We start from the raw sequence: 122,194 nt of genomic DNA, 5'->3' as shown, positions 1-122,194 counted from the left end.
GTTTGAATGAAGTCTGTGTTCACTTGCAGTGATAGTCCCTAAAACAGTGCTTTTCATCTGTGAAGCATAGGCGAACATTGCACTTGCTACACAGTGTGTTTGCGTATCCATTATTGCAGTGTCTGCAGCGTCCTCTCTTCGTTTTTTCTGGGAAATGTGCAATCATGTCTTTGCGTACATCCAGTGGGGGGTGGTCCGATGACCTCTTGGCTGGGGGACTCACATCTGTTGAGGATGGTCTCTTCTGAGGATCCAAAGGGCTCCCTGATGTCACCGTCTGTGTCAATGTGTTCGTCTTCCTTGAAGATGGTCGCCCTCTCTTGGGTGTTGTGTGTGTTCACCAGGATGAGAGAGGGTGCAAGTTGTGCCTAAAACTGTCTCCTGTTCAGTATCTCTTTCTTGGTCATCTTCAGAGCTTTACAGTCCCGCTTGTAGAGGAGCCAGGCGTTAATCACAGCAAGGATGATGGTGTGCCAGAAGATGTACATGTACCAGCGGCGGGATTTCATGGGGAACTTGTACGTGGCAGCGAATGAGTCCAAGAAATCCACACCTCCCATGTGTTTGTTGTAGGTACCAACAATGTAAGGCCTCTCAACATCAATAATGGTTCTGGTGGCTTTGTCCCAGCGCTGAATCTTCTGTGCAGGTTCTGGTCCAGCAAAGGATGACACAAGTGTGACCGCTTTGTCGTCATACCATTTGACAGCGCAGATGTTGTGGTTCCCCTCCACTCAGACATCAAAGCTTCCTCTCCCCTTTTTCCTTCAAGCTCTTCTCATCTTCAAGGTTGCAGTTGGGTAGGCGTACCTGCCTCGCTGTTCCCACATAATGGATTCCACGCTTAAGGAGCTTGACTACCAATGGGACACAGGTGAAGTAGTTGTCTGCGTAGATGCGTGGAGGCGAGCTTCATCACAACATCACCTGACAGTCCAAGTTCAGATTTGGCTTGTTGTATTCCATCAACACTCCCTGGTACACATCAAAGTCACAGAGCATGCCAGAGATTCCAGTTCTCACCCACAGTTTGAACCTCCATGGGTGTGGCTTGCCGCGCATATATTGCTTGATGTTACTGAATCTCCCCTTGAAAGGAATCATCTCAGAGTTGTGCTCTTCAGGTACCACCTGCAGGCATCTCTCCCTGAATGAATTCAGCCATGGTCTGAGTTTCCAGAGTTTGTCCTTCTTTTCCATCTCTGACACAGTCAAGTTGTTTATAAAGTGTAATGAAGTCAACAGAGATTGGAATCTGTTGCTGGCCTATTATGCTCTCTACTTATCATACTAAAAGGAACACACCCCAGAGCACTTACAGGTTCACATTCAAGACCATTCGCACCTGTTCCTGAACAATGCAGCAGGCATCCTCCCCAACAAATCCAGAACATTCAGAACCTGTTTTTCTATCTCCTAATGCTACAAACTGCTGCTTGGGCAACACTGAGAAAAATAGCTCAGGATCATTTAGAAGTTAAAAAACAAACAAAAAACTACAAAGATACAGGGAGTTTCAAATACTGCGATAGATGTTGGAGTTTCAAATACCCCATACAATTCATTCATGTGTTTACTATGGTCTAAGCTAAACTATGTAAAAATTTAACAGAAAAGCACATTTAGAGCTTCGTTACAATGAATCATCTAGTACTTTAAATTTCTACATTTTTTTTTCAATTTGTGACCATGTGAGAAGTGCAGTGACCTTATGTCATGTGTAAGGAGCACGGGCTATTCTGACTACCACGCTGACCCAACGTTGTAGAATTACAACATAGACATAACAAGCTCTAAATCAAATCTGATGAATGTTTTCCAAAATAACTAAATATGTACATGTTCTAGACATTGTAATAAACACAAAAAAAATATTTAAGGAATTTTACTTACTTTAATCCTGACAAATCCAGTCATGCAAAGAAAGGAGATGAGCGCAACGGGAAGTTTGCAGGTAGAGTGAGTTCATGGCCAGATGACCAGACCTATAAACACTTCTTCTATTCAATAGCATTGTGAGGACAAACAACAGGACCCATTAACTGTGTAAATGTGGTATTGAGAAAAAAAACATTTGCAGGCCTTTTTTTTTTTTTAGAATTGTTAAAAGTGATGTTGTAAATTTGCAACAGTGGGTTTTACAGGGTTAAAAACCCTTTATTAATACATGGATAAACCAGGTTTCACTAGAGAGTCTTGATCAGAGTTTTGGGCCCAATCCCAATACCCCCACTTGTCCACTACCCCTTAGCCATTGCCCACTACCCCTTGGCCCTCGAAATGAAGCAACGAGGGGTAGGGGTTGAAATCTTTCCCTAGGAATTGGGACACCACTCACTATGTCACCGCGTCGGTTACGTTCACGCATACGTAACTATTTTAAACAGGAAGTTGCGAGCCATCTACATTTCCAACCGGCATCTACAATGGAGTCTCCAGTTGAGTTCATCCTACCTATCACGTTTGCTGTATTCATCATGCTTTGTTTGATGAACGACAGACGACAGGGGACTTCTGCCAGTTAGCTAGCTAGCTAACCAGCTAATGTGCCAATGTAGGGGTGGGGCTAAGTATTAGGGCCCATCCCAATACCCCTCCTCGGCCCTCCCCCTAGATTTGCGCGTTCCCGCGAGGGGTAGTGGTGTCCCAATTCCTTTTTGTGTGTAGGGGTAGGGGGCATAACGAGGGGTAGTGGGTATGAAACCAGCCCTTCGGAGCGAGAGATTTCAGATGCTGACTTGCCAGCAAGGGGCAGACATCGCCATGGCTACCACCGAGCAAGAGACGGGGAAAAAAGTTCACACATAGCTAACGTTACCGTCGTCAGGTTGCTTGTTAGCTAGTTAGTCTGTCATCTGTCCTGTTCTGCAAAATTGTCGGATTTTTCACATTACGATAACACGCCAGCTAGTATAACTATGCTGCCTCGTAATGTTAGCTAGCTAGCAGAAGTCCCCTGTCGTCTGTCGTTCATCAAACGAAGCATGATGAATGCAGCAAACGAGATCGGTAGGATGAACTCAACTGGAGACTCCATTGTAGATGCCGGTTGGAAATGTAGATGGCTCGCAACTTCCTGTTTAAAATAGTTACGTATGCGTGAACGTAACCGACACAGTGACGTAGTGAGTGGTGTCCCAATTGGGCCTTAGAACAAGTGTGCAATTTTAGAGATCATGTGAGGGTCATGTGACACAGGTCACACGATATATTGCTGTGGCCCTACTAGACAAAAACAAACAAACAAAAAAAACATATTGACAGAAATTGAAAATGAAAATGACATAAATGTACAATATGAATAGTTAACATATTTAGGAACAAGAAAAAGGTTCAATGCCAAATAAATAGAAAGGAAATAAAATAAGAATTGTTATATATTGTGACAAACCTGCACATAAAGTGGCAGAAACTGAAAAATATAAGATAGGTATGACAAGGACATAAAACAATATGTGTGATCGGACAACAAACTCATTGTGTAAAGATTATACAGTGTATAACTGATGATATCTAACAGAAGAATAAAGTTAAACCTGAATATTCAAAGGCAGGAAAACTTCATAATGTCTTTTTAAAACCATATTTTATTGAACCACATTTATTCAAGACACTTTATTTTACAGATTCAGATTATTAATACAAAACATCCAATACATCAAAACATTGTTTTCTAGTTGGAGCTAAAATGAACAATGACAGCAATATAATCAATATAATCAACCTGCGTAGTTGTCCCTCCATTGTGACATTAGAAAGTGTCACATTTATCTTGTAAGTGTACTCTTCTTCAACGTTTGCTTTACTTCCTGGATTTTTCCCACATGGAAATTCTGACCAATCTAAAATTTTAAGGCAGCATGGAAACCTACTTTTTTAGGTGGAAATGACTTGTTACTTTTTACAGTGTTAAGTATCAATATTATTTGAATTTACATATTTCCCTGATAAAGTATTTGATGCTTTGAGAGGAAACAGCCCACAGTCAATGTGTACAGGAAATGGTTTAAAAAAATCTGTGAGAGGGCTGGGGCTGTGTGATGAAGTGATATAAAGAGCAGAGACGGCTCATGAAGAAGACACAGTGACAGGGACACTGAGTGGATATGGATCTCAGAGCGCTGAGTGTGTTTCTGTCTCTCTGGAGCTCAGGTAGGACGCTGCTTCGAGACTTTTTAGAAGGGAGACAGAGAGCTGAAAGAAGCTATCAGGATATTTGTGTGTGTGTGTGTGTGTGTGTGTGTGTGTGTGTGTGTGTGTGTGTGTGTGTGGTGATATGTGAGGAACCTCTGGACAGGATACACAGACCATCAGTCCCTATATTACATGAGTATGTATGTATGTTTAATAACTTGTGTGGAAATAATACTACAGCAAGATAAACACCATGATCCACATGACTGAGGACATTTAAATCTGTAACAAGCTCAGCTGCTGCTGACTCAGAAAATAAAAAAGAAAAGTATCTTAGCACTTACTCTGTGGTCTCAGATGTCCATCCAGGCAGCTGTCCAGGGCACAGACATTTTCCAAGGCAGGTACTCCAGAGGAAAAAAGGGCATCCCGTCCACAATTTATTTATTTTTTTGGTAGTTTTTTGTTTTTGCACGCCCACGTGCTCGTGCTTCTGCTTTGCCAGCACCAGAGGGTTTCTTGAGCTTGAGGCCTGGTAAACCTGAATCTAGCAGAGAGTTTAAGAGAGACAGTGTGATTTCACACCAAACTAGTTTTTGTTGAGCTTAATGATGGGTTATTGCATAAATTAGACTGTGCCCTTCTGTGTGGAGTTTGCATGTTCTCCCCGTGTCAGCGTGGGTTTCCTCCAGGTGCTCCAGCTTCCTCCCACAGTCCAACGACATGCAGGTTAACTGGTGACTCTAAATTGTCCGTAGGTGTGAATGTGAGTGTGAATGGTTGTCTGTCTCTATGTGTCAGCCCTGTGATAGTCTGGTGACCTGTCCAGGGTGAACCCTGCCTCTCACCCAGTGTCAGCTGGGATAGGCTCCATAGAAATAAAAATTCTCAGTTATTTTGAAAATCTATGAATTTGCACAGAAATAGAAAAATAAAATGTTTTATTTATTTTTTATTACAATTTTTTTTATTTCTTATCTCTTTACAATTATTTCTCATTTTATTTATTCATTTCTCCGTTTATTTACTTCCCTTTTAATTCATTTATTCTCTTATTTATTTCTGGATTTCAGTGACCATATGTTAATGAGGGGGCGTGTCTTCATGTGTCACTTAACAGCCATTGGTTTATCGACATGAGAGTTCAAGCCATTGCGAAGCCTTCCTCATCATACCCGGATATGACAAGATGTCATATTAATTTAAGGCTGCGCCACGGCTCGTAATGAGCTGTGAGACAAGTATAATATATCTATGACCTGTTATATCAATAAATCAATGGCTGTTAAGTGACACATGAAGATACGCCCCCTCATTAACATATAGTCACTGAAATGCAGAAGTAAATAAAATCGGAAATAAATAAAAAGGAAAATGAATTAATAGGAAAATAAATAAAACAAGAAATTAATACAATTAGAAATACATGAAAAGAGATAAGAATGAATTGGAAAATACTTAAATATGAAAATGAATAAATACAGAAATAAATATTAAGTTAAATAAATATATACATTTTATTTATCAATTTTTCCATTTCTTTGCATGTTTATATATGTTCAAAATAAACCTACATATTTATTATTATTATGATAATTCAGACTTTTATTTCTAAATTTCATTCTTTATTATTTCAACTATTTATTTATTGAGCCATTTTTTTTTTATTTTTATTTTTTTTTATCATGGCAGATTTGGTCCTCCACAGTGTGTAACTTGTAAATAATTACAGTAAACAATATAATAAACAGAATTGTCATCAAACTGAATTAAAGATTGGCACATTCAAGCAGTTATTTACATTTGTGGGTTTTAAAATTCAACTAAAAATCAAAAAAGCGTGTACCCGTTCAGAACCCAATTATGTTCCAAACAAACAAACAAACAAACAAACAAACAAACAAACAAACAAACAAAAGGTTGCAACGGTGGATTTCTGTAATATAACATCTCATGTTTACTTTAAACACAAATTTTGTACTTGACCAATATGATTAACAGACTGAAATGTACCTTGTTGTTCCTCCTTGCTTCACTGTTGGCCATGCTTATTTATAAAGGGGGCGTGGCGCTACTGCAGTCCACTTGAGATGATGCTGAACACTGTGATTGGTTTATAGACGTCCCATCAAATAAGTCTGTGCATTTGGGTGGAGTCGGATGAGGGTAATCATAGATCTAGACGTCCTAGAAAAGATATGTCCATCGGAATGGACAGGGGTTCTGGATCTGGCTCTATGTATATAATATTTCTCCATTATCATAATTGTGTAAATCAGCAGACTTTTGAGTTTCTTAATCCGTCCAGTCATTACATCCACATGTGATCTGAGCTCAACAGATCGATTCTTTTAACAACTCTTCAGTTTGTTTCCACTAAAGCTGGGAGAAGAAGATGTATCCATGGTTTCAGTATCTGTATGACATTTCTGACAAACATGATTATCATATATTTAGCGACACATTTATGAATTTTGAGTTTCCTTAGCCTGATCCTCATCTTTCCAAATCTTCCTCTGCTCAGGGTTCTGGGCTGAAGACACACAGAGGGCAAAAGGTAAACGAGATATCAAAGTCTTGTTTTGCACATCTTTTTAAGATAAGTGGAAGTAACTTTATTTCATGCACTGATTGTTTTGATCTGTGTTCAGAGTTGCCTGGTGATGTCAGGCTGGTGGGAGGAGCCAGCCGCTGTGCTGGTAAAATAGAGATGAAACTCCAGGGAGAGTGGAAATCACCTTATAGGCCTAAAACAAAGATTGAGCACCTCCGTGTTCATCAAATAGAGGTTGATCACTTTGGGAACAGAGTGGACACAGTGGATGACCAGTACATTGACTGGGACATGACATCACTAATTCAAGTGTGCAGACAGCTCAACTGTGGCTCACTTGTTTCACTGCGAACGGTACGGGGTTTCCCTGATGGATGCATACATGACTATCTGCCCTTAATGTCCTCAAACTCAGAATTGCCTTCTTCCAAGGTGGAGATCACCTGTTCAGGTCAGTGTCAGTAACTTTCCAGTTCAGTTTCTATCTGTGGTGGGTGACGTAATATGAACCATTTGAGCACAATCTATAGAATAATTAAAGACTTGACAAGAATATTTGAACTGACTTTTAGATGACACTTCATTTATTCAGCAGTGTACACTGAACTGAAGAGATAAATCCTTTAACAGGTGGCTGTAAAGTCAGAAAACAGTTTAACAAAAAATTCTTATGTGGTTCAGTGTCATTTGATCTGCAGTTGGTGAGTTTTTGTCTCTCTATCCAGACTCTGTCAGGCTGGTGAATGGGACCAGTCTGTGCTCAGGCAGACTGGAGGTGAAGCCGAACCAGTCTAACCAGTCATGGTCCCCAGTGTGTGAAGCAGACTTTGACCAGCAGGATGCAGAGGTGGTCTGCAGGGAGCTTGGCTGTGGGCCTCCTTCAGTCCTCCAGGGGGCGCTCTATGGAGAAGTGGAGGCTCCAATGTGGACCAAAGAGTTCCAGTGTGGAGGCCATGAGTCTGCTCTCCTGGACTGTAGAAGCTCAGGCTCAGAGAGGAACACCTGCTCACCTGGCAAAGCTGTTGGACTCACCTGCTCAGGTAGAAGTAAACATCATCACCAGTGGAATTTAAAGGAATACTTACAAAGCACCATAAAGCAGGCACACTCCGTTAACTTGAATGGGGAACACATGATTTAATGTTGCAGCTTTTCTAGACTTTCCAGACGTTGTTGGACTGAATGGATCAAATCCTGTTAGTGAAACAAATCATTTCGGAGGGGTTGTGAAGCTCAAAGAAATGTGTCCACAGATTTGCTGACATTTCTTTCACTTTATAAGTCTATGAGTCTTTTTGGGGCACAGGGCATCACATGAAGGTATAATTACACTGTTGGGCCACTACAAAAATTGGCTTCAAAGCCAGGTGCACTTCCTGTGGGCCTGGGTCCAAGCTGCAAGTGTGTTGAAAAATGAAGCCAAGCAGAAGTGCCAGAAACTGTAGTTCCTCAAATGTCCACTTGAGGCTGGCTCCAAGAGCGAGTCAATCCCCATAGACCCCCATGTTAAAATGTTAAAACTTTACAGCAGAACTAAATGTATCTACAGCCTAGTACAAAAACATTTTTGGTCTCTATAGTTAATTTCAACATTCATGACAACTGTACGAGGGCTACATTTTTTTTTATAACTCACCCATTTCTATTTTACTAGGGCTGAAAGTAAGGCATAATTAATGGCAGCCTGCTCTGAGTGACAGTGCATCTCTGTCAGTTTACAGTGACGTGACGTGTGAATATGAATGTGAACGGTTTTCTGTCTCTATGTGTCAGCCCTGTAATTGGCTTTCTATTCAAAGCTTCTGTCTTGTTTCTACCCAGAACCTGGTGGTGTCAGGCTGAATGGAGGGGCCAACCGGTGCGCTGGCGTGCTGGAGATGAAACAGCTCGACGAATGGAAACCAGTGGATGCGAACAACTGGAACCTGCTAAAATTAGCAGGCATAGTTTGCGGAGAGCTGGACTGTGGCTCTGTTGTTTCATTTAGAGAAAGACGGGAGTCCGCCAGAGAATTTTGGGCAAACAAATCTGACTGTGATGCATCTTCACTGATGAATTGTTTTAAAGAATTTTCATATTCTTTTACCGTTCAAGAGATAACGTGTTCAGGTAATGCCATAAATAATATTTACTCGTAATCTTTACAGTTTCTCAGCCTGTCACACATCTGCCAGTTTAAACTGGTAAAAGGATAGAGAATTAGGTCTGTTACTGGAAGATGACTGCTTCAAAATACTGTAAAGTACTTTCACCTGACAGTGAGAAATATACAGTTTACTGCTACTGCTGTTTCAGTAGTCACCTTAGCCCAGCTGGCATCAACGTCTTTTGATGATGAAATTTGGTTGAATTTAGGTTGCAATGTTGGGGGACCAAAACTGAATGTCTGGGCAACATCTCATGGTAACATTAATTGATGTAGAATACTAATGACTTTTAGTCGTAAGGTGTGAAGAACAAAACCCAACATCTGCACATCACCATAATGTTACTGTCCACACAACATAATATTGTCAATCCGATTGTCATTGCAACAAAAATTTAATGTTTGTGCAACATGAGAGTTCAACATCTTTGTGATGTCATTTTGACATCTAGGGCCAGCAGGGACCCTTGCAACACTAACTAATCTACTGGAATGGTGCGTACCTTGTTTTTCGTTGATAATCATATAAATCCAAATAGGGATTATGCTTGATTTCTGGTGTTCATTACCAGTCTGTGATGCTTAAACCTGTCAAAAGATGGCAAGTACTGTTGGTGGTGATGAACCCTGAGAGACAAATCAGCTACTCTGGAGTTCCCCTGAGCTCCACTGAGCATTTTAGTGTCTTCCAGATAAATGTTTTGGTCTTAGTACCTGCAACTTTATTGTTAACATATAGCCATCAAGAAAACATCTACTATCAAAAGAAGCAAAAAGCAATATAAAAAGTCACAAAAAAGATTTTAAAAAGAGTAAAACTAAATAAAACAGAAGATAAAATAAGCTAAATAAAATAAGACTACTGAACTGGGGGCTGCCTCTCTCTCCATTTCAACTCAAGGTACCAAAGTGTTCTATATTGGCACAAATCCTTCAGAGTGATGTCCCCAAAGCAGCAAAAAGCCCCCATTTTTGTAGTGCAGCATCAATAAAGTTGCTCTGTTTCTGTCTATCCAGACTCTGTCAGGCTGGTGAATGGGACCAGTCTGTGCTCCGGCAGACTGGAGGTGAAGTCAGACCAGTCTAACCAGTCATGGTCCCCAGTGTGTGAGGCAGACTTTGACCAGCAGGATGCAGAGGTGGTCTGCAGGGAGCTTGGCTGTGGGGCTCTTTCATTCCTCCAGGGGGCGCTCTATGGAGAAGTGGAGGCTCCAATGTGGACCAAAGAGTTCCAGTGTGGAGGCCATGAGTCTGCTCTCCTGGACTGTAGAAGCTCAGGCTCAGAGAGGAACACCTGCTCACCTGGCAAAGCCGTTGGACTCACCTGCTCAGGTAGAAGACAAGCTGCAGCTTTGATGCGCCGTACTGCCGTACTTCCTCTGCTAATTATTCTCATGTCTTTGCTCAGATCCTCCAGGTGATATCAGGTTGGTGGGAGAGGCCAGCCGCTGTGCTGGAATACTGGAGATGAAAAACCAGAGAGAGTGGAGATCTGTGGCTACAATTGATCATGGACGGGGTCATACGTCTGCGGCTGGAGCTGCAGTGTGTAGACAGCTCGATTGTGGTTCTGATCTTTCAACGTCTGAATTTTATTATGAAGATTTAGTCAGATCTGTGTGGTGGATCAACTCCTCCTGTATTGAGTTGAGATCGACACTAAAGGAATGTACGACAACTACAGGGAATTCATACAGTTCTGCCGGCCTGAAAATCATCTGCACAGGTAACACCATTAATGACACCTACTGTATGGTAAAGACGATGGTACATTACATTCCTTTGCTTATCCTGTTGCCAAACAGACCGTGAATACATTACATTTGCTTTTTTTTTTCATATGAATCATATCAATGTTTCTAAAGTGACATATGAGGTCACTTTGTCACTGGGAGGTGCAGGGGATGGTGGATGGTGGGACACCAAGGAGAGACTGTGGACCACTGTTCAAGACCACAAAACAGTCATTGCTGTGTTTCCAGCGGTTTCTTATGTACCAAACGTTAGGGATTTATACTGACCCATCGCTGTGTTTCCAGCAGCTTTTTAGACACAGTGTGAGTGTGGATGTTTTCTAGCAACCTGTTGTTTATCCACAGGCTTTTAATTCAACCAATCACTGGGATTTTACTTCCTTGGGCTCTATTTTCATGATTTGGTTGAGTTTAGCTAATCACTTTTTGTTCTCAGACGTGCTGGCAGAACCAAACATCTCCTCCTGTCCCTCCCCTGACGGGATCTCTGATGCCAAGCAGCAGGGGCTCCAGGTGCTCATGGGCTCCAACTTCACCCTCAGGTGCTCTGTTGAACCACAGTTCCCAGGAGGCTACTTCCAGCTTATCTCCACCTCCTCCAACAGAGCTCAGAACTACACCTTGCCAGCTGTCAATCACTCCGCCCATTTCCTGTTCTCTGCTGCAAACCACACCCACCGAGGGGAGTATCGCTGTGTTTATCACAATTATGTCTTCTACCGTAACTTCTCCTCTGAGAGCCAGCCACTCTGTGTCACTCTGGCAGGTAACCTCACAGAGAATCTAACACAGAAGTGTGACACTGACTATTTTAACATGCAAGCTTTGCTAAGTTTGTCGAGTTTAGATAAAACTTGTGCAGATATACATGACAAAGTCATCTCAAATCTAAAGTCCACTAACTTACCTTTTTTTTTTATGATGCTATTGTCTAACTGCTATCAGCATAATTGGTACCAACCTGTTCTCATCCCAACTCATCACATATCAAAGAAGGAGATATACGTTATTAATCCCCGAGGGGAAATGCATTTTTATTATTTATCATTTTTCACTCTGTTGTCATACACACACAGACCTGACTTACACACAGGCACAAACAGGACCTATACATGCATTAAATGGAGAGATGTCAGAGTGAGGGGGCTGCTTTGGATAGGTGCCCCGAGCAGTTGGGGACTCAACAGTGCCCAGGAGGCAAACTGGCACCTCTCCAGCTCCATACTTGGTCTATATGGGGACTTGAATTGGCGACCCTCCGGTGCCCAAGCCAAGTCCCAATGGACTGAGCTACTGCTGTTCTCCATATTGCCGTTTGTTCAGTGCCATCAGTGTCAACATGTTGATGTTGATCATCCTCCAGTGTTTGCTGTTGACATCCTAGGACAGTGTGTCAATTAACACAGTGCAACAAAAACACGAGATTAGGTTAGGAGGTTGTTTGGCTCTACATTCATATGGAAAGCGAACACCGGGCTCCTGGATGAAAGTCCAGGGTTTGTTGGACCGTGTGCTCCGGCACTCAGAATGGATATTTCCGAATGTATCACTCACATCATCTTCCTCCATCGTCTAAAACAAGACAACAAAACTTGCTAGCTAGAGCTAGCTAATGTCCATGGAGAATTGTTTTGACTCCAGCCAAGCCCCGCCCACCAAAAAACATCATACTGTTTCCTAACAGGAAACAGGTCTATAGTTTACAGTGCTTTATTTAGTCCTTTTATGGTGGAGGGAGGGTCATGCATTTTTCCACCAGTCACTCAGGGAGGCTCAAGGAAATATATTTGCAGCTTCGAGTAGGGTAAAATGAAGTCATGCCCCATCCCTCCACCTCCTCTGACAAGTAAAGAACAATCCCTTATTCAACTAAAATTTCCATTCAGCTCCTGACAGTTATTTTAGTGTTGTCCATCAGTTTTACAATTTTGATATAAGCTTGATAAATATGGATGTTTGGCTTTAACTTTAATAAAAATGATGTGATTTTAAATCTGTTTCAGTTTCTCTGACTGCGCTGATCGTCAGACTTGTTGTCATCCTGCTGGCTATGATGCTACTCATCACTGTCCTCATCCTCACCTCTAAGGTACATCATCTGTATTCATTTCAGTGAAGTATTTAGCGTGATGTGATTAGTTAGAGGAGACCAGATATTTTCGCAGCAACAGCCCATGTTTGCTTGTTTGTCTTTCCAGGCCAGCCAGAAGTTGTAACGAGAGACTGAGATTAAGGATTATATTCTCGGTGGTTCCAGTTCTAAGGGTCAGACGTGACACAGAGGACGTGACTCCGAGGACAGAGTAGTATCTCTGAGAACAGCCTTGCTTGCAATTATTTGTGTAATGTCTTGAGATCACAAATTAATTATTTCTTTATCTCAAAATAGCAAAGCTCATTTTCTCATGATAACTTTTAAAAATAACGATAGTTTTTGGTTGATTGTATTTTTGCTTTTGATACAGTTTTTTGTGTAGTAGGCTGAACTTATATACGTTTTAAAAGTCACTGCTATTTTCTTGATTGACTGATCAGTATGACCTGTTACTATGTTATTCTAAATTAAATGTCTGTGTGGATGTTCCTGTTGTTGTTGTTTCTTTTTGTCTTTTTTTTTTTTTTTTTTTTTTACCTAAGCACTGAAATAGGTGTAGCACTTTCAATTTCATTGCAAATTCTTTTTGCAGCGACAACAAAGGCATTCTTATTCTGATTCTATTTACTTTTGATGTTTCCGTTTACTTATAAAATAATGGAATAATAATAAAAATAATAAATATATATATATAATATATAAATATGTGGGCCGTATAAAGGTTCTACTGCTATATTCATGCTGTCTCTATGTATTTTGAATATTTGTAAAATAAATTAAAAACAGAACGCAATGCTTATCTTGCCTTTTCTCATCTTATCTCATTTTATCTCATCTCTTTTTACCTCCTTCCTTAGTCATTCAACTTACTTGCCTATGTATTCACTGAAAAAGGGTGTAACTGACAAAAATTTTGACACGTTGAATAATTTCCCCCCTCTGTACATAGTAATCTTTTTGGTAACTGGGGTTGTATGTATTTTTTTTATTGCTCTGTTATCTTATTATTATTATTATTATTATTATTATTATTATTATTGTTATAAGAGGACAGAGAAGTATCTCTGAGAACAGCCTTGTTTGCAATTATTTGTGTAATGTCTTGAGATCACAAATGAATTATTTCTTTATCTCGAAATAGCAAAGCTCATTTTCTCATGATAACATTTAAAAATAACGATAATTTTTGGTTGATTGTATTTGTGCTTTTGATACAGTTTTTTTTGTGTGGTAGGCTAAACATTTATACATTTTAAAAGTCACTGCTTTATTTTCTTGATTGACTGGTCAGTATGACCGGTTACTATTTACTTTTGATGTTTCCGTTTACTTATAAAATAATGGAATAATAATAAAAATAATAAATAAATATATAAATACGTGGGCCGTATAAAGGTTCTACTGCTATATTCATGCTGTCTCTATGTATTTTGAATATTTGTAAAATAAATTAAAAACAGAACGCAATGCTTATCTTGCCTTTTCTCATCTTATCTCATTTTATCTCATCTCGTTTTACCTCCTTCCTTAGTCATTCAATTTACTTGCCTATGTATTCACTGAAAAAGGGTGTAATTGACAAAAAATTTGACACGCTGAATAATTTCCCCCCTCTGTACATAGTAATCTTTTTGGTAACTGGGGTTGTATGTATTTTTTTTTATTTCTCTGTTATCTTATTATTATTATTATTATTATTATTATTATTATTTAAAACAAAGTATTTCTTCACTGTGGTATTACAAGTTTTACGAAAAAAGATCCGAGAGTACCTCTTCCACCACTGCTGAGAACAGATTTTCATCTTTACAACATGACAAGTCAATACTTGAATTAATATTTAAATGTCCCACGGCCTCTGAAGGCATCATTCCTCCTCTGGTGACGTCAGCCGGAACCAGGAAGTACCGAGTAGCTTGTTGTGAGTTGTCGCGGTGGCTACTTTCAGTTGCTGGTGTCTTCTCTCTTCCTGGCTCATAAATGGCGAGCTCCTCGGGTCCGGGTCTGACCGGGCCGGGACTCTGGTCCTCGGCGCTGCTCCTGCTGATGCTGACGGGTCTGATCGGGCCGATCGGTGCCGTATCCGAACCGGGGAAATGGGTCGTGAACGTCGACAGCGTGAGTTTCCTGTTTGTATTTGTTGGAGCTGACACAGTGGATGTTGATCGCGTTGTTGTCTTAGCGTTAGCTGACAGTTTGTCATGTAATTAAACAGGTCGAAGTTAAATGTGGTGTAAACAACGTTCATCAGATTCAGTCCAATCAGCTCGTTTTATTGTGAAGCTTGTGTGTGTGAAATAGGTGACACAGCACACAGATGTTTACAGTGGTGGAAAGTAACCAAGTACATTTACTCAAGTCATGTAGTTAAGCAAATTTTGAGCTATTTGTGCTTGAATACTTTCATTTTCTGTGTCTTTATACTTTATACTTTTTACTCCACTACATTTATTTAATGTCTTAGTTACAGGTTTAGATTAAAAATACAAATTATCATTATCAATCCTCAGGGGTGAAGTCACAAGCTACCCAGTGGTGTATAAAGTAATATTACACAGGTGTAGATTTCAGGGGGGACACAGGGGACACGTTCCCCTCAATGTTGAGAATTTGGGCACAGGGTTTATACAAGGAGCTTGAGGTGTTTGACATACTTGAATTGACTCCTCATAAATTAAGTACTGGATAAAATACATTTTGTTGCTGACCTCGTCCACATAAGTACATTGTTTAGCTTCCATGTCAGACTCCAACCTGGGGCCGTGCTGACTCACATCAGCTCTGTGTAATTCACTGACTGTCGATAAATGCCCCGTACAACCCCACTTCAAAAAATCTGAACTATCCCATTAATGCATGTGAACAGGTCCTGTTTGTGCATGTGTCTGTATTTTGGGCCTGTAATCTGGAAAATAACAGCAGAGTGAAAAAATTGAATTTCCTCTTGAGGGACTCATCAAGGAATAATTACAGTCCAAAAATATGATTTATATAAAGTTTGGGACTTTAGATATATTTTTGTAGGGGTGGGAATCATCAGATATTATCACAATACTTCAGTCATGATACAATGTTATTGCGATTTGTGTTTATCATATTAATGATTTATATCATAAAAAGTCGATACTTGGCACTGTGTGACGATATGATATTGCCACACAAAAATATTGTGATACTATGCTGTACTGATTTTTTCCCCACCCCTAATGTTTTGGCATGCATTCTTTTGTATGTAGAGTGATATTGATATATATGATATAATTTAAAATAATATTGTCAACTTCACAAACATGAGCATGTTTATGTCTTAAATATTTATTGATTCTGAAAATTGAAATCCATCCATTAAATTAATTTATTCATTCATACGTTTAACCTTTATTTATACAGGGCAGTCCAATGAGAGCAGTTTACTCTGTTTAAAATGAGATTTAATCAAAATCAAAAATACTTGGGGCGTCGGTGGCTTAGTGGGTAGTGAGTAACTCCAGCTTACATTAGACTTTGAGAGCACCTGGTATGAACGCACGCTCACAAATGAGTCATTGTTTTGTCTCTGTGACAGTGACCATGTGTTCAGATTTCACTGCCCAGTGTCGTGGTAAAAAGACACTACTTTGATTTAAGATAAAGACGGAGAAGCTCAGCGATATGTTTTAGTTATTGAAAAGGGCCACTCGTCACAACACCAGCTGGATCACAGAACATTTCTCTGTTCTTAAACTGTTTTATTTTGATGGTTTTAAGAGACTCCAAGAGTTTTTATACGTGTGTGTGAGGTGTCATGGCACATTGTGAGCATTGAAACTGTCCGACACAAAGATTATTTTCTTTAGAAAAAAATCTAATCAGTTGTTTGTGTTTATTTTGTTCCAGGAAACTCTTAAGAAGCACAACCACACCTTCTTCTTCACTAAAACTCTGTTCAACAACACCTACATCAATCTCAAATGTAAGTCCATGAAGATCCTGTCTTCTTCTGGTGTTAATTTTTATGCCTCCGTGACGGTGATAGCCGTGGTGGGAATTAACTGATTAGATTTTGGTTGTTAAAGGTCGCCGTGACCTCACAAAACATTTTTGGCCATAACTCAAGAATTCATCCACTGATTATGACAAAACTTAGCACAAATGTCTAAGATGATAAAGGGATGAAATGATGACATTTTATAGTGATTTTATAAGTGATGTCATTTTGTGTTTTGAACCCCAAGAGAGAGGAACATCAGCAAAAACGTACTTACCATCTTAGAAACATTTCTCGTCTGTGACCTTTTTTTTTTTATCTAAAGAAGATTCTAAAAAACTTGTCCGTGCTTTTATGTCTTTTATGGACCACTTTAATGCCTTGTTCTCAGACCTCTCAGTGAAACCTTTGAACAAAGTGCAGATGTTCCAAAATGCTGCAGCATGTCTACTCACAAAGATTAAACATGGAGAACACATTACTCTGGTTTTGAAGGCTCTTCAACGGCTTCCTGTTCATTTTAGAATTCATTTTAAAATTTTGCTTGTAGTTTTTAAATCTCTTATCTCATCACTTATCTCATGTACTCTATCTTATACTTTATTTCCATTCCACACTTGACAGATGTGTCTCAATGTATTTTGTGTGTGTGTGTGTGTGTGTGTGTGTGTGGGGTCAGTGGTGGCAGAGAACTGTAACGCGTCGTCACCTGTCCAGTTGAACGTTTCCTGGTATTTGAGGAACTCTCACTGCTACGATGAAGTCTTCAGCCTGGACGTAAGACACTGTTTTCTACTCTACTGTACTCTACACCTGCCTTCTGTTCAGAGCTGCAACGATTAGCCAATTAATCGATTAATTGAGAAAATATTCTACAGATTAACTGGTAAATTACATAATCGTTATTTGCAGCCTGAATTCTCTTTAGGTGTTCAGATCCTCAACCCGAGAGCTCAGCTCGGGTTGAGGATTGTAGCTCTGGTTTAGATGTGAAAAAACATAAATATGTATTTACATAGTGCCTGGAAGCATTAATCCAGGCACATTTTTATTTTTAACCACCTGGTATGCAGACAGGGAAACAGGAGACCTGTAGTTGTTTGGTTTATTTTTAAAAATTACAAAAAAAATTTGAAATAGGTTTAAATACATCAACTTTTATCTCCAGTACTGAAGTAGAATGGAAGTGGATGACAGAGTTATTTATGAAGTTAATTTTAGTTTATAAAGTTACTTATCGAGTCTTTTATCTGCTCTGCTCTCCACCACTGCGTTTGTCCTTTGTTCATACACAGTCTGGGGTAAAATACTCAGATATTTTCTGTCTAGTTTGAACGCACAATATGTATTCGTCTGGAGCTATGTGTCTCAATCAAACCATTAAGAAAAGATGCAGCATTACAGTCAGTTTCTCCTGGTTAGGATTCTGTCAGCGTTCATTGTTCAGGAGGTTTTTACTAGAAGCCGAATTATCCGCAGAGGTCTTTTCCTCTCCAAGACAAACAGACCAGGTGATTTAAACCATAAAAAAAAACACTGAATAAAGTAGTTTGACTTTAGACATCGGTGTTTCTCTGATGCTGTTTGGCACGGCAGGGGCTGGAGCTGAGCTGCCGCTAACGTTTGCTCAGCTTGTTTCTCGGATAACTTTAGATCCAGATGTTCAGGAGGTTTTTAACATGAGCCGAATTATCCACAGTGGTCTCTTCCTCTCCAGGACAAACAGACCAGGTGTTTTAAACCAGTCAAAACACTGAATAAAATAGTTTCACGTTTAAAACCAGTGTTTCTCAAATGCTGTTTGGCACGGCAGAGGCTGGAGCCGAGCTGCCACTGTGTTTGCTCAGCTTGTTTCTCTGATAACTTAAGTTCCAGACATTTGACGACTAAAGTCCTTTATCAGATATTAATCTTATACAAATCAATAACATGTCTTTGTCATGTTTGTTTGTTATTGTTGGTTGGTTTGTTTATCTCCAGGCGCAGCGGGTAGGAAGTTACTTCAAGTCGACGGAGGTCAAACCAGGAGGAGGAAGTGGATATTACGTTTTTCACCAGTATCAGGCCATTGTCTGCCAGCCACACATACGCCCCAACACGGTGATACTCACACACACACAACACACACACACAGTGTACACATTGACTCACAGTGCAAACACATAAGTGATAAAGTGAGTGTATGTGGTGATTCTGTTTTAAAGTCTTTGTCTTACAACACAGTTCAGCCTGGATCCATTTGAGACGATAACACGACTGACGGAAGCGCCGCAGCAACAGGTGAGACATTTGCTGCTTCTGCAAACAGTAGTCTGAGCTGACCAATCACAGCTCAGGCTATCAGCTGCTGTGTAGCTTTAATACAGGCAACCTTAATGCACAACTATAAGCACAGCTTTATTGTTCTGAGAGGAAATCCAGCATTATTTCCTGTGTTGCTGTAGTTTGAGGATGATTTGGAGTCCCTCCAGACTCTTCAGGCCTCTTCTCTGATAACAATCAGTCACAGCCCTTGTCTTTTGTTTCCACACCTTGTGTCAGACAGGATCATATTCTGCTGCTCAGGTCCGTTTCAGGTCTGAACATCAAACTGGTTCTTGTTTGCTAGAATAGCAATGAAGAATCTGTGTCTGCACTGTACTTTACAGTACCAGTGTTTCTGCTGAATGTACGTGTCTCTGTGTCTACTGTCTGTTACACAGAGTGATAGAAATATTTGAAAGTAGCTGGTTTTAACCAACACATTCAGTCCCTCCAGGATTTCATGGGCTTTTTAGGCCTATGTGCTGGCGATAGCCAAGGGTGGAGGCATACATTTTTTTGGGTTGTCCATCCCTCTGTCCCGTAAATGTGATATATCAAGAACGCCTTGAGGCATTTTCTTCAAATTTGGTACAAATGCTCACTTGGACTTAACAATGAACTGATTAGAATTTGGTGGTCAGAGGTCAAGGTCACTGTGACCTTGCATCCATCTCATTATCTTGAACTTAATATCTCAAGAAGGCCTTGACGGAGTTTCCTTGATTTCGGCACAAATGTCTACTGGACTCAAGAATTAACTGTTAATATTTTGTTGGTCAAAGGTCACTGTGACCTCACAAAACATGTTTTTCGCCATAACTTAAGAATTCATCCTCTAAATATGACAACATTTTGCACAAATGTCTACTAGGGTAAAATGAAAAAGTGATGACATTATATATCCAAAAGGTCAAAGGTCAGCTTCACTGTGACTTGTTCCAGTGAGAAAACAACAGTGCATTTATCCAAGTTTGTGATTTATACTACACTAACGTCATCACTAGCCCACATATTCAATGTAACTCACACTGATTCTTTCAGCAGGAGCAGCAGATCTGATGCAACATCCTCTATCATGATGCTTTATCTGTTGGCAACACATTTCAGCCGTTGCCGTGAAAAAGTTTTCTCAGTCAATGACTTTCCATTTCTGTTTCACCACAAGGTTGCACGTGGTGCAGTCCCTGCTGTCATGCATAACATCAGGGATTTGCTTTGCACAGTTTTTAGCAGTAGTTTTTGTTGGTAAATGTGAGACGTTGGTGTCGCACGTTTGCATCTTTACAAACAAAAACAAGGAAGTGAGTGTGAAGCGTTATGCAGGGAACTGCTATGTTTGGTGAAACTCACAGGAAACTATGATGTATGGTCATGTTTGCAGAGAAGTTGAGGTGATTAGAAAAAATTGCAAAATTGTGCAGAATTCATGGGGATTGGTTGAATTTGCATTTATGTTTGCAATCGCAACGTTGCAACGCCCCGGAGGAGCTGCAGTTATTGCAGTTATCTTTAAGAATCTTTCAGAATTGTTTCATTTATAATCACCAGCTATGTTAAACATATTTTCTTTTTCTGTTTGTTTGTCAGCCAATCACAGAGCAGACTTCAGGCAGGAGGAGGAGACAGGTGGAGCCTCCAAAACCAAAGGTGTGTACACCCAGTTCACTCAGGCAGCACACCAGAAAGCAGAACATGCACTAAAGAAAATTCTGTCATACACCAAAAGATGCTTGGCCCACATGGGCTTACATGACATTACAAAACATTAGAAACAAGAGCAATAACACCATGGTGCAAACCATATCTTTAAAATGTCAAACAGATGCAGTTGGTAAGCATTTGACACAAACTGAGCTAACTGAAACACTTTGTCTGTAAACAATAAACTCGCATCAAACAAACAAATCAGGACAATCTGCAGACAATTTAAAGGAAAAGCTTATATCTGAGACTGCAATAAAGTGGACAGTAGTACAAGAAGTGTATTTCGTTTTTAATCTCTCAGAGGTCACACAAGAGACATTTTATGTTCTCCTCTGGAATTGAATGAATACATCTGTTCTCCACTGCCAGAGGCAGGATACCACATCTCACCTGGGCACAGACAGACCTCTGCTCAAGTCAAGGATGACACAGTGCTCTGGGCGATATATATGCTTAATTAGACTATATGTTCTCAGTTTTGGTTTACACAGATTTTCTCCTGACCATTTCTGTTTATAATTCTCAAATAATATTGTTTAATTTGACTTACTTTGCAAGATGATTTATTTCTGTAGATAAACTCAAGACTAACACTACCAATATTTTTGCAACCTCCCTTGTCTAGGTGTAATTATTTCAAAAATCCCATCAGAAAATTTGTTTAGTCAGTCTACAATCAGGCATGTCGAGTAATCTGTTTTATATACGTGTCACCCTTATGCCACACTTTACAAGGCATATAATAATACACATAGTGGAGTAGAGCCTGCAGTAAAAACTTTACAACATACAGTTTAACATGAAGCATGAAAAAGAAATAGGGCGGTTGAGCTCATGGCACAGGAAGCTCTTATATGTGCAGTAGAGAATACAACAGTATTATGGCTAAAATATAAATAAATATAAATATTATAAATAATGAATATACAATATGACCTAATCCTGCCCGGCCAAGCGTTTCTTTGGCACCACTGTCACCCCGATTGGTCACTTGAAGAAACATTTTGGGGACAAGCTTCAGCGGCTTATTTAAAAAACAAAAAAAACAGTGAGTTTGTTGATGTTTGGACAAACTTTGATCGATTTATGGACAAATCTTTTGCGACAGGCCAGTGCACTTGTTTGGAAATAGTGGCGCCCCCCTACTGAGCAGTTTCAGAATAATTTTACACACGTGGTTCAGCATTGTTATGAAACATATCCTGTGAGTTTTGTAAGAACTGTACATTCCTGATTTACAGTCTGATTTGTGTTATGCCACACCTGTTTTTTCTTTTTCATTTGTAGCGCCCCCGAGTAATCAGTGTGAAGGAAATTTTCAGGTTATATTTCAGGTAGTTATGTAGACATCAGCATGAAAGTTTCATACTGAGCAGCCCAGTGGTTTTGGAGTTAAGTCTAATAAGCTGTGAGCCACGTCCCTTTAATGTTCATTGGTCAATATCTTCAAAACACAGTGAGACAGCAACAAGCTTTTGATAATTTTTGATAAGCTCAGTCCAATGATGATACACAGAAAATTGGGTACAAATTGGACCTAAGGTTTAGGAGATGTCAGAAATGTATTTTTCAAAAAATTTAAAATGGCGGAAAATCTGCAGAGGCAGACCTCAGTGGTTCTTGAGGCTTTTCTGTAGAGAACATTGAGCTGGGAGTGTGTGTGTCGAATTTCAAGTCAAGCAGACTTATGGTGCAAGGGGCGAGGCCTTTCTAAAATTGCATATCTTGGCCGTAATTATAGCGCCCCTATTTGGCCGACTGGGGTCGTATTTGTTGAGCATAACTGGTGAAAATTCTTTGTGCGTATGGTGTGCTGTGTCACAGGAAATTGCACAAATATTTGGGAAGAAAAGAAAGCAGCACAAAGACAACAGGGTTTTAAGCCCCTGATTAAATCAAATTAATGTAATAATGGAAGTAGATCATTTTTCTCTGTTATCGATTCCTGCAGCGTTGTTATTGTTTCTGTCCTGCAGTGAAACATGCAGAATTCAGGGTTCTCTAAAAAGTTTTCTTGAAGAAGAATTCATGTTCTTTAGATGCTGAATTATTAAATGTTTGACTCACTGGTTCCACTGCTCTCTGTGTCTCAGGCTGCTGCAGAGAAGGAAGGTGCTTCGGCTGAAACAGGAAAAGCCTCCGTCTCTGATAAAGAGGTCAGTCTGGTTCGTCCAGTTGGATTAGTTAAATCTGCTTATTACAACGGGTGAGGCAAGGTTGCTGGTTTGAATCCCAGGATACATAAATGGGGCGTTACACAACCGTATTTATCATGCAAAGCTGGAACACTGTGCCAGCAGTCTTGTCAGGTGACATTTTAGCTCCATCTATCCATTTTCTGCCGCTTATCTGTTGCTCCAGCCTAAATACCACAAGTGTGACATTGTATGTGTGTCCAGGCTCGGACTGAACAGTCAGGTGTCAACAGGCAATTACTTTTTGTTTCTGTTAAATGTTCAATATGTAATTTTCCACCCCTCAAATTAATAAAAAAAGATGGAGCAATGTCATCATCGCAGTCAGTTTCTCCAGTTAGGATTCCTTTTGGGTTCAGGAGGTTTTTACGTGAAGCTAAATTATCCACAGAGGTCTTTTTGTCTCCAACAGTAATGGACCAGCTTGTTTCTCAGGTAACTTAAGATCCAGATGTCCGATCACTAAAATCAAGTGTGTTGTAAAAAAGTGGCTATAACATATAACATATTAGTTCTAGTCATTTTTAGATATTTTAATATGGAATAGTTATATTTCATATAATCTAAACTCCTGCATGTGTTTGCTCAGGTGGCGCCTGCTCATCGTCACTTCGATGCTGTGGCTCTGAGCTGGGAGGACGGACCCTACATGTTCATCCTGAATATCAAAGAAATCAAAGAAAAGAACCGAGCCTCCGCCAACCCCCCCGCACCCTGGAGCCTACAGTGTCAGTCAAACTCACAAATAAACCCTACACACACACACACACACACACACACACACACACACACACACACACACATATATACACACATTACCACTCATTTGCTTAACCATTAACCATTAGTCATTTCCTGTTTCCATTGCTGGGAAACAGGAAATGTAGCAGTGACAGATGTCACATTTGCACCAGATTTCTGTTACACCGCAGGTTTTATGGATGCTGCCATCATGATGTGTTTGTGCACCCAAACAAAATACCTGACTGTATTCTGACAAACAGAAGAGAGCGGCACAGTGCAAACTTATCCTACAGAAAGCCTACAGTCAAATGAATCACACAGTTTTGTTACACAGATGAATGCACGAAGAGCTCGTCCTGCTCACTAGGGATGCATGATATGGATTTTGGTGATAGCGATAAAGGATAATTGCCTGCTTCTCATGACCAACTGATAATTTCACATTTTTGTATCTTAAAACAAACTTAATAACCTGTAGTTTAAGCACACCTGAGGGTCGCCTTGGTGCCCTCTTCAAAAAGCCAATGGGATTTCTCCACTGAATTTTGCAGAAAATAAACTCTGTGGCAAACAAACGTTTACGATACTTAGATGTTTTGTTCAGCAAGATAACTCATGAACACCACTTTTATGATGTTTGAAGCCTAAATCAATCAAGTAAAAAGCTAACCTAAGGCTATAAACAAACTACTGTATGATCGCATGACTTATATCACCACCACAGCACAGCAGTAAAGCCATGCTTGGCGTGATGAGGACTCAGCATGGCTGTTATCTTTCGGTCGTCGCCAAAAGATAATCATGAGCTGATTGAACTGCCAATCTGAAAGTGTCTCTTTGTGTTTGCAGTGCAGGTCAGCATGAAGGGTCCCCATGACTACATATCAGCCTCTGAGTGGCCGATGATGGTGGTAAGAACACACACACACACACACACACACACACACACACACACACACACACACACACACACACAAAACACAAAATAACACTTTAAGAACAGAAGTCAAACATTCATCTTTGTGAAGTTAAAATACAAGTCTAGTGTTATTGTTGATTGTAGTTTTTGTCAACAAATTCCATGTTTAGACTCAAACCAACGATGTGATGCTCTGATAGTTTCTGACTTCCTGTCTGTGGCACCTCGGCCCCAGCTCATTGCTTCCAGCTTAAGACATACATATTTAAAAACACATCACAAATCAGGACATGAGGTACGAGGTTGATGTGAACAAGTTTGCTCAAATATTAGGGGGGACACTTTTGTCCTCTCAAAATATTGGTAGGGACATGTCCCTAGTTTCCATATGCAAACCTACGCCCTTGAAGAAAATATAAGACACCACCAGACTTATCCTTCAAAGGAACATTTAAAAAAACAAGGTTCAAACACTGTTTAGTGACCAGTCAGGGCCTACAGGAATACATGAGTGCCGCTAATTACACTTCAGCAGGTCAAAGCTGAAACTCCAAAACTCATTTTAAAAAGCATCTTTAATATTTGACAAACTCTGTTTTCTCTTTGTGGGATTGTGTCCCCAGTTCTACATGGTGATGTGCATCGTGTACGTGCTGCTGGCAGTGCTGTGGTTGGTGCTGTCAGCGTGTTACTGGAGGGATCTGCTCAGGATCCAGTTCTGGATCGGGGGAGTCATCTTCCTGGGCATGTTGGAAAAAGCTGTCTACTACGCCGAGTTCCAGAGCATCAGATACGACGGCTTGTCAGGTAGGTGAGGATGCAGAGGTGGTTTCTCTCTGGACTGATGGAGGGTGAACCTTTGACCCGGCATGTGTTAAGTAATGTGTCCTCCTGCAGTCCAGGGGGCCGTGGTGTTTGCTGAGGTGCTCTCTGCGGTGAAGAGGACTCTGGCCAGGGTGTTGGTGATCATCGCCAGTCTGGGTTATGGCATCGTCAAGTAAGCACAGTGCTCTCTCTTTAGTAGTTCTAACATCATGAGGTTTCCTCGTAAGATTTTTAAAACCAACTTTATAACTCTCACCTTTTCATGAACTTAAATTTGAAGTAGGAAAAGGACCTGAGTAAAGATCACTTTCAGATCATCCCTCAGACTATAACATGTGAAACATTATGATCACACGTGATTTCAGGGTGATGGGATCTGTTTGTCTTCCAGGCCCCGACTTGGTGCGTTGCTCCATAGAGTGGTCGGAGTCGGTCTGCTCTACTTGATCTTTTCCATCGTCGAGGGGATCCTAAGAGTCAACGCTGTAAGTCACACGCACGGTGTGCATTTGTGTGTGTGTGTTTGTGTGTGTGTGTGTGTGTTTGTGTCTTTAACCTGTTTCTCTCTCCAGGATCGAGGCAAGAAAAACAGCAGTACATTGTTGTGTGACATAGTGCTGGCCTTCACTGACTCCTGTGTTGTCTGGTGGATATCCTTTAACATGAACACAGATTGAGCACCGACCACATCAGTGACCAGTAATTCATTAATTCTTTAAAGTGTAAAAGAATACTTACCTCCAAAACGACCATTTGTATTTAAGTTACTCTCCCTGTGTTGAATTTGTCAAAAAGCTTTGTTTTCCTCATATGCGTCCACGATGAACGGAGAATCCGTAAAAGGGACCACCAAGTTTACAACCGCAAAACTATATATCAGGGCTTCGTACTCCTGTGTTGTACCTACAGCGTAGACTCTGCGTAGACTCATACCCTATGTCCTAGCCTGACATGCAACTCCACAGAAATGTGACTGTAAGTCGCAGCAACCTCCTGTTTATTTTTGTAAACTGAAAAACCATTTCCCTCAGTGGAGACAAAGTTTTGATTTATTTTTATTTCACAGATAAGAAATGTGTGTGTAATTTATCCTGGATTCATATGAGTAGAGAAAAACTCTGCTAGCCACAAGGCTAATTTATACAATGTAAAATGCCATGCTGAAATGCTATAAACATTAGCATGTTGTCTTTGTGCGGAAAGCATGTTTAATATTAGACAGTTTGTTGTCTGTGAATCTTGTGAGTTATCAAACTTTACTGCCCTTCACAGAAACCCGACTGCCGACTAGCGTCTCGGAGGTGTAACTGCAGAGCAAAACAGATGCACCGCCATACAAGTAGAAAATTCTCACAACAGCGTCACAGATTTGTGTTACCAAGCCTGGTATCAAGCCTGATTTCACAGTCTCAAAGTAACTATAGTTTTATTAACGGACACTTTCTGAAGATGTCAGCACCCCAGCCTGCTGCTGATGTTGTGCCTGCTGCCACTAGAGGGCGATAACAGGCAGAAACCTGCTCTTCTGTCTGTCTGTCTGTCTGTTTGTCTGGGTTTAGGCATGTTTAGGCATGTTGTTTGCTCAGCAGATTTGACTCCAGGATGTTGTCCGTGTTTTGTTCTGTTGATGAGATAAACCCCACCCACCTGGTACACCCAGTTTAGCGAAACAAACTCTTTTTTTTTTTAGAATGAACTGTAGCAGCTTATTGAGTGTGGCACTCTGTGTCTGCATTTCTGTTCCGTCTCGTTTGCCTCTCCACATCTTCCTCTTCTTCCCCTAGCGTTCAAACTTTCTTAATCCTTTTTCACATCCTGCTTTCTTGGCCTCCTTCTCTCCATCTTCCTTTTATCTGTTCTTCTGTCGTTCTTTTCTTTCCCTGTAGGCTGAAGATGATGTAGTTCTCCTGGCTGCTATTCCCCTGGCTGTGCTCGACTCTACCCTCTGCTGGTGGATATCCGCTACTGCACATTCCCCTTTTTAGTACAACTGAAAGTTTTTTCCTCTCTCTCTCACTTTCTCTCATTTTCCCTATTCTTCTGCTTTGTTCGTCTATGCGTATAGTTTTTTGTGTCCAGCAGAAATCCTGTGGAGCTACAATGTGCAGCATGTAAAATGTTAAAAAGAACTCTTGAGACTATGGTATCTTGTTTGTTGTACAAACAAAGTTTGGGAGGGTAGACATGTGAACCTTTTCATTGCTCAGTCATTAAACGGAAGAAAATAATCAGATACAGAGAACTTAAATAGAGAGAAAAAACAAAATCCAGCTGGTAGTGTTTATTGAATGTGCCGTTGATGTTCCTTGACTGTGTCGTCACATCTTTGTGAGTCTGGCTCAGACGATGAAGCTACTGAAGCTGAGGAGGAACGTGGTGAAGCTCTCTCTCTACAGACACTTCACCAACACGCTCATCTTCGCTGTCATAGGTATGAAAAATATTCTGCTTGTGTTTGAATGTTTGCTGAAAAATGTTTCACGTCTTTAAAGCTTGCACGTGTGTTTTTCAGCATCGGTCATCTTCATCATTTGGACCTACAGGACCTTCAAGATTTCTAAATGTCTGTCTGTGAGTATTTGAGATTTTTGAAATACTCAGCAGGATGTAGAGCCTGGGTTACTCAGCTTGATAAAAAGCTTCACAAATGTCTAATAGGATAAAATAAAGAACTGATGACATTTTACAGGAGGGATGTAGGTTTTTCATATCCCCCAATTTTTTTTGAACACGTCTAAAAAATGTGGAAGTGACTGGCATCCATGTGTCTGCACTGCTGTTGTGACCAGGATAGTTTGCCCTGAATGTGGGGTGTGACGAAGAAGAAGAAATTTTTCCAGCCAGTTTCTCTCAATTTCTTGGAACTTGTGGACGAGTGTTGTGTTGCAAGTGTTAATTTTATGGTTTTGTCACCTTCGTTAGGATATTTATACGACTCTCCTCTATTGATCAGTTTTTCAACCGACTGCATTCTTTGATATTTTTTTTGCTCAGGGAGATTTTCCAGCCAGCAAAAAAACCCCAAAAAAAAACCAAAAACATTTTCTTCCTGTAAATGAAGATTTCAGATTGCTTTTCAAGTGTTGTCATTAAAAGCATCTCTCTTCATCTGTGTCTGCAGGACTGGAGGGAGCTGTGGATAGATGACGCATTCTGGCGCTTCTTGTTCTCCATCATCCTATTGGTCATTATGTTCCTATGGCGACCGTCAGCCAATAACCAGAGGTAACAGGAGATGTCAGGGACGTCTTCTGACAGCTTTGCTCTCTTTTTGACTGTACGTTAAAGCCAGTGTCTTTGTCTCTCTTTGTCAGGTATGCCTTCAGTCCTCTGTTGGATGAAGAGAGTGAGGAAGAGGAGAAGGAGCCCATGATGAACGAGGCTTTCGGTCAGAAACCTTCCTCCTTTACTCCCTTGCTTCCTCTCTCCTCTCCTCCTACCTTCCCTGCTCACCTGTTGCCTCCTCTCTCTCTTTCTGTGCTATTTTCTGTCTCACCTCTGTTTGAATGTTCTTGGTGCTCTCCTATTTCTTTCTTTATTTTTTAGTTAGGTAGTTAGTTAGGGTGACACTGTGACACTTTTTAATATTTGTCTCTCAGCCAGTTGTTAAATTATTGATTTAAACTAAAAATGAAACATAAAAACTTCATGTAGTCAAAACCAGCTTCTGTGTACGATCAGCTTTCAGTGAAATATGCTTCATTTTAAGTTATAAATGTGACTTTAATACATCCTCACTTTCATATTTTCCTTTTTATCTGTGTGTCTTTGTTTTTTACTCCTGTCTGTCTGCAGAGGGGATGAAAATGAGGGGCATGAAAAATGAAGCCAACGGTACAGCCAAAGGCAACAAAGTGGTGAGTGGCGATCCACATCAGCTGCCATTTTTAATAAACTGAAACCATACTTGCTCTCCAGCATTCTTTTCTCATTTAGTATTCGCAAACTAATTTGTTTAAATGTTGTCAGCGGTAGTTCCAGTTTCACCTCGGGTTGAATTATTATTTCTCCACAGTTCAGAGTGCAGTAGGTGAGTCAGGAACAATACTGTGATAGAGCACCACTGTACTCACAGCTCTGCAGTGATGAAAAGTATAATTTGAGTTTTGTGTGTGTGTTTAGAGTCTCTGTGTGGATGAAATTATAAAGGTCGTATATGTGAGCAGATACAGCTTAGATAAAGCACTTGCTTTTATCAGGAGTGAAACAAAGCACCAGTTGACCTGTTGTGCAATTCTAGTCTTGTCTTTAAACATGTGGGATATCATTAGTTTTAGCAGCTCAGTCAGTCAAAAGTCCCACATGCAATATAATACTTCTTTTTCAATAAATACTCATAGAGGAAATACATCAGCTGATTTGATTATTTTTCCAGGATGAGGATCTGAAATGGGTTGAAGAGAACATTCCCACATCGATGGCAGATGTGTAAGTCATCATCAGCATAAAGTCGGCATGTTGGCACTGACTATTACATATCAGACATGATCATAAATTACTCAAATTTAATGTTAAAAGTCTTTTTGTTTTTCCTTCTCACAGCGCCCTGCCCCCGCTGCTGGACTCCGACGAGGTAAGTCATTAGGTTGTCTAAATTATGATGTAGTACAGACAATAAGAGAAGATTAAACTTTTTAGATCTTCATCCAGAATTGAGGTCATTTCAGGGTCAAATAAAAATATACAGCAACCCAAAACTGAAAATCAGAGTAAAGTTAAATAGTTTTTAAGTATCGTTTGTTGCCCATATCTGGCTGGTGAGCAGGAAACTGAAAACTGTTGACATAAATTCAGAGAGGTCAGATAAAAATAGTATACAGTATGTCAATTATTAAATGTCAGCTGTTTTTTTCTCTCTGTAAATATGTGGGACTCTCCCTGTAAAACAGAGATGAAATAAAATATAAATATAACATATCTTTATATATATATATATATATAGATTTATATATGTCTGCAGGACACACACACACACACACACACACACACACTTGTTTATCCTATTTGCAGTGGTGATTGTGAGCAGCAGGGGGCGGCAAACAATCAGAGCAGAGAGCGGCTGTTGCTACAGTTACGTCACACTGTTGTTTATCCTCCTTTGTGTTGTCATGGCGAACAGAACAATGTGACGGCGACGTGCCTGTGTGTGTGTGTGTGTGTGTGTGTGTTTTGGATGTTATTACATTAATGATCATCTTTAACACAAATACACTTTATGAAAGAAGCTGATTTATCTGATGTTGAACATAAATCCTCAGTCAGAATCATCTTTGTCGTCTTTTATATATTTAATATGTGTTTATTTTGTTTATCTTCTGCGTTGACTGTCTTTCATACCATTTTCTAAATTATTTACTCTTTGATCTCTAGCTGAACCTTTTTTAAGTGACCCAGCAATCAACAGAGTGCCTCTTATGTAGAATCAATTTCTTATGTAAGCTGCTGTATGAACGCTGAGAGATATTAAATCCATAGAAAGTATTAAGTCCTCGCACACTGCAGTGTCCTTTATGGTGTTTCTGTTTTAAGGAAAGAAGGAGGAACGTTTTGAGTAGGCTTAGATTAAAATCGTTTCCATCAGATTCATCAGGTGTACTTGTCGTAGTAATTGAAGGTCTCACATTTTTCTGTCGTGATTTTAAACTGGTGAGCACTGACAATGTGATGAATCTTCCTTATTAGAAGGTGAAATTAAGGGGAAATAATCGCCTTAAAGCTGGGGTCGGTTCCTTAGCGTCCCCATGTTTGGTCCCCCTCTGTTGGGGTACCTAGCACACAGATCTGGTACTAAAAGGTGGAGCTGTGAACACTGCAGCCTGATTGGTCAGTAGAGGACGCTCACTCTGCTCAGGGCTGAGTTGTGTCTGGTTTTGAGGCTCATGTAACCACTGTTCATACTGTGGAGAGTTTTATTAGTGAACTGTAACTATAAAATGAAAGGATGTTTTGCTGCCTCTCACAGCAGCTGGAGTCTGAGAAACAATAACTTCATTCACTGGGCCGACTGCCGGCAACTTTTAAGGTGGAACGTTAACTTGTAATGTTACTCAATGCATGAGTTGATGACGTGAATCCATCAGCACACCTTAAATTTCACTGTGACAACTTTGACCATCACTTTAGTTTTTATTGTCTCTCTTGGATGAGACAGACTTTTGGCAGTGAGCGGATCTTCAAGATTAAAAATATGTATTAATTTTGATGGGACAATACTGTGGTCTTAGCTTTCTATTGCAAAATAGAAGCGAAGTGCTTGCTGTGCTAAAACATCACTAGTATCATGTGATACACATAGACCAGACCGGCATCTGGCCATCGCAAAGGCTTTGCCCCCTTTTGGGTCACTGATCCACTTGGACGGTCTAAAGGGACATTATGGTAATCAACTTCAATCAAATAGGAAAGCTCTCTCTCTGGAACGACCTGTGATTGACCAAAGTCTCCCGTCACAGGTCAGAGTTTTAGAGTCTGAAAACAGCGCTGAGAGGAGGTGCAGGAGTCTAGTTTTCTCTCAGACCCCTTGAATTACAATATGCTCAAATGCTATTACATTTTACCCAATGAAGCCAAAATTAAACTGCCTTCTCCAGCTTTGACTCCATACTCTTCAGTCCTTATGACAGATTATGTAATGCACTCTCTTATTTAAGAGGGAGACCCTACCCTGCCCATTATCCTTATAATGATAAATTATGTAATTCATCACGATTAAGGAGGGAATTAAAGGGAAACTGCTTCACCCTGCCACCACCCCAATGCTCAGATATGCTCTCAGTGTTATTAACCTGGATTTTGATACCTTCACTAGTGTCAGAGCACTTGTTTGTTTATTGTTTCGTCACGAATAAGATTCCTTCAACATTAGATCCACATTCACATGCACTCTTTATCATCCCAGAATCCTACACTACTTAATATACAGACTCTGACAGAATTAGGCAACCACAAAGGACACAATTAGTCCTGCTAATTTTTAGGGAGGAAATGGAGAAAAAGGAAAAGTTTCTTTTGTAGCGGCCCATCAGCTGACACATTTCTCCGTCAGCCTGCCAAAAATGGTGAATTCGTATTGAAACCACGAAGCACAATTAGCTCTATTTCAGACTGGACTTCTTGTTAAAACTGGACAAATTGGCTTCTTCATGTGGAATGCGATCTTCTCTGCCACTCTGTGGTTTTCATCCATCATGTCTGCAACAAAAGGAATCATCTTAACAATGTCGGCCTCCTCACTGAGGGGTGAATAGAAGAGGGAGGGATGGACAAAAGAGGGGATGGAGAAAGATGAAGGATAGGGTGATTCAGTAAGTCTGAAATACTGAGACGTCAGGTCCATGAAATTGCCTGTCGCTGATTAAAGATGGAGGGAGAGCGATGGGGAAGAAGATAGTAATGGCAGTAAACCGTCCACTTTTCTGTCTGGAGCAGCAATGTCACCTTATTTTGATCATAGACTATGAAAACATGAATATATTCATCCCTGAGGTCAGACAGAGTTTCTGAAGGCACATTTTAAACCTGGAGTTTTGCTTTACAGCCAGAAAGGCTCCAGTAAACACGCTCAAACATGCCCCCTTTTTAAAAACAGTAGTATCTCAGTAATATTATGAGGAATTGAAAATAACTATCAGAGAGCTTCTTGTGCAAACAGTTATTGATTTTCTGGAGAAATGTTTGAGGTCTTCTCATTCACAGCAATACAGTCAAGAGTTTCACTGGAGTAGCATCTAGTGGCCATTAGTGGCACTGCAGCTTAAACTCCTTTGGTTGCTTTCTGACCAATATTAAAGGAGTAGTTCATTAAAAAGCAATAAAAATTGTATAGAATATTCACCTTCCTAGGCTCTTTATGGTCCCAGAAAAGGAGAGCGAAGCACCTGAAAGATGAAAGCATATCGGTGCAGAAAAGACTTTGATAGAATCGGAACAAACGACAGCAAAATGGTCATAAAACATCCAAAAAAAATTTATGAAAATTCTTGGTCAGCATTATCTAAGTGTCTTGTATCCCTTTGTGGGGTCATGGAAATCCAAACACAGCATTCTTCTGTGATCAAAGCATTTCTCCTGAATGAATTTTTTGCGCACACACCGATTCCTTGATGGGGACGATAATCAAAAAAATGCTTTGTTTTAGAAGGAATAGTTCTATAACCTTTTGTGATACCTTTTTTTGTTCTCCGTGAAAGTCTGTTTGCATTAGTTTGATAGATAATACCGTTTAAAATGTTTTGGGGTGAATTATTATTTTAAGGGGCCAATACTTAAGTCCCCACCCTGACATCTGTCCAGCATTAGATTAGGGAGAGCTGTGTCCTCAGCCCAACTGCCAGAAGACAATTTTGGCAATATACGCTTCTGCAAACCACGGAAACGTTACATTTGCACATTTCATACACATCATATTAATGTTTCTAGAGTGATGCAGTACACTTTGGGTGGTGTGACACCTGGGAGAAGCACCTGCCAAACTGTAGACCACTGTTAAAGACCAACAAACAACAAAACTGGTTGTGATTTAGCAAGTCACTTTTTAACCTCAGTTGATTTTTCAGTGGGGATAGTTCCACAAAAAACTGTTGTTTTCATGCCTTTGTAGCAGTGATAGCTGTGGCTGTAAGCATGATGTTTCCGGGTTGCCTATCCATCTGTCCATCATATTCATGTGAACACGACATTTCAAGAATGCCATGAGGGAATTTCTTCAGCCTTGGCACAAACATTCACTTGGACTTCACTTGGACAATGAACTGATTAGATTTTGGTGGTCAAAGGTCACTGTGACCTTGTCTGTCTCATTTTTGCAATTGCAATATCTCATGAAAATCTTGAGGGAATTCTTCAAATTTGGCACAAACATCCACAAGAATGAACTGATTAGAATTTGGTTGTTGTAGGTCAAGGTCACTGTGACCTCTCAAAATATGTTTTTGGCCATAACTCAATAATTCATTTGCTAATTATGACAAAAAATTCACACAGATGTCTAATATAAAATGATGATGTAGTGACATTTTGTATCCAAAAGGTGAAAGGTCAACTTCACTGTGACATCACAATATTCTGCATAAAACACTTCTCGGGCCATTATTCAGTGCCGTATCTCAGGAACAGGAGGAGAGACATTTGAATTGGTGACTCGAATCTTGAAACTGTGTTGATTGTTTAGATCTTCTGTGCTGTTGGGGGAAGATATGTGTGAAGCATCCATTTTTTAAACTAAAGAGAAACTTGACTGGTTTGCAGCGGCATACAAATGCAAAGTGGTTATTCTAATTTGCTGTGACAATGCTTTCCAGTGGGGATAGTGCCAGACTTAGTTCTGAGTTAACCATGGCATTGTTGAGACATGAAGTTTCAATTTATCCGCTACATAACAATGTTGAAACGGATCTGTGGTTTGCAGAAGCAAATAAACATTTTTTCTGATGATTGGTTTGATGTCCGGCAATTTCTGCAACTTTCTGAAACCAGTGAAGACACATTCATGCACTTTAGGCTGTGATCGGTGGGCTGTGTGGAGGTGAGAAAGGAGCCAGGATTTTAACTTCACTAGCTTTCTTTTTTGAATCTTCACACAACTTTGTGTTGCTTCTCAGTCAACATTATGAATGTCTGCACCGTTATCTCCATATTTAAATAATATCACATCCCCCACTCCTCTATGGAGGCCATATTCTCACCCTAGCTTTGCGTTTAGCTGTTCATAACAACTATAAACACTTTTGATTCATAAATCTAGTTTCTAGTATTATTATCCCAGTCAGAGTTTCTTTTTTGTAACCAAGGAGTAATTCAGTACGATGGTGTGTTATCTGTTGCAGGAGACCATGACGACTAAGTTTGAGATGTCCAAGATGGAGTAGAGCAGAAGAGGAAGGATGGACGAAAGGAGGGAACATGGAGGAGTGTTTAAAAAACACCAATCTGGTAAACAGACGGATAAATGATACAGATTAATATTGGTGGAGTAAAAGAGAATGATGGCTGATTTAATGCACATGTGAGGAGAGATAGATCGACTGGGTGAAAGAGGGAATGCAGAGAATAATGAGTGTTTGCTTTACAAGACGGAGAGATTTAACCCCTGACTTTATGAGCTTTGTAAGCCTTGACTGTACATACACTGGGAGTAAAATCGATGACAGCAGCACACAGTTTCTTTTTATTTTTCTTTTTAATGCCTGTTTGTATTTATATTTCTATATATATACAGTATATTTGGACAGATTTGATGCTAATGATGTTCTCTGCTACAGGAGTGGCTTGTTTGCCTTTTCACCGTTTACATGCGAAAATGTGATTTTCGAATATTGTCTCACTAGACATATTGTGTGTTTTTCCCTGTTGCCACAACAAGAGCACTCCCCGTCTCTGCTGTCTGTGTTTTTTTGAGTTGACACCTGTTGAGTGGGTTTCATTTTGATCCTTTAAACAGGCAAAACCAAAGTTGTGAATTTGAAAGCAAAAAAGAAACAAGGATGTGAATTAAAATATTGTTTCCTCAGTCTTACTTTTTTGGAGTTGTGAGGTTTGTCATCCAGCTTGTTCCAGCTTTGTTCCAGTGAAGTTTATACCATCAGATCACAGACTGTGCATGAAAATTATTTAATTGTTTCACTGTTTCTTTGTGTCTCTGTAAAGAAGTTTTGGCAGGTTTTTTCTGCAAAAAAGGACAGATGTGCTACAGCTGGCTAATTAAAGGGATAGTTCAGATTTTTTTTAAAGTGGGTTTGAATGAGATACATAGTCAGCTTATTATCTACAGTCAGCACGCCCCCAGTTTGGAGAAGCAGTCTCAAGTACAGCAAGGAAGCTTAGCAATGTACTGCTGTGGACAGGTCAGCAACAAAACGTATTTTAGCCACTTTACCTTTCCATAAAACAGTGATTTCTGATGAGGAACTGAAGCTATTATATTGCTCTCTTTAAAGCCACCAGACTCCATTGAGAAAAACTGTGATTTAACATTGCTGAACACAGGAGCTGCTGTTCTACTGCTGCCTCCATTGGTTAGTTTGTTTGTGCTATTGTGTGACTTTGGTGTTTAAAATGGTTATTTTGGATGCACCAAATTCACACAATAACACAACCTAATTAACTGATCAAAGCGGTCATAGATCAACAGCTCCAGTAGTGAGCTAGAATTACTGTTTTTCTCATCAGGGTCTGGTGCCTTTGATGAGAGATGAGGAACTGAAGCTATAAATATCTTCCCTGTCAGATTGGTCTGTCTGACGGAAAGCAGTGGAAATGCTGTCAGTATAGCATACAGTGTTCTGCAGCTCTGCTCTCTCTTACATTCACACTGAAGAGAATTTCATTAACATTTTCTTCATTGATGATGTATTATTTCACCCACCTGCAACCCATCTGCACTTCCCTGTGTGTGTGACAAGCAGTGTGTATGTATGTTGTGAACCCGCCTATGGAGGCACATCTGAATCATCATTGTGGTGGATGGGTTCAGCAGCCACTGACTATCACCTGGGGGGCCGGTGTTTGCTGTAAAGCCAAACTCTGTTCATTTTTTCTAAACCCAACCACTTGCATTTTTTGTTGAGGAGAAGAAAAGGTCAATTTGCAGTGTTGTACCAATATATATGTGGCGGATAGGCCCAACAACAAGTGACTATCACCCAGGAGGGGGTAGATTGTAAAGCCAAACCCTGCTCTTTTACCTAAATGTAACCATAAGCTTTTGGTGTTGAAGGAAAAACATCAATTTGCAGTGTTTTACCGACATAGTGCTTTTATTTTGAAAGAGACTGTATGCAAACTGTACATTTCCTTTGAAAACCGAAGTATAGTTTGAAAACAGACAATGCATGTAACAGGCTGAAGTTGACACGGCGTACCAGAACGTCAACAACCAACACACCCAGGGTACCTCGGACGTCATATCTTGATGTGGAAGTCCATGACCAAACGTCAAGTTATGACATGGTTGGAGTGAGCATGTGTTGGAAAATACCATACCATTCTGGTCAGTTGTTTTGTTACGTTAACAATGCATCTGACCACACCTCATTTAAAGACTGACATGCCCATTGGCACACAGATACTTGTGCAAAGTGGCTGCTGGCCGTGACAATGCTCTAAGTTAGAAATGTGTACGGACACGGATGGAGCCTTCTCTTTGTACTCTACGTTCATTTTGTCCATATTTACGCACGTTTTCTGAAAGCTTTCAGATACTGATACCACAGGAGGTCATGGAGGCAGCGCAGTGTAGTTCAAGTGACATACGACTGTAGGAGGCAGCATTTACAAAATGACAGCACAGAATGAGTTTGTAGTGAAAAGAATCCTCCATCCACATGCAGTGATTTATTGAATGGCCTCATAGACCACTGTCGTCTACCAGCTGCCTCCACTGAAAGGTACAACATTACAACTTCCTCCACCATCGCCTCGTTTGTTGTCAGAAACTTTTGACTCCGCCCTTGGAGCCCTTAGCTTTGACTGAGACGTAATGACGGGTAATGGGTCAGTTCTGGTACTGAGCTTTAAAGGTATGGGCAGGTGCGGGCTTTCAGAAATGGCCCCATGCTGTACTTTGATGCCAACATCACGGAAGCAAAAGAGGCGTGACATGTAACAAAACAGCCTTGGCCTCCAGTGTGACACATAACATACACATCAGCAGGACTTTCTAAACAATAACAACGACACAACATTTCAGTAATAATCATTTACCATCTCTGTTGTATGGCGGCTGATCTCGTCCTCTGCAGGGAGGGTAGGAGCTCCTGGACCTCACTGATTTCACTATTTGGGGATTTTTATGGCCGCTGTTCTACTTTGAGTTAGCTGCTAACAGCTAACAGCTGCCTTCTTGTGGTGGGTCACCAACATAATGCGTGATAAAAACATCACATCTGTTCCACCCATGGTCACGTGTTTTTGACATTGTTGCCACCTCCAGTCCCGGCTCAGAGGTGAGACCACTCTGTCCCCCCATTCCATGATTGTACCTAATATACAGAATGGCGAGGTGGCATAACGGCGCGATATTTCTGCCTTCAACAGGCGGTGAAAAAGTGGCTATCCTCTCCCTGTCTCCATGTCCTCTGTCTCCATTATTTAAATGGAAACCCTGCCAGACGAACCCATCAAGCATGCCCATCTATTTCAATATCTGTCCTCCCCGTACACAGAAACAAAACTTTATTCATTCAATTATTTGCTTGATCACACACGACCATGGCCACTTAGTATCTGCTCACATACACACACACACACACACACACACACACGTTACTCCTGTCCCAGCCTCGTGTGTTTTATATGACAGCAGCCATTATCGCTCTGAGCGTCCAGCAGCCATGTGAACATATAGACTAGTGTGTGTGTGTGTGTGTTTTCCAGCCTGCTAAGTGTTGACAGTGACTTGTCTGAATGGACTAAACGCTCTATACATCATCCAGTTGCGCCGCAGGGAAAAGTCCACTCTCCCTCTCTGCTGTCGGCTCCCGTCAGCCTGCAGCAGCTCGCTGTTATCAGGAACATCACATCCAGTGTTTTAGGGTTTTGTGTGTGGCTGATTTCAGGTTTGAGATTGAATTTATGGTTGTTTTTTCCTCACAATCCTAATCTGAATATCTGATTCAGCATTTATATTTTCTTACATAAAGCAGCCATGATGGAGATTTAGATAAAGCATGTTTGACGGCTCGTACTGTTTCATTTTAAATTCAGTGTGCAGGAGTATAGGGCCATTACAGCTGTCTGCAGGCTGCGGAGTAAAACTGAAGTATTGTAAGTGCCAGGATTTGAGAATTATTTTTTTTTTTACCCACATTCAAATCTCATTAAAGCAAAATATCTGCCACAGTGTGAGAGCACGGAGCAGTATTTGTTTATGGGGCTATTAAATTTAGATGAAAGGGAAAAGTAATGAAAATGGTTTTAAGAACTAAACATCTGTTCCTTCTGAGTTCAGTTTGTGGTGTGAAATGTGGAGGCAGGCGTCACTTAGAGTAATTAGACGTATTTAAAAAGCCTTTGTGATTACTCTCTCCTGTTAATCAGTCTGAAAGACTTAAGTGTGGATTTGTATCATGTCTCATTTTGGAGAGAAACTCTTCAGTCTGGTGTCTCCACATTAGAATGTGTTCCAGTTTTGTCTCACTTCATATCACACAGCAGCATCTGTTTGTTGTTGTCCAAAAAAAAAAAATCTTGATTATGTAAAGTACCGTGCTGTTTGGTTTGTAAATAAATCAAAAAAGTTAATAATAAAAATTTGGAAAGTAAACTATTAGCTTTGTTTTCTGTCTGTTTTTTTCCTTTTGGATATTTGTGAAAAATAAAATGATAACAGTTCTGGGACCTTAAAGGGATAGTTCAGATTTTTTGAGGTGGGATTTCATATACACTCACCAGCTATACTTCATCAGGTGGTAACTCTAGGTTGGACCCCACTGGCCTTCAGAACTATCTTAATTCTTGGTGTCATAGATTCAACAAGGTGCTGGAAACATTCCTCAGAGACTTTGGTCCACATTGACATGATGACATCACACAGTTGATCCATGATGAGAATCTCCCGTTCCAGCACATCCCAAAGGTGCTCTATTGGACTGAGATCTGGTGACTGTGGAGGCCATTGGAGTACAGTGAACTCATTGTCATGTTTGAGATGATGTGAGCTTTGTGACATGGTGCGTTATCCTGCTGGAAGTAGCCATCAGAAGATGGGTACACTGTGGTCATAAAGGGATGGACACGCTCAGCAACAATACTCAGGTAGGCTGTGGTGTTTAAACCATGCTCAGTTGGTACTAAGAAAATCTCCCCCACACCATTACACCACCAGCAGCAGCAGCAGCAGCCTGAAGCGTTGATACAAGGCAGGATGGATCCATGCTTCCATCTGAATGTGGTTTTTCCAATCTTCTATTGTCCAGTTTTGGTGAGAAAACCCGTGTGAATTGTAGCCTCAGTTTCCTGTTGTTAGCTGACAGGAGTGGCACCTGGTGTGGTCTTCTGCTGCTGTAGCCCATCTGCTTCAAGGTTGGACAAGGTGTTGTTGCTTCAGAGATGCTCTTCTGCACACCTTGGTTGGAACCAGTGCTTATTTGACTTCCTGTTGCCTTTCTATCATCTTGAACCAGTCTGGCCATTCTCCTCTGACCTCTGGCATCAGCAAGGCATTTTGGCTCACTGGATATTTTCTCTTTTTGGGACCATCCTCTGTAAACCCTAGAGATGGTTGTGCTGAAAATCCCAGTAAATACTCAGACCAGCCCGTCTGGCACCAACAACCATGCCACGTTCAAAGTCACTTCAATCACCTTTCTTCATCATTCTGATGCTCCGTTTGAACTTCAGCAGCTCGTCTTCACCATGTCTACATGACTAAATGCACTGAGTTGCTGCTGCTACATGACTGGCTGATAAGCTATTGTGTTAACGAGCAGCTGAACAAGTGTACCTTATAAAGTGGCCGGCGAGTGTACTTTCCACTTTACAGGTCTATAAAGTCATCAATGAATATTCTTTCATCATTTGTAAATCTTTGCTGATCTTGACCTGTTGGCCATTTGATGGGAAACAAACACTGGTGGCTTATGATGAAACACCCGCACCCATTTCTCTATGTAAGCCTATACTCTCATGGCAACTTGACATGTGTCATCTTATTCAGTGCTGCATACATCAGTGGCATCCCATGGCATTGCATAAAGCTGGAATTATGCTTTTCTGGGCTGCCATCGAGGTGACAACCCAACTGCCAGAAAAAATGTTGGCGTTGTGTGTATCCTGTAAACCATGGATACATTACATTTGTACATTATTATGTAGCAGATATGTTGTAACTTAACATCCACTTGAATGCCATGCACTGTAATGAATGTTGCAGCCTTTAGGGGACTAGCAGTATATAGTGAGCTCATTCCATATTAACTATAACATGACCACTTCTACCGTATTAATATCACACATGCAGCATGCACCAGCTAGTGTTAACTCTGCTCTCCATCTGAATCATTTCTGTGCTTAAAATGTCTTTAAACTTGACCCCAAATCCTCCATCTGCAGACTCTAATTTGATCTAATGAGAGCAGCTGTAGCCTAAATGTCAGTCACTTAGCTGCAGTCAGTTCTTTGCTAAACTCCTCACAAATTTAAATGTCCTGATGTAATTTAATCTAAGTATGAAGACAGAAGCTTGGTATGTGAGCCCAGTACACATTCTGTAGGTGTAGATTTAGCAGCTGGTGTCTTCACGTTATAATCCTGACATGTAATCCATCTGTTCTGCCTTTTTTCCGTGTCTTTGACCTCAAGTGTGGCCCAATGAGAAGCAAATCTAAAGACGACTGTAACCACTCAGACATTATCATTATCTCGACATATTCTCCATCTGCTATTCAAAGCTGCTTCCAGTTCAGTGATGAAGCTCTTTGTTAGATCGCTGTTCACTTACACTCCGACACATCGTCGAAACTGACATGATTATTACCCCACTTTGTCCATTAAAATGCCTTTAAACCATCAGTGTGTGTGTGTGTGTGTGTGTGTGTGTGTGTGTGTAGCTACTGTACTCTGGCATTACGGCTGTAATAACATAATCCCAGAGATTTGGCCTGACAGCAAGACAGTATGCTGCCGATTTCAACTGACAGTAGGGAATTATCGTCACCGTGCACTTTACAGACGGCTAGACATGTGTTATTATTGCTGCTGTGAGTCTCAACATGTGGCCCGTCGACCCTCTGAGGACGCTGACAGCAGCAGTTTAAGGATGAGTTAAGTCTAGAGAGATTTGGAAGTTATAACAGGGAAATAAACTTCAAACAGACCATCAGGTCCATTTAAGCTTTTTAAATAACAGAACTTTAGTTTACTGTTAGTAACTTTAATTAGTATTTGTTTTACAAACCAATCACCATAAAAAACATTTGGGGGCTAAAAAGACACTGGAAAAAGAGACACTAGTCCCAAAAAAACACCCACATTTGGGGGGCTGAAAAGCAGCTGAAAAAACAGCCATGGGCCCCCCCCCCGCAAAAAAAAACAAAACATGTTAGGGAGCTAAAGACCTCCTTGAAAAAGAGCCACAGGTCCCTTTAAAAAACTACATTTGGGAGTTGAAAAACAGCTGTAAAAACAGCCATGGGTCCCCAGAAAACACCCATTTGGAAGCCAAAAAGCGTCTTGAAAAACAGCTATAGGTCCCTAAAAAACCATCACGTTTAGGAGCTGAATATCCGCTGGAAGAACAGCCATGGGTCCCTGAAAAACACCTAAGTTTGGGGGCTAAAAGCTGCTAAAAAAAACAGCAATAGAAGCAACACAGCAACACACAGAATTCTGCGGGAAAAAAGGCAGCTGGAAAAACAGCCATGGGTTCCAAAAAAACACCCACGTTTGGTGGCTGAAAAGCGTGGAAATGTAATGTATTGTTGTTTGCAGAAATGTACAATACCAACATTTTCCTCTGACAACTAGTCTGAAATTTCTTACACAGAATACACTGGACCTAAAATCCCACACCCTGGCTGTGCTTTTAGATTGTCACAGGCTCAAATCTACAAAATATCTTCACATAGTTATGACTTAACTAAAACATGAGATAATTAACATTGTCCAATTTCAATTCTATTTGTATCTTCACTGCACACGTTCACGTTTTTTTCAGAAGAAGAGTTAGCATCAGTTAAAGCTGGATAAACTGAAACATCAAATTAAAGTGCCATCCCAACAGAACTAGGTTAACTGATATGAGTTTAGATACACTGCAAATTTAGATTTGACTGGAGTCACTGTGACAAACTTCCACACCCTGAAATGTGACCTGTATGACCACGAGTCCTCCTGAATATGCACACATTGTGTCTGAACGTTTGCCTGACATATGTTGCAGTTTCCTTTGTTCATTACAAAGGTGTGTCAGCAGCTCACATTCAGATCTGCTTACACTGAGCGAGCAGGTTCAGCATTTGGCTCAAGGACACTTTGACAGGATGCTTCTCTACCAAGCTCTCACCTTGGTCTTACTAACGATGCTTTGGCCTAAACAGGATCTGTAATCTGAGTAGCAAACACTTATTAATAAAGAAATACAGCTGTAAATAGCAAACGTCCACAACTACAATGATAGATTCCCCTTTGAAGAAAAAAAGGAGAAATTCACCTTTTATATTTCTCCTCCTATTTCACCACCACCAAATGTCCAAACTGGTCATTTTTGATGCTTCTAAGGTGCTGCTAGTCTTAAAATGACTGTACATGTAATTGCTACAACACAGGAAACGGTGTAAAGATGCTGCTGAAGACATTGAAATGAAGCAGATCTTGACAGCACTGGACAGACTCGGATACAAATGGCTCTTCGACACCTTCCAGAAGAGAGAAGAAGCCCACGCAGCAGCTATGAGGACATCAAATGTTCCCAGAAAAAGAGGTGAAATTCTGAAGCTGAGATGGCGAGGAAGAAACTGTTCTTTTAATTTGTAATAGGGAGAGAAAAGAAGACACGAGAATTACTGCATTGTGGTTGAATGCCTCTGCAGAGCAGTCAAGTTGCAGTTACAGTTTACATGTGTGTCTGTGAAATCATGGATGCTTCACACACACAGAAGATCTATACAGTCAGCACAGTCTCAATATTAGAGTCACCAATTCAGTATCTGACCAAATGTCCCCCCTTCTGTTCCTGAGATATGACGTTGAGTAATACTGTTTTATACAGAACCTTATGATGAAGTTGACCTTTGACCTTAGGATATAAAACATCATCACTTCATCATTATATCCTGTTAGACATTTGTGTGAAATTTTGGTCATAATTAACATATGAACTCATAAGTTATGGCCTAAAACATGTTTTTTGAGGTCACAGTGACTTTGACCTTCGACCACTGAATTCTAACCAGTTTATCCTCGAGTCTAAGTGGACATTTCTACCAAATTCAAAGAGAAAGCCTCCAGGTGTTCTTGAGATATAACGTTCACGAGAATGCAACAGATGCAAGGTCACAGTGACCTTTGACCACCAAAGTCTAATCAGTCCATTGATGAGTTCAAGTGGACGTCTGTGCCAAATTTGAAGAAATCATCTCAAGGCGCTCTTGAGATATTGTGTTCACAAGAATGAGACTGATGGATGGACGGACAACCCGAAAACATTATGCCTTGGCCATGGCTGTCAGACAGAAAAACTGAGACAGAGGTAAGCATGGGCTTAAGCTTTTTCTGGAAACCTACTTTATCTTCATGTTTCTTTTTTTCATGATTTTTTTCATACAATTTCAGTGTTTCACTTGTCTTTTCTTTAACATGATGGTGCTCAGAACATTTTCCCACCTCTGTGCTGTATTGAGCTTCACTGTTTGATAAATTTGGGTGCTTCATTTCAAAGAGTTTTTCTCGTCCAGCCCTGAGATGGAAATTCCTACTAAGACATTTCCACATTACCTGAAATGCAGTGATTGTGTCAGTTTCAGATAGCTTAAAAAACTTGCATGCTCCTAGGAAAGGAACCTTTGTGTATAATCCGGTAAAAACCTCCTGAAGGAGTTCTCGCTGTGAGAAGTTTCAGTTGGTGGCAATCTGTGACTCACCGCTAGACACCACCAAATCCCCCTGAATCCTACTCACTGGACCTTTAAATTTCACTTTGATGTTGTCACTAAACTTACTAAAATGTGGTGCAACGAGAGGGCCAGAGGTCACTGAGTCCCTTTATAGTCTTATCTGAACATGTGAAATATAAATATAGTGAGATAAAGGACAGTGGCTGGCATATGGACGTCCCCTCCTGCCTACATGAAACACCAGCAGCCTGCTGCCAGATAATACATACAGATCTACTTTAATACAAAGAAATCTCGTATTATTCCGCCCATTACGTAAAAGGATGAGATTATCGATACACAGATTAATGAACATCCAATCGTATTCCAGCGGAACGCCCCGCCCCGCCCTGCCCTGCCCCTCCACCCTCCACCCGCCCGTCTGCACACAACACTTCCATCATCCAGATAAAAATAGAAACCCCCACAATGACTTGCAGTTTAGTTGTTAGATTTTAGTCTTTATTGTACTATTTTTTCTTGACAATTTGCTAGCGGACATGTGAAAACTTGGACCAACAAAACATCATCATTATTATTATTATTATTTTTTAATTACAGCATATTGCCAGACTGCGGTAACAGTGAGAAGATGTGTTTTTAAAAAATAAAACAAGAAAGAAAAAAAAAGAGAATCCAACCCAAAACAGGAAAAAGAAAAAACATTTTGACTTCAATATTTGATGGTGTTTTTTTTTTTAATTCATGTACACAATATAACAGTCTAAAAACATTAAACACACAGAGCTGAAGACATTGCAGTGTTGGTTGGGAAGTGGCAGTCCTCAGGGCAGTTTATATACTGTAGCAACATGGTCCTGCTGTACTGTCAAATATCTACTGGGACGGATGGGGAGGGAGGGCGAAGGGGGGGTTGAGGGGGGGACTACAAACCAAAATGGCCGTCAATATAAAACTAACAGTCTTTTTTTTTTCTTTTTGTTCTTTAAATCCACCAATCAGGAGTCGGTAGAGACAGAGAGCGGAGTTAAGTAGCTTGACGAGGAGGAAAATAGGACGGCGGGGGGAAATGGGGGGGTGGAATGTCTCGATTTTCATTTTTTACATTTCTGCATTTTTCTTTTCTCTCGTAGACAATATAAAATCTCACAGACAAGCAAAGAAAAAAATAAAAACACTGGATGTTTGTATGTATGTATGTATGCATGTGTCAGACGGAGGGGATGATGGATGGAGGGATGGATGGGGGGACGAAAAGAAGGGCTTGAATTATTGCTTTCTGAGGAATTATTATTTTTCACTTCTCATCTACATGAATTGCATCGTTCTCATTCTCTCAATCTCTCTCTCTCTCTTTCTCACCATGGCGTTCTGTTAACACGTGATTACTCTGTTTACTCGGGAGGAAGGAGGAGGGATGAAGGGAGAGAGGAGGAGGAGGAGGGGGAGGAAGGAGGAGGAGGAGTTAGGGTAGGGGACGGGGCTCAGAGCTCCTTGCTCAGCGAATCCCGGGCAGTTCTAATCCTCTTTGTGTGGCCTCACACGTTTCCCGCCTTTTTGTCTGGTAAATGATAACAGAAGAGAATGAAAAAATGTATTAAAAAATAGGTCTTGGAAAAAGAATAATAATAAACAGTCATATAAAAAAGGGTTATATGTGTGTTTAGTGGTTTAGTACAGATGTTGCTCACTCTAGTGTTGGGTTAGTTTAAGTTATTTTTGTGTTAAGGACAAAGCAAACAACATCAACACAACAGTTTCATGAGAAAAATAAGTGTCACGTTATAATAAAAAAAATCATCACATGATAACAACAGGAAGACGTACAGTCTGTCTTTCTTTCTGCCTGTCTGTCTCTGTCCTGTACCTGAATTTGTGCCTTTTATGTTTTTGACTTTTGTCTTTTGTGCTCAGAGCTCACAGACTCTTAAGACTTTTCCCTGAAATCAAACGACCTGACCATCCACTCATCTGTCTATATTTGTCGTTATGTTGGCTTCCCCCCCAGAGAGAGACAGCAGAGGGAGAGAGAGAGAAGGCTAGTTAATCTGGCTTGTTGAAGAGGCTCCGTGACACTTTGATTTTGCCCGCTAATCCGTTGATGGACTCAACTCTATTGATGTCTGCTAAACCAGCTTTTCTTTTCCCGAGCAAACAGAGAGCTAACTATCTAAGCTACGGCTAGTTAGAGCTAGCAGCCAGCTGCCTATCAGCTGGAGGATTGAGGAGGGAGGCCAAAACACGAAGGCCGAGGGTCTGCAATGAAGCTTTTGGTGGTTGTGAGTGGTTTCATGTCAGCTCTTCTTTCTGTGTCCCTCCATCTGTGCATTGAAATCCAAAAACAAAACCCCCCAAAACTAAACTGCTTGTAATTTCTGGATACGTAACAAAAGAGGAGCTGTGCAGCATTCATTTTTTTGTAAATTGGTTTAGTAGTTTAAAGGGGAACTCTAATATTTCTTAACTTGGAACCTGGTTCCCCGTGTTTTTGTGTCTAAGTGACAATGGGAACAACATTTTTGCAATCGGTCCAGTATTGAGAGAAAGTGCTGCAGCTAGCAGCGGCTAATCAGGTTGCACTGTAACCATTAGGGGCAACTGTGCACTGTCAGTGTGCATCAACTAGAAGTGCTTGTTTTTGTCACTGACAGGCTCAGAACTGTCTGACAATATTAAAGAAAGGATCCCTACAGAATTAGACCTTTTTGTTTAATCAGAAACAGCCCTGAAACCACCATCACCAAACCTACCAGACTCCATTTAAATAATAGTAATTTTATCCACGTAAAACACACTTGATTCAGAGTTGACAAAAACAAACTAAAACTCACGAAACACATCACACTCTATGTTTCCACGGTTCCAACAATTACCAACTCTGGTTTGCTTGAAATAAACCCTTAATTCACCCAGTTGGTTGTGAAAATATGCAGACCATAGACACACTAAAATTACTGGTTGTTTAAATGGAGCCCGGTGGGTTTGGTGATTTCATGGCTGTTACTGGTTAAACAAAAGGGATCATACTCTTTAACATAAAGGTCTATCACTGTAGGGATCCTTTCCACAGTTTTTTCAGGCACTTAAGGCCCTGACACAGCAAGTAACAGTTGGCCGTTGGTCAGTGTTGGACTGTTGATGAGGGTCTGCCGCCCTAGACGGTGCGATGTGTCCCACATCATTGCACCTCATAGGCCCCCATGGGCTCCTTTTCCCAGCAGATTCAGCATGTTGAATTGGTGACTGTGGAGCCCGTCAGTGAATAAAATCACTCTGATTGGCAGTTCAACTCAGCGCATGAGAAGAGAAACGGAAGTGAGGAATGTAAGCAAAGAGCTAAAGTCAAAACAAACTTGTTACATAAGGTAAGATAATTTTCTTTATCCATTTAGCTCTTTAGCAGAAATGTTTTGTGAAGGTTTGTGTTTGTGTTCACTGGCACACGGTAAATATGCTCTGTTCTTTCAACACTGGCTAACTAGCGACAAGACAGTCTTCCCTTTCTTAATGATCATAGAGCAGCACTCTGCTGGTGTGGAGTATTATTTCCTCTAATGCAGGAGTGCAATGCACGCGCTGGCTGGCCGTCGACTGTGGTCTTTGTGGTGTATTCGTGTGCAACTTTTTGACCGAGACAGGTGACACAGCAGGGGGCCTTTTGCTAGTTCTCTGAAGTTGGTTTAGTGTGTCTGGGTCTTTACAACAATAATCTGAGCCTGTCAGTGGTAAAAACAAACACTTTAAGCTGACAGTGCCAACATGCCCTGAGCGGTTACATTGCAGCCTGTTTTGTCGCTGTCAGCTGCAGCACTTTGTCTTAATACAGAACCATTTTCAAAAATTGTCGTTCCCATTTGTCACTCAGACACAAAAACATGGAAAAATAGGGTCCATGTTGTAAAATATTTAACTTAATTTTGCAAACTTAATCTTGCAAAAAACAATTCCTGAGATAATTATCATTTTGGTGTCAGTGCAGCTTGGGCTCATTCAGCATATCAGCATGGAAGACGACGACAAGAAAGCAAAGATGACTTGTCAGTCAAGTCCAGTTGAAAAGTGAAACCTTTTTTACAGTCACAAACGCGTTAGCAACAGTTTACAGTGAGCTGTTTCTGTGGAACCTTTCAGTATTGACTGGAAGACTATGATTGCGTAGAGAGGTGAATCAAATCTACAAAAACAATGTTATCTTCAAATTAATAAATCATTTCCTTCCAAAATGAACTGTGAAATTAACTGTGCATGGGCTTACATAATCAGTAGTTTCTGGTAGAAAAGAGGAGCTGCATAATGTAGAAACACTTAAAGTCTGAGAAGACTAACTTTAAACGTAACCGACTCATGCGCACCAGACATTTTACTCGCGTAACCTTAAGCGTCTTTTCAGGTTTGCTTTTCTTTTATTTTACAGGCATAGCTAAGGTGTTTTTTTCCCGAGCTCTACGGGCTGCAGAAATGCAGGTTATCTGCTCAGTGCGATTTTCAGTTTGAGCTCTCACTAAGTGCATGCATGTCAACAAGCTTAAAGAGCAGAATAGGGCACCAGTTTTACAGTTGTTCAGTTGTGAGGACTTTTGTTCTCTACTTCTGTGCTGGCAGCCCAGTCAACAGAAGAAAATGTTGCCATTGTACGTTTCTGCAAACCATGGATATGTTACATATGTATGTTTCATATCAGCATTTAAAAGTGATGTAATATATGAGCTGACTTTGTCATTGGGAGGTGGAGGGGATGGTGGATGGCATGACACTTCAGAGAGATGTCTGTCAAGCTGCAGACTACAGTTCAGGACTGACAAACAGTGGAACAGGTTGTTTTTTAGTGAGTCATTGCTGTGTTTCCTGCCAGGATAGTGCCATAAAACAGCTGGTGTTATAAGAAAAATCATGATCTTTTCCAAACAATAACCAAGTGGTTTCTGTGCCTAAACCTCACCACACATTAATCACAGCTGCAGACCAACAAACAACCAAACCGGTTGTGTCATAGTGACCAGTCGCTGTTTTTAGGCACCAAACGTGGGTGTGGTTTTTGTGCCTGAAACTAACCTCATGTAAGTTTCAATGTATCTGGTTTGCAGAAACGTACATTGCCAACATTTTTTTCTGCTGACTGTGTTGGTGCTGGTGGGCACAAGGTTGTACATATTTTAACTTAAATCTCAAAGGTGTCTTACATGCTATTGTTTACTGCTTGATTGGGTCATTTGAGAGGCAGTACTCAGGCGAGAAAGCCACGTTCATGTCATATGAGAGTTAATGTAATCACCTGTTTTTGACTTGTAAATAATATTGTCTACACCAATTTCAAATCGTCATTACTATAAGAAAACTCCAATATTTTGAACATGGAGCTCAGTAATACAAATGTGCCTGAAAAATCTAAGAAAAATGGCTCCCATGCATCAGCCTGGTCTTTTCTTTAAGGACATCAAACCCAAATGTAATGGATATATTTTAATTGCACAGTATATAAACTAACCATCACACGACTAGCTCTACAACACGTCTAAAGTCACCCAATTAAATTGTAAATGGAAAAGCTAGCATCCCACATGATGTGACCCTGATATACAGGTCTATAAAACAAAGTGTCCTCCATCTAGAACAACTAAATGTGACCTCAGCTAATGCAATTAAGAGCATCTCATTTGGTACTGGACATCTGATGGTGTATCTAATGTGCTTTTCAGCTTGAATTGAATTTTATTTTCAGTAAAAAATCAGTTGCTGGTGTGCAGAGAGCTTGGCACAGTTTCAGGCCTCAGTGAGCTGAAGACTAGGTGTTAAACAGAGTTCAATTTTAACAAAAGAGTCAGAGCTTCAAAGAGGCTTCCAGTAAGCCGCGCGGCAACAGCAGGAGCCGCGGCACTCTCCACAAACATCTGTTGGGCTGTGTGAGATCAAAGTGAGGCGGGGTTGCTGGACACCGAGCCTCACACTGCACTTGAATAGAGAGGGAGGCTGGGACTGATAAATAATGGAGGAGGGAACAGAGCACCTTCTGGTTCACAGGCACTTCACCTCCTCGTGCTCGGTGTCCAGCAGCTTCTGAGCTCCAGCTCCCAGGTGGGAACGTGTAAAACGGTAGAAGTGAAGCTTTGCTAGAAGAGAGCTCCGAAAAAAGCCTCTTGATCGACAAAAAAATAAGCTTAAATGGAGATGTAAAAACTTCATTTAAATCCCTACATGTCTGCAGGTCATGATAGACTGCACCAAATAAAAGCTAAGAAACATGTTACTGCTTAATCTCCTTTTAAAGAACAGTTTAATGGGGGCTGTAGTTAGCTTGCACTGACAGGCTGTGCCGTGCAGCAGTTAATCTGATATTTATATTTTTGAACAAGTTCATGAACAGTCAGCCTCCAAACGTAGCTGCCCTGGGAATCCATGCTCACCACCTGAGTCCTTGTTATTGTTAAATGGTTTCATCGTTTGGCTGTTCATGAACTTGATGAAATCAGAGGTGATTAAATGAGAAGGATGCTTCTCTCTCTCTTTCCATCTCTCTTTCTCTCCTCTATTGAAAACTCGTTGGATATTTACAGGTGAACAAACACTTATTCAACAACTACACTACTTTAAATTCTTTAAAGGGATTTAGGAAGAACTGCTGCATTAGTTTTTTATCATGCAAAGTTGACATGCCTATGTATATGTGGTTCTGCATAAACAATGGCTTTACTTATGTGTGTGCAACTTAAAATAAAAAGCTCAACTTGTGTAGTTTAAAGGGTAACCGCAATATTTTTCAACCTGGACCCTATTTTCCCACGTTTTTGTGTCTAAGTGATGAATAGAAACAACTGTTGAAATTGGTCCAGTATTGAGAGAGAGTGCTGCAACCAGCAATGCTGAAACAAGCTGCAATGTAACCACTCTGGGCATGTTCGCCCCGTCAATTTATGTCTATTGAAAGTGCTTGTTCTATCTCTCACAGGCTCCGCCCTCTACTGGACTCTATGGCTAATACTCCTCTTAACACACTGAGAAAAGCATAAACATGTCTGGCCAATTAGGTCAAGCCTTCCTGAATATGTGTAGGCCCCACAGGCGGATTCCCGCCTTCAGACATGCTTTTTCTCTTAAGTGAACAGTGAGTAGCACACTGAGCCAGTCAAGATCAGTGTGGCTGGGTCAATGTTATGTCGCGACAGGGCGTTCATTCTTTGGGCTCTACCCACTGTACCCAAAGAGTCCAGTAGAGGGCGGAGCCTGTGTGAGATAGACAGACAGGCTCAGATTGTTATCATGAGTGTCTTACAACATTACGTATCAGATCCTACAAAGAAATGTTAAGTTTTTCTGTACCTTTCACTTGTTCTGTTCTGTTCAAGTCAAACTAATGAGCAGTCTCATTCCTAAATCACACAGACTTTTTCCACATGGTCGAAAAATGCTGAACATTCAGCCATGACATTGAAAATCTTTTAGGTAAGAGTAAGATACTCCTAACACAAAAAACTGTAACTAGCACTCCTCTTTCCAACCCTGACTCGTGTTTCCACTTTTAACTTCCTGCAACAAGTCACCTCTTGTGGGATTTCAGAAGAAGACTCATGACCAGAATCTCACAAGGAGGTGACTTGTTGCAGGAAGAAAACAGCGGGTAAAAGTTGGCAAAAGAAGTCTCAGTAATGGTTTGTTGTGTTGGAGTACAGACGGCGTATTTTACTCTTACCCAAAACATTTTCAGTGTCATGGATGAATACTGATTTCGACAATGTGAAAAACTCAGTGAGATTTCAGAGCGAGACTTCCTGTTCATGAGACTTAGAGCAGAACAAGTGAAAGATATGGTATCCTTCCTGTAATGTTGTCAGACACTCATAATAACAATCTGAGCCTGTCAGTGGCAAAAACAAACACTTTTAATGGACATAAATTGATGAGGTGCACCAGCCCTGGGTGGTTACATTGCAGCCTGTTTCGCCACTGCTGGCTGCAGCTCTTTCTTAATACTGGACCAGTTTCAAAAATCTTGTTTCTGATTAGTCACTTAGGCACAAAAACTTGGGAAGACAGGGTCCAGGCTGAAAAATACTGACCTTCCCTTTATGTAAGGAGTTGGAGTCAGAACATGGAGCCAAGCTAGCCATTTCCTCCACCCTCCAGTCTTTATGCTAAGCTAGGCTAACCATGTCCTGAGTCCTTGATCTTGATCTTCTCATCTGTCACATCGGGAAAAAAAGTGAATACTGTAAGTGTCCCAAACTGTTAAACTATTCCTTTAACATGTGTGTTTTCATGCCTGTGCTCATATGAGTAAACTTTACATTTGGCACATTTAGGAGCATTTCATGCAAGTCAGAACTTACATGAAGAGTGTGTTTCCACACACGTGTTCACCTGTGCACAAATGTGTGTGTTTGTGTTCTCAGTATCAAATATCGGCGTCGAAACACCCATTCAGACCGTTGTCGACACACAGCTCCCTCTCTAATTGGTCAGTTGCTGCTGACATCACGTTCTGAACGATGGCCACCGCTGCCTCTCGAAGTTCCCTCTTCCTCATCTCCTCCTCCTCATCCTCATCCTCCTCCTCTTCCTCCCCCTCCCTCTCTCCCTGGCCACATGACTCATCGTGACAACCTCCATTTCGTGGAGACTCTGCCTTCCCCCCCTGCCCCACCTCCTCCTCCTCCTCCCTGCTAAACGCTAGTGCTAGCTCAGCTCCATGGCAGCTGGTTTTAGTTTGGTTACTGCTATCGTTTGTTAGTGCTGGTACTTGTTGTTGTTGTCTGTTGTTAGTATCTCCTTCTTTGCTGCTGCTGCTGCTGTTTTGTGGCTCATCAGAGTCCCGGTCGGCGTGCTCTAACTCACCGCTGTTCACGGCCGCCGTGGCGTTGATGATCTTGGCGTTGGCATCCTCTTTCGCTCCTCCTGCCTCCTTACTCTTTTTCACGGGGCTGCCCCCCGTCGTCTTCTCCTCCTCCTGGTGATTGTGTGTGGCATTCTCCTCCCCTGTGCCGTTGGAGCAGCCATTCTCCCCGTTGGTCACCGGAGCTTCAGCCGGCGTCTTCTCCACCTCCTTTGCGGCCTCCCCTCCGGTCTCTGCTGCCGGCGTCTTCTCAGCCTCCGCTGCATCTTTGTCATTGGTCTCCTCAGTCGCTGTGGCAACTTCACCGTCGACAGCTGCCTCCTCTGCTGCTTCTCCTCCCTCTGCAGCCTCCTCCTCCTCCTCCTCCTTGGCACCCTCACCCATGTCCACACTGGTGGACTTGCCCTTTCGCAGGATGAAGTTCTTCAGGGAAACTGCACGGCCAAAATGTGAGCGCTTGGCCTTGGCTGACTTGCCATCTTTGCCTTCCTCTGCTGCTCCATCCTCACCTGCAGGGAAGAAGAGAGTTAAGGGTTAAAGCTTCTTCAAGGAGCTTTGGTTCTTCCACTTGCTCAGCAGCTCCACTGTTCAACATCAAATTCAGCTGGGTTTAGAACTTCAGCATGTTGAATTAGTGATGGCAAAGGTGGAGCCCATTGGTGATTGAAATCACTGTGATTGGCAGTTCAGCTCAGCGCACGAGAAGAGAAACAGAAGTGAGGAAAATAAACAAAGGGCTAAAGTCAAGAGGGAGTGAGACCAAAACAAATGTGTTACATAAAGTCATTTTTATTTTTCTTTAGCCATTGAGGTCTTTAGCAGAAATGTTTCCTGATGTTGTGTGCACAGTAAATATTCTCTTTCAACACTGGATTGTGTTGTTAATGTGCAATCTGGCTAACTAGTGTCATGACAGTCTTCCGGTTTCCCTTTTTAAATGATAAATAGCCTTCTGCTGGTGTGGTCAGTTATTTCCTCTCATGCAAGTGCAGAGCAAATGTGCTGGTTGGCTGTAGTCAACTTTTTGACTACAGACACGGCGACATCAGGTGACGCAGCAGTGTGCCTTCATCATCTAGTTCTCTGAAATTGGTTTTGTGTGCCTGGGCCTTAAGGCTAGTTTATTACTAATGACACATTCTTGTACTGTCTACAACTCTTTGTTGAGGGTTGTAGTGATTACTGTGAGTGCATGCATGTATATTGTTGTATCATCAGCATACATGAACACAGCACCAAATAAGATCTCAGGACACACAGTTGCAGCCCAAGCGATGCAGCTCACTGTAGGACTGAAAGTCTGCGCAATGATTCTTGAACAAAGAAATACTTCCACAGAAATTTTACAAGCTTTTTTAGAACAGCAAACAGTGAGTGGCTCTCTCGTTAGGCTCAGACCAGTGTGCAGCTACCTGAGAGAAAGTGACACTGACAATGGAATTTTTGTACAAAAGAAGAACAGATCACAGACTACCAGTGCTTCTCAAAGTCAAGGATGTCTCCTTTGGTAAGACGAGTCCTTCCAAGTCAGGTCCTACAGAGGCTAGGTGAGACTCCTTCCTAGCATTCAGTGAGCACACATTGGCACAGGCTGGTGAGTGCCCAAGTGTGTGTCATTGAAGAGGCCCTGCCTTCAGTTCCAGCAAATAGTGCAAAGAATTGTGGGTACTTCATGCCCACTGAGGATCCACACATGCATCCTGGAAAATACTCTAAAGGAAGGACTCGGATCGTTGACATTGGAACAGTCCTAAGATGGGATTCAATGATGTAGCCTCCTTGAAAATCAGCTGTTTAAGGATCCTTCCTTGACTTTAAGAAGCATCACATCTCTAAAAAGTCTGATATTTAAGAAACAGCACTTCCTCCTGCAGAATGATTGATCGCAAAGGGTTGAAATAAATTAATTAATGGGTGAGTTTATTATTTTTGCAAGTATAATGATTAAGATAATTATATTTATTTATACACATACAGCCACCACTGCTTCACTGGCTTAATAAATTGATATGGAAGAAGACTGTGACCATCTGATGAATGTAAGTTCAATATTTACTCTACTTTTAGCTCTGTTTGTGTCTTCATTTAGCAACTTTTCTAACCAGCCAAACTGAATTAAAGAAATAAATACATTTTATAAATTCCAGGTGGAAATCAAATTTGAAAAAAGAAAACCATTTAAAACTTTCTTATCTTTCTTATCTTTTTTGACACAACTCTGGTGGTTAATTAGCATCACATTTGTGTTTTCTGCCCATTTTTTGCTTCACGTTCTTTGATAGGAAATTGAGTTAAACCACTCTCCTCTGTTTACAAATGTGTATATTCTCCACTGAAAATCAATAAAAACCAAAACACAACGAGCCCAGCATTGTCTTTTTGTACCATTTTTTAATGTAGCCAGAAAGCAGAAAGTCGGCTAATTTTAGTCTTTACTGTTGACTGAAGCCACAGTGTGACTTGAATTTCACATCAGATGTTGAATATTTTATTTGGGAGAATGTTCAATTACATTACCTCCTCCAGAGTTAGCAAGCCACTAACTCCTGTCTGTACTCCCTGGACAGAGACAGACACAAAATGTGTGTGAACACACTGTCGGCTTCTGAGTCTGAATGTTTTAATGGCCCCCGTGTTGAACCCTTTGATACGAAACAATAGGCTTGCTGTTTTTATGCTCTTGAATCCATGTTTAAAGTTTTTTTCTGCAGCTTCTTATAAAATGAATGTCAGCATTAAATAAATAGAATTACTACCGCATGGTTGTATGCCTCTGCCAACCAGTCAAGTTACGGTTTACATCCGTGTTGGTTCAGACTCATATGTAGCCATGGCTCTAGACGAGGCTTCAAATGTTGCTGCAAAGAAGCTTTAAATTCTAAAGCATGACCACCAAAATGGTCCACGTGGATGTTTGTGCCAAATATGAAGAAATTTCTCAAGGCGTTCTTGAGATACGAGAATGGGGCGTATAGGCTGACAGACAAGACATGTTTTGTGAGGCCATAGTTACCTTTGACCACACAATCTAATCAGTTCAGTCATTCGTCATTCATCAGTCATCATTCAGACCAATGCTGTCTTTAAATGTAACTCATGAGTTTGCAGTTATGACATGGGAGCCGTGTACACTATGTGCTTGACTTTCAAGCTGTTATGCATGAGAGCACCGTTTCTAGGCAATGGTGACAGATACAAGCTCACAATGACCTTTGACCACCAAAATCTAATCAGGTCATTGTTGAGTCTATGTGGACACTTGCACCAAATTTAAGGAATTTCCCTCAAAGCGTTCCTCAGATATCGCATTCACAAGAACAAGATGGACGGACAACCTGAAGACATAATGCCTCATAACTTAACCTTTTTTAAGCTCAAATAAAACTACCTGAATTTGTCAAGTGGTCCCAACCAGAAGCTGCTCTTTATGTGAGGGGTCACCATGTTTGTTTTGTCTCACCTGAGGCAGCAGCTGCATCCTCCTCCCCGCTGGGGGCGCACTCTGTGTTGGCGCGTTTAGACTTTGGGATGACTCGCTTCTTGAAGGAGGTCCAGATCTCATTGGCGTGTTGCGTCACCGTCCCACCTCCTGCTGTTGCTGCCTTCTCCTCTTCCCCTCCCTCAGCCTTCTCTTCCCCTCCCTCTGTCTTGGCCTCCTCTGCTCCTCCCTCTGCCTTGGCCTCCTCTCCTTCCTCAGCTCCTCCCGCCGCTGCTGCCTCCTCTGGCTTCGTGTTGTCAGCAGAGTCTTTGTCGGAGCCCTTGGCCTTGCCGCTGATGCCGACCATGGATGGGTCCCTCTTCAGGCCCTGGAAGGTCCAGGAGCGTTTCAGCTTCCACCTCTTCTGTCCCGACTCCTTGGAGTCCAGTGTGGAGGAGTCTCCGCCTCCTTCTCCCTCTGCCCCCTCTTCCTTTACGTCCTCTGCTCCTCCTCCACTCTTCTTGTGCGCCTTCTGAGCCATGAGCTTCTTAAAGGAGTGCCAGCGTTTCATGTGCTTGGTGGCTGCCGAGGAGGACGACGCTTTCTGTTCTCCATCTGCGCCTCCCTCTGCGCCTCCTTCTGCTCCTCCTGCTGCTCCTCCCTCCTCTATGGTTGAGTCAGCAGTGGTGTTAAGTGCTTCTGGATCTTCCAGCCGGTCAAGGGACTTAGATCGAACCTTTACTTGTTTCTGGGGTTCTGCAGCAGCACCGTCCTTCTTCTCGGTGCTGCGATGAGAGAAGATCCTCGCCACTGGCTTCCTGATCAGATCTCGAACTGTGGATTTAGCCTCCGCTGGTTTGCTCTTCTCTGCTTTCTTCTCCTCCTCCTTCTCTCCGCTTTCTGGAGCTTTCTCTATCGCTGCATCGCCCTCTGCACCTCCCTCTGCTCCTCCCTCAGCTGCTGCGGCCTCCTCACCTCCTTTCTCTCCCTCTTTCTCCCCTCCTTCAGCTGCGTTGTCCTCTCCTCCAGAGGCTGTGCTCTGCTCCTTCTTCTTCCTTCCTCCCATCACCTTCCCCAGACCGCTCTTGTTGAGGAAGGAGTCCAGGAATGAGGTCTTGGGCTCAGCAGAGGAGGTGTTTTCTGAGCTCTGGGGAGCTGCTGCCTCCCCGCTTGCTGCTGCTTCTCCCTCCTCACCTCCTGCCGCCGCTGCTGTGTCATTATTCACAGTCTCTTTGTTATCGACAACCTCGTTGTTGACAGCGGTGCCATCTTTATCGACAACTTCGCTGTTGACAGTCTCTGAGTTTGCGTTTTTAGCTGGTTGCTCGGCCTCTGTCGGCTTGCTCTCGGGGGTTTTCCCATCTTCTTGGACCACCGGCGCCGCATTGGCCTCCGTTGCCGCCATTTCCGAAAGGGAAAACAAACAACAACAACAAAAAAAGTGTGTTCCTTCCTTCCTTCCCTGGCCTTCTGCCCTCCTCTTCCTCTCTCTCTCTCTGTTGTTTCGTTCCTCCCGCTGTGGTGGCGCTCTCAGGTCATGGAGAGCAGGGTGGAGAACAGTGGCGAGGAGGAAAGATACTCAGCATCCTACTAGTCCTCCAAACTCCTGCAGAGGAAAGACAAGCAGGGAGCAGAGGAGATAGTGGGGGTGAGGAAAGAGGGATGAGAAGAGGGGCAGAGAGAGGAAGAGGCGCAGATGGTTAATAGTCTGAATCAACACCATAGACACTCAATTAGTCTGGTCTAGACTGTGCCTTGAATGGGGAATGAAGTGTAACAAAATAGAGAATCTCAGCGGGAAATGCAATGCAATTATGATGTTTCCTAATCAGTCACACTTCCAAAATTTACACCCTGTGCGATCAGTGAGGACACACACACACACACACACACACACACACACACACAGAGCTACGTTTTCTTTTTAAATGAAATAGCTGAAGAGGTTTTTGGAGATGCAAAACTTGCACCAGACAGCAGCAATAAAAAGGCCTTGGAGTTTGCTGCTTAACTTTCATCAACTGGTGTTTCAAAACCACGGATGAACAGCCTTGAGCTGAGTCCAGATACTCCTAATCGTTTTCTGTTTGACAGTCTCATCCAGCTCAGACGTGTTCTTTAGGCAACATGGTGATGCATGCTGAATGTCATCTAAGTTAAGAACTCTCAACCTCACTTAAAGAGGCCGTAGAGTTGATTCACAAGAAACAAATGAAAACAGAATGGCCGTCCTTGAGATATCCTGAATTTTAGTCCCTTGTATGGTTCAAGCTCACGAAAATCTGGCCCCTGTATTTCAAATAAAGACTAGCACCTTTAGTTGGATACTCCATACTTGGTATACACCCACAGCTTTTAAGGGGTCATCACATGATCAGGGTGAAAGGGTAACTTTTTCAACCTGAATGCTATTTCCCCATGTTTTTATGTCTAAGTGTAGCCTGGAAATCCAGACCCAAATCTAGAAAGATTTAGGGTCTGGCCATGAGTAATGAATATGGCCCAACTCGAGGGGCGGCACCAAGCATGCATTTGTAAATATCACTGCACGCAATTGGATAACACTACGACCAATCGGAAACAATACACAGGGTGACGTATACGCTTAGCTACCAGCGGAGCTAACTGGTAGATTAGACTCTTGCCGTATCTGGTTGGCAAATCAGCAAAAACGTCCTTCTTGCAAAGGAAAGACTTGAGCACCATCAATATACGTCCTCTAAAAGTGTTTGTTTTTGTTACTGACAGACTCAGATTGTTATTCTAAGTGTGTTCTAAGCCCCAAATTTTGCGAAACGGTAATTTTATCATCGTAAAACACACTTAATTCAAAGTTGACAGAAACAAAACAAAACTCACAAAAGCTGTCTCGGTTCATCTTTCCGCTGTTCCAACAGTCACCAACTCTGATTTGGTTGAAATAAACTCTTAATTCACTCACATAGATGTGAATATATGCTGCCTCTATACATGCTAAAAGTATTGGCTGTTGAAATGGAGTCTGGTATGTTTTGTGATGGTGATTTTGGGGCTGTTTCTGGACAAGCAAAACGGATTTTACTCTATGACAAAAAGGTTTATCTCTGTAGAGATCCTTAAAATAGTGTTGTCAGACACTTGCAATAACAATCTGAGCCTGTCAATGGCAGAAACAAGGCTATTAAGTACTGTCAAAAATTGACTTAATAGCCCTGGGGATTACACTGCAGCCTGCTGCACGGCATGGGAACACAGGGTCCAGATTGGAAAATACCAAAATACCAGCCTAACAAAGCAGCATACAAAAGTTACAAAGGTTTGGTTTCTCATGAAAATGCTTCACAAAAGTTTTAGTAATCTCCTAAAACAGCTGTTCAACATTTTTCAGTAGGTTTACAGTCAGGAAATAGTTCATTTATTTGGGTCTGTTTTCAGTGGTAGATGAATCGACATTTAGTGAGTATTTGTGGCAGCAGGACGGTGTGTGCAGGATTGAGTCAAAATAAACTACAATGTGTTTGTTCATGGTAATGAAGGGACATGTCACCCAGTGACATAGTGGGGCTCGCTGATGTGTTTTTAATACAGCACAGAGGAAGAAGATATATCAGGCTCTGACACAATGACGATACCTGTTAGAGAGGTGGAGTTGTCTTTTCATGGGAGTTGTTGACAAAAAGAAAAATACAGAATATCACCAGAGCTCTCCTTTAAACACCGCTGCTCGGTTGTAACACCTTTGGAGAATTTAATGAATGAATGAGCAGATCAATGAATCTGTGAGTCACACGCTGATGTGTAGTAACCGACATTCAGCTGCGAGAGACTGCAGAGAGTCCAGACGCTGAGCGAACACAGTCACACACTCTCAGAGGAGAAGGTGAAAGAGTGAGTCAGACTGAAGGGAAGTAGAGAGATGCAGATAGAGAGGCACTCAGGTGGAGAAGCAATCACACAGGGAAGATGGAGGGGCGAGCGAGGGAGGAAAGCACAGTGAGACAGATGGAGAGAAAGAGAGAGAGATGTAAACACATACATCACATGCTCCAGATAATCTCACGATGTTGTTGCCACAACTGACTGACTGACTGACTGACCAACTGGATGGCTTACTGGTTGACTGGCTGCCATATTGGCTCACTGGCTACACTGGCTGCCTTACTGCCTGATGGGAAGGCTGACTGACTGACTGATTCAATGGCTTCATTCACTAACTGCCTGGTTAGTTTACTGCATAACTGTTAGCACAACCTATATTCAGACAAGCAGCTTACATGAAACTAGAATTACCACCCTGCAGTTGTCTGCCTCCGCGCATCCGTTTCTTTTACAGTTTACATCTCTGTCTGTGAAAACATGGATGCTTCACACATAGAAGATCTATACAATCAGCACAGTTTCAAGATTAGAGTCACCAGTATCTGACCAAATGTCTCCACTTCTGTTCCTGAGATATGACGTACAAAAATGGCCAGAAAAGTGTTTAATGCTGATAATTAGAATGTCACAAGGAAGTTGACCTTTGACCTTTTGGATATAACATGTCATCACTTCATCATTTTATCCTGTTAGACATTTGTGTGAAGTTTTGTCATAATTAGCGTAAGAATTCTTGAGTTACAGCCAAAAACATGTTTTGTGAGGTCACAGTGTTCTTTGACCAGCAAAATCCGATCAGTTCATTGTCGAGTTCAAGTGGCCGTTTGTGCCAAATCGAAGGAAATTCTTAAGATATCGAGTTCATAAGAATGAGACACACATGAGGTCACCGTGACCTTCACCCTCAATCACCAAATTCTAATCAGTTCATTCTTGAGTCCATGAGGACGTTTGTGCCAAATTTGAGAAAGCTCCCTCATGGCCTTCTTGCGATATTGTGTTGATGAGAATGAGATGGATGCTAGATCAAACTGACCCTGACCTTTGATAACCGAGATCTAATCAGTTAATTGTTAAGTCCAAGTGGATGTTTGTGCCTAAGTTGAATCTAATCCCTCCACGTTTTCTTGAGATATCTCGTTTACAAGAATGAGATGGCTGCAAAGTCACAGTGACCTCGCCCTTTGACCAATAAAATCTAAACAGTTCATCGTTAAGTCCAAGTGGATGTTTAAGAAATTCCCTCAGGGTGTCCTTGAGATATCGCTTTCACGAGAATGGGACTGACGCACAGACATACAGACGTACGTATGTAAGGACAACCCAAAAACAATAACGCCTCCGGCCACAGCTATCACCAGCACAGAGACATAAAAACAACCGCTTTTTGTGGCACTTTTCAGGCAGGAAAAACAGCAACGGATTGCTACAAAACACTCACGTTTAGGGGTTATAAAGCCGCTGGAAACACAGCAACATATACTACGTCACTTTAAAAACTTTGATATGACACATGACACCAACATATTCATAGTTTGCAGAAATGTACAATGCCAAAATTTTCTCCTAGTGACTTTATGACAAGCACCCTGTCTGAGGTGAGTGGATGCTCTTTCCTGCTGCTGTGACACTTTAAAGTTCATTGGTTAAATGCACCTTGCATGCAGGTGTAGCAGTCCTGCAGATAAACATGACCTGACAAGCTCCCAACTATCCCGTTGCATGACTGGCCAGTGGCCTCGTCCTCCTTCTCATGCCTTAATGCCACACTGTACACTGTCTCTTGTTTACTCCTCTGAGTTGTTAGCCTGTTAGCTGCTCATTTAGCAACTCATTTACTCTGCCTGCTAGTAGCCTAAAGATAGAAATGAACACCTCCACCTCTGCACACAGACACAGCTACACACTCTTACTATCAGGCAGTATTAGAATCAAAGTGTTATTCAGCAGGTGCAACAAATGTACACAAATTAGTCTCAGTGACATCAACACAAAGGCTAACAGTGACACCAAGAACACTGATACTTTCAGCTATCTGCAGATGTCAGTTGTCGTTTTTTCTTTGCCGGGACTGAGTGATTTATCTCAGAGTTCACACGACTTCAGCAGTGAGTGATTTATCCCACAGCCATTACAAACGAGTGCACCATTAGAGCTGCTCAGCGCCGGGCATTTCGCCTCTTCAGTTTGTGTTTGCAGTTACAACAGACATTCGTTGGCCGACACGTTTGCTCAGACTGTTTGGAAAGTGACATTAACAGCTGAATTTGGATGGAGATTACGAAGCTCTTGATCTAATATTCTGCTAATCAATAATTCAGCCTTTGATGTCTGGATTCTTCAAAATACTTCACATGCAAAAGTAGGGTCTCCTTTGCTCTACACTGTTCTGCTCTATTTTATTCCTGCAGTCTCTACTTGCTGCTTCGACCTCCTCTTTTCCTTTCTGTGTTTTTTTTTGAAAGTGTCTGCAGAACTTTGAAGTATCCGAAAATATCTACAATTATCTTGAATTTCCTACAAGAATTTAAAAAAGCACCATTATTCTGATGACCAACAATTTGCATGAACTCTTTATTTCTGGTAATCTGACCAGTTTTATTTCACTCTATTCCAATCTAGATTTCCGTTATCCCTTTAAGTGAATGATTCCTGATTATTGCCTCTCTCTATAGCCCTTTTTACACAGAGATGGCGCAATGGAGCTGCTACCAAGTCCCTTCTTGACACCGCCTTTGTGATTTTACACAGAACCACAACAGCGTGTCGCTCCAGTGTGTTTTTAGACAGCATGCCGTCATCGTGGAAGCAAAAAAGCCTGATGGGCGTTACATGCCACACAGCAGAGACAACCTCATGCCTGCTGTCGGCGATTGTACCTTTTATAAAGAATAAGGCATAGCAGCTCGTTATTCGTGCCTTGAACAGGCAGTGTATAAAGAGCTTCTGATGGCCAGCTTTTCACCACACCTTCAACTGTGGTTGTATAAACATTTTTGCCTTTTGTCAGTGTGTTCAGATGACATGTTGTATTTGTTATCATCAAACATATCTTTGCCTTTAAATCACAACGCAGTCTCTTTCCAAAGTCATCGAAATCCAGCGCTTGGTCAGTGACTTCGGTGTCAGACACCCACGAAACAACGCATCTTTTCACGTTGACACGATGCACGGCCAGTTGCCAACAGGACTGAAAGTTAAGGCAGTGACAGGCAGTTTTGCCAACTACTTGTGTATGTTGGCAAAATGTAACCATGTGAGTTTGTTGTTGCGGTGTCAAAGTGGTGTGTTTGAAAGAAACTGTATGCAAACGGTACACTTCCTGTGAAAACAGAAGTGTATTTTGAAAACACACGATGCATTTAACATGCAGAACTTGGCACAGCGTCCCAGAACGTTTACAACCAACACACCCAGGGTACCTTGCACACTGTATCTGGACATCGAGAGTCCATGATCAAGCATTGATATGTGACGAGGTCGGAGTGAGAGTGGGTTGTAAATCCATGATTCTGTTCTGTCAAAGCTGTTAACCACAGCTGTCACAAGAGGCAATGGGGCTGATGGGAAATGTAGTCTTAATTCAAAAGAAAATTGTAGCTCTGACAAAACAGGAGGCAACCGATCGTCTCTACCCTGAATTCACTGGTTTACAGTCATTAAACAGGATTTAAGGATGAATCAAACAGCGATACACTGAGGAATAAAAATCCCCAACATCGCAGCTTTAAACCGACGTTACAGTATTAATAAATGTAAGTTTCTGCTGGACTCTACCCAGCTGCGTGAGGCACGTTCAGCCACACGAGACAGAGCCCCACCACAGCTCGTCTTTGTTTCTCTTTATTTTGGGTTGATTATTTTTTGTCTTGGTGGCTGATTACGCCGCAGCAGCAGAGGGGCATTAGCGCGTTGGATGGTGGATGTGAGGCTGAAGCCCCGAGGTGTTGGAACAGCATCAGACAGAGGAGGACGACAAAATGGAGGGAGGGATGGGATAGGAGGAAGAAGAGGAGGGGGGTGCAGGATGGGAGGAAGACGAGGAGGATTGGTGCAGACATGGGCTGATTGTGAATCGTCTCTCTGTTTCAGTTCGCCCGTCTCTGCCTTTCCTTCTTCACCTCCGTCTGTCTGTGTCACTGTCTGCTTTTTCCTCTTGTCCATCTCTTTTACTTCAGTCTGTTTTTCTGCCTGCATCTCTTTTTTGCATTTGCTCCTGTCTCCTTTGTTTACCTCTGTCTGTCTCTGTCTCGTTTTACCCCCCCCCCCCCTTCCCTGTCTCTCCCTCCATCTGTCTCTCTGCCTCTTTTACTTTCTGTTTTCTCCTCTTGGCCTCTCTTTTCTTTTCTCTTTGCCTTTTTCTCCAGCTTTCATTCTGCGTTTGTCTCTCTCACTTAATTTCTCTCCGTCACCTCCCCTCTGTCTGTCTCTCTTTCCAACTCTTTCTGTCTCCCTGTTGCTCCTCTTAAGCAGGACTTATACTTCTGCATTGAAATGACGTCGTACATAAGGCATATACTCTGCGCAGATGTGTAACCTGCACCTTAGCCTGATGTGCACCTCCCCAGAAATTTAATCACACGTCGTGGTGACGCAGACCTTCTGAATGTTTCTGTAAGCTGAAACCATTTCCCCCAGTGGAAACAAAGATTTAATATCTCATTGATTTAATAGAAAATAAACAATAAATTGTGAAGACAATAAATCCCCCACACAAAGGCATTTTAAGTCCTGTGTGTGATTTATCCTGGCTTCATATGAGCAGAGGAAATCTCTGCTAGCCAGCCTGTCTTTATCTCTTTTTGTCCATCAAAGTTTCCATTTGTGACTTTTTTCTCTGACCTCAAAATTCATCTTTTTAAAAAACATAACAAAGCAAAGACCAAGCAAGTGTCCCCATAGTCTCATTATAAAGTCAAATTAAAAACAAAGAGAGAGAGAGAGAGTATCAAGGACACACTTTGTCATTGATGTTAAACAGGTTGAAACCAGGTTCAGTGAAAATCTTCAACCTGCAGTTTCAATCCTACCTGCGCCTTCTGCAGGCAAGGAAAGTAGCAGCTGTTGCAGTTTTAACACTTATGCTACCTGAAGGCCATGAGCTGTGTGGGGACAGTGGATGGTGTGTCATCTAGGTGAGTCTGCCTGCCGAGCTGCAGACCACTGTTTTTTTAGTGACTTTTTTTGAGGATTTTTTGAGGATTTCCACAAAAAGTGATCGTTTTTTACAGATATTGCTACAGTTCCTGCCAGGATGGTGCCATAAAAACAGGTATTTTAAGCCAAAATACAACCTTTTATAACCATAACCACGTGTTTTTTGTGCCTAAACATAATCACGCATTAACCACAGGTCGTTTCAATGTAAAGTTTCAACATATCTGCTACATGATAGCTTGGAAGTGTGATGTATATTGTGGTTTGCAGAAATTAACAATGCCAACATTTATTTTGACGATTTGGTTGGAAGATTCAACCAGATACTACCCAAAATAACCTAACGATCCCTCTACCAACTTTTGGGCAGCTGTGTGTTAAATCAAGTTTTGATGTTCAGACAGGGAAATAATAAATTCATTTCCAAAATCTTCCAAAGTCAACATTTGGTAGTTAACCCGCTTGTCACGTGCAATTAGAAAGAGACAAGAAGCAGTTGTCAGTCATTTTCTACGGAGCACTGCAACACCTAAACTGAGGTGAAACAAAATTCTTTGTTTCTAATTCTCACAGAAAGCAAAAAGCACAGCAACTGCCCAATCATTGCTTCATGTGTAAATAATGTGGTCTGTGCATATACAGTACAGACTGACTGTTTGTCTCTTTGTATTTGTGCATGTGACCGCACCATTACAGCCATGAGCTGATTTCTATTTCTGGATTGTGACACAATGTTCAACTCTGTCACCTAGAAAAATGTAATCTAGTTTTTTCCTTAAATCAACATAATGGGAAATCATTTTTAATGAATGTATCTACAAAGGCACAAAATGTTCACTGACAATGGACTTCATTTGTTTTCAAACAATATCTGCCTGTAGTGATTAATGCATGATTAATCATTTATGGTAGCCATGTTTAGGCAACTCACACTATGGTTACAGTAAGAGGGAGGCAACACTAAGGTCGCAGGATTTGAGTGATCTCAGGTGTCAAATCCTTCAGCTCTGTAAGCACTGAACATGTTTACAATGTAACACGTCACCTACTGAAAATAATGCATTTGCATTTGTTCCAAAATGTCATTACTACAACATATTTTATTCTACTGTATATAAGCATAATTTCTAGAGACACAGGGTTGCATTATTTATTCCAAAACAGCACCTACAAGTAAGAAACTGTCTGCAGGTGGTGCAAAACTAGAAATTAAAGCATCTTTGCTTGTAGGTGGCAGCACTTGTTGGCGCAGATTTGCATGCAAAGAGAATGAACGGCTGCCTCTGGTGGAGACCCTGCAGCTTCATAAGTGTATGTGCACATCTAAACCTCAGAATCAGGACCAATCTGTCTTCTACAATTCTAATAGTCCACTACATTTACACAGATTAATGCAACCCACTCACCAAGAGAAATGCTGGGAAACGTTTCTGCAAACCATGGATATGTTACATTTGTCTGTTATTATGTAGGAATGTATGCAGGAAACACTGAAACTTCACGTGTCTGTATGTTTCAACAACTCTGTGGTAAATGTGTGGTTAGGTTTAGGCACTAAAAACACTTGATTATGGTGAGGAAAATATCAGTGCCTTGGCTTAAAATACTCACATTTCATGGCACTATCCCAGCAGAATATGCAGCAGTGTTTCTGCACAAAACAACTGCTTTTCATGGCACCATTCCCGGTGGAAAATCAGCAAAGGGTCAATACAATTCACCCGTGTTAAGTGCCTAAAAAAGCTGTTTGAAAAACAGCGACAGGTTGCTAATGAACACCCAAGTTTGGTACCTTAAAAACTGCTTGTAAAACACTGACGGGTCGCTAAAAAACACCCACACTTGGTGCCCAAAAAGCTGCTCATAAAACAGTAACGTCTATAAAAAAAAACCACCCACATTTGATGCCTAAAAAGCTGTGTTGATAAAAAATGCCTAAAATTGGTGCCTAAATAGCTGCTGGAAAAACGACTGGTCACTAAAACACAACCTGTTTGGTGGTTTGTTTGTCTGCAGCTGCAGTTAATGTATGATTATCTTTATGCACAAAAAAGAGGTTCCAAAAAGATCCTGTTTTGGCTAAACATAGTTTTGTTGGCACATGCCCGGCAGGAAACTCTATGATGACTCACTAAAAACAGTCAGTTTTGTTGTATGTTGGTATTGAACGGTGGTCTGCAGCTTGGCAGACGTCTCTCCTAGGTGTTAGATCATCCATCATCCCGTCCACCTCCTGATGACAAAGTCAGCTCTTCTACTACGTCACTTTAGACACGTTGATATGATACATATGAAACATACAAGTGAGACATACTCATGGTTTACAGAAAAGTGCACAGCCAGCATTTTCTTCTGGTGACTGGGCTGCTCAAACAGACCAGTCGACAGACTTTATCTCGACATGCAAAAATGTCCAAAAATCTACAGAGCCAACCAGGTACTGCTGAGAAAAAAAAAGTATATTTTTTTGTTCTCTGGTTTTAATCCGTCCCCAAAACTGACCATCTGTACGTGATTCTTTGTGTATTTGATATTTCTCGGGCAAGAAAGAAGGAGGGACCCAAATTAAACAAATCAAGGCCACAATTAAGTATTTCAAGTGTAGAAACTCTTAACTTGGGGGAAGAAATTATGCAGTTAAAGGGTATAACGTAATTAACTGAAGCAACAGATTACTGAGTCCATGAAATAGTAATTTGAAAAAATTATTTGTAAGATGGAAGTAGAACGAATGTGTTCAGCCGGCCATTAAATAAGAACTGCCTCCCTGTTTCTACCAAAGCAGCATGAAACCCTAAAACAACCACCTTAACTGATCTGACTGGAGCTGTTTGTGTTGTCTGATTACATCTCATATATCTGTGTATTAATATTTTTACACATGCATCTTGCTGGTATTTGCACACTTTACTACTTTATACTGCAGCTGCTGCACAACATTTCCCCCCAGGATAAATAAAATGATCACACGTCTCATCATTCTGCTTTTTAACTCTTCACTCTCCATGTCTGACGCTTGTTTGAGCAGGAACATTTCCATATTCAGGCCCTGAAAGGTCGCACATCTGCACTACAGAGGGTTAAAGCAAAGCCGTGTGTTTGTGTGTGAATGCAGTGAGGACATGTTGATAGCAGGAAGGTGTGAAGAGGAGGGCTATTATCACAGTGTGAAGAGGTAAACAGTGATTGGCCACTCCACTGCCTCCCCATTGACCCCCATTATAGCTGCATTAACTGTGGGATTAGATTGTCATCAGAGAGGGAAACAACATGCAGCTGGAAATGCACCCAAGGGAGTTCGAAAATGACCTCACATAATAAGAAAGTTATCTGCAGCAGAAGCAGTTTGCCTACAAAACTTTAGAGTATAGACATAGTAAATCTTTAAAGACAGGTGACTGACAAGATACCATCCAGCCCCGTCGCCAGAGGAAAATGTTGGCACGTTTCTGTAAAACAGATTTGTTACATTTGTGCATTTTATTCATATTATATGAACGTTGCTAAAATGACGCAGTATATGAGTTGTAACTCGTAACTGGTTTGCAAAAAAGCCAACAAAACTGAGGTGACTGGGTTGGTTTAAGACTTGCATTATGCTGACCTTGAGAACAATGGGGTGCAAAATGAAGTGCTGTCGCTCTTAACCTTAAATTTTTGCCTGAGAAGACACATTTACAAAAAAACAAGTTACTGTTGATCAAGTTTTTAACTGAACTGAATTGCTGCCAGTGTTAAAGTGCTGTCTGTGAAATGAAATGTCAACAGTCACAAACAGCCCAGGGGTCCGTTTCACAAAGCAGGTTTAGTGGAAACTCAGAGTCTGTTAACCCTGAAATGAGGGAAACTCTGAGTTTTCCGTTTCAAAAAGGGAGGTAACTCAAACCAGAGAAAGAGGGGTAACTCTAACCTATTTCAGAGAGAGAGGTAACTTAAGCTCTCGGTCAGTTACCGTAGTAACAGACTCTGTGAACCTAACCTGGTTGGGACCAGGTTTTTCTCAATGAACCTCGAGTTTCTCTCTGTCTCCGCCCTCTTTCAGAGCCACACACTCCATCTGATTTCCTCATTCATTCAGTCAGCAGGTGAGTTTTGGCGTAGCCGTTCTGCCGTCTGTCATTTAAAAAAAAATCAGAGTCAGTATATTAGAAGTCCATTAGGCACAGTAGGTGGCGACTTTTTTCACTAACATGACATGTCCTTCTGATAACGATCCCGTGGATGAAGGTGCAGCATTACTGCGCATGAAATAGAATTAAATATTCGTAAGATGGTTATCAGACCGCGCATAGATGTTTTAGCATTTCCACACAATTATCTTTTTGAGCTGTACCGTTTCCGACCACAGTCCATCATCTACATACACAACCTAATCCGTCCTTACATTTGCAACATTACCAATCATAGTCATGCTCTCACATCCCAGCAGATATTGTGTGTTGCGCTGCGTTTCTTTGCAAATGGAAGTTTTTTGTACAATGTCGGAGATGCTGAGCACTTGAGTAAGACAACTGTGTGCAGGGCGGTCAGAAAAGTGTGCTCGTTTTACGGGCATCTGCCTTCTTTCTGCTGGCTGAGTAGAAGTCTGTGTTAGTTTAAATAGGCTTAATTATTTAACAGAACATGATATAGATGAGAAGACATTTATGTGTGTGAAAACAGCATTATGTTGGGGATAAAACAACTGCACAGTCAAACAGCCACTTAATATTTACTTTACAATGTAAAACATGATCAAAATCAGGTACCCCCATGAGATTATGCTGAGGTCTTACCTGTTTGAACAATGTTTTTATATTTCATCCTAAACTGCTGCCAAGTGCGCTTCTCCCCCGCGGGATTGCACCTAAATGAAATAAATTAATAGGCTACCATTCAAGCAGTTTTCCCCTGTAATATTATTGTGATTGCAAAGGATGACATTTAAACTTATGCATTGACCTGAGCAGCAATGTTCTCCCACGCCGTCTCCCTCTCTTTTGCAGCTGCAGCGGTGTTGCACTTCTTTTTGAAAACATGTGTAAACTCGCCGCATGAGCGCATTAAGATTTTTAATTCTAGTGGGGTGAAAAACGCAGCCCTCCTCTTCCCCATTGCCATGGTGACTCGTCGAATCGGGGCTCCATTGATGCTGGCTTTTTATAGTCGTGGTGCACGCGCTTAACTCCAGGTGAAACTACTCCGAGTTGATTAAACTGATTCAAATCAGCTGTTCTGGAACTGGAAACTCAGAGTTTCCTATCTCAGAGTAGATCAACTCAGAGTTCAGTATTAGACTCAGAGTTTGTTGAACCTGCTTTGTGAAACGGACCCCTGGTCTACCGCGACCTCTGAACTCCACTTTACAGGCTGGTGGCACATAATATGTTAAGATTATGTGCCAGCACCCCGGTAACACTGATGGGTAGTCAGTTTTAAATGGTTGTAGTTTTAAACAAACGGTTAACATGAAATGGTTGCAGTTTTGACCAAAACTGTTTGGTTGGGTTTATAGAAAAACAAAACAAACAAAAAAGGGGAACTACATCACAACATTCTTACATCCCCTACGTAACAAATGTACATATTTGAACTGAAACCACAATCCCCTCCTAAATCTAACCAGGTAGTTTTGGTGCCAAAACAAAACTGTGACTGCTTCAAAACATTATCCTCGTCCTAAAAACTCCTGTGACCCTGCGTCCTCATCAACACATTCCCACTCTGACCTCATCACATACAGACATTTGGTCATGACTTTCCACTTCGAGATAAGACATGCAAGGTTGACGTTTTAGAACACCATGTCACCTTGAGCCTGTTACATGCATTGTCTGTTTTCAAAATACAGCTCTGTTTTCACGGGAAATGTACAGTTTGCATACAGTCTCTTTCAAAATAAATGTGCAATGTCGGTACGACACCACAAATTGATGTTTTCTTCCTCCAACAACAAACGCACATGGTTGGGTTTAGGAAAAAAGAACAGGGTTTGGCTTTACAATCATACCAAAAGCAAACATCGACCTCCTGGGTGAAAGTCAGTGGTTGTTGGACTCATCCACTACCTCTTACGCCCACGCTACTTAGACTTAACGCCACCTTAACTTATCGCCACGTCCTGTTAAACAATAACAGTGACTGACCACGTATCATGCTGATGCGGAAAGACAGGTTTTTTGATTGGTGTCTGTCGCTGGAAGTCCCTGAGTGTCGGTATTCAACAACTGTCAGGGTCATCCTCATGCTTTCATTCAACGCGATCATGAACATATATAATTATTGAGCCCAGAAAAAAATTAATAAGGCACAAAGTGTTGTTATAAAGTATGACAAAACTAAAACTATATTTGTAAAGGGCATTGGATGACTTGAGCTTTTTGAGGCCATTGAATTTAAAAACTATTTTGCATACTGAAGCAATAATGACATTGACAAAAAGCTTAATGTGTAAAAAGACCACTGAAGGTGACATTTCAGGTGATATATGGTGTTACACTTGTGGAATATTGAGTTGGAAACAGCGAGAGTCTGCAGCATTTTGTAATAAAAACCTCCAGTCACATTAAACGAAATCAGGCCCAGTCAGAGCGTTCACACTTCACGGAGCTGTCGGAGTTACAGTGATAAAGAGCTGCTGGACATTCAGCCTCTCGCTCCAGGACGCAACGATGGGACACAGTAGTTGCTGTGGGAATTGAACCTGTGACCTCTCAGACGAAAGATAAGCAGAGCAGAAACCATGTCCGGACCGAGACGAGAGCGAGTTATATTCATTTGTGTGGTTAGTTTTTAATCAGGTCATTCACGCGATCCTGTGACCAGATGAAAGCTTGCAGCAGAGAGACAATCTGAGGAGAGAAGTGGAAATATGTTTCCCAGGACTCCAGCGTTTAATCAGCACAGCGAAATCTGACTCTAATTGAATTTTTTTTTTTCGAAAATAACATGGCTACCATAAATGATTAATCATGCATTTCAAAAAATGCATTTAAACTCAAATAAAAAGTTTTTTTTGATTTGTTGAATTCAGTTCCTCAATCTTGTGGATATCTGCATAAGTTTTAAATCCATGCCAGTTATTTAAAATTTTCTTGCTGGGTGAGTTGCCTTAATGTGACCATATTTCAAAGGCCTCTGTGTGCTTTGAATCAAGTGCTTGACGGAGCGTCTAAAGGTTCAGCCCATCCTCATTCCAAAGTCGGGAAAAAACGCTGCTCTGTCAGTGATTTCTGCGTCACACACACCTGATGCCAAAAGCCATCTTTCACAACAAAGCTGTACAGTACCTGTCAAGGCAAAATCTGCCGCTGGATGGCATCAAGTTGAAACACTGGCGGTAACAACAGCATACCTTACAGACCTTATGGGATGGGTGGAAGGGGACTTTCACCCGGGACTCCAGTGTTCACTTCTTGTGTGAATGTAGAGCCAAACCTTGATGTTCTTTTCTTAACCTAACCACATGCTTTTGTTGATGTCCCGGCGTCAGTTGTGGCATCCCAGAACATTAACAGCAACGCAGGAGGATACCTGGCGTGTAATCTGCAGATGTGAAAGGCCACTGACAAAGTGTTCATATGTGATGACTTGGGATGAGAACACGTTGAAAGGATTGAGGATGCTCCAAATGCTGGTCTAAACCAACAACTTCTCACTGTGACCTCATCACGTATTGACGTTTGGTCATGGACTTTCCACGTCCACATATGACATGCAAGGTACCCTGGGTGTGTTGGTTGTTGACATTCTGGGACGCCGTGTCAACTTCAGCCTGTTACATTCATGATCTGTTTTCAAAATACACTTCTGTTTTCACAGGAAATGTACAGTTTGCATATAGTCTCTTTCAAAATAAACGTACTATGTCGGTAAAACACTGCAAATTGATGTTTTGTCCTTCAACAACAAAAGCTTATGGTTACATTTAGGATAAAGAACAGGGTTTGGCTTTACAATCTCATGGGAACACTGGCCTCCCGGGTGATAGTTGCTTGTTGTTGGGCCCATCCGCCACATCTCCCACCCACTCTCCTTGGACTTTCGCGCCTTTAACTAACGTTGTTGTCCTGCCATGTTTCCCCCTGACACCAACAGGGACCAGCTGTGTATCGTGTGTAAAAGGCCGTTTTTTTCATCACTGTCTGACGCCAGAAGTCACTGCCTGATCACAGCACTTGTGTGAGTATTATAAGTATAAAGAATGAAAAAGAAAGCCTGAGACAGAAGTTCAATCCTCAGCTGCTTTCACCTCCACACACCTGACCAATCATTGCTCATAGTGGGCGTCAGTGTTCAGACAATTAAAACATTTGTTGGACACAGTAACCCTGACTCCAGTGCTGGAAAGATAGCATTTCAGGATGCTGTTCATTGAGCTGACAAGCACTTTGTTTGAAACCTTAACAGCATCTGAAAAATGTTTGTAACTTTCTGAAATAAGCAATCCAAAAATCACCAGACAATCACTTTACACGGCGATTAGCCGAGTGTACAGAGGTGTAAAATCAATCTCAATCTCTTTTTTCATTCTACAACTATGTGTAAGACACTGAATGTCTTCGAGGGGAGACTGTCGGAAAGTGTACGCCATTATCTCTGTTTGTACGATCCATTGTGTCGAGACTACAAAGACAGACAAAAGACAGAATTATTGCAGAGATATTGGGGCGGCAGTGTGATGCAGCCAGGAGCAGGCTATGACTGCAGCCTGTGTGGCTATTCAGAACAGGTAGGAACACTTTGTACAACAGACCTGAACCACAGCTCAAAATCATGAGTCAGCAAACATTTGTAAGTTATTTTGTCAACTAGGTTTTGTTGGTTCTTTTTGAATAGTAGAATTTGGCGGCAGGAATGCACACAAAGCCATAAACTCAAAGATTATTATCACCAGAAGAACAGAAATAAGGTCAGACTTCTTCGGAAATATTGTGTTATCTGTTATCTCTGAATTTTATAACCTGCGTGGCCAATCTCTCTCTCTGATCTGCAGCTACTAGAAGCCAGCAGATTTCTCTCAAACATTTATTCTATTCCCAATTTCAGAATCAAAAGGTCCAGTTTTGTTTTTGGCAGTCCAACATCACAATCGACTCTGCAGACCTGTGAGAAACCTCCTGCCCTTCTTTCCTTTTGAAATCCAGTGGGTTTCTCTCTATCACTAACTTTTGGGACCATCCAACTATGACAAAATCACACCACAGATATGTTACCCTTGTACATCATTATGTAGCAGATACGTTGAAATGTATGTCTTTACATGTCAAGGACATGTTTTGGCTTAAACACCTGCTTTACATGGCTCTATCCCAGCAGGAAATGCAGCAATGTCTTAGTAAAAAACAATCGCTTTTTGTGACACTTTCCCTGATGAAAAAACAACATTGGTTTAGTGTCTAAACAGCCACATGTATAACAGCGAGGGGACGCTAAATAACAAATAACGCTAAAAATGTTTGGTGCCTGAAAGGCTGCTTGTACAACAGTGATTGTAAAAAAAAGCCAGAAAACAGGGACGGGGCACTTAAGAACCTCCACACTTGGTGCCTAAAAAGCTGCTTGTTCAACAGCAATGTATTGGTAAAAATGACCCATGTTTGGTGTCTCAAAAGCTGCTGGAAAAAGCAGCAATGTGTCCCTACAAAACACCTTCATTTGTTGTCCAACAAGCCACTGGAAAAACAGTGCCAGGCTGCTAAAAAAACACCCATGTTTGGTGCCTAAAGAGATGCTGGAAAAACAGGGATGGGTCACTAAAAAACACCCTCCCCCCTCCTTAGGAGGTGATATATTAATGTCACTTTAGGAAAGTTATAATACAAATGAAATATGCAAACACAACATGTTTGTGGTTTGCAGAAACGTGCAACGCAGACATTTTCTTCTTGTGACTGGGCTAGAAAGCTACTTGGCTTATGGCTTTTCATGGATAGCTTTCCCGCTGCTGTTGTTTAAAACAGTTTGGGAACCACTGGCCACTAAAGGCAAGTAATTATGTGCATTGTATTTGTATCATGATCTCATTTCAATGCAGTCAGAAAGCTGATTGCTTTACCATGAGTCATTAGGTGTCTTATTAAAGCTATTGTCAGCTGCTGTGGTTTGATTTAATACAGATTTCAGTGGTAGTAAGGAATATAACACATCCTGAGTGGGGCGCAGTGATCAGCAAACATTTGGTCTGTTCAGTGTTAAGTGGCTAAAGACTGAAGAGCAACAGAGATATCACAGTTAACCACCTCTGCTATGGCTGAGCAATGATCCAGCTTACTGTTGCACCCAAACACTTACTTCTTCCATTTAGGATAAACTGATTTTATTGATGCTGAAAACATCCCTGTAGAAATGGAAACCAAAGCCTCTTTTACTTTCATAGCAACAAAACAAAACCTTAAATCCAAATCACTCTAAAAATCTAATCAATCGTTCCCTGGCGCGAGGCCAAGCTGCCTGGCAAATTTCATGGAGATCTGTTCAAAAGCTCCTGCTCTCAGACAGACAAACTGATCCTGCAATAGCTCCTGCTGACATATTTCACATCAGTGACTCTCCACCTGCTGCACAGTTTCATTTGGAGGACTGAACCGTACATGCAGCAGTGTAACACACATACAGCAGCTGTCTGTGTAATGCTATCTCCAGTTCTGCACTAATGCCTCTCTACATTAACGCAGCAACATCTCAACTCTGCTGCAGCTGCTTTAACCTCAAACTGTTCTGCACAGGTTTTCAAATTTACACAAAATGACCACTTGGTAGCTCAGAAAAGTAAGAAGTCATTTGATCATTGCTCTAGGAGTTCATTTACCTTCAGCACAGCACATGAGGCCACCACCCAATTGGGCCTTAAAACATTCTCATCTACCCTCCCAACACATGCCAGATGAGGGTAAAATTGATGTTTGAATGAATCAAAATCCTGAGGCGATATCACTTCGATTACCTTAATTACCTGTCTGATTACATCTTTGTTCTTTGCCTGCAGTAAAATGTGTCTCTGCTGGACACCATACACAGTCTGACTGTGAGCCAATCAGATCAAAGCAAGACAAAGGCTCCTGATTGGATGCTCAGCACAAAGCTGGAGGACTCATCCAGGAAATGAGTTGTCAGTGAACACAGGGGCTGATTTTACTGAGAAATTACCACTGCAAAAAGGTAAGGTGGGTTTTACTGTGGCAGGAAATGTGTGTTTATTCACTGAAAAATGTTGATTTCTTGGGAATGATTGAGTCAGGAGGTTGATTCCTTGCACCTGTTGATGCCATGAAGCAGGTAAATCAGTCTGAGTGTGATTAGCTTCAGGTTTTCATCATGGTTTGATGAGCTGCTTTGTTGGAGCTGATGGTTTTTCTCTCGTCCTTAACGTCTTGTGCCTTTCACAAAAACGTCTGTTACACATTTGATATTTTGCTGTTTTTGATACTTTTTCATTTCAAAGGTGAATGCCAGTTGAACAGACGGCAGTGATATGGTGCTTTTCTAGTCTTTGTGACATTTACCCATTCACACCCATTCATACAACAGATCGAAACCACAGACCTTCTCACTATGCGGACGACCACTTAACCTCTTGAGCCACAGCCACCTACAAGATTTATAATCCTCACAGTCTCTTTGAGAGCTGCAATCATCATTAATCTGATAATTAATTTTTGGATTAATCATTCATACTCTAATATTAGCACTGGAATGATGTTTTCATTAATGTATAAGTCGATCAACAGAATATTAAAGGTTCAGTGTGTAAGATTTCGGAGGATTTATTGACGTCTAGCAGTGAGAAGTGCAGATTGTAACCAGCTGAAACTTCTCCCAGTTAGTCTCTTTCTCTCCAAAACAAACAAGGTGATTTCAGCAGGTAAAAACATTGAATAAAACTGTTTCATGTTTAAAATCAGTGTTTCTCCAGTGCCGTTTTGCACATCGCAGTGTGCCATTTTCTCTGACAACTTTAGATCCAGACGTTAAGGAGGTTTTCATCAGGAGCCAAAACATCCACAGAGGTGTCTTCCTCTCTAAAACAAACAGACCAGGTGATTTAGACTGGTAAAAACACTGAATAAAGATTAAAAATCAGTGTTTTCCTGTTGTTGCAGGATGCGCTTCTAACTATGGTGGCTGACGCGAAAACGTGAATGGACCCTATGTTCAGGTGATTATCCACCAAAGAAAACATACTGATTATATTATATTTCATTTCTGCCAATATGTCCCTCTAAACCTTACACACTGGACCTTAACTTGTCAACAATTTTGATAATCAACTAATTATTTAAATAACATATTCAGCAAAAATGTAATATTTTCTTTTTGCAGCTTCAACAAAGTGAGGATTTGCTGTTCTTCTCTTTGGTGAAGCAAACTGAATCTCTTTGGACTGTTGGTCAGACAAAACTAAATTTCTCAGGACGTCTCCTTGAGCTCTGGGAAATTTTGATGGGCATCTATTTTAAGACACCTAGTAGACGACAGTTGAGGGTTGCAGCCCAATCTATCAGATAACGGTAAAGACACATCCATTACAAGTTCCCAGAGCCAAGAGTGACATTTTTAGATGTCTTGTTTTGAGATATTCAGTTTACAATGATTCAAATAAAGAGGGGAAAAAAGAACAGAAGAGAAAATCTTCATCTTACAGAAGCTGTAATTACAGGATATTTGACATTTTTGCTTGGTAAGCTGTTTATCAGTTATCAGACAGGTTGTTGATTCAATCTGTGTCATGAACTCATCTTATTGGCAGTCTCTTCTGTCCTGCTGCTGTTACAGACCTCGTAATCATCCCACAAGCTGCTTCTTCTCTGGCCCAAACAAAGATGGCTGCCAGAAATTAAAGCTGCTTCCATTTGTCTGGTTACTCGTCTTTTTGCACACGTCGGGCCTCATGCAAGAAACAACATATGAACAAATTTCCTCTTATTTTTGTTTATATCCATGATTTGTTCTTATTAGCCACTGATTTATTGGATTCACCACTGTTTTCTTATTTTTGCTCTTGTCTGAGGTCAGAGAACATTTTACGAGTGGCTGAGAGCAATCTGACCAAAATAAGAGAAGAACTGTACTTGGTCTATTGATCCTAATTACTGCACTTTGAGTTACTCTGTGTCCCTCTGCTGACCAGTACAGTAATTAAATACATTTACTCAAGTACTGCACTAACGATCCAGTTTGAGGTACTTTTATTTACCTTGAGTTTTTTAATTTCATGCCACTTTCTACTTCTACTCCACAACACAATTATTTGAACTTTAGTTACTTTACAAATTAAGATTTCTGTGCACGAACCAAATGAAAATATGCAGCTAAGTGCAGCTAAAACAATTAGTTGATTAATTAGGAAAATAATTGGCAACTATTTTCATTATCATTCAGTCATTTTTCATACAATAAAAGATTTCACGTTTGAATATAAGATAAGGACTTGCTGCTTTTAATTTTAATTAGTTTAATTATTTTGATTTTTAAAATGTATTTAAACTTTTCTGGATTACGATTAATAACCTACTTTAAATGTATTTCTCTGATTGCACTGACATACTTTTTCATTCAGCACTTCTGTTGGTAACAGAATGTTTTACAGTGTGGTGCTAGTACTTTTAGTTCAGTAAAGAATCTGAACACTTCCTGCACCACTGCTGCTGACTCGGCAAATGTTTTGTCATTGCTGGGTGTTTGATTTTCCTGTAGCACCAGTACTGACACTCTGGGAAATTCAATTCTAAGTTTATATAACAGTACATTGATTTTACTTCTTCTTTAATTCTTCTTCTTACAGCTTTTTTGGTGCCATCTCTCCAATTCTTGTTCATATGCCAGAATCTACGCACACGTCACAACACCTGCTCTTATATAGTGTTAGGGGGTGTTACCTGTGCTGATAGGTTACTTATGATCATTCAGCACACCTGGGTAAGAGCAGATTTGGATGGTTGAGGATGTTTGGTGCATCTGGAGTTGACTTCTCTAATTTTTTTCACTTAAAGGAAAATTGAGAGAAATTTAAGAGAACGTTGCTGCATGGGGCCCATTTTGATTTATTAAATTTCATATGCTGATTTCATCAGATCTGAGGCGTCCAAACTAGACTCTGAAACATCGACATGGCGCATGGACGAGCGAGGCTGGCGTGGTGTGATCCGCCCTGGTGAGCTTCAGCCAGATAAACTGTTGTTGTTGTTGTTGCTGTGGATTAAAGGCTGGTGTGTTCCTGCAGCAGATTGCCCTCGGAGGGAACGGACAGGCCTTTTAGTGTAAAGGTATTAAGCCCAGGTCTAATCCAGAGCTAGGAGAGCAGCCAATTTAAACTGGATTCGGCCCACAGGACGACACATCACTCATTCTGTCCCTCTCTAGTGTCTGTCTGTTGCTCTCTCTGAGATTCTCCCTCCATTAGTACGCCTTTGTCACCACCTCTTTATTTCATGATTCAGAGTCTTAAGGAACAAGTGGGGTGATTTTCCATATTTTATTTCATTGTCAACACACCCATGAAATAATTCAAACCAACAACGAATGCATCATGATGTGTCTTCTCCTGTGCCACTGAGCACTTAAAAACACATCAGTGATCCACACTGTGTCACTGGGTGACATGTTCCTTCACCACCACGAACACACACACTGTAGTTTATTTTGACTCAATCCCACATACACTATTTGAGGGTGTCGCAGGGAAGGAATTTCCCCTGCGGTGATTAGAAGTGGCTCAACAGCTCGATATGCTGTATTACCGCCATTTGTTGTGTTTCACAAATTACTTAATTTATCCTGATTTTAGTGCTAAGTAAATAAGCTTTATTGAGAGGCTATTAGTAGGTATATTGCTGCTTTTAAAAATGACAAAAATGACACAGTTTTAAACAAATTCAATGCTTGTTCACCGTTAAATGCAGAACACAGAAGGGCAATGAGGCGCAATAAGGGGCACAGCGGTTTTTCAGGTGAGGTGCTTAGGTTGTGTCCGATTGCTAACACAGAATATCTGCAGACGTTAAAATGCTGGCATGAGGTAGAGTACTCGCTCTGGAAGAAGGGAAGGCTGAAGCATGTAGGGCAGGAGTGTCTTAACTTTTTTGAATGGGGGCAAGCTGCTTCTCACATTATATGGGCACAGCTCTACACCCTTCCACATGCCTATGAGGAAAGCCTGAGGCAGAGACAGCACACCTCCCTGCCCTTCCATGTGCCTACAAGGCAGGGAGAGCAGCAGCAAAGACCCCCAGGAACAGAACAGAGCAGCATAAATGACAAACAGAAATGACACTGATAAGTCAGACACAGCATGAAATGTAGGAGCTGGGGTGGAGGCAGGTTGCAAAGCAGCTTGCAGAGGAAGCAGCAAGCAGCTGATCCATCAGTTGATTGGACTGCTTGAGATCAGCTGGGATGTCAACATCATGTCCTGCCTGAACTAACGCTATGCTCAGTTTTAGTTCTTTTGTTTGCTTTTCTCCATTTTTTTGGTCATTGTTTGGAGCTGTGCGTCCTGCTATTTTTTTATCCTATAAAAAAAAAGTCAAATACAAATGAGACACACTGTTTCATCTTTCAGTGTGAAAGTATTCACCTCTTCTCCACTTGTGAGATCAACGCCCCTTACTGTTGACTTTAATGCATCTTTGCTGTGGCCATGTCTGCTGCCTTGCAGGAAATGTCTGCTGTTCGCTAAGCATTAGTTTGCTTATTTACTGTCTGTTTATGAAAGCCCATAGTTTCGTCTGTGTAGTTTCTACTTGGTGCATGTCTGCAGACTGTATAATGGTCCTGCATGATTAGGCATTTTTGTATGGCAGGTCACATGTGGCCTGTTTTGATATTCATGTTTGATGTTCACATTTTCAATCAGCTGAACTTTGGATATGTCTGACCAGCACATTCTCACTCCGACCTCATCACTTATCAACGTTTGGTCATGGACTTTCAATGTCGAGATATAATGTGCAAGGTACCCTGGGTGCGTTGAAAACTGGTGCTTGGTCAGTGGCTTCTGGTGTCACACACTGATGAAAAAAAGCTTTCCTTTCACATCGGCATGATACGCAGCTGGCCGCCATTGTTGTGTAATGGCACCTGGCAGCATCAGGAGGAAATGCAGTGGGACAATAGTGAAAGTTGACCACTGACTTTCACCTGGGAGGCCGGTGTTTGCTTCCCATTTGATTGTAAAGCCAGACCCTGTTTTTTTTTTTTTCTAAACCCAACCAAGTTTGTTTGTTGTTGAAGGAAGCAACCACCAGTGCTTTTATTTTGAAAGAGATTGTATGCAAACTGTATATTTCCTGTGAAAACAGAAGTGTATTTTGAAAACAGACAATGCATGTAACAGGCTGAAGTTGACACGGCGTCCCAGAACGTCAACAACCAACACACCCAGGGTACCTTGGACGTCATATGTGGACGTGGAAAGTTCATGACCAAATGTCGATATGTGATGAGGTCGGATTGAGAATGTACACACGATGTCTATTGCACGTCTGTCTATCCTGGAAGAGGGATCCCTCCTCAGTTGCTCTTCCCGAGGTTTCTACAATTTGTTTTTACCAGTTAAAGTGTTTTTTCGGGGTGTTTCTCCGTATGCACTGTGAGGGTCTGAGGACAGAGGGATGTCATATGCTGTAAAGCCCTCTGACTTTCTAAATAAAATTGAATTGAATTACGTACACTGTCCTGGTGCCCCAGATACTTGCTGGAGCACCAAATGTAGATTAATCCGCCACAGAAAATAGTCCTCGACAAATGCAATTTCCTCCTGTTTGTTTGATCAAGATAAAAAACTATAGTGAGCAGCTGTTTCAGTAAACTACTCAGTATTTTTTTTGTAATGAAACAACATATTTGTGTTTTTAAATATTTATGTCTTTAGTAGGAACCGATGGGCTCAGAGCTGAGAGCTACAGACAGAAAGTCAGACAGTACTGAGAGATGTACCAACACATTGTCAGTTTGCTTCTGCACGTGAGATTTGTTAAAATAATAAAATATAGAATAAAATCAGTCTTATCCTTTAAATGATGCAACAATTAAGAGCAAAAATGTTAAATATGAACTGGCACCAGCTTCTCACATGTAACCATCGGCTGTTTTACCTCTTTATCTGGGTATTAATCAATACTGGAAATTCTTAGCTGCAGCCCTCAACATGTACATTGTTGTTCTCTGTGATCTTCCTTTAGTATTTAAATAAGTTGCTGTTATTCCATTTCTGCAGATGTCACGGCCCTGTGGAGACTTAACTGTGTGTGTGTGTGTGTGTGTGCGCGCGTGTGTGTGATCTGTTTTTAATCCACAGTAGTACATCTTTTTTCTCAATATCTGCCTTGAAGCCATTTGTCTTCTTTGCAGCTCTCGAGCAGTTTGAGCTGAATTGAAGGGGTTTTTTTATTCGGCTTTGTGCCCTCATTACCATGCAGACCTATATTTTCAAAATACAATTCCCTAATTATCCCTGCTGTCGTAGTTTTGCATCAGGTTGGGGAGGGTGGGGGTGAGTGCTCTGAAAAGGCTTTCATGTGCAACGCTGTTAGGGTCCATTTATTTTCAACTCAGTTCCTCCACAAAAAAGAAATGTTGAGCAAGATTTCTGTGTGCTGGTTCACAGCAGAGCGTTTGTTCCTGATGACTCCGGGAGAGAAAGAAAGACACAGCTCTGCATTTTTTGGGGAGGACTGTTAAAGAATTTCAGTTTTGATTTAAGGACCACCATTAAACCCATATAGAATGCTTAAAATATCCACATCATACATTTATGAACAAATAAAAACGAATCTGTACGCCAAAAGAAATACAGACTGATAAATGATTTGCTCAAGCTTCTCTAATTAAGGCCCTGACACACCAAGCTGACGGCCAGTCGTCCTTTACTGGCCTTTAACGGCTTAGTCAATATGTTGTTGGCCCTATAAGTTACAGGGACATTCACATATTGAATATAATTAAACAGTTTGACCTATAGATGGGAACATAGATGTTTTAAAGTGTTAGTGTTACAGAAATTTTTAACATTTAACATTTCACTGCATAAACTAGAATTACTGCCTCCACACACCAGTCAAGTTTCTCTTACAGTTCTACAGTATCTTTCCCATCTTCTGTAAATATCAGTTTGTGATATATATGGAGAAGAAGTTGATCATTTTAGTGCAGAGCTGCCAGAGCTTTACATCTGTCCCACAACAACAGGCCTATACACAAACGGCGCCTGGAGGAAGATCAGCTCTGCGCTCAGGATTTCAGGTAAATAGGCTCTGATATGATGCTTCTTTAGGATGCTTAGCAGCCTCAGACGCAACCTGCAGCCACACCCTTGAAAGCTGGCACAGAAAAAGCACAAAAGTAGCACCCAGCGTATGACCTCGCGTTTTCGAAGCGGTTAAAGATGCGGCATGTGTTCAGGCCCACAAACATGTTTTGTGAGGTCACAGTGACCTTGACCTTCGATCACCAAATTCTCATCACTGACTTGAAGTGGATGTCTGTGCCAAATTTAAAGAAATCTAAATTTACGGCAGCCTGGGTGGAAACAAAACAATATATTAATATTGTTCCCGCTGACTCACGTGTGAATCTGTCACAGTATTCTATTCAATTTCTTCTCATTTCTTTTTGTTGTTGTTTTTCTTTCTAGTGATTTTCTTTGAGTAGGAGCTACCATTCCTACTGTTGCCAGGCAGCCTACTTTTCTGGTGATGTTCTTCCCTTAACACTTGCTGATTTACTGCCTACCCACAGAATATGTTGATTGTAGGTCACGTGGTGTTGCAGCAAACAATGGGTTGAACATAAACTGAGCATGCTCGCAGCTTGCACGCCATCAAGAGACGCCTGCTCAACGGTGTCTCACTCTAGTATAAAGAAAAGGTCAGTCCTGTCCATTTTTTTAAAAAAAACATACAGACGGTGAATACCCATGAAAATAAACATTTTAATCCTATCATCATATTAATAATTTCCAGTATGTTTTCCAGATGCACGGCAGTGCGAAATAGTGACTATGAGCAAGAAATGTAAAGAGGGGTAGCTGTACATAGAGCTCAAGGTGGAGAAACTGGCGCTGGCCAAAATAACTAAACTAAGAGGAAACAGTCAAAGCTACTTGACTAATGGCTTTTCATGGATAGTGGATTTAAACCAGTTTGGGAACTGGTGGCCTACTGTGAAGCAGGCTCCAGTCCTGCTTTTGTCTTATTTAAATCACGGATTGTGCCTTTAACATGCTGGCAGGGCTGCAGGATGATGTAACATCACAGAAACTGTCCTTCAGACTCCCTGCCGATGTGTCCTTGAGCCAGACCGCTAAACCTGCAGACTGTCAGTCCCTCTTGCTTTGCTTCTGACCGTCACCTCTGACATCTGACCCCCTGAGAGTCGAGGGGTCAAGGGAAAAGAGGATTTCCCTGCAGGGAGCAATAAAGTTTCAAATTACATGACACTTGATTTAAGCCTGTTAAATCCATCAGAGGGATCAGGAGAGGCTGCACGCAAAGCTCGCACACAGGTTTACATGTGAAGGAAGATATCTGGTAAACACAGAGAGAGAGGGAGGCGCTCGGTGCAGCACAACACAACACATCAGTCACACACTCTCAGAGCCTGAAAACACAAACATGATCAGGTTTAACCCCATCAGTTCGGTCCTGGCTGCAGTCTGGACGAGTAAAAACCAGATTCTGTTTGTTTTCTGCTGCTTTAGTCAACAGCTTTGATGACATCCTCCAAATGTAAAAATATAACTGTCAACTGTCAGTAAACAACTAGACTAACAAACACCTACTCAGGACTTTCACCTGCCAAAACCAACAAATATTTGTCAAAAAAATACATAATTTTACATAGATTCAGTGTACTGTGATAAAAGAATAAAGTGAGTGACACAGCAATGAAACATCTAATGTCCAGGAGTCAGCGGCTGATCGCTACTGGGGAACATACTAAAAAGAACTTTGGGATAAAGCTCAGATAGAACCTCAAGTGAAACTTCCCCAGCTGATTACTTGTAGTAAGATCACAAGAGTGACACAAATCCTCCAGAAAGCCACGAGTGTTTTAGCTTCTTCTGGACAACATGTTCTTGCAGGCAATTTTTTTCTGTTGTCATCAGGGCGTTGTTACATTTTAACTGCTTGTAAAACTACTTGGTATTCAAAATCTTTTATTCCCTCTGCTATTCGCCTTTTAAATTCTCTGTAAATATTATTTTTATTGTTTTTTTTTATATCTCTTTTATTAATAACCAGTCTGTTAACCTTTTAAAAAGGATTTATAGATTTCTTTATTCCACTGAACTCTTTGGCATATTTTTTATTTTTATTTTCATTTATTACTCTTCTATTTATGTGTCTACATGTTACTGTATGTTATGGTACATATGCAAGGCAAGCTGTTGCCCCTGGTGGGATTAATAAAGTTGTCTGAATCTAAACTGTATGATCTGACTTAGTCATCAGGAGGTGGAGGGGATGATGTATGGTGTGACACTTCAGAGAAACGCCTGCCAAGCTGCAGACCACTGTTTCAGACCAACAAACAACAAAACTAGTTGTCTTTTAGAGAGTCATTGCTGTTTTTCCTGCAGCTTTTAGGCACCAAACCTGATGACTTTTAAAGTGACCCATCACTCTGTTTCCACTGGAGATAGTGGCATGAGAAGAGGTTATAATTTACCGAGAAATTGCTGCTGTTCCAGTGGGGACTGTTCTCCTAAAACTGGGTATTTTAAGCCAAAACATGATCTTTGCCTAACCATAACCAAGTGTTTTTTATGCTTGAACCTAACCACATGTTAACCACAGAATTGTTAAAGCTTCAATTGAGAGGAAACAAATCTTTGGCGTTTCGGATATAGCATTTCTTGTTACCTATTGATAGATACTGATGCCAGTAGTGACATATATGTGCACTACGTTTTATTTTCTATATATTTCAGCCCAGCCAGTTTATTGGTTTGACTGTAGTTGACACTGTACAGATACAAATGCCTTGTGTCTCTTCTTAAACTTGTCAAAACTTGTAAAAGTTAGAGTGACTTCTGCACAGCGCAAAGAAAACTGTTCCCACTGGTCACCTCTACAGCTCCACTAATGACAACAAGCAGCCAATCAGAAGCTTTCCTGAAATGAGGAAGTGTTTTTTTTTTTGTTTTTTTTAAACTAAAGATACTGAAGATCTAGTAAGAAACATTCACTGAAGCAGGACGGGCCAAATTTGCCAAAACACATATAAGGGTTGATTTGACATCAGTCTCTTGCCTTTGCTTAATTTTCAGAGATCTGCCTGCTGTGAGGACAAAGACATTGATCTGATTGTGAGACTCTGCCACAGACAACCAGCACACACAGAGCAGGTGAAGTCTGACTGTACCATAAGACAGAAGCAGAGGCAGCAGTGTTTGTTGTCCGGCCCACTTTGACTGGATGGTAGACAAAGAACAAAGACTGTGTTTGAGAGGAATTTAGACCATCACTGGGTACTGTAACTGGACTTTGTCACTTCCTGTTTGTTTAACAGGAGAGTTTACATTTTAACCATCTCCCCGCTCCAGTTCAGATTAAACTGCAGTGAATGCTGTGGTGAAAGAAAGTTTACTCATTAGGTAAACTCAAATCACACTGCGATCAGAATATTGAAGCTTCTGTAAGGTGTTTTTTTTAATGAGAAACTGCAGTACAAACATTGGGAAAGGAGTTTATCTCAAGATCCAACATTATAGACAGTTTAATTGTGTTTTTTTTCTCTGTGACTATCTGTGCTGCAGCTGAGGAAAACAAACCCAACATTGCCTAAAAATTCTTCCTTGAGATGCAGAGAGCGTCTGGACTTTGTTTTGGATTCATGGTCTGTTTATTGACTAACTGCTTTACCTAGTAATAATTCAAGCGCTTAAGCGTTTGGTGCTGCCAACCATGATATCCTGAAGTGGCTTATGTTTATAATAGACAGGCATATATTAACATCAGTGGTATAGAGTCTGAGAGAGGTGTGATACAGTGTGGGGTACCACAAGGGTCCGTGTTAGGACTCCTATTGTTTCTCATCTATAAATACAGTCTTGCAGCTGTGTCTAACACAATAATGCTAATATTATTTGGAGATTATACTTATTTAATTATCTAAAAAACTTGTCAGTATATGAATAAATCAGTTTAAGTGTACATGATATTGAGGTATTTTTTTCTTCTTCACCTTTATGTCAGACAGTAATTTCCAACTGGACAAGCTGGTACGTCGCTCTCTTCAAAGCCAGACTTCATTGAGAAAAACAATAATTTAACACTGCTGAATACAGAAGCTACTAGTCTACCACTGCCTTGAACAGTTAGTTGGTTTGTGTTATTATGTGACTTCGGTGTTTAAAAGAGAATTAAAAAGAAAAGAGAAACAAGCCGTTGAATGAGCTGTCTAACGGAAAGGTAAAGCAGTGATAATACTCTCGACATAGTGTACACTTAAACTGATATTCATTTTTTTTAAGGTGGCTAAAATATGTTTTGTTGCTGCCCCCTCCACTCCACAGCAGCACATTGGCTAACTTCTGTGTCAGACTTCAGTTTACTACTTCAGTCTGGGGGTGTACCAATTGACATCATCTGTATCTAACACACTGACTTTGGATAAGCACCCCATACAACCCCTCTTTAAATCCAGACTATCCCTTTAATACCAAACCTAATTCAGTCAGGTAGCGGTTTAATGGCAACTATCAAATAACAGTGGTTGGATATAAAGATGTTATTTATAGATCCATGCTGTCCAAAGTGCATGTCTTTTATACTAAACTTAATTCAAACACAATTATTCCATTTTTCTTGTGATTGTTCATCCAAATTCCAGCTCAGTGCTGACTGACTAAAGCTGCAGGAAAATCTCCAAAGCTAAAGCGTTACAGTTTGATATTGGCTGGATGGCTGGAACTGTGGGCTACTGGAGGCAGAAATGCATGATGAACCCAAAGATGACTGAATCTCCACCATTTTCTGTTTCCAACACTCCACCTTAATTCTAAATGTGATCTTTCTTTCTTTCTTTCTGAAACAATCCAAAACATTATTCAAACTGCAGACAGGTTCTCTTCAACCATCAGTTCTAATGACGTATCTTGCTCTTTAAAGCCAGAAATAAATTAGCTTCAATAAATAGTTTCAGGCCCAACATTCAAATCCTCCCTGAATTTATGCCAACTAAAGACAAACCAACCAACATGAACCTTATTTTCATCCAGACAACATCAAGTTTCCATCCCTTTCTCCACAAATCACATTAATACATTTATACTTATACTTTATGCACTGTCAATGTACGTACACTTAAAGTGTTTGTTTTTGTCACTGACAGGCTCAGAGTGTTGTCTGGAGACATTTTGGAAAGGATCTTTACAGAGACAGGCCTTTTTGTCAAAGAGTTACAGTCCTTTTTATTTAACTAGAATATGCCCCAAACTCTCTCGGCAAACCCACCACACTCCATTTACATAAACAGTCATTTTAGTGTGTATAGAGGCAGCTTATTTTCACATCTAAGTGGGCGAATTAAGGGTCTATTTCAACCAAACCAGTGGAAACTCGCTTCATAAGCACAAATAACTTGCCTCATGCGCGCGTGAAATCGAATACAGGTCTTCCGGCAGTACCTCCTCAGCACCTGCTGATTGGCTAAAGCCGTGCAAACTGGTGGCTACAGCCAGTCAGCATTCAGGAAGTTCAGATACTTCAGTTTGTAAGATGTGATCGCTTCATTCACCCTGCTTAATTTCGCATATTTCGTGTCATTCGTGTTGCGACCATCGCACCGTGCAGCAGGAATTTGCTACTTGCGTCTTCACATTGATTTTACATGTAATTCACTTGCAAGAATTGTTGTACTCGTGCTCGGTGTTACCACAACATCAGTGACAAAAACAAACATTTTGAGTGGACGTGCATTAACAGGGTGCAGCTGACCCAAGTAGTTAGACTGCAGCCTTTTTCAAAGCTGCCCGCTGCAGCAATCTCACTCAATACTGGACCAGTTTCAACACCTGTTGTTCCAATTAGTCAATCAGACACAAAAACATGCAGGGTCCAGGCTGAAAAATACAAACGTTACCTTGTAACACTACAGACTGGGGTCCATGTGTTGAGCACTACATGTGGTCAGCTTTAAGCTGCCAGTATATATGCCTAAAGAAGCTCTTGTTGTATGGCCCCCACGCACACCTTTCCGACATCAGCTTGTCCACACCCACTTCACATGGGAACATGTGAGGGTTTGAACTTCTCTCTTTCCTCATTCTTCACACAACTACTTCCGTCACTTTTCATATGAACAACCGAGAACAACACCATGAATTTCTCCAGGAGAGACTGTCTGAGGATGCGCTCCATTATCCCTAAATTCAACATGACCTACTGTTATATTTTGACACTTGGGCAGAAGCCCCCTGCATTATTTGAGTGACACAGTAGGCAGCCTTTTGAATTGTGTCTTGACGCAGAACAGGTCGCTGTTAAGTCACATGATGACTAATGCCGGGTTCAGACTACACTACATTTTGTCCATTCTGACAGTCACTATGTCAGATTAGGCGATTATGGAGTCATTAAATCTTGCTGTGACTTGGCCGACAGACATGACAGACTACTAGAGCTTGAACGCATCACAGTGTAATTCAGTGCAACTCCATCAGCTGTTAAGACCCAGACACACCAAACCGACCTCAGAGAACTAGCAGCAATAAACCAATGTTCAGCCAATAAATCAGTGGGCTCATTAGATGCTCCAGTGTTCACATGTCCGGGCCCCAAACTCTCACCCAGATCAGGCTTTCTCTTGTTCCTACCAATCATCCAACAGCTCATCCACCTCCATCACACTAGAGGCATTCCTAACAACAAGCCCCCAGTTAAAGGGACATTCTGTGTTTTCTTTTTTCCCCTATCCCTCTCCATAGTGGCATCATTATAAGAGCCTATTATGGCGTTACAGAGGCCGACTCACAGACTAAATGCCTTGTTTCTGTCCGCCATGGGAGCCTTCTATAGAGTCGCAACTCCCTCCTTCAACAGAGAGGCCCCTTCATCATGCTGCCCTCCTCCTCCTCCTCCTCCTCCTCTCATCCTCCTCGCTCTCTTCTCCCTCAGACACAGACAAGCCTTTATCTGCCCATCATGTGCTCGCTCTCTCTTTCTCTTTTTTCTCCAGCCTGACCCTGTTTTCCACAGCGAACAGGCATGTCGGTTAGGATTTGGGGGGGAAACACACACACACACACACACACACACACACACACACACACACACACACACACACACACACGCAGAGCGAGAGGGGAAAAGGCTGATTTGGAAAGCCAGCTAAATATTTTATCCATGGCCACGCTATCTGTCTGTGTAGCTTAATACCGATTTGATGTTATCTCCTAAGTCTTTCCAGCAGAGGGTTTTTTTTTTTCATATTTTATTTTCTGATCAAATAATCTCTTCATGTCTGCTGTGCAACATCTAAACTGTGCACCATGTCATCTCGTTGTCTTTTCTCTAGCTCTGTGGCTAGTAGACGTTGGACTGTAACGTCCAGCCAATGATTGGTATGAGGCAAAAGACCACCACAATAAAGAAAAATCAACCGCAGAGCTGCACCATTTGGATATTTGCACCAAACTGTTGTTTTTGTGAAGCAATTCATCATTTGGTCTAAAAAACCCAAAAAATCTTCTATTACAGTTTCTTCAGATCACTTGTTTTACCAACAATCCAAAAAGGCAGCAGTTGACCTGCAGCTCCTGTGTTCAGTGAGCTAAAGTTACTGTTTTTTTCAATAGAGTCTGGTGGGTTTGACATGAGCAAAGATGGGGAACCGAAGCCGTTAAAGCGGTGAAAATATTTTCAATATAGCGTACACTTAAGCTGATATTGATTTTTTTTTTTTTTTTTTTTAATTTTTTTTTTTTGGTGGCTAAGATGCGTTTTGTTGCTGCTTCAGAAATTTCAGTCAAATTAACTCAAAACTCAAAAACTGTTGACTTAACATAAAAACATGTCAAGGTTGCAAGGGATGAGTTTTTATGTCAAGTAAGCATAAAGTTTTCATGTCATTTTCACAGTCCAAGACATTTGCCTAGACTTTACATTAAAATTTTGTGTCATGGATGGATTCGGGGTCTACGGTGCAGACAAAACTATGAACTAAACAAGTGTGTCTTCAGAGAGACGATTTAATTATGACAGGAACAAAGGGTGAAGTCAGATGACATAGTATAAAGAGTGAGAAAGTCCACATGGGGCTCAGGTTGGAGGTTGGGTCAACCAAACACAGGCCTTTCACTCAGGACACTGCTGTTTGTGTCTTGCCTGAAACCCAAAGTTGATATGACAAATTTTAAACCAAACCATGTTTTTTTTCCCTAAACATAACCACGTAGTTTTGTTGCCTATACCTCACCATGTTGTTTCTGTGCGTAACTGTGTTAATCACGTGTTTAAACCACAACCGTTAATGCAAATGCCTGTCACAGCTCTAGCAGTCATATATGTAGTTTTCTGAGTCACTGCAAACGACCTATTCTGTCATTAACTAAGTATTTCACTGCTGGAAAGACAGTCTTTTCATAAAACTGGGCTGTCTGTGCAGTAGAAAGATACAAATACTTCTGAAATTGGTGCTACATGACCGGAGAGAACAGAAAAAGAAGGGTGGTGGCATTCACTTTGGCTCAAGAGGTAGAAAACCTACAATTACCTAAATGCACTGCGCTACAGACCAGTAAACACTCCCATTGGCAGGTGACGCAATACAAGTTGGTTTTGGCCGGCCCATCAAGAAAAAAAAGGCCCTATGGAGAGAGGGGCGGCTCTATGTCTCAATCTGCTTCTATACTCTTTGTATCTGAGTTGGTGGGCAAATGAAAATGAGGAAGTACAATCTGTAGGCCAACACAGAGGGTAGCGTCACATTGGTTCCCTCGTCAAAAAGCACAACAGATTTTTCCATTGGATTTTAAAATTAAGACAATAAGCTCTATGACAAACAAACATTTATGATACTTACACTTTTGTTCAGCAAGATAATCTTCACAAATGAAAACCACTTTTATGATTTGTGTAACATTGATGCAATCAACAGAAGTAAACAGCTAGCATTACGCTATAAACGAACTACACCACAGTCCCATGACTTCAATGTCGCCTCCACAACTAGATTGTAAAGCCATGTTTGGCGTGATGACGTTCTGTAGTCTTATTTAGCCACTTGATAGCAACCGCCTTTTTTAAGACACAAAAGCTTCTAAATTCAAAGTGGGGAACAATCCGACAGCCCATTGGTCCCACATCCCATTGTTCCGACCATATTAAACCCATTGTTCCGAAGTCCCGTTGTTCTGAAATCATCATGATGCCCTGTGGTTAAGGTCTGGTTAGGTTTAGGCACAAAAACCACTTGGTTAGGGTCAGGAAAAGATCATGGTGTGGGTTAAAATGAAAAAGAAAGTGACAAACACATAAGCTGTGAGCCTGCTTCGCCTCAAGCCTTTCCCAGCTGACCCAGAGCCGGTTGCGGCGCACCATCAAGGCAGAAATACGCCCACCGGGAGCCGTTCAGCACCGCGGAGAGCTCCCCACACAACCCCGACCCCAGAGTTAATAACAGGAGGTTATGGTGTTTCACTCTCTCCTCTCTATGACACTTGTATCTCGACCAGTAGCCTACTTTTGTTGCGTTTGCTGATCCTCTATGGTACACAAATACAGTATAGCCTAGTATAATCACATATCGGAACAACGGGACGTCGGCCTAATGAGAGGTCGGACCAATGGGCTGTCGGACCAATGAGAGGTTGGAACAATGCTACGGCACCTGGGAACAAAACTTGAAAGTCTCTTCAGCTTGTATTAACCACAGACCTTATTTCAGACATCTTACCAAAAACCCATTCAAAAAAACCCAAGATGAGGGAACTGGGAGTGAAAAAATCCAAACTCATTTCCGGATTTTAGGACCCATTCCTGCAGCACTCTTTTACTGCTGCCAATTTTCCAAAACATATGTTTTTACATCTTTCAGGCAGCCAGTGGCTTTCCTCCACTTCTCTGCAGTATCAAAAAGCAACTTGCAAAGACTTGAAATCTCCTGGAGCTGCATCATCCATCACAGTGAACACCATCATGTCAGAATTATGACACAGTTATGTGGTAATGAATCGCAGACTTTCACAACGTGTCTGCCTTTGCCACACAACAACGAGATATATGTGACAGTGGATTACATAACTCGCGCTGATTTTCTTTGCATATTGGAAAAAAAACCCTGTAAACTAAAACAAAACTAGAATTACAGCCTGCAGTTGTATGCCTCCGCACACCAGCCCAGTTTCTCTTACACTTTACATCCATGTCAGTGAAAACATGGATGCTTCACACACAGAAGATCTATACAATCAGCACAGTTTCAAGATTAGAGTCACCAATTCAGTATCTGACCAAATGTCTACCCTTCTGTTCCTGAGATATGACGTTGAAGAATGGACAGAAAAGTGTTTTTGCAGAACACTTCACTTCATCATTTTATCCTGTTAGACTTTTGTGTAACATTTTGTTGTTTTGTGAGGTCACAGTGACCTTTGATCTTCATCCACCATATTCTAATCAGTGTATTCTTCAGTCCAAATGGACATTTATGTCAAATTTAAAGAAATGTCCTTGAGATATCATGTTCACGAGAATGAAACAGATGCAAGGTCACTGTGACCTTTGAACAAGAAAATCTCATCAGTTCATTGCTGAGTCCAAGTGGATGCTTGTACCAAATTCAGAGAAATTCCCTCAAGGCGCTCATGAGAATGGGAGCAATGCAAGGTCACAGTGACCTTCAGTTTTAACCACCAAATTCGAATCAAATCATTGTTGAGTCAGCCAAATTTGAAGAAATTCCCTCGAGGCGTTCATAAGATATCAGGTTTGCAAGAATAAGATGGATGCAAGGTCACAGAGACCTTTGACCGTGAAAATGGAATCTCTTCATCACTGAGTCAAAGTGGATGTTTGTGCCAAATTTGAAGAAATTCGCTCAAGGCGCTCTTGAGATATCGCACTGATGAGAATGGGAAGGATCCAAGGACAGCCCAAAACCATAATGCCTCCAGCTATGGCATAAAAAATAAGTCTAAAAACAAGTGCTTTGCAGAATGATCACACAAGTCAATGGGCTAAACACTGAAACCACCAGTGTGCAGTGTTTCCTGCAGTAAAACAAAGATCACCTCAGCTGACTCCATAAACATTTATTACATTTTTTATGAAATAAAACATTAACCTTCAGGAGCAACTCCACTGGTGTGTTCAGTGACTGTTGTTTAGGCTCATCTAGCTTCACTGATCTCAAGTCTGCAGAAAAGGCCATACGAAGGAAAACTTTACATTCTGTTAACCCTTCACGGGGATGAAGTGAATTATTTCCACACACTGGTCTCATGTGTTACATGGAAGTTACAAACCCCTCATGATGTGCATGTGATGTGAAGAGAGTGGAGGAAAGTGTTGCTTTACATTACTGAACAATTTCCTCCTTGTCTTGCCACAGCAGACGCCATGTTTGATGTCTAAACAACCATTTTCCTCCATGTGCTCAGCGGATTTTTCATGGTTAGCCGGCGTGCACGTGACGTTGAATGCCCCCCCTCACCATCACCCCTCACCTGCTTTCTCAACTCCATGTTTGTCCACTGAACTCTAATGTCTCGTCTTTTCCCTCCAGTCTTTTTCTTCTAATTTGCCTCCATTGTTCATCTGCCTCCTGTCTTTGTCCCCTGACTCCTTTCCTCCTTTCATTCATCTCCTCTCCTCCTTAAAACGTCTCCCTCCCTCTCCTCTCATTTCATCATCCTTTACTTCTTTTGTAATTTAATGTCTTCCCATTTTACGTCTTTGTCCCCATATTCCTTTCTTTTCCTCCACTTGTCTACCCCTGTCATCATCTCCTTTTATCTCCCTGTTAAATGTGTCCTCCTTCACCTCCTCTTAATTCTTTCTCCTACTCCTTTCATTTCCTGTCTTCTTAACCTCTTGTTTTAATTCTCTTCTCCTCCTGAAGTTGTCCCCATCCTCTTTCTTCTTCTCTGTACAAGCACTTCTTTTTGTCTACTCTGCTCTCTGTCAGTCTCTTCTACTTTAGAATATATCCTTTCTTCTTCTTTACATCCTCTTTTTTCTCCTCACCATTTTTCCCAGTTTCAATCTCTCCCCTTTTCTGCTTTCACTTGTCCACCTTCCTCCCATCCTCCTTTGTCCCCTTGCTGTTTTTCTTTCTTGTCTTCCTGCACATTTCCATTAATTTTGTCTCCTTTCCTCCCCTTAATGTCTTCAATATTCATCTCCTCGTGGTCTTTTCTCTGTTGTTGTTTCTCATTTTTTTTAAATTACATTGAATCCTCCCATTCTCAGTCTTTGTCCCGCCTTTCCTTTGTATTTGTACCTTTACTTTCTTTTCCCTTTGAGTCCATCATCCATCCTTTGCTCGTCTTCCTTCCTTTCCTGTCATGTCCCTCTTTATACTCTCCTCCTCTCACCTGCCTTTTATTGTTCTAACATCACACATTATTCTCTTGTTCTTCCTTAATTTGTCTCATCTGTATTTTATGTCCTTCCATCTTTCCTGTCTCTGCTCATCCCCTCCTCATCCGTTTGCCCTTTAACTCTTTTGGTATTTTAACATTTGGCTTTACTTATTCATATTTTTTGAACAATTGGAACAAATGAAAATGATAATGATAATAATAATAACAAAACCACCAATTCCCCCCTTTTCACCTGACCTTATTGAAAATCCTCTGTACACGGTTCTCACATATTTCCATGGACAAACTCTCAAGACTTTTCCATGACGTGACCCATGATAAAAGTTTTTTGGGAAAGGCTGGCCTAGTTATGGTACTTTCTACACACGCAGAAGAGTCTCACTTACCGTGACAAACGTTGCCACACTACGTTGCATATAAACTTTACATTTAGAAGTGTAAGACTTGGCCGGTATAAGTCCTGGAAAATGAGAACTGTGCAAGTTTTCCATTTGTATCAAGCATCAAATAAGTTGTTTAAGTTCATTTGTCTTACTTGACATTGCACGTTCTTCAATGGCGACTACTGAGCATCGCAGTGTTGATGCTGAAACGATATATCGTGCAGCCCTACGTTAACGCTTAGTAGAGCTACGTTACGTCAACAGCTAACTTACAGAAAATAAATTTGCCGTTATGTTACATTATGTGGAGGGTTATCCCCTGAAGATTACTGTAACAATTCATTTCATTACAACAAAATTCCAATATCATGCTAATATCATGACTTCTCCAGGCCTTGAAAATGAGACTGTGAAATTCCATGACTTTCCTGGTTGTCCATGACTGTGGGGACCTTGTATATAATAGAGTTTATAGCCTTCCTTTTGTCACAATCTGAGCGAGCTGCTCATTTGATGATGGTGACAGAACAAAGAAATGACTTGTATTACTTGTTATTATTTGTTAACTGAGCTAAGAATGAACAAATATTCTGATTGTTTGTCATTCAAAGACCAAGAAATGCTCAGTATCCTACATACTAGTGATGTTACTGATGTTTGGGGTCAGCCCAATTGCTTGAATGGGCTGACCCCAAATATACGTATCATATCAACATTTCCAAAGTGTCATAGTGTATGACTTTGCCACTGGGGGATGGAGGTGAGATGCCTGGGTGACACACAGACCAACAAACGACAAAACAGGTTGTGTTTTAGCCAATCATCGCTGTGTCTTCCAGCAGCTTCTACCCGACCTGTCACTGTATTCCCAGCGGAGATTGTGCCACCAAAACCTGACCTTTTAAGCCACAACATGATCTTTTCTGAGCCATAATAAGGTGTAACCACACGTTACAAAAAACGTAAGGTTTTTATGTATCCACTACATCATAATTTGCAGCTGGTTTGTAGAAACATACAACTCCATCATTATTTCTGGTGACTGGATTGTTGGAGCAATAATACTCCATTTCCCGCAAAATTAGCATGTACACATTTTTGTTAAAGGCACGGGTAAATCAGAGTGTCACGTTTGGCGTCAGACGGAAAACAGGTCAGTAAACAGTAGAAAGCAGCATGGAGGCCAGTGGAAACTTTGTGGTGGTAACTTCTTTTTATACATCTCTTAATTATTCAGTCTCTCTTATAAGCTTGGTGCAAACTAATTTGGATCGATGTTTGAGCGCTGACTGGGCAGAGACTGACGGTACGGAGTCATCTGACCAGGGTGTGAATGCTGATTGTAACATACATTGTATATTAAAAAAACAGATGTTAGCGGGTGATAGCGTGGAGTGGAAAAGGGGGCAAAGACCACAAAGAAGTTGAACTCCATGCAAGAAATCTTATGGATAAACTGTTACCAAATTCCAATGGGAGAAACCCAAATAGAGTTTTTCACTCACTCTTACAGAGCAGGTAAAGTTTCCATAATTTACAACTGAGGTCAGAAGTCATGTTTATAAGCAACTCTCATCAAATACCCTTAGGGTAACTAAGTAACTAATTACTGATTACTAATTCACTCATGTACCGTACTTCAGTACAATTTTAAGGTACTTCTTACATTTAATGCTTCTTCATACTTCTGCTCTATATTTTGGAGACATGTTTATTTTACAGCTAATTAGCTAGGCTACTTTTCAGGTGAATGTTTTGTTAGGTAAGTTTTATTATTTCTTTGCCTCCTCATCTTCTGTTTGGCTGTCTCCAACTCGGCAACATTTTACACACGAGAAATGGTATATAACAAACTCTAATGTATTTGTGAACCGATTTTAGTGTTTATTAATGATTTTTTTTTTGTCCCACTGTGTGTCTGTTCCAGTGTGTGTTCACTGAATGCTATAGGAAGGAGTCTTGCCCAGCCTCTGTAGGACCCAACTTGGAGGGACTTGTCCTTCCAAAGAAGCATCCTTGACTTTGAGAAGCACCAGTTGATCGTTGCCTTGTCTTACCAGTCGATATTTTGTGATACCGGCCATTTAAAAATACAAACTGCCCCACATGAGAGGTGTTTGATTCATTTTATGCACTCTGGCATCTTATTATCCTTTAAAAGTTTATTTTATTTTCCACATTAATGACGTATTGTAATGTTAAAAAATAGCAGTAGTTGTTAGAAATTAGTATTGAGTAGAGACAGAATTCTTTGCAACTGCTACCGTTCAAAATGAGAGGATTTTGAGGTGCTTGTACTCGAGTATTTCCATTTTATGCTACTTTATACCTCTACTCCTACATCTCACCTACATTGTACATTTTATTCCACTAAATTTATTTGTCAGCTTTAATGCTTAGATTAACTTAGATCAATAATACAAAGCATAATCAACTAATAAATGATGTATATTTACAGATGAAACTACTCAGCGGTATATAAAGCATTTAAAATGAGCTCAACTTTTAGCTGCTGCCTGCAACATTAACAGAAAATGTGTGTGGACCCAAAACTTGTTTTTGATCAGTGATATTGTACTATTTTCGAGGGCTTTAATGCATGAACTAAATGACCTTTTAAATTATTATTAGTCCTATTATTATTTTCAAAAATATACATACAGCCTATTTAGACCTAGTCATAAAACATTTGGGGAAGTTCAAGCCGAACAATGCCACTGGAACAAGTTGTAACTGGTGACAAATACTGAATGAATAAACCCTTTAAATGACCTTAAATGTGCGCACAGCTGTTTAAATAGATGATGGAGTGGATTGTGAATGCTTAAAAACTTTTCCTTCACCCTCCTCCCATCCTCCATCTTTGTCCTTTTTACTTCTTTCTTTACTTCCTCTCCTCCTCCTGTCTTCCTTCTAATTCATCTCCTCCCATTTATTTTATTTCTCCCTTTAAAACTCCCCTGCTTTCCTCCTCTCCTGTCATCTCTCCCCCTCTCCTCTCCTCTTCCCTTTGTTATGCTAAAGGCAGCCGCTGCTTGAGCTGCGCGAGACACACAGAGACGCTTTTAAAGGAGGAGAGAAGAGCGCTCGAGCTCTTCTTCTTCTTCTTTTTTTTTTTATATCCGTTTAAGCTCCAATAGCGTGTGTGCGCCGCGGACAAGGAACATAATTCTAATGAGAAGGAGGGAGGGAGGCGCGCTCCCGAGGCTGAGGGGGAGGAGGAGGAGGAGGAGAGGAGGAAAGGAGGAGGAGGAGGAGGGGAGGAAGCCAGTCAGCCATCCAATCGCGCGCGCATGCTCGACACAGCAGGTGCCCGAGCCCCCGTTAAAGAAAAAAAAACCCTAATTTGCATTGCTAATGAGCTCCTCTGAGCCTCCTCCCCCTCCATTTTGGGGGCAAAAAAAAGCCTCTAATATGGCGACATGTTTTTATTCCTGTACTCCTTTTCCTCTCCTTCCAAAAACACAACAAGGATTAAATAATCCTTTTGGTGATTTTATGGTAATCAGAGAATATTTTGCAAATTTTGCAACAACAATAATAATAAAATGTAATAGAAACATCAAAGGAGAAGGTCACTGACTTCACAGCTGATTGGACCCACACACTGTAGCAATATTACATAAAACACAACAGCCACTTTTCATTATGTGTGTGAGCAGGTTCATTTGGGTTAATGAGCCAGTTTAAAGGTGTTTTTCACCATCAGATTTACAAGCGGGAACAATAGAGACTGAGTGTGACGCCACGGGGAGACGAGTCAGCCCAGCCGTCCATGCAAAGAGTGTTAAATGATCGATTAATCAGCCAATCGAGAGGGATGCTAGTAATAATCGATGGTGATAAAAGAGCAGCGAGGGAAGGGGGCTCATGGAGGGCTTCGACATCAACATCAACAACAACAACAACAACAAAAACAACAGAGAGGAGGGGGCTCACACTGAATTCCTCATTGAGCAAAACAAGTGAAGCGCCAAATTCCCAACAAGCAGCCCCCTTGTCTATTGTGGGGGGAGAGAGGAGAGAAAAGAGGCTAACACACTCCTCCCTCCAACCCTCCAACCTCCTTATAGAAATGATTCTGCAGCACAACAATAATAACAAATAATAATGATAATAATAATAATGTTTTATTGTAAACAGAAGCATGTTTCCTGCTTTTTCCGCGCTGACCTCGTTTACATCTCACACATGGACGCCAGGCTGTGATTATGATGTGATTTCAGTCTGTCTGTCGCCATGTGCGTGCGTTTTTACACGCGCTTCGTCGAAAATGGCTGAGAGACCCTCGCCCCCCCTCCCGCCCCCCTTTTCTGTCTCTGTCTCTCTGCGCGCGCATTGTAGCTGTAACATCCTCAGCTTTATTACCCTGTTGTTTTTCTTATTATTCTCACTGTAAGGGCGCATAAACAACTTCATGCACCTGTGCATTTTTGGTGTTATTCTGCAAGACTGAACGCGATGAAAACACACATACATGCACACACGCACATATGAACAGATGACAGGCTCACATGTCAGATGCACAGAGGCAGATTTAACGGTGACCGTTTGTCTGCCCCCGAGCGCAACAAACGCCCCTATACAACATGGAAATATAGAGAAATCATGCAGCAGCTGCACGCGTGCTGCAGGGATGTTCTAACAACTCCACATGAGATTCAAAGCTCCCTGTTGAGCCTCACATGAACACTGAAACATATGAAACACACAGTGTTTGTCTCTGATGCTCAGTGAACGGCGCACAGAAACACACAAAGCAGACGCTCACAGCGGAGCCAGTCTGTGTGACTGATCCGAGCCATGTGACTGACTAAATCATGAAATTTACATTTTCTGTCATTTTCTTTAATGTCTCGCCCCCCCGGTTGCTTCCAGAAGCAACGAATTTTTGGGCACCACCACCTCCATCGCGCGCAGCGTCGCCAAACAACAGCCCCGTTCATTGTCCCCCTCCGCCACTCTCTCCGTCTCCTCGCGCACACCGGAGACCCTCCAACCACGACAAAAACAAGCCCCCTCTTGCACACCCACACCACCACCACCACCACCACCACAATCCCCAGTCAGTATAACCTCACCGCTCCTACTACTACTACCACCACCAGGTTAATTTGACCGTTAACGGCTAATTACCCGCCAGCTAATCGCCATTAAACGCGACCTGTAGCCTCCAACTGCAACCGAATAAAACGGTTCATTTCAAAGAGGTGAGAGGGGAAATAAATAATGAATCAAAGGCAGAGATGGATGCACACAGCAGGGAGATGATGAAAGAAGAGAATAGATAAATAAAACGAGCCAAACAAACCTCCTTTTCGTGCGCGTAAATCCGTTTCCAAGCGCGTGGAGAGAAAGGTAATAAGCTTGTTGTGTTGGACGGGAAAAGACGCTGCCGGGGCTAAATCCTACCAGCCATCCTCTCTCTCTCTCTCTCTCTCTCTCTCTCTCTGTGTGTGTGTGTGAGAGAGAGTGTGTGTGGAGGTCTCTCTCTCACTGTCTGTCTCTCTCGCTCCTTTGCGCGTCTCAGTCGAGGTCTCTCTCTCCCTCCCTCCTTCTCCCTCTCTTTCTTAATATCTCTCTCTCAGACAATTGTGAGGGATGGATTTGGCGCGAGGGGTCTCGTAGCTAGACGTTGGCAGGTCCCACACGCGCGCACCGCACACACACACACACACACACACACACACACACGGGACGCCTTCTACTTCACTCCCCTATGGTTGCCCCTAGCAACTGTGAAGACCACCACCAGCCCCGCCCCTCGCCTCACCATACCCCAGATCCCCCCCCACCCCTTCCCTAAAATTCATCCCCCAGTTAAGAGGGTTAAGAGAAAAATTATCTTCCAGGGGGTTAATTTGTGAACGGAGCACGCGCTTTTCATACGCGCACAAAAGAAAAAAAAAGAAGAAGATGGAGTGAAGAAGATGAGAGAGAGAGAGAGTCAGCACTCGTCTGAGCGCCAACAGCTTACAACTCTCCCGTGGTGGCTGCTCCATTCACGTTTCAGGCATTGTTTTGTACCAGTGTGTGTGTGTGTGTGTGTGTGTGTGAAGGCAGGAGAACAATGGGGGCAAAGCATCAGGGCAAAGAAGAAGGGGGGAGATTAGGGAGGGCAGGGGGGTGGAGGGAGGTGTGGGAGGGAGCCCCCCCCCCTTCAAATATCAACCATTCAGAGTGAACTGGAAGATGATGGAGACGCACTGAGACCACGTCCACACTAAGCCGGCTAAATTTAAAAAATTAAAGATGTTTGCTGGACGCTGGACGTGGCTTTGTTGCGTTCCGCTCACACTGCAGCTCTGTCACTGTTCAAGTGTTTACTGAAGGCAGTCTGTCCTCCTTTAGAGCTGTAAAGGCCCAGACACAGCAAACTGACTTCGGAGAATTAGTGGCAATGAAGCCCACCCGCTGTGTCACCTGACAGCGCCATGTCTCAGCCAAAAAAGTTGCACATGAACACACCACAAAGACTACAGTGGACAGCCAACCAGCATGTACGTCTGCACCTGTGTGAGAGGAAATAACCCTCCACAAAAGCGGATGGCGGTTGTTAATACAAAATGGGAAACTGGAAGATCATCTTGAAGGTAGTTAGCCAAATACCAACCAAAGTGAAGTGGGAGATAATGGAGGTTCAGAGAGACAACGTCCATACTAAGCCGGCAAAATGAAAAAATGTTTGCTGCATGTGGCTTTGTTGCGTTCAGCTCACACTGCAGCTCCCATCACTGTTCAAGTGTTTAATGAAAGTGTTTCAGCAGCAGAGCGTCTTTATGCAGTCTGTCCTCCTTTAGAGCTGTAAAGGCCCAGACACACCAAAGTGACTTCAGAGAATTAGTGGCAATGAAGGCAACCTGCTGTATCACCTGACTGCGCTGTGTCTCGGCCAGAAAAGTTGCACATGAGCATACCGCAACGACTACAGCTGACCGCCAACCAGTGCATACGTTCTGTGCCTGTGTGAGAGGAAATAACAACACATTCTTGGTCTGACCTCATCACGTATCCATGTTTGGTCATGGACTTTTCACATCCAGATACGACGTCCAAGGTACCCATGGTGCATTGGTTGTTGAGATTCTGGGGTGCCATGTCAACTTCTGCCTGTTACATGCATTGTCTCTTTTAAAATAGGCTTTGATGTTTTTTCTTCACCAACAAACACACATGGTTATGTTTAGACAACACAAGCAGGTGGTTGGGTTTTGGAAAAAAGAACAGGGTTTGGCTTTATAATCATACAGGATGCGAACACCGCTCTCCTGGGTGAAAGTCAATGTTTGTTGGACCCACCCACCCCATTTGGACTTTTGTCCCCTTAACTCTTTATGTCTCGCCGCTGACACTGCCAGCTGGCGTCAAACTATAAGGGCGACCAGTCGTGTATCCTGCCAACGCTGAAGGACGGCTTTACTTGTTTGTGTCTGACGCCGGAAGTCACTGCCCAAGCACCACATTTTGACGACTTTGGAGTGAGACAGGGTTGAACTCTCCACACCAGCAGAGGGGGGTCTTCTGTCATCGTCATTCAAAAAGGGATACCAGAAGCTAGCCAGTTAGCACATTAAAAGAACAGAGCTTATTCTATGGTGCGCCAGTGAACAGTAACACAAACCATCAGAAAACGTCTCTGCTACAGAAAAATAATCTTACCTTAAAGGGATAGTGCACCCAAAAGTGAAAATTCAGCCATTATCTACTCACCCATATGCCGACGGAGGCTCAGGTGAAGTTTTAGAGTCCTCACATCCCTTACGGAGATCGGCGGGGGGAGCGGCCAGCACACCAAATGGCAGACGGCGCCCCAGACTAACGTCCAAGAACACAAAATTGAATCCACAAAGTATCTCCATACTGCTCATCCGTAGTAATCCAAGTGTGCTGCAGCCACAACATAAAAAGTTGTTTGGAAAAACGTCATTTGAACTCTGTTTTTAGCCTCACTGTAGCCTGTAGCTCTGACTGCTTCTCTGTGCTCCGTGCTCATGTGTGCGCGCTCAGGGTGATCGGTGATGTACGGTCTCTGAAGAGCAGCAGTCTCGACAGTACTGATGTCCAGCTTCTCAAGTGCAGGCATCGCCAATTCCCAGTCTGAGCAGCAAAGACTTTCCTCATCCGTTGGCATTGCTTTGCATTTGAAACAACTACACCACCAGGTTTCCAGTGCTCGACTCCGGTATTCTGCGGCTGGCTGAGGGTTAGGCTCATGAGCTGCGGCGGCTGCTTCGTCCAGTAGCCTGAGTTCCGAGTGTATACTCGGGCTCAAACAAATACGGCTCAACAAAGAAATGCTGTTTCTCCTCAATTTCAAAGTCTTCAGACATGTTGGGCTGTCCTTTGCTAAAAGACTGTAGTGCAAATTATCTTTTAGCTCTGTGGTTACTGCTGTCTCTCCCTGCGGTGCACATGTCACATGATGTAAACACGGGTGATCAAAGCTCATGCTTTTGCTGGTCTCGCGCAGGTGCGCACACGTGAGCACGGAGCACAGAGAAGCAGTCAGAGCTACAGGCTACAGTGAGGCTAAAAACAGAGTTCATATGACGTTTTTCCAAACAACTTTTTATGTCGGGGCTGCAGCACACTTGGATCACTACGGATGAGCAGTATGGAGATATTTTGTGGATTCAATTTTGTGTTCTTGGACGTTAGTCTGGGGCGCCGTCAGCCATTAGGTGTGCTAGCTGCTCCCCCCGCTGATCTCTGCAAGGGATGTGAGGACTCTAAAACTTCACCAGGTCCTCCGTCGGCATATGGGTGAGTAGATAATGGCTGAATTTTCATTTTTGGGTGCACTATCCCTTTAAGTAACAAATTTGTCTTGGTCTCACGCTCTCTGATCTTTAGCTGTTTGTTTACTTTCCTCACTTCCATTTCTCTTCTTGTGCACTGAGCTGAACTACCAATCAGTGTGATTTCATTCATCAACGGGCGCCGCCATCACAAATGCTAATTCAACATGCTAATTCACAAACTGGCCAAAAACAAAAGGCCGACGAGGGGTAACTGCGCAGGACACACTGCACCGACTTGGGCCACAGATACTTACTGGTGGCCCAACATTAACCATCAGCTTGGTGTGGCCGGGCCTTTATGATGTCATTTTACAATATCTTATGTCCAGAACCAAAATTCAGTACTAATGTGGTGTGTCTTTTCCTTTTTTCCTTGCAGGAGACCAAATTTTGTGTCCTACCCTTCCTATCCTTATCCACACGGTAGTTGCATTTGTTAGAATGTTCAGGAAACATAGGAAAGTTCGCCTGCTCTCTTACTGTTTCTTATGATGCAATACAATCTGGTATTACGATATAATCTTACAAGCCTTTTTTAAATGTACTCAGTCCCTTATAGTACAAGAGTCTCTCATGTAGTTCCTCTGTTGTGTCAAAGCCCTTTAAGTTTGTTCTGGATGTGTTTCAAGCGTGCTCCTGTTGTGTTAGCGTGATGTTTCTCCTGCTGTGTCACAGGGAAGTGGTCTTGGTCTCGCCATGGGTGCCCCTGACACGAGGGTCTTGACTCCTGAGCAGTCCAGGATTAATCCCCTCTTTTTCAGGTCGTTCATCACCTCCAGTGCACTGCTGTGGATAATTGGGCCAGTAGTAAAACACTCTGAGTTTTGCTGGGTAGTGTCTGGAAATGGAGCCCTTTTTCTTTGTGTCTTTCTGGTGGTGGAGTAAGCCTCTCTTCATCAGTATTTCAGTCAGGTAATCTTGTTCAAAGAGCACTCTTCTCCCTTTGTTGTGAATCTTTTTCTTTTTTGAAGCACCAGCTCTTTAGTTTTGTATTACAGGAAATAGATGACCATAGACCTTTGGTTGGAGCCTTGCGGTTGTTTGGATCCAAGGGACGGGTGATGGTGAGGGTGGCATCAGGGAAGAACAGCTCTGTTTTCTAGAAACCTTTCTAGGAAGTTATGTATGTTTTCTCCAGGAATGTGTATGTTCTTTCTGCGCAAACGCACCTCCAGGTCTATTAGCTGGGCTCACATGTCCTCTTGAAGTTCCAGAGAGTGGAACAGCACCTTCTTGGCTTTGTCACTCCACTCCATGGAGCACTGCATAATAGCATTTAGCTTCTGGCTAACCTCTTCTCTGAAGTCGAGTTCCATCTTTGGTGGTCCCATAGTTTTGGGGAATTCTTTATTCACGCCCAAACAGACCACCATTATCTCAGTAATGATGTTAGCTTTAATAGCTTCCTTAGCCTCGTGCTCAGCTTGGCTGTCCGCAGCGTCTTCATTATCAACTGGAGATTTATTGCTTATCTTCCTTTTCTCCTTTTCATACTTCAATTAACAACTCTTCTACCTGTATACGCCATACTTAGTGAGGGGGGAGTAGGACTGTCTGGGAGCCCCTGGCTCATGCTGCTACCTGCTTCTGCACCATACCGATAGTCCTGCACTTGTTAAAATGTATTCAATAAACTTAGCCTGATTGTTTTGCAGCGTTGTCCAATAGTGATGTTCTTGTTGGTTTTACACAAGCGGCAATCCCAGGGGCTGATAAATGACGCTAGTCCTGAAGTGCCCAAAACTGCAGTTCCTCTAATGTCCACTTGAGGCTGGCTCGCTCCAAGAGCCAGTCACTCTCCATTGACCCCTATGTTAAAATCTCCAACCTTACAGCAGAAATAAACATGTCTACAGCCTGGTGCACATTTTATGTCTCTATAGCTAATTCTCCCCTATATGATGATTGTATTAGGGGTGAATTTTCATATAAGGCGCCCATTTACATTTTTTGAAAGATTGAAGTTACACATAACTAAGGACAGGCTGCTTTGAGTGACAGGCTGTCTGCTGATAGTGTTCTGGTGTGTGAAATGACAATTGAATCTAAAATAATGCCCAGGCATCTTATTTTAGATTTAATCTCAGGAGCCACATGCACAAGTTTGCAGGAGAGTAGATCTCTTTTAGTTCTGGGGCCAACTTAGAGAATCCCAGTTTTATTTTCATTTTATTGCTGCTGTCCCAGTAGTTAGCCTGTGATTAAGAGGTAGAGGGGTCGCCTACCAATCAGAAGATCGGCGGTTTGATCCCAGTCCGCATGCCGATGTATCCTTGGGCAAGATATGGTGAAGTTGCTCCCAATGGATGTTCCGTTGGTGTGTGAGTGCCAAGTAGCCATGTAGCCTTGGATAGTGTGTGTGAATGGATGAATGTGATGTAGTGGAAAAGCGCTTTGGGGGGTGAGAAGACTAGAAAGGTTCTATAAAGGTGCACTCCATTTACCATTTACAGGGCATTGTCATTGTCGGGCTGAAGTGAAATAGATAGTTGCATATCATCATCATCAGTGTCAATATGAAAATTACGTTTATGTTACCTAAAGGGAGCATATAGGGAGAAAAAAGGAGTGGACCAAGACAACGTCCCTGAACAACACTGAAAGGTAAATCATATGTTTCTCTTGCATGATCCCCATTACTAAGGAAAGAATTTCTTCCTGAGATGTAAGATCTGAAGTGGTTTAGAACACTGTTCATTCAGTTGTCTGACAACAAAAACATACAAACATGCAAATGAATAAACCACGAGTTTGTAATGATCACAGAGAGCAGAGATTTAACCAGAGAGTAACCACACCATCTGTCCCACTGCTCAACACATGTTGGCTGTGATGCATATTTTGTTGTTTGCAGACCAAAGAAGAAGAGATTTGGCTATTTTCCTGTTGTCCAGATTTTTTGGTGTTGACAGAGGTCTTTGCCAAAACCACCTGAGAGTGCATGCATAGACACGCACCACTGAAAGAGAAGCAAGTTTTGTGGGGATGAAGTCATGGAGACAGATGTTTGAACATATTCCTGTGATTAGAAGCGCTTTGAATTGAAGTCAGAATCGAGACACGGAGGGCAAGACGGAGATGTGTCACTCACTGTGTCGCTGAGTCTGAAGTCCGATTCTGACGATGATTCGACATGACAGCTAGCAGCCTCCTTTTCTCCTCTTCCTGTTTCCTGTGATCTCCTCCTATAACTCCTCTGTTCTTCTGAGTGGAGGAAAGGAGATGAGGAAAAGCCATGGAGAGGAAAGGAGGATCATGATAAAGGGAGGGACACGTTTCCTTGCCTGATAAATTTACACCCTGCATGTCTTATTTTGCTAAAACATCCAGAAAATGTGTGCTTCTTTTTCATGGGGGGGGTCCAGACCAAATGGTCCAGACCAAACAACCAAACATGGTCCAACGAAAAGAGGCGGTCTTGGTCCGGAACAAACTGAAACACTGTTCAGTCGGGGTGGGAATCACTTGAGGACCCATGATACAAAGCTATCACGATATATGCTGAATATTGCAATAAAATATGTTGCGATATATTGCAATTTATTACCTTTTCTTTGAGCTGCAAATTATTTCCCCCAAGGAAAACTTTGTCAGCATCATTTTTACCTCATGAGATAAAGTCTGTTCGTTGATTTTAATCATTTTTATTGCCGCAAAATGTGACGCAGAGCAGACGGACTGACCAACACCTTCATAAAACCTGTCAGAAATGTTGCACACACCTGACAAACTGAACTCTTAGCAGATTTATTGCCGTCTGCGAGGCCAGATTAAGCTCATGAGCGAAACACTTAACATGCATCCTGCTAACTGCATGGCAATACCCATGTTAAAAATGTTGTCTGTTACTGCATTGTTTGCTCTGGTGTGACTTTTGTGTATTGCTCTCGTTTTGAGAACACGTGACAGCAGTCTCCTGTCCTCTGTCAGATAATGTGCCGTAACAGTCACATATGAATCCACTGGCCTTGAAGTCCAGGCATCACAAGTTGATGCCACCCTTCCTGCTATACTCAAAGATTCCCCAGCTTTATGCTTCACTTCCCTGTGCAGCTTGGGTACGGCTGTGTAGGTGAAAAAATGTCAGGGTGGAGTCACATACCTAGGTTCCAGTGTTTTTAGCCAGTAACAAAAGTCTTTGTTTTCACCAACGCTATATGGACGCAGATCTTTGCACATGACGTAGGTGATGGATGGGATAATTTCCTTGCTGTCTCAGAGTTGGATGGTAGTTTTGTGAAGCTAAGTGTGTCCAGTGTTGGCTGATTTTTCAGCAGAGCATGTTTAGCGTTAGTTTTCCCTCAGTGGAAAGAGAGTATTTAGTCTCATATGACAATGACACTGATTTTATTATTTTAGTACCAAAAGTTGCATTAAAATGTGTATTTGCAAAAATCAGTTAGGTGCAGAAAAAGGAAAAACAAAATGAGCTGCAGTAGGACGGGGGAGGAGAGACCAAATGTTGAACTGCCATATAGTCCAACCACTTTGTAAAGAGTCCATAAGAAAAACACTTCCCATGCTTTGACAGGATGAGAGGGCCCATCTACAAACAATCAATGTCAAGTATCAGGAGATGCAGCTCACATAGGTGAGGACAACAGGACTTGCAGACATATGGGCTGGTCACATCCAACAATGTAGAGGAGTAACTGGAGGGTTGTTGGCTTGGATCCCAGTATCAACTGGGAAAAGATCCCTTGCAGTCATTTAACCACTATCGATATGTCCTCAGCAAAACACCAAACCCCCAGTGGCTCCATTAGATCTGCTCAGTGACCCACAGTAACAGGTTGTTCGCACTCAGAGGACACTCCCTGTCTGAAAAAAGGCTAAAAACCAAATTAAAGCCATTCAGTTTTTACCTTCTTAAAGACCACATAAAATCCTCTGCTGGCCAATAAAAAAAATTTCAGATATGTGAAGGCAAGTCAGGCGAGTTTTAGTGCATTCTGCTTAAGCCTCCATCATATTAAGAAGTACAGAAAAGAAAAACCTCCAGCTGTAATTCAGCGGCAGGAGTGCTGAGTCAGGCTCGTTTCTGCTCCACATCACTGCTCGACCGTCTGCAGATCACTCCATATGCTCACCTAATGAGGCTTTGAGACCAGGAACACCTACACACAGACACACTCACACACACACACACTGAGGAACATAAAATGCTTTCGACAAAAAAGCCCCCCAAAAAAGATTCATAGCAATCAGTCTCTGTGTAGATAGTCAAAACACTTGCTGAGTTCTTCTGTAATAGTCATGATAGTCGGTTCAGATCAATGGAGAACAGCCAGGAAGTTGGCATTTTAAGGGATTTTTTTTCAGTACTGAATCAGTGAGCCTTAACATGCAGGCTGTTGGAACTCAGGGGGGGTTTGCTGAGATTTGAACTGGTGGAGGATTTTGGGACAGATACACAGCCCAGCAGTAAACTGTGAGAAAATGACTTCAGGGGAAAGAGAGTCTCGGAGGTGTTTATATATTTGTAATATAGTTGGTTTGCTGACGTTAGAGTTTGGGCTTGTATAATTGTAGGCCAGAAAGAATAACTGGTAAAATTTGCAAGCATTCTTCTAATGTGACAATTTGTTATGGGAAAACTTTAAAGCTGGCACAAATATTTGCAATAATCAGTGACATTTGCATGAATTATTGTGATTGCAGGATTGCAGATTCCTGGAAAGACTGATTAAAGAAGAAGGAATGACAGTGAGGTGGTTTGGTGAAGAAGTGCAGGACCTCACTGTAGTTTGAAGCTCCAACAAGTCATCAAGGTAAGAAACACTTTTTTTTTTACCATGATGCAGCTGACTGAAAGCTCCAGAAAAGCTTCTGTGTGTAACTAAATCTGTTCTTTCCTGACTTTATTGGTATAGGTTTCTCAGTAGAGTTAATGACACCATGCATCACCGATGTGTTTAATGTCTGAGGTTGTTTTCACACTTGCCTTGTTTAGTTTGCTTGAATTTAAACTTGGAACATTTACCCCGTTGGTGCGCTTCATTTGGAGACATTGTTGAAGAGGTGGTGTCGAATCTGTTACAAATGAACATTATCCAACTCAAGTGAAGGAAGCATTGAACCATTTTGGATTAAACCAGCTCCCATAGCCAGCTACACTGCATCAGTGTAGAACAGGTGGAGGCTGTGTTGAAGACGATGGGCACACCTGATGGATCTTTGGAATGAGCATGTTACACTTCCTGAACTGTCTGGACATGCGCCTCTATCCCACCTTGATCCACCAGTATAGAATGGACTATCCCACTTTGACCAACCAGTGGAGAATGGGCTGTCGTACTTTGACCCACCAGTGTAGAGTGGACTATCCCACTTTGACCCACCAGTGTAGAATGGACTATCCCACTTTGGTCGACCAGTGTAGAATGGACTATCCCACTTTGACCAACCAGTGGGGAAGGGACTATGCTACTTGGACCCACCAATGTAGAACGGACTATCCCACTTTGTCCCACCAATGGAGAATGGGCTGTCGTACTTTGACCCACCAGTGTAGAGTGGACTATCCCACTTTGGTCGACCAGTGTAGAATGGATTATCCCAGTTTAACCGACCAGTGGGGAAGGAACTATGCTACTTGGACCCACCAGTGTAGAACGGACTATCCCACTTTGAACCACCAGTGGAGAATGAACTATCTCACTTTGTCCCACCAGTATAGAATGGACTATCCCACTGTGACTGACCAGTGTAGAATGGACTATCTCACTTTGACCCACCAGTGTAGAATGGACTATCCCAGTTTAACAGACCAGTGGGGAAGGGACTATGCTACTTGGACCCACCAATGTAGAACGGACTATCTCACTTTGTCCCACCAGTGCAGAATGGGCTGTCGTACTTTGACCCACCAGTGTAGAATGGACTATCCTACTTTGGCTGACCAGTGTAAAATGGACTATCCCACTTTGACCTTTAATAGAAACCGCATCATCCCACTTTGCCCTGCAGTGAACAGCAGATTGTCCCTATTTGGCCTTGTAGTTCAAACCAGACTAATGAGTGTGCTGTAGAAGGCTAATTAAGCTCCACAGCTGTAAGTGGCTGTAATTGCACGTGCACACGTAAAGCTTCAGGGCAAAGTTGGCGAACAGACCAACATGGTTTCATTTTTAATTCCCTCTTAAGTCTCTTTTTCTGCTCATCCCCTGATTCCTCACTCCTCCTGCCTCCCTCTACCTACACCTCTACATTTATTTCCACCACCCCCCTTTCATAAACTCTCTCCCGTCTCCTCTCACTCCCCTCCCTCCTTATCTCAACCTCACTCGACCGCTGCGTCCATGTTTTTATATCTCCGTCACAGCATCTCTTCACTCTCTAATTTGGTGGAAACATCCTTTAATTTTCTGCTGCTACATGCCGAAGCTGAATGAAAACACACACACACACAGGAATCATCATCTGCAAAGATTTATCTATCTGTCAGTCTCTTTGTCTGATAAAAACACATACATAGAAACAGAGGACAAGCACACACTCGTACGCACACACACAGTAAAATCCAAACACACACAGTCCAATGTCGTCTGGATGTCACCAGACAGAGGGATGTCTAGAGAGTCCTCTGCCTCTGGTGACAGCAGTGTGTGTGTTCGTGTGTGCGCGCGCGCGTGTGCGTGTGTAAACAACGACACGGACAGACGAAAAAACAAACAGAGGATGCAGAGCGACGGGGGAAAAAACAACAGACGGATGGCAAGAGAGAGGAAGAAATGAGACAGGGAAAGTGCCAGACAGCGGCATAAAAAGAGAGGGAGACAGAGACGCTGACAGAGAGAGGGAGGCATCGATAGAGTAAAGAGAGGGGGTAATGAAAGAGAGGGAGAGAGTTTGCCTGAGGACAGTGCGACCAGCCTTGGCATGCCTGGCTAAAGCAGGGGCTGCTGGGTAATAAATAAAAGTCATGTCAGACAGACAGAGAAAAAGAGACAGATACACCAGAAAGACATACGGACAGAGATAGAGAGATGAACAGATGGATGTTAGGGATAAAAAATGGTGAAAGGCTTACTGAATGTTGCAATAAATGGTATTAGGGATAGTAATATTGTTAGGATTTTTAGGGATACAAAATGGGATTTTTTTTTGTGCCAGTAGGGACAGTAAATGGTGGTTGTAGGATTTGTATATGGTGCTAGACTGCATGGGTAAGGCAGGTAAATAGCATTAGTGTTAGGGATAGCAAATTGTGAGGATTTTTGTAGGGATACAAAATGGGAAATTGTTTTGTGTTACTAGGAACAGTAAATGGTGGTTGTAGGATTTGTAAATGGTGCTAGACTGCATGGGTAGAGCAGGTAAATAGCATTAGGGATAGTAAATAGTGTTAGGGATAGCAAATTGTGAGGATTTTTGTAGGGATACAAAATGGGAAATGTTTTGTGTCAGCAGGGACTGTAAATTGTGTTTGTAGGATTTGTAAATGGTCGGAGGCTCAGTAAATAGTGCTGCATTGGTGGGGCAGGTAAATGGCACTGGGGATAGTAAATGGTGTTGGGGATAGTAAATCATGAGGATTTTTGTTGGGATACAAAATGGGAAATTGTTTTGTGTTAGGGATTGTAAATGATGTTTGTAGGATTTGTAAATGGTGCTAGACTGTATGGGTAGGGCAGGTAAATAGCATTAGGGATAGTAAATAGTGTTAGGGATAGCAAATTGTGAGGATTTTTGTAGGGATATAAAATGGGAAATTGTTTTGTGCTACTAGGGATAGTAAATGGTGTTTGTAGGATTTGTAAATGGTGCTAGACTGTATGGGTAGGGCAGGTAAATAGCATTAGGGATAGTAAACAGTGTTAGGGATAGCAAATTTTGAGGAATTTTGTAGGGATACAGAAATGTTCTGTGTCAGCAGGGACTGTAAATTGTGTTTGTAGGATCTGAAAATGATCGGAGGCTAAGTAAATAGTGCTGCATTGGTGGGGCAGGTAAATGGCACTGGGGATAGTAAATGGTGTTAGGGATAGTAAATCATGAGGATTTTTGTCAGGATACAAAATGGGAAATCATTTTGTGCTACTAGGGATTGTAAATGGTGTTTGTAGGGCTTCAGTGGTGGGAAAAGTAAATGCTGGCTCAACTATATCAAGTAAATAGTCTTGGGGACAGAAAATGATCATGGATTACTAGGACTGGTAAATAGTTATGGGGATGAAAAATGGTATTGGGTTATCATTGCTAATAAATGGTGCTGGGATAGTAAATGGTGTCTGTAGGACCTGCAAACTGTATAAAACAAATAGCTTTTGGGACAGCAAATGGTCTTGGTTACCGGGACTGATAAATAGTGTTGGGGATAAAAAATGGTATTGGGTTATCAATACTGATAAATAGTGTGGGGATAGTAAATTAAATAGGGCTCTTATCTGGTAAACAGTGTTGGGATAGTTAATGATGCTGGACTGGTAAAACTGTTTTTTAGAGCTTGTGTGGTGTTTTCATTATTGCAAATGGTGTGAGGGATACTGAATGGTGCTGGGGACAGTACCTAAATCTGTATTAAACTATTAGCAAAATGGCTTCAAGCTCACTATCTGCACTATGCACAGATTAGTAGCTTGTGAAAATGGACCACATGTATCATAATTTGACCTGATTTCTCTGAGCTGTCGTGTGAGAAATGTCTTCTGCTAACGAGATGGAAGGTACGGGAGGTTTTGGTGAATAAATACCAGTGAAATTGGCTTAAAGTTCCCTCCATCACTTTTCTGTTTTTCGTACTGGTATGTTTTGTTTTGCAGGGGTTGAATGCCCACAATTCAGTGATATGTTAAAATATTAAATAAAACAATATTTTGCTTGGGCATTAGGAAGGGGAGAAAATGTGTCAGTGTCAGAGATGGAGAGAGGGTGATGTTATGTGAATGGAGAACATGGATGTGAGGGAGAGGGATGTGAGGGAGATTTCACAGTGAAGTCATCTCTATTATCTTAGCTCTGCACTGAGCGGGCAGCTGTGAATGACCACGTTTCTTCCCTCCCACTCATGCTATCACCAAGCATTAAGGCAAACACCTGGTGAGCTTTGTGTGAATGTGTGTGAGTATGTGGGCATCGCAGACGCTCTGCACACTACTGCTCTCTAGAACGTGTACCGTCCAGTATTGTGCACACTGAATTTGTAAAAATCTAATTATAACTCTAAAACATCAAAACAGTTTTTTTTTTCTTGTCTTTCAAAATTATTCAGGAGTGTATTTTGATCTACATGAAAGCACAGTTTATTGTTGCCTTCTAAAATGCATTTGAGCATTAATTCAATTTCAATTCAATTTGATTTAAAAAGCCCAATATCACAAATTACAATTTGCCTTAGAGGGCTTTATAGCATACGCCATCCCTAAAGGTGCTGGCACACCAAACCGACATAAAAAAACTAGCGGCGACAAAAGCCAACTGTTGCATCGTCTACGTCGCCTCATGTCGCCTTGTGTCAGTTGCATTTGAACACACTACAAAGACTACATCCGACGGCCAAGTAGCACATACGTTCTGCGCCTGCGTGAGAGGATATAACGCAAAAATGGAAACCGGAAGTCCGAGGAATGCATGAGATAAACAAAGTAGCGGAGTGAGAGAGTGGTACATGCTGTCAGCCGAGGGGTTTCCTATCTGTGCAGCCGAGCACCGCAGCACCTCCACGGACTATTACATCCAGACGGTCCCGGTGTTTCCTCCGCAGGCTCCACTTCACTCAGCTGCCTGATAAACCTGCTGCTTCTTCCCACTTTAACCTGAATAACAAACCAGGGCTCGGTGCTCCGGTTGGGATCCACCGGAGGATACCTAGCGTAATATATTTAGACTTGAAAGTCCACAAACAAAGATGCAGTATTTGACAAGTTGCTATAAGAACGTATTGGTGCTACTGTAGAAACATGAAGGCGCAACATGGTGATCACTGCAGACGAAGACCTGCTCCCTTAGTGGATATAAACGGCTCATTCTAAGGCAACGGAAACACAATGATTCTTATTTTCAGGTGATTATACACCAAAGAAAACATACTTATTACATAAAATTATATTTCTTCCAATATTTCCTCCTAAATCCGACACACTGGAGCAATAAAGTCCTCAGTTATTGTGAGAGACAGATCTTGGTCTCTGGTGTCAAAGTCTGACACTTTGTCCGGCCAACCAGCGACCCTCACGACCTGGGCTTTGAAAAGAAGTGAGGGATTATAACTTTTTAAGTTCTGCTGTACAATATAATAACAGAATACTGAACAAGCCCTCATATCTCTGTCTTCTACTCAGTCTAAAATGCTCTTATCTCAGAGCAGAAAAATAAATCCCCTCTACCTTGCTTCTCTTATTCTTCTCATTTCTTCTTCCATGGTGGATTGGCCATCAGCCGTCTGGGGGCTGAAAATTTGGTTGCTCCCTTTTTTGTTTAAACCATGATGAACACTAAAAATGCAATGCACACAGGTTGTGGGGAGTTGGTTGAAATGGATGGTGGATATACAAAACACCACTGGAGACCACCTTAGTCCTGCATGTGTTAGGTTGAGGCCCTTTGTGGCTGTAGGCTGTAGGCTGAGGCCACAAAGGCATTTTGATTAAGGTTAAGGTGGTTTTGGTGAAATGTTAATAGAGATCGAAGTTGTGTCTCGGCCTTCAGTGTTCCATGAATGCTTTGATCTATCTATAATATTGGCTAAATGATGTTGTCATTGCATGCTTTTGTATTTGTATTTGTCATTTTTGCTTTTGTGTGTTAGCAGCCCAGTCGCAAAAAGAAAATGCTGACATTTTACATTTCTGCAAACCACAAATACTACTCATGTGCAGGTAAGAGGTTTTTTTAAACCCATGCCAACCTGGCCCATTATGAGAGCCAATCAGCCCAACCCAACCCATAAACATATACATTAACAATGACCTGAACCCGCCCCACAAACTAGAGCCGAAGGTTTCTGGTAATGACCATCACCACAACCTACGTGCTGTTGGCTATATTGTATGTCTTTCCAGTAAATATCACAACAAAATGTGTCTTTTCTGTTATGAAAAGTACAAACCCGAGGAGAAATCAAGTACTCACCTATCTTTTAAGTGATTACGTCTTAAGTATGATCTTGAGTGCACAGTTGATAGCTATGTGGGCAACACATTCTCACTCCAATCTCGTCACATCTCAACATTTGGTCATGGACTTTCCATCGAGATATGACATGCAAGGTACCGTGGCTGCATTGATTGTTGACGTTCTGGGACTATCGTGATTTAGTGAGTCATCACTGTGTTTCCAGCAGCTTTCTAGGCACAAAAAGCAGCTGCTTTTTACAGAGACATTCCTGTTCTTTCAGGTGGGCATTTTGACCCCAAAGGTGACTTTAGGCACCAAACGTGGGTTTTTTAAGTGATTCGTCGCAGCTTTGTAGGCACTGATTGTGGATGTTTTGAGGAACCATAGTTATTTTACAAGTGGCTTTTTGGGCACCAAATGTGGGTATTTTTTAGCAGCCCATCACTGCTTTTCCACTGAGGACAGTGCCACGAAAAGCAGTTGTTTTTTAGTGAGGCATTGCTGCATTTCTTGCCCGGATACTGCTACGAAAACCTGTTATTTTTAGCCAAAACACATTTCCTCACCATAACCAAGTGGTTTTGGTGCCTAAACCTAACCACATTAACCACAGCGTAGCTGAGAAGTCAATTTTCCATGTATCTGCTATGCAAAAATGTATAAATATAGTTTGCAGACATGTACAATGTCAACATTTTTTCTGGCGACTGGGTTGGCATTAGCAGGATGTAGACATAATTTCTAGGAGACAAGAATGTGTGTATCGTGTCAAACAAAGACAACCAACGTAGAATCTGGGACTCCTCATGGCCTCCAGATAAAATTTTGAAGTGCAGACTTTTATTTCAAAGCTACATCATGTAGATTTGTGTGATTTAATATCTGTCCATTTTATATACAGTTTTTATATGAATGTTTATATAAGAACAATGATGTGACTTATTTTTCAATTAGTTCAAGAGTTAAACTCTGAATGCAGCATTTTCCTTGAATCTGTGTGTGTGTGTGTGTGTGTGCGTGTGTGCACGTACATTCACGAAATACAGCCTCTGTGTGTCTTTTGCTTTTACATGGGTGAGCAAGCGTGTGTGTGTGTGTGTGTGCGTACTCGTGAGTAAGCTTATGTATATGTCAAGGGTTAGGGGAGGTGTGTGTGTGCATATATGTGTGTGTGTGAGTGAGTGTGTCGTATCAGGCTCTCAGCGCTGCCTGTCAAATTCATTTCCCGCTCACCCATCCCTGCTCGCTTATTTTCAGACGTGTGGTGTGCTCGTGCGGCGGCACGCAGCGGCCGTCGACCAATCGGGATGTGGTTCAGAACCCCTGTTGGCAGCAAGCGGCTCTGCGATTGGTGGGGGTGAGCAGGCTATAAGCGGAGGAGTTTAGCTGGGATTAACTTCGATATCTAATCAATGTTGACTGGTGGAATAACGGAAGGAGAGACAGAGTTGGGAGGAGGAGGGGAGAAAGAAAGACAGAAAGAAAGAAAGAAAGAAAACAGCAAATGGAGAAGTAAGCGAGGGGAGAAGAGAAGGAAGACAAGGATGTAAGGGAGGTGAAAGTGGTTGGAAAGTGTATGTGTGTGTGTGACTGAGAGGGAATAAGTCAGGCTTGAAGGGAAATAAAAGAGCATGAAAACTGTGTGCATTAGAGGGGAGAGATGGAGCAGAGGGTGTGAAAAGAGTGGAGACAGGGGAGAGGCTGGCAGAGAGAAGGAGAGCCAGAGAGGAAGGGGGAGATGGGAGGAGAGAAAGAGCTGCAGAGGAAGGGGGAATGGAAGAAGTCAAATGGAGGGAAGAAGTGAGGAAGAGGCAGACAAGATGAAGAGGAAAGAAAAGAAGGAAGAGGAGAAATTAGAGGCAGGAAGACAGAGGGAGATGAAAGGAACAGGGGGAAGAGATGGAGGAAGCTGAGGAGAGAGAAGATAAAAAAGAGTATTGGAAGGGATGGACAAGATGAAGAGGAAGATAGTGAGGCATGAACTAAAGGTAGATGAGGAGTAAAAACAGGGAGATGAGGTGGAGAAGTGCGCAAGGAAGAGGAAGATGGAGAGGTGGTAGAGGGATGAAAGGGGAGGAAGAGGAGGAGCAGAGATGCAAAAGTAAAGAAAGCTGAACCAGAAGTTAGAAGTGGATGAGGAGAAATAAGTGAAGGAAGCATGAGAGTAAAGGAGGGAGTAAGAGAAGTGATGGACAGATTGGCAACAGAGCTGAAGAGGAGGGGGAGAAGGGTGAGGGAGACGGAAGAGGCAGGAGCTGAGGAGGAGATAAGTGGAAGTGGGAATGGAAAAAACTTGAGGAAGAGGGAAAGTGGACAGGAACTGGAATAGGATGAAGAGTGATAAAAAGAGGAGGGAGAGAGGGAAGTGAAGGAGACTGAGCAGAAATAGGAGCAGGTAAGGACAAGGAAGAGTGGGAGGAAGAGGAAGAGCAGAGGTACAAAATTAAGGAAGAATGAGATGAAAAACAAGGAGGACATAAGGAAAAAATAGAAAGATGGAGCAGGAGGAAAAGCATGAGTTAGAGAGGGAAGAAGGGAAGACAAGGAAGGAGATGGATAAGGAGGAGAAATACCAGATGGGAGGAAAGGAATAGGAGTAAGAGAAGAGGTGGACAGATTGGCAAGGCAGTTAAAGAGGAGGGGGATAGAAGAGGCAGGAGCAAAGAAAGAGAAGGAGATAAGTGGAGGAGGAAGAAAGGAAAAGTTGGAGTAGAAAAAGCTAGAGGAAGAGGAGAAGTGGACAGGAACTGGAATAGGTCTCCTTTCAGTGGCTGTGCTCTGATGCATGTCAGCGTCCTCCACCCCCAAACATCCCACAACCCCCATTCACATGAATTAAAGGCTGTGTGTGTGTGTGTGTGTGTGTGTGTGTGTGTGTGTGTGTGTGTGTGTGTGTGTGTGATGAGTCATACTTTTGTTTTGTGGAGGTCTTTAGTTCCAGCGAATGGCTTGGACTGCTCAGGGTGACAATGACACACACATACACACACACACACACACACACATACACACACACACAGAGGGGTGAGGCAATAGGAGGGAAATGAAATGAAGAATAAAAAGTTGGAGGCCAAAGCGGCAGCTGGACAGACAGACAGACAGACAGACAGACAGACAGACACACACACACACACACACACACACACACAGACTTTAGTTTGGTCTGTTCCTCAGATATCTACACAAACCTGCTTTCTAAAAACTAAGAGCACTTATAGTTGCACTTGCTATACAAATAAACTTATTATTATACGACACAAGCAGTTAAAGGTAGCCCCACTATAAAACCGGACACTGTAGGTTTTGTTACTTGTTGACAGCACCCCCACGTCACCAGACACATCTGTTAGGGGTGTAACAACACACGTATTCATATTGAACCGTTTGGTACGCAGCTTTTGGTTGCATTATGGTATGCATTACGAACTGAACGATACGCTTAACTATTCCATTACAAGCTGCTTTGCAACCTGCCTCCACCCCAGCTCCTCCTTTTCATGTTGTGTCTGACTGATCAGTGTCATTTCTGTTTGTCATTGATGCTGCTCTGTTCTGTTCCAGAGGGGTCGTTGCTGCTGCTCTCCCTGCCTTAGGCTTTGGTCGTATGCGCATGGAAGGGCAGGGAGGTTTTTGTGCCCTAAGGCTTTCCACGTAAGCACGTGGAGGGGTGGAGAGGTGTGCTTGCTCCGCCTTAGGCTTTCCATGTATGCATGTGGAAAGGCAGAGAGGCCCCAGAACAGAGCCATACTGCCAAATATAATACAGCAATGGAAATAAAGTTTTCTTTGACAAAAGTGGTCCTGTCTGAATTATGTTTGTTTTCATGCTTTAAAACTTTAACAGTCAAGGAGATTTCTCTGGTATTTCAACTTTTCTGCTGTACTGAAAACATACTGAACTGTGACACCATTGCATTGAACGAAACTGTGAATTTGTTGAACCGTTACACAGCTAGTAGCTACAATGCAGCACCTGGATGCAAGGACAGCAAATCCTTGTTTATGTCCTTAGCAGCAGACAGAGTAGGGAATGACCACCTGTGGCTGAGCAGTTGAATGAACCCATCATGTATTTGCAATACCAACAGTTCTACTCTGGTTGAGGACCAGTTAGCTCCTGTCAACTGGTATAAAAGCATAGGGCTGAAAGAGTTATTTTCTTTAAAGTTCTGCAGTGATTTAGTTCTGGCCTTCTTATAAACATAAAGTTGGGGGACTTCTGAGAGGCAGATTGTAAAAGAATGGTGAAACTTGCCACAGCAGAGGCTGAAGGATCCAAAATT

At 41.8% G+C, this 122,194-nt stretch overlaps 3 protein-coding genes across 3 annotated transcripts; 2 read left to right on the top strand and 1 right to left on the bottom strand.

Moving 5' to 3' along the window:
* The first annotated feature begins 4,090 nt into the window (after window positions 1-4,090).
* On the top strand, window positions 4,091-13,461 carry LOC125888718 (scavenger receptor cysteine-rich type 1 protein M130-like). Its single transcript, XM_049576247.1, has 10 exons — window positions 4,091-4,152; window positions 6,659-6,691; window positions 6,786-7,139; window positions 7,414-7,728; window positions 8,510-8,797; window positions 9,852-10,166; window positions 10,243-10,560; window positions 11,025-11,354; window positions 12,592-12,677; window positions 12,787-13,461. Exons 1-10 carry the CDS (start codon window positions 4,107-4,109, stop codon window positions 12,802-12,804), a joined length of 2,103 nt encoding a protein of 700 aa, XP_049432204.1. The 5' UTR covers window positions 4,091-4,106; the 3' UTR covers window positions 12,805-13,461.
* Window positions 13,462-14,582: 1,121 nt separating this feature from the next.
* zgc:162698 (Transmembrane protein 87A-like) lies at window positions 14,583-35,854 on the top strand. Its single transcript, XM_049576254.1, has 21 exons — window positions 14,583-14,801; window positions 16,560-16,635; window positions 17,330-17,427; window positions 18,631-18,750; window positions 18,874-18,930; window positions 20,542-20,601; window positions 22,752-22,814; window positions 23,443-23,581; window positions 24,447-24,508; window positions 25,140-25,323; window positions 25,414-25,513; window positions 25,733-25,826; window positions 25,914-25,993; window positions 27,666-27,772; window positions 27,854-27,912; window positions 28,463-28,566; window positions 28,656-28,729; window positions 29,137-29,198; window positions 29,717-29,769; window positions 29,884-29,914; window positions 35,166-35,854. The coding sequence occupies exons 1-21, from the start codon at window positions 14,664-14,666 to the stop codon at window positions 35,205-35,207; spliced, it is 1,803 nt and encodes a 600-aa protein (XP_049432211.1). The 5' UTR covers window positions 14,583-14,663; the 3' UTR covers window positions 35,208-35,854.
* A 10,154-nt stretch (window positions 35,855-46,008) lies between these two features.
* si:ch211-137a8.4 (uncharacterized transmembrane protein DDB_G0289901) lies at window positions 46,009-102,672 on the bottom strand. Its single transcript, XM_049576250.1, has 4 exons — window positions 102,366-102,672; window positions 57,173-58,736; window positions 53,715-54,221; window positions 46,009-46,449 (listed from the first exon to the last, which is right to left on the bottom strand). Exons 2-4 carry the CDS (start codon window positions 58,533-58,535, stop codon window positions 46,427-46,429), a joined length of 1,893 nt encoding a protein of 630 aa, XP_049432207.1. The 5' UTR covers window positions 58,536-58,736; window positions 102,366-102,672; the 3' UTR covers window positions 46,009-46,426.
* Between the last annotated feature and the right edge of the window lie 19,522 nt (window positions 102,673-122,194).

Source organism: Epinephelus fuscoguttatus, linkage group LG5 (assembly GCF_011397635.1).
Source record: "Epinephelus fuscoguttatus linkage group LG5, E.fuscoguttatus.final_Chr_v1".
Lineage (NCBI taxonomy): Eukaryota > Metazoa > Chordata > Actinopteri > Perciformes > Serranidae > Epinephelus > Epinephelus fuscoguttatus.
The sequence above is the reverse complement of the archived record's forward strand: the minus strand, read 5'-3'. Positions and strand labels throughout refer to the sequence as shown.

What these genes read in the sequence shown, in the direction of transcription:
- si:ch211-137a8.4 (XM_049576250.1), bottom strand. Translation starts at nt 58,535, where the DNA reads ATGGCGGCAACGGAGGCCAATGCGGCGCCGGTGGTCCAAGAAGATGGG. An exon ending in GGATGCAGCTGCTGCCTCAG is followed by an intron (nt 54,222 to 57,172) that starts GTGAGACAAAAC and finishes TCTTCCCTGCAG; the next exon opens with GTGAGGATGGAGCAGCAGAG. An exon ending in CACGGCGGCCGTGAACAGCG is followed by an intron (nt 46,450 to 53,714) that starts GTGAGTTAGAGC and finishes ATCATTTACCAG; the next exon opens with ACAAAAAGGCGGGAAACGTG.
- zgc:162698 (XM_049576254.1), top strand. Translation starts at nt 14,664, where the DNA reads ATGGCGAGCTCCTCGGGTCCGGGTCTGACCGGGCCGGGACTCTGGTCC. An exon ending in CGGAAGCGCCGCAGCAACAG is followed by an intron (nt 18,931 to 20,541) that starts GTGAGACATTTG and finishes TTTGTTTGTCAG; the next exon opens with CCAATCACAGAGCAGACTTC. An exon ending in GCTCATCTTCGCTGTCATAG is followed by an intron (nt 27,773 to 27,853) that starts GTATGAAAAATA and finishes TGTGTTTTTCAG; the next exon opens with CATCGGTCATCTTCATCATT.
- LOC125888718 (XM_049576247.1), top strand. Translation starts at nt 4,107, where the DNA reads ATGGATCTCAGAGCGCTGAGTGTGTTTCTGTCTCTCTGGAGCTCAG. An exon ending in TCTGTCTCTCTGGAGCTCAG is followed by an intron (nt 4,153 to 6,658) that starts GTAGGACGCTGC and finishes TCCTCTGCTCAG; the next exon opens with GGTTCTGGGCTGAAGACACA. An exon ending in TGTTGGACTCACCTGCTCAG is followed by an intron (nt 7,729 to 8,509) that starts GTAGAAGTAAAC and finishes GTTTCTACCCAG; the next exon opens with AACCTGGTGGTGTCAGGCTG.